This window comes from Carex rostrata, chromosome 17, assembly GCF_964058835.1.
Source record: "Carex rostrata chromosome 17, lpCarRost1.2, whole genome shotgun sequence".
Lineage (NCBI taxonomy): Eukaryota > Viridiplantae > Streptophyta > Magnoliopsida > Poales > Cyperaceae > Carex > Carex rostrata.
This window is the reverse complement of record NC_135934.1, coordinates 10,257,473-10,400,120: the sequence shown is the minus strand read 5'-3', so window position 1 is coordinate 10,400,120 and position 142,648 is coordinate 10,257,473. Positions and strand designations below refer to the sequence as shown.

The following is a 142,648-nucleotide window of genomic DNA, read 5'->3' as shown; positions in this document are numbered from 1 at the left end:
CTAAAAGAGAGATTTATGGTTTATAAAATGAGCCGAATTAATGGTGCTCCATCTAACATCAAACTTGAGAAAAAAGATGATCGATCAATTAATGAACCTGACAAAAGAAGGGAGATAGCTGATTAATGCCATCAAAGATAGCTGCTGCGCTAAGTAATGGAGGCGAGGTCTGAGGAAGAAAGAAAGGCGATTCTGTGATGAATCAGACTTAGCAATGCCTTTAAATGAACTATCAAGATCAGTTTCTAAGATAAGAACCGATGCTGATACTATCAAGATCGGTTTCTATATTAGAACCGATCCTAATAATAAATATCAAGATCGGTTCTAAGCTAGAAACCGATCTTGATAGTATCAGGATCGGTTCTAATATAGGAACCGATCTTGATAGTGCATGATCTGTAATTTTATTAGTTTTTAGTATCGGTTTTAGTGTTAAAACCGATCTAAATAGACCGATCCTGATTCCAGTTTTTCCACTAGTGGGTGGAAATTAAACAAAAGTAAGAGGAACGTTGCTCATACCTATATGTTTATTTTGTTGAGAGAGTGATGCTCAAGAATATTCATGGATGAAGTCGAAGAACAGATCAAGTTTTATTAAAATGTGATGTCAGCTTTTACTGGAAACCTAAACTTTCTTTTATACACATTAATTGTTTGGTGGACGGGACTGTGAGACTGTGAGTGCGTATTTTCAAGGAATAGGAAAATTGATGGACTGGTACCAAATGGATTCGGTGCCCTTACTACAATGCTCGTACCCGCTATGGGAAATATATCCACTGCTATGAGCCTGTTATTCGCTATTTAAATTTTGAGGAGAATTGCAATGTCACATGTTCCTTTTCAGATATATAAAACCTTTTCAGTTTAGTACGTAGGGAATAATTTTTCCTAGCTAGTACCAGGTTGGAGTATCATACCATAGGAACCTTCATCTGCATGCATGCTCCTGTCAATTTTTTTAATTTCATTTTTTGGCGCTTTGAACAATGAGAACATGTGCAAAGATCGATACAGCTGATAGCCTGATAGTACATTATTTATTAGAGTTATCAATTATGTTATCTGCATAGTGACTATTTAAATTTAATATCACTCATTAGGTGGGCTCCGGTATCAACTATTTAATTTGTACAAATTATATATCAACAACTAGATTAAAGAGATAATTAGGGAACAAATGATCTCATTCTTTGAAACCTCTCTTACAAAAAGAGAGAGAGAGCAGTAGTTCTATTAATAATATATATGAACACAAATTTGAAATATTTTTGTAATGAGTTTATATTCCAACTAACAAAAAGAGTTTCAAAACCTCTAATTCCTTCAGGCAATTTCTTTCCAGTCTAGCTATATGATCTATGCTTTTGTAATTTACTTCTACTCTACCCTATGTTTGACAAATTAATAAGAACCATATATAGTGTCAAATATTGTTTCATCAAATTAGTTGAATCGTAATTAATTTCATGGATACGCATGGCTAGCTATATGGTCTATATATGCTCTGTAATTAAGTTTGACAAATATGAAGCCTAGCTAAATGTTTCATTGATAGCCTATGTTGTTACTTCATGTATGTTTCACCATTCCTTTTAGCTTTCTATGTCAAAGTCTTAGTTGATAAATTTTAACATCATCACACCAAAGACGTCATGCCGAGAATCAACCTTAATTTAGTCTAGTGATCGATATTGCTTTCCGTATGAGATATTGTTAGTTTAGTTCGAAACTCAGATAAAAATCACTTGTAAATATTTTCAACTTTTGACAAAACAAAGGACGTCCCGATTAGTTTGTTTCTCATTTATTTTTGTATTCCGTGCAGAACATTTTAATTTCTCCGTACTTATTTTTTTTATCTAAATTCACGAAGGAATTACCGATTTCTTTTTAAATATCCAAAAAAATAATTAAATTTAAAAAATTAACCAAAGTTGCACCGGATTTCAAAATCTACCCAAACCGCAAAAAAAAATTGCGGTAATTCAGTCTAAAACCCCAAAACAAATTTGCGATTTTGGAATTCCAAAACCGCAAAAAAATTTGTTGTTTTCCCAAAACCAGCGGTTAAAAAAAAAACGCAAAAAAATTTTGCCGTTCCAATTTTTTTCCATTTTTCAGATTTTTTATTTAAATAGAAATATTTATAATTTATTTATTTTTTGTATGGAAATATTAGAAATATTTAATATATTTCTTTGAAAATAGATAGAATACTATATAATTTGATTTACTAGAAAGACTACTACAAATAACCCGGATCAACAATTTGCATGCCGGATTTTTTGCGGCTGTAAGAAAAATTAATATATTTCTTTATGTGTTATTGGAAGAAAATAAAAATGTTTGGATTCTCAGTTATTGATCCCGGTTCAAAATTCACTTCTAAGTAAATATAGAAAATATTGTCATCCTTCTAGTACATTTAATTTCTAAAAAATTGTATATGTTTTTAAAAAAAAACAAAAATTTAAAGTTTTTTAATGATCGTTATTAGAAAGAATTCTCAAAATAGATACAATTTTTTATAAATTAAATGTACTAGAAGGATCACAATATTTTATGTATTACCTAGAAGTGACTTTTAAACCGGGATCAATAACTCAGAATCTAAGCATTTTTATTTTTTTCCAATAACTCATAAAGAAATATATTAATTTTTCTTCTAGCCGCAAAAAATCCGACATGAAAAATGTTGATCCGGATTATTTGTAGCAGTCTTTCTAATAAATCAAATTATATAGTATTCAATCTATTTTCAAAGAAATATATTAAATATTTCTAATATTTCAATACAAAAAATAAATAAATTATATATTTCTATTTAAATAAAAAAATCTGAAAAATGAAAAAAAAAATTGGACCCGTAAAAATTTTTTGCGGTTTTTTTTTTAACAGCTGGTTTTGGAAAAACCGCAAAAAAAAAAATACGGTTTTGGGTAGATTTTGAAATCCGGTGCAACTTTTGTTAGTTTTTTAAATTTAATTATTATTTTTGGATATTTATAAAAAAAAATCGTATATATAAGAATGATAGGATCGAATAATAGCATTGCAGAAATTTGTAAGATAGCGGTCCAAATAAAAACCGATTTTTTTATTTTTATCCAAAATATAAATTGAATTTTAAAAATTAACCGAACCGGTTGTCAAATTTTAAATCTACCCAAACCGGTTAACGGTTAACCGGACCCTTTGAAATAGTCCGGTTAACCGTTAACCGGAAATTTGGTTTGGGTTCGCTTAATCGTTAACCGGATTCGTTGGTTCGCTTAACCGTTAACCGAACCCGATATATATATATATAGAGGTAGGCTAATATACAATCGATTGTTCCTGAGGTCCCGTACAACCAAGTCATTTTCCGATTTTTAAAGTCCAAATGATCGATCCAAACCGTTCATCTTGTTCTCCATATTAATATGTATTTGGAGACCAAATTTTATATTTTTTTGAATTTTTTTACTATTTATTAAGCCACTTTGAAAATTGCTGATCCAACGGTAGCTTCTGGTTTTACTGTTTTGTTAAGCCACTGTTGGATCAGCGGTTTTCAAAGTGGCTTAATAAATAGTAAAAAAAATCAGAAAAATGTAAAATTTGGTCTCCAAACACATATTAATATGGAGAACAAGATGAACGGTTTGGATCGATCATTTGGACTTTAAAAATTAGAAAATGACTTGGTTGTACGGGACCTCAGGAACAATCGATTGTATATTAGCCTACCTCTATATATATATATATATATATATGGAGTGGCTAAGCTCAAATCGTTTGTTCCTGGGCTCAGGAACAAACGATTGGGTTCTCTAATTTCCGAAGTTCAAACGGCCAATCCAAACCGTTAGATGTTTAATCTATATTAAAATGTGCTTGGAGACAAAATTTTATATTTTTTAGAATTTTTTTGCTATTTATTAAGAGGGTTTGAAAGTCGCTGTTTTTTTATGGTGCAGAATTTTAATAAAAACAGCAACTTTCAAACCCTCTTAATAAATAGTAAAAAAATTCCAAAAACTATGAAATTTTGTCTCCAAGCACATTTTAATATAGATTAAACATCTAACGGTTTGGATCGGCCGTTTGAACTTCGGAAATTGGAGAACCCAATCGTTTGTTCCTGAGCCCAGGAACAAACGATTTGAGCTTAGCCATTCTCTATATATATATATATATATATATATATATATATTTTAAACAGAAAATTTTAAATGTTTTTTTTCTATTGAAAATATACATGAAAATTCGTATTTAGATTTATCAAATTTACACAAAAAAAATTTGTAAATCAAATATGAAATTTAAAATTATAGAAAAATACACATACACATACACATACACATACACATACACATACACATATACATAAATAATATACGGTTACCAATTTTATTTTATTTTTTTTCTACTTTTTTTACTTTTTTTTAAAACAGAAAATTTTAAATTTTTTATTTTTCTATTGAAAATATACATGAAAATTCATATTTAGATTTATCAAATTTACACCAAAAAAATTTGTAAATCAAATATGATACATATACATACACATAGACATATACATACACATATACATATACATATACATATACATATTATTTTAAATTTCATATATAATATGTATATGTATATGTATATGTGTATGTGTATGTGTATTTTTCTATAATTTTAAATTTCATATTTGATTTACAAATTTTTTTGGTGTAAATTTGATAAATCTAAATACGAATTTTCATGTATATTTTCAATAGAAAAAAAACATTTAAAATTTTCTGTTTAAAAAAAAAAAAAAAAAAAAATCGGGTTCGGTTAACGGTTAAGCGAACCAACGAATCCGGTTAACGGTTAACCGGACTATTTCAAAGGGTCCGGTTAACCGTTAACCGGAAATTTGGTCCGGTTAACGGTTAACCGGTTTGGGTAGATTTAAAATTTGACAACCGGTTCGGTTAATTTTTAAAATTCAATTTATATTTTGGATAAAAATAAAAAAATCGGAAATAAAAACCCACCGTGAAAAATTATCCAGACCATATTGATGTGGTAATTGGTATACGTACATCACTGTGTAAAGTTAATTACTTCTAAAAAAAAGTTTAGGAGAAGAATTAGTCTTTAGTCTAGTAGTAAAAAGCAACATTCTCCGTGTAAAATGTTGTATGTTTGAAACTTGATGACATTTTTTTTTTATGAATAACTAAATGGAAATTAATAAGCTAGGTTTCTATTTTTTATCTCAAAAAAATTAAGGTTCAAGAGGAAGACAGTTGAATTCAGATCTCATGAGATATATATAGCTCATCGCTTATTGTGTAAAGTTAAATTGGAACCGTCCATTAAAATTGACACGAATAAAAAAACTCTTGTGAATTTTAAATATATCTAAATTCTTTATTAGTCTGGTTTTGAGCAACCTGATCTCGACGAGATGAGGTACCCTTCAACTTACAGCCTACACTGACACTGAGGCGACTAGAAAATAGGGGTTACTCTATATCTATATCTATTTAGAATTGGGATTATATTTTGAGTCAGTCTATGGTACTATGCATATCACGGGTTGCTACTGTGCTACGGCTTTATATTTTAGTTTTCAAATCCTAACGGTCGATCCGAACCGTTCATCTTGTTCTCCATATTAATATGTGTTTGGAGACCAAATTTTACATTTTTTTGAAAAAAATTTACTATTTTTTTAGATATTTAGAAAATCACTTGATCTGAAAATTCTGGACCATCCAAAAACAGTGATTTTCAATAAATCTAAAAAAATAGTAAAAAAAAATATCTGATAAGCTAAGGACAAAAAAATAACCTATATCCACTTTATCAAATATCAAATACAATGCATGTATGGTAAACGGTTAAACGGGTAACATTGACACCCCTACCGGCTACCGGATAGGGGAAATGAATTGCATTCCACTAGATGCGCGCAAGTTATATACATTATATAAAAGACCTATAGGCTATAGATGGTAAACGGTTAAACGGGTGACATTTATATACATTATATAAAAGACCTATAGATTTAAATTAATAAGAGGCAGGCTACATTCCACTAGATGCGCGCAAGTGGGCATTTTAAATAAAATAAGTGTGCATTACATAATAAACAAATATTGTGAATTGTAACAAGGATTCGAATTCATTGAAGATCAACACATGCTCGAGGTATACTTTTCTTAATTTGTCGCAATTTTGAGACAAATTCTAAAATAATTCGAAAATAGCATGATATTTTAGAATACGGATAATATTACACTAAGATATATAATTGATATTCTTAGGCAACAAATTAAAAAATAATAATAAGTTTCGTCAAAAATAAAAAAAAAAAACAAAAAAACAAATCTGTGTCAAACATTTAAAAAAAAATGTTTCGTGAAAATAATTAACACTGGTATTATTTATCAAGTTCGTAAACTTTGCGGCGCATATACAGATACTCGACCAATTTGTTCACAAATTAACCCTTGATTAGTTTGTGAAATGCCCATGAAAAGAATTATATATATCTAGATATTATTCTAGAGTCTTAATATTAATTACTATACAGGTAATTAATTAATACATGCATGCAAGATTTCAATTCGCATGAAATTAAGCAATTTTAATTTAATGAATGCACGTCATATAATTAATTAGCTTCAACTCGCTTATTAAAATTAGTCGATCATCTTGCATCAGTAAAATTATTGCAAGTATTCAACGATCGAGTATTAAATCCTTATTGAATTGTTGATTAGCTCAACTAATCAGATGCTCAAAACACTTGGCATATAAAAATGTCATTTTCCAATATTGACGATTGGTCGGTCATAAAGATAAACATTGGGTCTATTAATTAATTACGTACTAGAGGAATGAGCTAATTAATTAATTAATTCATTCATTCAAAATAGCAATATTAATTGCGTATAGCTAGCTCAAGAAGAACTTAAATAAACTAGGCGTCAACCACCTCCCGTTTAAGTAAATGGAAGTTGGTTAATCATGATTACAATATAACTAGCAAGCTAGCTAACAAGAGTTTACTTAATTATTGTAAAGCTAAACTTTTTAAAAAAAAAATCGCATTTGACTTACCTTAATTGTTGGTACTAGCTAGTTCATAGGAATCAATATACACAACAAATATCTATCTTGGCTTTCTGTTTTAAATTAATGTTGGAAGTCAAATTAATTTGATATATATGCACAAAATATTTTTCATTCAGATTTTGAAATATAACTTCCTAATTCTCATACAAAGGATATATCTTTACGAGTGAGGCTATGGTACTTTACAATGTGCGGATCATTCTGTATATTGAATTTATATTTTTGTTTTTGAAATTTAAATAGTCGATCCGAACCACTTAATATTATTAAAAGAATTGAGAACTATTTTCAAACAATAGATTTAAAATATAAAACTAATTAGAATGATATAATTTGGCTTTTTTTTAAATCTATTGTTTTAAAATAATTTGATTTTAAAGTTCAAAATAATTTGAGTAATTCAGTTATTTATTTTTTTAAAGTAATTTGGGTATTTTTTTTATTCTTTTAAATTAATTCGGTATTGATAAAAAAAAAATGTTGGACCGGACCATGAACTGAACCAATTCATGTGGGTTTGGACTATGGTTCTTGGTACGGATTTGGACCATTCTCTCTAAATTTGATCCGTCTAACTCAGGTCGTGCGGACCCGTAGACTGAAGAAACCCGTAGACCGAAAGAACCAATAAACCAGAGGATTTTAGATCGGATAGGACCGGACCAGTCCGTTCGTATAACACGATACAGCGCAAGCAACATAAAAGATCTTTGTATTCAATAAAAAGGAAATAAACAATCTTTGTACTCTTGAATAATTTTATGAAACAATATCTTAGCGGACATTAGTGTGACGGCTATTGCTGAGAGCAAAGATGGATAAAAGCGCGACTCACTTTGCATTCAACTTATCATCCTGCCACAAAAACACGACTATACTGAGAAGCGTGCATGGCGTCGGCCACACCAATCCTTATCCCTTCAGATTACTTGAGGGTATAACAAGAAAATCTACACCGTTTCTTAATTCTGTCACGAATCTCAAAACGGACCTCCTATTACAACGGACGCTGAATTTCTTTTTGTCCGGCTGGAGCTAAATCCAGACCGTTTGATCCTCAGCCCCACCGACCCCAACTCTTTCATGATTCATCCAATAGGAAGTAGGCAGCACTGACATCCACTGTTCAAAAGTGCTAGGATCTGATGAGCCCATTACTTGTGCAACACTGTCCAGAAGCGCCATTTTAGTTATTTCCTTTCCCGCGACACGAAAGCATGCATTGTTATCATCACCTCTTCAGCACAAATTCAAAATTTTAATTACATTTTCTTCTGAGGAAAGTAGCAAATCATACTGCTTTTTTTCTTTCTTTCTTTATTTCTTTTACGCGAATCAGTCTAGCCTGATTTTTTTTTCGGTGCAATTTTCTTCAAATGAGTCATAAATTAAATTCAGGGGTAAGCATTATTTCAATCCACGAGTAAGCACAAGTATAAAATACCGCTGGGTCTAAAAAAAATTCGAATCCAGAGTTAGGCAAGTGCCTATCCATGCCTCTCTTTGGGTCCACCACTAGTTACAGTTATTCACTATTCCAAAAATACAATCTAAATAATATTTTGACTAATTTGCATAGCACCATTTCGTTATTCTCATCTAGTATTCACTATTTTTTCTCTATTTTCATCTACTAATTTCAAACTTTGCTATTTTAGCTATACTAGTTATCATTCAAACATACTGAGGAACAAGTTGAATTGTGAATACTGAGGAACAAGTTGAATTGACATAAGCCGAACTGAGACAATCTTGAACTTACTCATACCATAACAAGCCAATTATTTATCTCTTACCGAATCAATTTTGAATGAGCCACCAACTAGGAGTTTTTTTTTTTTAACCATTCCTAAACACATCTACGATTTAAAATATTATTAATTGTGATAATTTAGCAATGATTATCAAATGAATGTACATTAATATTGCTCTAGTGTAATATGTCACATCTCAAGTAACTTTCATTTTGTCAAATAAAGGACGATTTTACCCCTTGAGTAGACTTTTAGGTTCTTTCTTACATAACAGCCGACAATGAATTAATGTTGATTTGTTTTCCATTGAGTTTGTTAGAATTTAACTTCTGTCCGAGAATGACATTTAAATTAATTGTTTTCAATGAATACTTTTGGTGGCATAGCCGAATAGCACAAATAAATATCCAATAATTAAACCAAACTAGTCCGGATTCGTACAAGAAACAACATTGATTCATAAATAATTGCATGAAACCAACAAAAGCACGACAACAAGGCGTTTGATTTTCTAAGATGACGACAAAAAGAGATAAGTGGCGTGATCTCACTGTAAAATAAAAAAAAATAAAAATATCCTCAAAATAAACAGTACATCTCTTAGCTGATATTCATATCACTACCAAACAAGTAAATCAATTAATTAGCTTGTAGAGTAGGTAACATATGATAACATTTTTAATCCAGTTACATTATTGATTTACAATTTGTCATTAGCTTATATCATCAGCTAAGTGGTACAATTACTTTTCAATTATATTAATTAATTGTTTCTCCTGTCCACATCAGATGACAACATGTAAATTTCAATTATATTATCTCCGGTAAGGAAATTAATGTCTTGTACCGGGGCATTTTCTTATTATTATGTATTCAATCGCTAATTAAGTGAAGATAATATAGACCTTTGACTACCTGCGCTGCTTCAACCATCACATTCAAAAAAAAAAAAAATATATATATATATATATAGAGTTGGACTACGGTGAGTTGCGAAGTAAAGCAACTATTTTACTTCACACTCATATTTTACGATTTCAAAATTCAAACGACCGATCTGAATCGCTCAACATGATCTCCATATTGAAATGTGCTTGGAGACCAAATTTTACATTTTTTTGAATTTTTTTGCTATTTATTAAGCAATTTTGAAAATAGTTGATCCGATAGTCCAGAAATTTTTACTGTTCATAGCAAAACAACAGTTTTCAAAATTGCTTAATAAATAGTAAAAAATTTCCAAAAAAATATAAAATTTGGTCTCCAAGCACATTTCAATATGGAGATCACATCTAACGGTTCGGATCGGTTGTTTGAACTTTCAAAATGAAAATACGGCTTGAAGTAGAAACGCGTTTTACTTCACAACTCACCATAGCCCAACTATATATATATATATATATATATATATATATATATATTAGTCTCACTTTTGAGTTCTGACTTTTGAACATATCTAGTTCAATATCAGATTTGTTTTATTTTAATCACTTAGATCATAAGCTTGAACAAAGAAAATAATTTTTTTTTTTTTTTTGAAAAAGTGGAGTTTTTCCACCGATTTCATTAGAAATCAAATTGTCTTACTGTTATTACTTCTAAAAAATTGGAACTAGCACAGTTACAAGAACTAACACAAGCCAGTACATAAACTGAAAGCAGTATCACAAAGCCTCATTTAGGTCGAACCAAAACATACTGGTACATATAACAAACCAGCCAAAAATCAAACACAAAGATAAGTAAACAGATACTAAGCATGCTAAACAACCATCATCTAACATCAGCTCAACTGCCTATTTGGGAGCTCTAACCCAAGCATAGGGGTTATATCTTCTATCGAATCCATCTCGATGGTATCCACCTCGATGGTATCCTCCTCTAATGAAACCACCTCTTCCTCTAATGAAAATATGTCCTGACAGGAAATGTCATTAGTATTTAAGGGCATAATTAAAGATAGAAATAATAAAGAACCATCATACAATGTTTTACACCAAAAGATAGCTAAAGAGATAATTTTAGAACCCACCACCTGCAAAGATGGAATAGAATCATTTTGAAAACAAATTTTATTTCTCTCAAGCCATATACACCAAAGGACAACACCTCTAACAAGCTCTACTAAAGACTTGTTCTTGAGAGGAATAACTGCATTAATAAACCAAACATCTTCCATTGTAGAACCATAAAAAATAAAGTTATTATGTGTTGAAATCCATCGCCAAATTTGAATGATGAAAATGCAATAAACAAAAAGATGGTCAGTAGATTCAAAAGCACCACAGAACACACATGAGGTATCCCATTCCACTCTTTTGAAATAATATTTTCCTTAGTTAAAAATCTGTTCCGTTTTAGTAAATAAAGGAAAATCTTAATTTGTAGGAGGTTTTAGAAAATATAATCATGTGATTATGTATTTTAAAAAAATATTGAACGAGTTACCAAGAGAAGAACCAGAAATTCACTTGGGGATGGCTGAATTTGATATAAAATAATTTGAGTAATTTCTAGCAAAATTATTGTACTTTAAATATTTGGTTAGTTTCTTTTAACATTTTGTGGTTCATTTTAAAATTATTAGTTACAGTACATAAGATACGTCTCACGATAATACAAAAGTCACGTGGGTGGTCAGATTGCATTGTTGTACAATCATCATACATGTCTTGAGAATTACAAATATATAAGTGTTGAGTGGAAAAAAGAAATATTAAAAGAAAGTAACCGAGTGTTTATAAGAACAATATTTTTTGTTTAAAATAACTAATTTTATGTTGTAAATGCACAATCATTCAATCATTTCTTTCATTATTATATGTTAAAAGCGACTAGTTGTAAGTTTACAGGTAAAATATACGTTGAAAAAATAAAATATTGAATACATCTAAATGTGACTCAACACACAACATATTTTTATTTAATTCTGCTCCAGATCTTGCAATGAGGCCATCTGGCCCAGCTCCAATCCAAGTAGCGAGAAATGAGTACATACAACAGAACAAAACAGTATTTTCTCGTACCAGGCCTAGAGCTTAAAAACCGAAAATCATAATTGGGCCTAATTTTAAATGGGCTTTTCGACTGGAGCTTATCTGGTCTTCTATCTCGCACGTCGTCGGTCTCCTACTCTCCCCGCTATCCTTCATCAGAAAACAAAACGGTAAAGAATAAATAACAAAATAGTCACGAAAATAAAAAAGAAAAAGGAAAAGGGAAAAGAAAAATAACATCTCTGCCTCTCTCCTCCTCTCCTCTCTGATGTTGCTCACACAGACTCCAAAGCTCACTCTGTTCTCTTCGCGTCTGACCAGCCCCCGCCATGTTTGCCTCTATCTCCGGCGCGGCGGCGCCTTTCAAGGTATCTCCTCTTTCACTTTCCTTTGCAAAGTCTCACATGTCTATGTGCAAATTAGCATACTAAATTTAGCTTGTTTGAATTGAATTGAATTTCTGTTTAGTTCGGGCCATTGCGACGCCAGCCGACACGGCAGAGGGGTTTGAGGAGATGGCGGCTAGCACAATGAGGAAGTACTACATGCTGGGTGGAAAAGGAGGCGTTGGAAAGACGAGTTGTGCGGCTTCACTTGCGGTGAAGTTTGCAAACAACGGCCATCCCACTCTGGTGGTGTCCACTGACCCAGCACACTCTCTCAGTGACTCCTTTGCGCAGGTTAGTGTGCGGTTCTCACTTTGGCATTTCGTCGAACAGGTTGTGTGCATGGATTGATTTGTGTTGGTATCATTTTTTGTTGTTTAGGATTTGACAGGTGGGCTGTTGGTGCCTGTTGAGGGGCCAGATTCTCCTCTTTTCGCACTCGAGGTATGCTGTCAAGTGCATTTATGATTGACAGTAAAACTAATGAATTGTGCCTCAACCAGTTTAGTCATAATTTAGCTAATCAAACTTGCATTTTGTTAAAGATAAATCCAGAGAAGGCTAGGGAGGAGTTTCGCTCCGCAACTCAAACAAGTGGTGGTACAGGGGTTAAAGATTTCATGGATAGTATGGGGCTTGGGATGATTGCAGAGCAGGTAATGATCTATTTGTTGCTATCTCTTATGTTTATGCATGTTCTTTGCCTCTTTGGTTTACTGACAATTCCAGCACCCGTTTTTGTTACTGTTTAGCAAGGTTGGGTATAAGCTTTTGTATTTTCATACTCTCTTTTGATTTAAATTACCTTGTCTTGTGTGGAATTGTGCTTATTTGAATACGTTGATTTATTTGAGAAAAAGTGCAAAATGTTTTCGACAAATATCTTACTGTGTTAACATTGTGCTACCAAAAATGCAAAATGTTTTGGAACAAATATCTTATCATGTTAACATTGTAATAGTGCGCACTGGCAAAAGTTCATTGTGTGCTGTTACTATAAAATAAGTATTTTGACATAAACACTGCTTCAATGGCTGTGATTCTATACAACTAATTCTATTTGAATATCCTGTTAGCCTCTCACTCCTGTAATTTGAATGTAGCTAGGAGAATTGAAGCTAGGAGAGCTATTAGACACACCTCCTCCAGGACTAGATGAAGCTATTGCTATTTCAAAGGTTCAAATTTGAATTAACATTCAAATTCAACTTGCTTCCATGGCGTCTTCTCTATTTCATGTCACCGTTTGTTGATTTCAGGTTATGCAATTTGTTGAATCACCGCAATACAGTATGTTCAGTCGTATAATTTTCGATACTGCGCCGACTGTAAGTGCTGCTTACTGAATTGTATATTTTATTGTGCCTTAATTTATGAGTAATTATTTTAGTTATACGCTACAGTACTTTTGCTACAGTACCGCACTTAGAGGAATAATGTATTAGGGTCCCCACTAATTACATAGTTTCAACTAATTATTATTCTAAAATTCCAACGGCATCATTTCTCTATGGTCCCCACTAATTATATAGTTTCCCTTTTACAATTTCCGAACTCATTCTCGCGTCAACCTTTACAGTGGCGGAGCACAGTGATGGGTAAAGGTTGCTAAGCCATCACCATAAATTGAAATTTTATAGTTTGGACTGTTTGGTCCATTAGATATTGTAAATTTTATATGCATTAATACCTTTTAGTCCCCGTTATAAAATGAAATTACACTATATTTGAATTTTCAGCCTCCCCAATCTCTATTTTTTAGATCTGTCCTTGAACTTTTTCTAACAAAAATAGTTGACTTTATAGGAAAAGTATAGATATAAATACTTTCGGTACTTAGATATTGATATTTTCAGTGGCATATATAAAAAATACTTATATATGTATACCTTCGTAATTATAAATACTTAGAAGATAAAATATTAACACTTTAAAAAATATTAATACTTTGATGCGTGACTTGTTATGATTATCCTTTTTCGAGTTCTCCAATCATCCCCGCATCAGCCTATATCTAACAAAAATAGTTGACCTCATACGTATAAATACTTTCAATGCTTAGATATTAATACTTTCAGTGTCATATATAAAAAATACTTGCAAGTACAGGTATAAATACTTGTACGACGAGGTATAAATACTTGCGCGACAACGAGTCTGAAAGTATGTCATCATGGTTCTCATTTGAAAGAAAAAATTACGTAGATATTAATAATATGGAAAAAAAAATTAAAATTGTGAAGATTTTGCAGTTCCTGCAGGAAGTTATATTTCTGTATTTAATTTTCGGTGGTCCCTCCGCGGGTACACTGTGGGTGCTGCGGGTACTATTATTTTCACGTTATAGTACCCGCACAATAAATAATTGTTCACCTCATAGCTATAAATACTTTTGTACATAGGTATAAATACTTCCGTGCATATATATTAATACTTTAGGAAAAAAATTCGAATTGTGGAGTTTGCGATCCCCACAAAAAGTTAATTTTTCACATTTAATTTTCGATGGTTCCTCTACGGTTACTGTAGCATGAGTACTGTTATCAGCTTCCTTAATTTATTGCTCTACTGATTTAATTTTCTGTAGGGGCATACACTTAGGCTTCTCTCCTTACCGGACTTCTTGGATGCTTCCATTGGTAAAATTATAAAGGTATGATAATGCACAATTAGCTTCATGTTATATTTTAGATTTTGAATTGCTTTATTTTACATGATTATTGCACTTTTGTATTCATTCAGTTAAGGCAAAAGATAACTCAAGCAACATCAGCCATCAAATCTGTTTTTGGACAAGACGAGAACAAGGCGGATGCGGTGAGTTCTATTTCATTTGGTACTAAACTATCTATATATAAACTTGGTCAAGCTAGTAATTTGTTTTCTAATTCTACATTTTTTAATCGTGAAGACTGACAAGCTAGAGAAACTGAGGGAAAGAATGGTCCAAGTGCGCGAGCTATTTCGTGATACAGACTCCACTGAATTTATTATCGTTACCATTCCAACGGTAAACTGACAGTTTACATGTTCTGAATAAATTCCGGTATTATGTAGTGTATATTAATAATGCAAAAAAAATAACTTGAGGGTTAATGACACACCAATTTTGCAAATTTACGTAGTTCTGCATATAGATATGTTGATGTCGTTTCAATAGGTAGGGGTCACACATATTAGATCATGTGAGTGATGGGTAATTTTATCAGGAGGCGCTTAGAAGGCCTCTTATGTAATTTTTAAGTTTAAGAACATCACTCTTCTTTTTGTGATAGATAATGGCTATAAGTGAATCGTCAAGGCTATGTGCCTCCTTGAAGAAAGAACAAGTGCCGGTGAAACGCCTAATAGTAAATCAAGTTCTACCGCCCTCTGCCTCAGACTGTAAATTTTGTGCAATGAAGAGGAAGGTATTAAGTAAACTCAAATTCACTTGTGTAAAGTAATATATCCAGGGCATTGATCCAAGTATATTTACATTTCAGGATCAAACGCGAGCCCTTGATATGATAAAAAGTGACTCAGAACTGATGGGTTTGAATTTAATTCAAGCGCCGCTTGTAGATGTGGAAATTCGGGGTGTGCCGGCTTTGAGATTTTTGGGTGACATTGTTTGGAAATAGTTAAAGCCTGTTTATGTAGCAGCATGATTTGCCCTAAGCAATAGTTATTTTACTGCCGGGTTTTCCCAAGAACTTAGTCCAGATTAAATTGGGTTAAGCCCAGAGAGATGAGATAGTGTTTATTTTTTTTTTGTTTTTTGTTTTTTTTTTTTTAATCCTTTCAAAATGATGACCTAATTTTTTGTTCGCCTTTCATGAAAATACAATCTGTTCAAGTTTTCTATAGTATTGAATAAGTGCACCAATAAATGTTTTCAGCACTGCCCTTCTCTTGTAAATAGTTGTCTTTTATTTTAATATATATACATTTGTGGGTGTATTTGTTGAGTGTATCCTACATATATTCTTTAGATAGTACCAGAATTAAATCTGGCAATCTCTCTCAACTTCTGCATGGATCCTTGAAAAAATTCACTTTCTTTTACATCAAAAGCGGAAAAAAAAAATGGAAGGGTGCACTTCTTTGTTTTGATTGTTAGCAAAAAAATACAAAAAAATAATGGAAGGGTGCACTTCTTTGTTTTGATTGTTAGCAAAAAATACACTCTGATGTAGAGAATATATGGATGTTGATTTTTTTAACTTGGTAATTCGTATGAAAATAAAATGAGTAATGATTTCTGATGTCCATGTGAAAAAAAATAATATAGATTATATTTAACAGTTTTATTTTGACATATAAGTTTTGAATTTCTATTAGTAAAATATTAAAAAAATGGAAGTATGTTCACAAAAAATAGTGGGAAATCTAATATTCTCGTATAGTTATCTAAAGTTCGGAAGCATTCTTGTCTCATTTGTTCACTGTTTGAGTCATATCATATTGGTCCTAATTAGTGGTTTGCTAACGGGTTACCCGTGACCCGTTCCGGGTAACCCGTTAGGGGTAACGGGTAGGGCGGGTAGACGGGTAGGACGGGTACGGGTACAACCCGCAACGGGTAGACGGGTAGTTTTCCCAAAACCACTACCCTACCCGTTTATTACCCGTACCCGTTGCGGGTTGACGGGTACGGGTATCCCGGGTACGGATCCGGGTATCCGGGTACGGGTCCGGTCCGCCCGGTTTTTTTTTTTTTTTTTTTTTTTTTTTTTTCTGTTTTTCCCTTTTTTTTCTGTTTTTTTCAAAAAAATTCAAATTTTTTTGAAGTGAAACGGGTCGGGTACGGGTAACGGGTACGGGTATGCGGGTAGATGGGTACGGGTAACGGGTACGGGTATGCGGGTAGATGGGTACGGGTAGGCGGGTACGGGTAGACGGGTAGACGGGTACGGGTATAACGGGTTTTTTTTCAAATTAGGTTGTCCGGTCCGTTTATTACCCGTACCCGTCTACCCGTCTACCCGTTTGTACCCGGGCAACGGGTACGGGTACCACGGGTAACGGGTACGGGCCGGGCAAAACGGGTTCTACCCGTTCCGGGTTTAGCAAATGCCTAGTCCTAATCATCTTTAATTATTTGAATTTCTTTTTTTGTTTTTTGTTTTACATTTTTTGTTGTTGTACCATTTACGTTTTATTTTCGTAAAGTTTTTTTTTACGTTTGATTATCTGTGAACATTCACTATGATTTTGGTTCATTTTAATTTGAAAGATCATGGTGGGACCAAACGGTGCATATAATAAACTTGAATGTTTGATCAAAATAAGAACTAATTTTAGGAACAAGTGTGGAAAATGAATGATATCCTACGGATCAAATTGGAAAAAGGACTGTTTAAAATTTTAAATATCTCCATTTTTGTGTCTCTAATGTATCTTCATTTTTATAACTAAAATAATTTGAAATTTATAACTTAAATTTCAAAAATTAATGTCTTTATTTTTTTTAACTACAATAACTTAAAATTTAAAATTTAAATGTCAAAAATAAAACTATTAAATATGATATATATCATTTCTCTATGCACACAAGATTATGAAATCTAAATTGAAAACTAACTACATGTAGAAAAAATAATATAGATCATATCTAAAATTTTTATATTGATATATAAATATTAAAACTTTTGTTATTAAAATATTTAAAAGTGAATGAGTAATGAAAAAAAATTAGAGATATTTTCTCTATTTGAACCCACCTCATTGATTGCTTTTATGACTTATGACCAATTTGCTCCATAGAGACAATTCTTCTTCTTTTCGTTTATTTTTTTGTGAAGGTTAGCGGTAAAGTTTATCACTAACAATGTATTGATAAAAAAAAATAACTAAGGTTATATTTACACAAATGTAACAAAAAGTAAATTTTAATGAAAATAGGCCCGGTAAGAATCCTTGTACATCGTTGCACTTGGCAAGTTCCCTAACTGTTCTAACTTGCCCCAATGGCCGCAAGCATGATACAGAACTCACTATCTTTCGGAAGAGAGCTAAGCATTACACAATCATGCATATTCCGATATCAATTGTCATATCATTTATTAATATGCTCTCTAGTCCCCTCTTATTGGAGAAGAATTATTGCTTATCTTCTGGAAACTTTTTTTTTTTTTTCCATACTTAGCCAAATTTACTTTTTCTTTGCTTGCACCACTAATAGCAACCATTTGCTTTTAGCCAGAGACCATTAACCAAGCTAACAATCACTGTTTTTTAACATAATGTACCGTCAGAAATGTTTACAACACAACACCACTTCCATTCTAAGAAAGAGAATGGCATCCGTCGAATAGCATTGGTGAGTGTGTGACATGTACTCTTCAATTTGAAACTTAATAAATATCCCACGTTTTATATGCTTTTCTTAAAAAAAAAAAAAAACCAAAACAATTTTTTTTTTCTCACGCTTTAATAGACTTGTTAGGCTGCATTCTACAATTCTACTCACATATATGCAATCAGTCATAAAAGCCATGTTCTGGTCAGGTACTTGATGAATCCGTATCCTCTCCGGTATTGCAGAGGATCACCCTCACTTTACGGTTTGAGATTAAATCTAAACTGGTTTGGGATTCGGATCGCAATGAGGGGCAGTATTTTTGTGCTTTGAGATTCGTGCCAAGTTAAAAATAACAGTTCAGATCTAATAATTGTAAAAGATTCCCTTATTAGGTATTGGAGAATATTACAATAAGAATGAGACACTTTTCGTGAGGATAAAAAAATGACTTTTAGTAACGGATTATCTTCATTGTTCAGTTTTTTCTTTTTGCGACGGACTACCGTCTTAAATGCACTTTCACATGTGAATTCGGTACTTGACCCTGTCAGATTAGATCACTCTGACAGTTTAATTTAAGTTTGCACGAATTTTAAAGTGTCCTTCTATATTCCAAATAGGCTCGGGCTGGGACTATTCTACCCTACAGTACGGTCAGTACCTATACTATATATTGGATATTCACTCATTATGTATCCATGGTTTGCAAACTAATTATGTATCGGCTAAGTTCTAGAATTCTCAAGCAAAATGTTCCCATTTTTGCTTTCTACTTCAACTATATATATCCACTTTCAAATGCTTTTTTTTTTTATTTATCAACGATCCCACTTTCCCACGTTAGCACAATGCTCCCTTATTTCATGTATTGCTATGAGGAAACATCATGCATGGATGTTGTAGTGGAGTTCCTGTAGAACAATTGTCAACAATATCATATTTTTCACAATCTTGTTTATTAACAAACTCAAAACCTATTTTATTTTATCCTGCTTTATGTACTATATATCTTCCTTTTCTCTTATTCTCCCCATTTTTCATGGATCTCTCTAACTACTTGTACCATAAACAATCTTCATACATAGTGATCAAATAAATTTTTGCTAATGTTGGCCCCACCTAATATGAGAATTGTATCAATTATCTCACTACTTGTACTGAGTGTACTAGGTTATTGGATTTATAATTATTATTCAATTGAATTGATCATGCATCCCAGCAACATCAAAAGATCAGCCTGAAAATAAGACACTTTAAACTAGTATGAGTATTAAATAAAAATAAAAATAAAGTTTTTTTCTTGGCAGGGTGATGCTTTATCTTTAATTTAGATTTTAGAGTACTTAATTGAAAGAATAAATAATGTTAATAGAATTCATCTACGAGTTGGAATTCTGACATAAAGTGCAGACTACTAATTTTGTCATAAAAACAAAATTTTTAATTAATTTTTTTTTCTTTTCTACAGATTCACAATAAATTTATGTGATGTGCAGTGCTGTAATAGTATAATTATCATATACTGATACATATAGCAAGTATTATAACAAAAAAGCAGGACAGCTTAAGAGAAAAGCTCTCTTTAGGAGAAATAATAATTGATAATGGGGGAGGAGAATATGCTTTTAAATTCTTCCCTTTCACTGTAATCAATTTAGAATCTACTTTGAGAATCCTAAGCAATTATCTTCTTATCGCTGTGTTCGGTATATTCAGCTCAAATCAAACACGGTACTGATGTCTTCCGATTTTCCTATGAAGAACGTATAAAATTTGAACACTATGTGATGCATATTTTCATAAAATTAAAGTCTCTAAAGGAAAAGCACTGGTGGAGCAATTTAAATTTTTTAAAGTGGACCTCTTTTACATGTACCAGCAGATTCATCTTCTTTAATGTTTCCCCTTTCTATTTTTAATGAGAAGAACATTTAGCTTAGCTCATTTTACTTTTGTTGCTTACCTCATATTTTTCTTTATTGTAGCTCATATATATCTACTATATATATATAACATCTTGACAAATTCTTCATGTCTCCAAAAAGGAAGGATATGATCTGTATTGTTAACTTTGTTGTAGATTTAATTTTTATGTCAACAAAAATATGCATAGATCAAGTTGGTAGAAACTTATGAGAAGTATTAGCATGCTATCTTTATCTTAAAGATTTTCTTTTTTTTTTGTCTTTTGCATTGCTTGTAATATCATGTGTCTTTCAATCTGGCTTGTCTAACTAGATTGCTATCTCTTTCTTTCTCATCTTTTTCTTTTATGGAGAGCAACAACACTGCTTTCACGTAAATTAGAGATCTCTTTTATAAAAAGCATGTCAATTTTATAGGGAGAACAACACACACACACACACACACAATCATTAATTCCTCTTTTTCTTAATATTATGTCACGAGCTTAATTACAGGTTCGAAATCTAGTGCATATTATTGAGGATAATTTATGCGCTTTGATCGTATTTCATATATACTAGAAAAATAATATTTAAGTACATCTTCAATTGGATATTGGTAAACAAGCACTAAGAAAGAACGAAGGCAACTGGGTCAATAAATTAATGAGCGGAATCATGAAAAACGAAAGTTTATTCAATTTAGAAGGACAGAAATTGATATAATTAAATAGATATAAATTACACGTTCCAGAGACAAAATTGGTAAAAGAAAAGTATCATTTTGGCAATAAGTGCTATGTGAATGCTCCTTGCACTAGCAAGTGTATGGTTACGTATTGATTATTCCACAATTTTGTTCTCTTTTATTGGTTATCTTGTTGGATGAAGATTCTTAAGAGGCCTTATATTTGTTAATAATTGAAACTATGTATTAATTCACTTATCTATACGGAGATTCTATTACTGATCAGTTTGAACTCCCAAAGAAATTAATTAACTCTTTGGATTGAATTAAATTAAACGGGTTCATAGAATTGGACCACAAATCAAGTTGGGTCGAATTGAACAATTAGAGTTAATAATGACACAAAAGCCATCACAATAATAGCATAATAATGATATTAACAACGTTGATGAGTGATTTTTTTTTATTGGACAGTTACCAAGCCAAACCAGCATTATTAATATCTTTACCCATAATAATGATACTAGAGATATCATGGAACTATTAATTGTTATTGGTGATCTTTGATGTGACTGTCATCTATTAATTAGTTGTTACATAAACATAGGATATATATATATATATATATATATATATATATATATATATAGAGAGAGAGATGGGCTATGGTGCATTGCAATGCATAGGCCATGGTGTGCATTGGACCATAAATCACCGATTCAAAGTCCAAATGACCGATCCAAACCGTTCATCTTGTTCTCCATATTAATATGTGCTTGGAGACCAAATTTTACATTTTTTGAAATTTTTTTACTGTTTATTAAGCCACTTTGAAAATCGCTGATCCAACGGTGACTGTTTGGAACAGTAAAATCAGAAGCCACCGTTGGATCAGCGATTTTAAAAGTGGCTTAATAAATAGTAAAAAAATTCCAAAAAATGTAAAATTTGATCTCCAAGCACATATTAATATGGAGAACAAGATGAACGGTTTGGATCGGTCATTTGAACTTTGAATCGGTGATTTATGGTCCAATGCACACCATGGCCTATGCATTGCAATGCACCATAGCCCATCTCTCTCTCTATATATATATATATATATATAATTAAGTTCCTTGGACATAGTTACCAAGCCAAGTGTTTATAGTTACAGATAAGGTCTAGTGATTTCCCCTCCATAATAGGAAAAAGATATTGAAACCTAATTAATTGGTTGGAAGATTTAATTAATTGACCTCCAACAAAACTTTGTTTACTTAATTTTTTTACTCTGATCAAACTTGTATTTTTTATTAACATATATATACATGTAATCCTAAATAATAGAGAAAAGGTAACGTCCCCGGGCTACAGTCCCCCAAAAATCTCCGCGTATAAAAATCTTCTTTTTTTAGCTTAGTTCCAACGCACTTTCAACTGTCATAACCGGCAACGACACGGTCCCCACTACTACAACCGTTATTTTTCCTATTTAAGCCCTTCCTTTTTTTACCGCTTTTCTTTTTTTAGAAAATTGAATCGTTTTTTGAACATTCTTTCCTTTTCTGATCTAATTTTTTTCGGCCACGCGCTTTCAACTGTCATAATTTCAAGTACAATATGTATGTTCACAGAATAATATTTGTATGTTCACATGATAATATGTGTATGTTCACAGGATAATATGTGTATGTTCACAGGATAATATTTGTTTGTTAACAGGATAATATGTGTATGTTCACAGGATAATATGTGTATGTTCACAGGATAATATTTGTATGTTCACAGGATAATATGTGTATGTTCACAGAAGGTGGTCCCCAGTTTAACTGCCGATTGTACTTCAATTGTACTTTGTTCGTTGACCACGCGTTTTCAACAGCTTTCACGCGTTTTCATCTGGGACCACGCGTTTTCAACAGCTTTCACGCGTTTTCATCTGGGACCACGCGGTTTCATCTGCAGAACATCCATTGAACTTGTTTATAGGATTGTTTTGATAGTATTACTGGATCTAATGAACTTGTTTATAGGATTAGTGTTAAAAGTCCGGAAATTTTCAAAGGACTGAGGGCCGAAGACTGTTAGCTGCTTCCTAAATAATATATATGTTTCTATACGCTAAAAGCATATAATAGTTCCAAGTCATTAAGTGACTGTTCCAAGTACCTAAATTTTGATAAATAGTACGACATATATAATTTCAAGGTATAAATAATTAACTTCTTCCAGAAGTTAGGAATATCTATCTAACAATTGCAACAGAGATTAATGGAATATGGGAGCTAGACTCCTACATTTCTCCTTAAAAAAAAAACAATTGCAACAGAGATTTTATCAGCTAAACTATGTCCCCCCTTCCGGCTTGCTCACTTAAATGCCTAAATAATTAAATCAAGAAACAATATCTTAAAATCCCAGGCCATAATATATCAATTCATCTTATATATAGTACCTTCAATTATTATTATTTTTGTGGTTAAAGGGTCCCCGGTAACTCCAGCATCTCAAGTGCCCTAGGTCTTAACGGGATTCGAACTGGTGCTTCTATATATATATTTTTTTTGAAAGCTTGACAGCGACTGTCAAGTTGTTTGTATTAATAAAGAAATGTTATTACATCAAGCCTAATTAAAGGAAACATCAAAGATGCCTCTATATATAGAGAGGTGATTTATTTCACGCCACTGCTCTTAAGTCTGTGGTTCTTATAGTACGTTTAATTAAATGACAACTACAAAATAAATTAAATTTAAGTAATTGAAACAATTAATGTAAATCAAATTTGAGTGACTAGCTAGTTTGTTTGCTTTAGTTATTCACCTTCATATTATTTGCCTAATTAATTAAGAGATTAATTAAGGCACAATTAAAAGAGATGTGGAGTCTGTGAGACCCAACAAAGCAACAACCATTGTCGCATATATATATATATATATATATATTTTTTAATTAAGAAATGGGTATCTACTCATCATCGATCACCAGCCTAAACAGAAACAAAAAAAAAAAAAAAATAAATAAATAAAAAGAAAATAAATTAAGAAGTGGGCCTATAATTGACCCGTACGTTGTGGCAGAGACATTTTCCCGTTTTCTATAAATGAGAAGTCATGCAAACAATGCTCATTCCAGGAAGAGAAGCAGTAGGTAGTTCAAATAATGGATCATATGCCAAATTCTCCTCAAAAATCTGGATCCACTTTTTTCAGAACTTGTTTCAATGGTGTAAATGCCCTTTCAGGTACACTTCTCATTCTTAGGTACACTTTTCAAAACAAGCTAGCAAAATTACAAAAATAATTAATCAGTAAGGCATAAAGGAAACAGAGGTTTTGTAGCATAATAATTCAAAAAACTTGAGCATTGAACCCAACAGGATAGATAGAATTTATAGGCCCACAACCTTTTATTTATCTTGGCTCAAAGTCTGTAATTAAATTTCTACATCAAATGAAAGATGTCATCACCATTAAAAATAAAATAGCATGCTTTACAAGCAGTACAAAATTAATGTCCTCATCCAAATTGTACATCAAAGAAAACCATATCATATTTACTATTTATATATTCAGGACAAATTTTATGGAAGTTAGTTTCAATGGTGTCATCACCATTTTGGTGTCCTTTGGTGCTTAATATATAGTTCCTTTATATATATCTCTTGCAATATGCCAAACATGGCATATTACATAGAGACGTACGTACCGGTTTTGCATCAACGGGTATTATGATGTACCAACAATCCAAGCCAAATAATTTTTTTCTTCATGACAAATTTAATTTGCTATTATTTTTCTCAGGGGTTGGCATCCTATCAATCCCATATGCACTGGCTCAAGGTGGATGGCTAACCATGTCGCTTCTTCTCCTACTAGCAGTAATATGCTATTACACAGGGCTTCTCCTGCAAAAATGCATGGACTCGAACTCACTCGTCAAAACCTACCCTGACATTGGCGAGTTGGCATTTGGCCAGAAAGGCCGGATCATAGTGGCAACCGCCATGTATTTAGAATTATACTTCGCGGCGATAAATTTCTTGATATTAGAAGGCGATAACCTCGAAAAATTATTTCCGAAGGTGGCATTTAATTTTGCTGGATTGAAGATTGGAGGCAAGCAAGGGTTTGTGTTGATTACCAGCCTCATTGTTTTGCCGACCACCTGGCTTCGAAGCCTGAGCATGCTTTCCTACATGTCAGTTGGTGGGGTCCTCGCATCAATAGTTCTCATGGTCTCAGTTTTGTGGGCTGCAGTGTTTAATGGCATCGGATTCCGTCAGAAAGGGATTGTTGTGAATTGGGAGGGAATACCTACTGCTGTTAGTCTCTATGCATTCTGCTTCAGTGGCCATTCTGTTTTTCCAACCATTTATAATTCAATGCAAAATCCCTCCAAGTTTTCCAAAGTAAGTTAAACACATTCTTTTAAATTTTTAGTTCCAGTAGTGTAATTACGGAATATGATTAAATTTATATATAATGTATAATCCCTTTTCTTTTGGTTAGGTTTTGCTCTATTGTTTTGTAGTGTGCACGTTGAATTATGCGTTCATGGCCGTCGTTGGATACTTGATGTACGGCCAAGATATAAAATCTCAAATCACACTAAACCTTCCAAATGGAAAATGGAGCACAAATATAGCAATCTACACAACTCTGATCAATCCTCTGATGAAGTATGCGTTGATCGTGTTGCCGATAGCAAATGCTATTGAAGAATGGTTCCAGTTTTCAAAGTCGAGATTGGTTAGCATCTTAATTAGATCAATACTAGTAATCAGCACAACTGTGGTGGCCTTAGTTGTGCCATTTTTTGCTGAAGTCGTAGGCCTCACAGGCGCGTTGCTAAGTAGTACAGCAACAATGGTGTTGCCATGTTTGTGCTACCTTAAAATCACAAAAACTTACCAAAAATTAGGGTTTGAATTGATAGTTTGTGTTGTTATCGCGCTAATTGGTGTACTGATTGCCATCTTTGGGACATATTCTTCTCTAAGGAGCATTGCGAAGAACCTATGACAACAACTAGGAATCATGTACAAAATAACTGAAATTGCCAATGTAACAAATTGGTAACGCAAATGTAAACAGTTGACATATATATTTAAATGAGGACTGTATACGTATATATATACATATATTTGAAATTGATATATATGAAATTTTCATTCAGCATAAGGTCCTATTGACCGTTGACCACTGGACTTTCTTTTTATTTTTCTTTTTTGGTTTTTTTTTTGGCAATGACTTTTCTCTTTTGTGGCAAAAGAAAAGGAAAAAAAATAACATATATATATCATGACATGACATCATCTGGATTAACGTGAATTAACCAAATCTTTGCTGATTAATTAAGTATGAACATGATCCCTACTTGGATAGAACTGGCGCAAGACGTCTTAATTACACCGTGCTCTCACCACTCACCACTCACCACACTCTAGTTATGTGCTGGATGTTCCCCAGGCACGCAAGGTGTTCACGAAAAGTCTGAGAGAGAAGGCAATAGAAAGAATGTCTGAAAGGAGAGTTATGTCTTCGTTGAACAAATACTTGAACGAGATCTTCTTAGCTAGCTTGTATCATTATTAATCTAGTACTACCATCTTTCTCTGGTACAGTATTATTCGATTAAAAGAACAAACATCTCAGTTCTGCACAGCAAAATGTGGTAAAATTGGGTGACAAACTGGTTCGAGATGAGATAAAGTCGGATCCTTGAACTCCAATTTCAAAATTAAATTTGGCATTGCGTAGGCACAAACTGGGAAATCTGTACTAAATGGAACAATTAAAACAATACAAGTCAGAAACAGAGGGAGTGAAAAGGCGAAGCAAGAGACGAGTGACGAGGGAAATTGAGAATTAGCTGGAAAACGGGAAACAGGAGTCAGGCCCGTTAGACCAAGGAATCTAGTTAGTAGGCCTCAAGTGTATCCTCACCATTGACATCAACTGGAGGGAGTGATTCAGGGAGAAGCAACCAATTGAGGAGGAATTGACTGAGGAAGAAACAAAATCACTGTGCACGGTATTGGTGGGTTTTTCAAAATCTAGGGTAAGCACTTGCCTACCCCTGCGCGGCTGAGGCAGGCTCTGCCTCTGTGTAAATGCTTTGTTGGCAATGATAATTACATGAGGGTCCAAATACCTCATTTTTATATCTTCGTTTTCAAAGTTCAAACTATTAATCCGAACCACTTAACATGATATTTATACTAAAATATACTTGTGGATGAAATTTTTGTACTATTTTTTAAAATAGGTACAAAATCACTGTTTTTGAACTGTTCAAAAAATAGTGATTTTCTACTCATCTTAAAAAATAGTAAAATAATTTCAAATATTATAAAATTTCATCCCAACCATATTTTAATATGGATATCATGTTGAACGGTTCGGATCGACAATTAAGACTTTGAAAATGAAGATATATAATATGAGACTAGTATCATGCCCGTGCGTTGCAACGGGTACATATTATTAAATTGAATAGAATATGAAGAGACTTTTTTGTTTGACATTCACACAAAATAAAAAATATATTTAAATGAAATTAAAATACAAATGAAAAAAAAATCTAAATAATTAATAACAATAAAAAAAACAATAATAAATGAAAAAAAAAGATCAAATATAACATGAAAAAAAAATTGAAGTATTGTTGCGATTTAATATCTAATTTTCTCCACAACTAAGATAGGTCATTAAACGATTTAGAGGAGAAATGATATGTAAAGAAACAAAATTAGAAATGATATGATTAAATGATTCGAATAAGAATTTTCTCTACATATATATTCTTGATGGAAATTATTTTAACAATGAAATTTTCTCTACATGAAATTCTTTGTTTTCTCTCCAAATCAGAAATATATGATTTTCTCTACACGAAATTCTTCATTTTCTCTCCAAATCAGAAATATATGATTGTTTTCATCAGCACAAGATATGTTATTCATCTATTCACAAAGATACAATAGCCCTAAACAAAATCCGGAAAGATATAATTATTTTCATTTTCATTGTTGAATTAAACTATAGAGGAAGAGAATAAATGAAACAAGGGAAATAGAGAAATAAGAAAATAATATAATTGAAAGAATTGAAGATAACTATAAGGAGAAATAAGGAAACGGATCGCTAAGGATTTATTCAATTTTAATGTGATAAACCATGTAGTAGTATGTGTGGCAATAATGTTTTTAACTAAATTTAGATTTATATATACATATAATAGATGTATTTAATCAAAAGAAGACATATTGTGATGGATGATTGATATTCAATTCAAAAATTTATCTTTCAATCTCAGTCGTTGGCAGATCAGAACAACTACGTATATAATATAAAAATGGAGATATAATGAAGTATGAAAGACATGAGGTATTGGAACCCTCCTCTTACATGAGAGGTTATCATAAACCAACTACATGAGATAAATTTACAAAAAAATATACTTTCTATTTTGGTCATATGCATATGCATGGAAATGCTTCCCACGTTGGCCGGGATCTTGATGAGGTAAATAATTTAACCATATAAAGTATCCAAGTCTTTATATGTTGTACTAAGAAATATACGGAATTACTTATTCAAATATTATTTGACTATGTTTTTGCTGCGCTCCACCCAGCAACAAATCTTGTAAATCAAATTTTACATTTTTTTTTTATATTCTTTTAGATAGATAGAAAATCACTTGATCTAAAATTTCGAAAATATTAAAAAATAGTGATATTTTATCTATCCAAAAAATAATTTTGTCTGCAAGTACATTTTTATATGAATCACGTTGAACGGTTGAAATGGACTTGTTGAATTTTAAAAATGAAAATATTAATTCATAACATTAGCCAGTATGTACTATGCATATTAACATAGCCTCACAGCTCACTCAACTAGGTTGATTGAAGGACTGCATTGTTTTCTTTAACATGTTAGCAAAATTAATTATTCTCCAATACAACAATAGCAAATGTTCTTTGAGAAACGAAATTGCGACGATACTTATGTCACCACTCACCACTCACCTCTATACTCTGTTGCCTTCCATATATAGTGTAACAGCTTTTTCTAGTCTCTTTGTATCTTGTTAACCAAAAATAGCATAATGGAAATTTCCTCCCTGTTCCTCAAAAGAGACTATTCTTATTTACTGAGTTGAACAAAAAAAATTCTCAAAAAGAACTAAAAAGATTAAACTATCTTACATAAGATCATGTAACTAATAATGAAGCCTTTACTATTTTTTTTTTTTTTGGACAAAGTCAGAGAAACTTAACTGATAACTATCTTAATTACCTTTAATTAACCTCCTGCTCAATTTTCAACCTTCAACCAAACAAAATTAATTTATAAACATTTTCCACATTAATTTCTACTACTACTTTCCATTCAACTATTTTTTTGAGATAGATTACATTCAACTATTATCTAGATGTATCTTAAAACTTAAGTATATAAACAAAAATAGTAATAATCCACCCTCTGATCTCTTCACATAAGACACCATTTCCTTTATCTACCTACACGGCTACACCATCCTATAAATTTCATCTGAACCAGCTAGGTGCTCAAGCAACATACACCTCTCTTCCTTCCTATCCATTTCTCCACAAGTAAGACAAATCTTCTCCATCTTTGGTCTATTCATATGATATCCTTATTTTTTAAAATACTTTTCTTGTCCCTTTTTCTTTTTTTTCTTTTTTAAAAAAAAAAAATGTGGAGATCAAGCCTCCAGATTTCACCAATCAGGACACCAGTAGTGTCAATTTTACAAAAAAAGTCTTAACAATTCCAATTCTTTTCATTACAATCGCTGGTTATATTTGGCTTTTTTTTTAATTGTATCAGAAACCTTATTATAATCATGTTTTTTTTACCTTACAATTGTTAGTTTTATTAAAATTCTTAGTTTAATTTGGCTTCTAAATTTTACTGTATGTCTGTATACCAATGCCATTAACATATCTGTACCAATGCCCCTGAGTAGACTGTTTTTGTTTTTCAATACGTATTTTATGAACAGGCATGATTTCTTTCTCTCAGACAGATGGATTTTTCATTTTTTTACGACATTATTGGCGATGATCTTGATGAACAGATGCCTCATGCATATTGCAAAGATATATGGACCTCCATTGGTTTGTCAATGCATTTCTCATATCTCTTTATTTATTTTCTTTGTGTTTCATACTCCCCAAAGACAGTCATGGAGTCTGGAGAGCATATTTTAAATGATAATCAGAAAAAAATTATATAAACTGAAATGATGTGAACAAGCACCCGTTATTAGATTCACTTTACAAATGCACAACCTACTCATATTTGCACCCTAATCCCCAATGTCTGTTGGTTTATTCTTATGTTAAATTTTATTAAGGGCCCAATTTCTTGTACCTAAATTATACTTTTGCGTTTGATTTTAGAATTGATATCATAGAAATCTTTCTTTTAGATGATCTGGATGCTTTTGATGGCAATACTGATATGCATCTAGAGGAGATGAAGAAGTATGAAACAGTTATTGATCAAAAGGATGTGAAAGTAAAAAATAAAAATGGAGAAAGGAGGTTGTCCTTGGAAGAGATTTCTCGATACTTCGACATGCCTATTGAGGCAGCGGCAGGAGAACTCAACATGTGCGTAACCTCTCTCAAGGGAAATTGCCGTGAACTCGGCCTCAAGAGATGGCCCCATCAAAAGATCAAGAGTTTGCAAAACTTGATCAAGTATATCCAGGTTTGGTGTCCATTGCCATTTAAATATATTAATAATTTAGTTTACATTATGAATAAAATATTGACCTTTTAATATTATTTTTAAATTACAAGTGATTTAGGAATGTGTATGTAAAAAGTCTTGAAACTAGAGATGACATATAATTTATAGAAGGTTAAGATGCCAAAAAGTATAAACTTGAAGCGATTTGATCAACTTGGTGCGTTATATACTTTCACCTCTTCTGACCTATAGAATTTGAACTCAGTGAACTGTTAAAACCTCTTTTGGTATCTTATGATTTAGATCATCAGTGAACTGTTAAAGATTCTTCTTACTGTATTTTTTTTTCAGGAACAAGGTAAACAGGGAATTTTAGAAGAGACACTTGTCAGCGGACAAGTGCAGAATTTAGAGAAAGAGATTCAGTTCATAAAGAATAATCCCGATACGAACCTCACAAATGGTGCCAAGAAGATGCGGCAAAATGGATACAAAGACACTCACAAGAAGAAAAAACTAGAGCTGATTGATGCATCCAACCATGCGTGATTTAGCTGTCTTAGAGAATTTTAGGTTATGACTTATGAGCATATTATTAACAAAAACTGAAAAAAGTAATACATAGATGTTAGATTGAGATGTGTTGAATTTACTTTGCGAGTTGGTAAAGTTCTTAATTACTTCTCACTAATATTTTTGCTTTAATTTATTCTGTTATTATAGTCTTGGTCATTGTTATAGTATTCAATCTTGATATTTCTTTTGTGCTTTTCAAGTTGTACCAGCTATCACAACATTGATTCTCGATTTTGTAATTTTGAAAAAAGGAAGGGATGAATGGGCAATTTTTCTTCTGCCTTGTCAGTGGCAAACAAAAGAGAGAATTTAGTTACTCAAAAAAATTTAAAATTTTACTCAAAAAAAGATAGAATTTAGATAGGAACTGTTCAGGTATGATTTGAGATACTTTTTGGTTTATTTGTGACTAATTTGAAGAATTATGAAGGGATAAAAAATGTGGTGTTTGTGTTGTATCCGGCTTCGATAGATACCATAGAGAATTTGATCATATCGAAAAGAATTCTCAATAGTGCCTCATAACTAATCCTTTATATTTCCTTCATGTATGAACAAAAACTTCCAATTCATATTTCATTCCTATTGTTAAGTCCAATGAATAAGAACAAAGTATACTTATCTTAAAGAAATAAGAAAAATAAATAATTAATATTTGCATTATACTTGTATATTTACATGTAATATCAGACAACACTACTTGCAAAAGCTCAAGCTGCAACCAACTCTGGTAGAGGTTTCAAATTTTGTCTATTCTGAGCTATGTCAGTATACTCTGACAAAATTGATCTGAATTCGTCTCCACTTAGAGTTTCCTTTTCAAGAAGTATCTCCACCAATTGATCGATTGCATCTCGGTTGTTTCTAATGTGATTCTTTGCAATTTCATAGGCTTTGTCGATAATTTTCTTTACTGATCTGTCGATATCCTCAGCAAGCTTTTCTGACATCGAGTTTCTTGCTAACATTCTCAAAACGACATCGCTGTTTTGTGTTGCCGGGTCCGTCAGTGTCCATGGACCAATTTCAGACATACCATACCTTGTCACCATCTGTAATGCCATATAAAAAATATTACTTTTAAATTGATATAAGAGAATGAGAATAATTGAAACATTACAGTATCTATTAATTTCCATTACTCAGGATGTGCTGCTAAAACAATTATCTCAATATTGATCTTGATTATACTTTTATTAAAATAATGATGAATTGATGGCAATAATATTTTAGTCTTTATGAATAATAAAGATTAAAGAGACACGCAATATATTACCTGTCTGGCGATTTGAGTAATCTGTTGCAAATCGCCTGCTGCACCAGTGGTGATTTCTGGTTCACCAAATATCACTTCCTCTGTTGCTCGGCCACCTAAACCCCCAACTATTCTTGCGAAAATTTGCTGCTTTGAGACCAAGCTCGGGTCTTCTCCCGGAAGAAACCACGTGAGACCACGCGCCTGTCCACGCGGAATCAGTGTCACTTTTTGCACCGGATCATGTCCTAGAGTCAGTGTCCTATACAAAAACCGCAAAAGTATTAATTATTAAAAAAATTATAAAAGAAAAGAGGAACAATATTTTGTAATTAATGACTAGAGAGAGAGAGAGAGAGAGAGAGAGAGTAGAGTAATTGCTGCTTACGCGCAAACAGCATGACCGATTTCATGGTAAGCCACAAGAGTCTTATTCTTGCCATCTGTCATTTGGGTCCCTTCCATACCAGCGACGATACGGTCGATTGAATCGTCTATCTCCTTGACTGTGATTTTATCCTTTCCTCTCCTCCCCACAAGTATAGCAGCTTCGTTCATGAGGTTTGCCAGGTCAGCACCGCTGAACCCGGGTGTTCTCATTGCCACCACACCAAGTGATACATCCTTGTCAAGTTTCTTGTTTGTGCTGTGTACCATTAGTATTTCTTCCCTCCCTCTCACATCTGGCAATCCAACCATCACCTGTAAAGCAAAAATAATTAGACATTTCGTTGTTCAATTTATGATGTGTACCGCTCTGAATAGTACTATATATCCACTGGCAAAGTGGTTATCTTTTATTATCCATGGAAGTGAAAATAATTTCGCTTAGAAGCAATTTCTTAAAATACTTTTGAAATAATGTTCTGCTGCTCAGTTTATAATGTTAATAAATGAAATTTATAGACATCAAAATAAGAAGATTATATAGCTAAATTATCATTTGAGAAGACTGGTATACTGTTATTGACTTTTTAAAAAGAATCATGGGGTGCTAGTATAATGTACCTGTCGATCGAACCTTCCCGGCCTAAGCAAGGCTGAATCAAGAATCTCTGGTCTGTTAGTTGCAGCAATTACGATAACGCCACTGTCACCACTGAATCCATCCATTTCAGTCAACAACTGGTTCAGTGTTTGCTCTCTCTCATCATTACCGCCTCCAATTCCGGTCCCTCTTTGCCTCCCTACCGCATCAATCTCATCAATAAACACCAAACACGGCGAATTGTCCTTTGCCTTGTTGAATAAATCTCTTACTCTTGATGCACCGACACCGACAAACATTTCTATGAACTCAGAACCCGATAGGGAGAAGAAAGGGACACCAGCTTCCCCTGCTATTGCTTTTGCAAGAAGGGTTTTTCCGGTACCGGGTGGGCCCACAAGCAAAACACCCTTTGGGATTTTGGCTCCGATCGCAGTATATTTTTCAGGGGACTTTAGGAAGTCGACGATTTCTTTGAAGTCTTGCTTTGCTTCGTCAACCCCTGCCACATCATCGAATGTGATCCCTGTGTTTGGTTCCATCTGGAACTTAGCCTTAGACCTAAATTCAAATCACACAATATGTGTAAGTTGTAACTTGGGGCTGAACTTTGTACCGATGCAACGCATATTACATCTCACTGACAAAATAGAACCTTATGCAAATGAAATAATATAATTTTAATAACATACCTTCCAAGGCCAAAAGGTAAATTGGGCCCACCAGGTGTATTAGTAGAAGATCTCAAAAGAAGGGTTCCAAGAAAGAGCAAAGGAAATGCTAAATTTGTCAATAAATCAAGAAACATCAGGCCGTAATTCGGTTCAACGGGATGAGCTGCAAAGTTAACCTCCTTCTCTTTAAGTTTTCTAACCAGCTCTGGTTGTAAACCCGGCAACTGCACTTTCACACGCTGGATCTTGTTTAATACCGGGTTGTATATCTCCGCAATTGCCACCAACCCATTTTCAAAAAAGTCAACCTTCTTTACCACACCTTCGTTGAGGTATTCGAGAAACCGTGAATATGACAACCGGCTTGAAGAGGATTCAATCGGGGCCTCGGGTTCAGCCCGTACGGGTTGTGCCGAAGAAGTACCAGCTGATATAAGGCCTACACCGGTTATATTTAGGATATCTCTTCGGCTTAGACGGGCATTTGGGGAGGCCAATTTGACGATTTGGATATCTCCTCTAAGAGGGATTTTGGGGTGAGTTTCTTTGGAGATATCTTGAACCTTGCATAATGGCAAAGAGGTTGCAGCGACAGACAGAGGGACCGGCGACATTATTTTGCGTAGGTATTGAATTGGATGAGGTGAAACTGGATTGTGATTTCTGTAAGGAGAGATTGACTTCTGAGTGTTCTTGTGTGTGTGTGTGTGTGTGTGTTTTTGAAAGGAAATCAATCAGCAGCTAACTGCAACTTTGGTTTTGGAGGGAAGTCATAACTGTTGTTTAAATATCTCCAGCTTTTCAGTTCTATTTACTCGCGAGCTTAAATTTCTCAAAATATCTTTTCAAACAAAAATATGATAGACTCGACTTTTTCTAGTGTCAATAACTTTTAAAGTTTATTAAATAGATTTCAACCACAAAATTTAAATCAATCCATTTTATAAATAATGTGTAACATTTATAATTTTTGAATTCATTTAATATCAGTTTGAGAAATAAAATAAAATAAAATATAAATGTATTAAAATTAATATATATTTTTTAAATCGTTGAAATGTTAAAGTTGACATAGTTATCGAACTTATTGTTTCTAAACTAGTTCTAAAGATTTAAAAAAATAATAATAAATATTATAATAGAAATTTGTACAGTTAAAAAAATGATCAGTTTAATTATGTGATATGTTACTGATTAGATAGATTATAAGGTGGTTTTATTATGAATGTGAAAAATAGAAGAAAAGTGTAGCACTGAATATAAGTTAATGTTGTTCCTGAGGATCACGAGAAAGAAGAGAGATGTTTCCGGAGTTTTGAGAAGCTTCATCATTCAATCATTCAATCAGACAACGAGTCACAGTTGTTCCATGTCTTTTACTACATTTCTCGTACAATCTATCTAGAAAATAAAATTGCCTTCTTTCATCTTCGTTATTATTTATTTTATTTTTGCCGAGAAGTGAGATATGACCTACGTACACATGGACGAACTCGATCTACCCATTAGTGATGACTTTGACGTGAATTTAATTAAAACGTACGGATGTGCTAATTAACTTTGACGTGAATCAAACGGTTTAATTTTACTGAATATGGGAACAAATTTAGTATGATGCTCATGAGACCACTATATTCGAAGCTTTCTTTTAAGAATTAAGCATCTAATCGTACGTCATGCATGGCTCCTTGGACCGTCTCTAAGAAATTATGCTAAATCACTGGTGGTTTTATTTGTTATCAATTCAAGGGAATAACAGAGGGAAAATAGCTACAGTCAACAACCATACAAATTAGGCCAGTTTACGACCCAATTAGTTAAGGCCTTAAGGGCAATTTATTATACGGTTTGTCCTTGGAAAAGAAAAGAAAAGAAAAATAAATTCAATCCTTGAATTTGGGCCCATTTATAAGAGCTCGAACAGTGGGCCAGGCCCAAAATTGTAAGTAACATGTTTTAAAAATAAATAAAAATTGTTGCTCAAAATGCTGCAATTTCTAGCAACTGACCTCTCAACACAACAATTGGACTTGTATTCCAAGTAATCACCATTTAACGACCATTTTATATTAATCTCAATTATTCAATTATTGCGTTTAATTCACCATATTATCATATTTCTCAATAACGCGATGTCTGCGTTTCATTGACCATATTATCTTATTCTCAATAATGCGAATACTGAGTTTTGAATTTAGGAATCACCTAACATTCCTCCAACTCCAGTTCCTCAAAAATCTTCGGATATTTTTCAACTAATTCTGTAAACATCAATACTAAATCATGTAAACTAATTCAACAAATCATGTCAACATAAAATTTTCAATTCTGTGTGGTCCTCAATAACTACCACTTTAACCACCACTTTAATCACTTTAACTACTTTGACTGGGACCACTTTTAAACCTTTGACCAGGACCACATCTAGAAGATCTCTAACAGCTTTTCAAAACTAAAAACTAACCATAACTATATTAAAACTTTGTAAAAAAAAATATATAAAAAATATTTAATTTTTTTTTTCAAAACTTTGTTTTCAAAAATTTTATTCGGAATTTTTTTTCAAATTTTTTGTTCATATTTTTTTTGCAAATTTTTTTTTCAAAACTTTATTTTCGAAATTTTTATTCGGAAATTTTTTTCAATTTTTTTTTTCAAAATTCTTTTTTGAAATTTTTCTTCAAAAATTTTTTCTCTCCTTCTAGATACTACTTTTAATTATTTTGAATTTTGTAAATCTTACTACATAACTCTGTAAATAGTTTCGTTTAATCCTATAAACCGGTAAAAAAAATTCAATATTTTATTTTTTTTTTCAATTTTTTTTTAAAATGTAAAAAAAAAAATTCAAAAAAAATTTTCAATTTTTTTTTCAAATCTCCTTCTAGATACACATATTATCCTGTAAACATACACATATTATCCTGTAAACATACACATATTATCCTGTGAACATACATATTGTACTTGAAATTATGGCAGTTGAAAGCGCGTCAGAACTAAGCTAAAAAGGGAAGGCTTTTATACACGGGGATTTTCGGGGGACTGTAGCCCGAGGGACGTTACCTTTCAAAGATTCCCCAACTCCAGTCCCCCAAAAATCCCCCAGATATTTTCAAATATCCTGTAAACTAATGGAGCAAATTCAGTAAACTTCAATACTAAATCCTGTAAACTAATTCAACGAATCCTGTAAACTAATGGAGCAATTATTTTGAATCATGTAAACCAGTAAACAAAAAATTCAAATTTTAATTTTTTTCAAAATTTTATTTTATTTTTCACATTTTATTTTTTTAAATGTAAAAAAAATTCAAATTTTTTTTTCAAATTTTTTTTTCCAATTTTTTTTTCTAATCTCCTTCTAGATACTACTTTTAATTATTTTGAATTATATAAACCTTATCACATAACTCTGTAAATAGTTTCATTTAATCCTGTAAACCGGTAAAAAAATTCACATTTTAATTTTTTCAAAATTTTATTTTATTTTTCAAATTTTATTTTTTAAAATTTGCATCTAAATGATACTTTCAATTGTTTTGAATTCTGTAAACCTGATCACATAATTCTGTAGACATTTTCGTTGAATACTGCAAACCAGTAAAAAAATTCAATTATATATTTTTTGAATTCTATAAACCTTATCACATGACTTTGTAGACAACTTCATTGAATACTATAAACCTGTAAAAAAAATTCAATTTGTTTTTACAATTTTTTTATTTTACTGAACTACAAAATATTCCTGCTGTTCGAGCTGACTAAATAGCATGAATTCAGGCCTCAAATGCAAATAAAAAACTTTGATGCAAAGTGTATTTCACCAGTGGCCTATTTTCCAAAAATACCTTCCAATCAATACTAGTAAGGAGATGCCCACAACGAAGATCAACGTATCCAGTCTTGATTCTTGATAGGTGCAACCGTGCAAGACGAGCCACACTGCACACCAAAATTAAATTAATAACTTTGACGATGATCATGATGAAGATGAGGATAATTACATATAAAAGAAAAAAAATTCAGAATGATGAGAAAACGACATGTTAAACATGCAAAATGAAAACACTGAAAAGCAAATCGAGGCCGCACATAATTGAATTTAAAACCCTAAAATGGTCACATTTTTATGAAAAAATAAATAAATTCAGTATAATATTCAATCATGAGGTGTTCAGTACTGCAATCCTTTGTACATACAAAACAATGAAAAATTACAAAACTAACCTTCTCTACTCACTAGGTGAGGTATCTTAGAAGAAGGTATGAAGGCCAAATTGCGTTGACCATCTCAATGATTTTGTTGAAAAAAAGAATTGTCGTATTATTTCAAATGTTGACCATCAAAATGAATTCGTTGAACACACAAGGATTGCCGTATTGTTTTGTTGTATTATTGAATCGTTTTCTAATATTTTAACATTTATTATATTAAAATATTATAATTCAACATTTCAAATTAGTTAACAGTTCTATGAAAAAAACAAAATGTCATGATGAAATTTTATGTTAAAATATTGATTCAACATCTCAAACCATAAACTTTATATTATTTTAATATAAAAAAGTAAAAAGGAGAAACAATTCCGTTCTTATTTGGCAATTCAATTGTAGAGTCACGGAACGAAACAAAAAATAATCTCAATGATTTTACATACCGTTAGAATTATGTTAAATAATGGATAAGATAGTGGATAAAATAGTTGCGGGGATTTTAAAAACTTGGAATTCTGAATTTGCTTCCGCTCATTTCTTAAGTTATAATAAAATAAATAAAAATAAGAGAAATGTTGTGATACACCGAGCCATCATACCCGAGTGCATCCCCCTAGTAGTTTAACATAAAAACCTTCCAATATTGTCTAACTTCTATTTTCAACGCTAATATCCAAACATTTAAAGTTATATTTATAACATTTTAAAATGTTACTCGCAAGCATATAAACCTCTATCTGAAAGCATTTATAGATAGTTTTGACTCTCAACTACTTTTGTATTCTTTTCATCCACTCTTTTTTATTTTTTCTCTGATCATTATAATTTATTTGTCCGACGATCCATGATGAATTTTACGAATCTAAAAATGCAAACATTTTATATTCGATTTTATCTTTCAAATAAGATCCATAAAGAAATATTTTTGAGTAATTTTAAAGTTATTTGATTTTTTTTAAAGTAAAACTCATTAGTACTTTCAATTTTTAAGTTTTTAAATCTCAGTCTACAACCATTAAAATTTGAGAAAATTGTGCCCATGCCACTCCAAAACCTCTAATTTTCAAAAATACCACTCCAAAGTTTGAATTCATGCCAATGCCATTATAAACTTGATTTATTCCTAATTTTGCCACAAATACATTATTAGTCTTAAAAATAAAATAATAACAATGACAAAAATACCCTTATGAGAAATCATAAACCCTAGCCTCCCCCTTCGTGATTCCTTTCTTGTGCTTCTCTCCCATGCTTCTCTTCCTGTGCTTCGCTTAAAACACAATTGACCAGTCGAATTGGAAAATCGCTCAATTCTTGGATCCGATCGTGAGCTTCCGATGTTTAGATTTTGTAGACCATGGTAGCCACGCAAACTATTGCTTGCTACGGTAGAAGGTACAAAGTTTAATCAGTTTAAGGTAGTCACAGGCTGAGCCTCCTCCGGTCACCCGCTTGATCCGTCTCTGTTTGCTATAATAGATAGGTATCTGATTTGGTCTGGATTTATAGTTCCATCTTTTAACATGACATGTTTATATTTTTGACTCCGATTGCAGAATTATTCCGAAATTGAGTATTGTTCAGAGATATGTAATTGTTGATGTTCCTTCATAATCTGACTAACACTACGTACTAGTGATTAGCCTTATCATATGAATTTATATGAATTATCTGATTTCATATAAAAATTTTGACATTGGAATTTTGTTTCAATCGGCTTGTAAAGAGGCAAAGAGGGATCGGCGAGAGGCAGAGATGAGGATTGATGGATCGCGAGAGAAGAGAGGAGGCAGGGATCAGAAATACAGAAGAGAAGAGAAGAGAGGAGAGGAGGCAGGAATCCCCTTTCTCGCGTGAAAGAGAAGAGATGAGGCAAAGATCGGCTGTGGCTCTAATTGTGCATTCATTATAACTGAGGGGTATAATTGGAAAAATACAGAAATACGTATTTCAAAACATAATTTTTCATATTATTTTTAATAAAAATAGCATTAGAATGGCAAAATTAGGAATAAATTAAGTTTATAATGGCATTGGCATGAACTCAAACTTTAGAGTGGCATTTTTTCAAAATTAGAGGTTTTGGAGTGGCATGGGCACTTACAATTTTCAAGACTTTGTACATAAAGTTTATATGCTTTGTAAATGAGCTTTGTAAATGCAGTGTTATTGTTGAGATTTAAATTCTTTGTACATGAGGATTATATATTTTATTATAGAGATTTAAAGTGTTATTGATGAGGTTTATATTGTTTTGAAGCAAAAAAAAAAAAAAAACTGAAAGTCATAGAGATTTAAAGTGGTAAAAAAAATTACAACACAAATATAACTCGAAAGTTATTTTTTATGGATCTCATTTGAAAGAGAAAATCGGATAAAAAAACGTTCATATTTTTAGATTCGCAAAATTCATCACGGATCGTCGAGAAAATGGATGAGAATGATCAGAGAAAAAATAAAAAAAGTGGGTAAAAGAAATCTTTCTGTTTTTGGCTTGAAAACAAAAGTAGTTAGGAGTTAAAACTATGCAGATTTATAATTTTAATGCTTGCAGATATAGGTTTAAATGCTTGCGAGTAGCATTGTAAAATGTTATAAACAGAGCTTTAAATGTTTGAATATTAGCGCTGGAAATGAAAGTTAGATAACATTAAAAGTTTTTTTTTCTGTTGAACTACTTGGAGAACGCGCACGGAGATTTTGTTTGAGGTACAATTATCAGGCTCCTAAAAATTAATATCCCTTGTAAAACGAAATGGCTTCAGCAAAATTAGTTGCATGTTGATGTGCGAGTGGCTGTCTACACCATAAGTTATCTCAAGACTCGTTATTACTTAATAGAAAAATTAATTTAAACGTTCAATTTAATTAAATTGTTTTAATAATATAATCAAAGTTAGAGATATTAACAAAATTGATGAAGTTTCATATTATTATCCTTAAAAAATGAGCTGAAATGTACAATTTTCTTGCTAGAAAACGACAACACTTGTGGAATTACGGAGCTGAGTCGGCAAAGAGGAAAACTGATGGAGATATAAATCTGATGACATGTACATTTTTTGTTGCAAGAAAACAACAACACTTGTCATTGTCAACACACTGCTGGCCCCACCCCCACCTACTAGTCTTAGATATCGACGACAGAACAATTACGCATTACCGCCACCATAAAAATCTCGGCAAATTATTTAATTATCCTTATTTGCTATGGGTATCCAACTATCCATGGAAGTGTGTTCCATTTGATGACAGGTTATTTAAATGCAAATAACAAATTTTCAGAGTCAAATTTGATGACAGGTTATTTAAATAAATCAATTTATCTACAGCTTGCAGCTACCATTTGAAAGACGTTGTGTCCATCTAACGATTTTGCATAAGAGCTTATTTTTGACTCGATCTACACGCTTCTCTTTGTTTGGCAGTTTCAATTCCCACCTAATTTAAACCTAACTAGGAATTAGGATTCTCTTTCTCACGCGCGCACTGATGAAAGTAAAAAATAATGTATAAGAATTAATTACTAGGTTATCAAAGTAAAAAATATGTTATTCTGTTTCTTTTGTCAAAATTAATTATCACCAATTGAGTTAAAAACATCTAAAAAAAGCTAGGACCAGATGTAATTCTAATTTAGTCATCTCTATAATTAAGTCCTACGAATAAAAATAAACGTATTACGCTTTCATTAAATTTTGTGATGTTTATAAGTAAAAGTATTTTTTTTTTTATAATTAAGAGTTGAGACTTGTTTGAGAGGTTTTTTCTAGTCTACGCCTCGGACCGATCGGGTCGGTCGTTCTCATGTCACTATGCTACTTCCTTTCAAAAAAGGATACAGTTTAATTATAAAAACTAAAAAGACACCCCTAGCTGCAAAGGTTATAATTAAACTGGATTATTTTTTATCGTTTCCTTTCCTTTTTTGAAAGGAAGTAGCATAGTGACATGAGAACGACCGACCCGATCGGTCCGAGGCGTAGACTAGAAAAAACCTCTCAAACAAGTCTCAACTCTTAATTATCTCTCCTTTTCTCTTCTCTCAGCTTCTCTTTTCTTTGCTTCCTTCTCTCGTTACCCAAAATTCATTTATTCTCATTTATAAAGACCAAACTCCACCCCATGGCCCCTACCTCTCTTCTCCCTCCGCGGCATTTTGTATTCTTCTAGATTTGTGCAAGTACGGAGATTTTTCTCTTCTTCCTTTCTAACACGGTAAGTTCAGATCCGAGTTTTCACCATTTTCATTCTATCTCGTACAACTTCTCTCTCTGCATTTCTTAGAGGTTACCATTGCGGTTGCTATATTCTCAAGTTTTGTGTTTCAGGTGGTGGGTCTAAGATTTAATTTGTTTGTAGTTTGACCTGATGGTAGTGTGTGAATGCCTGGGTTAAATGTAGCTAGTTGTTACGGTTTTTACTCTATAATTCTAGATCTTAGTGCGATTTTGATTTTATTTTAGACTCTATAATACAAAATGCTATAATTTTATTGCCCTGATAATAACTCTACAAATCACTTTGTATTATATTTCGGAAATTTAGATTTTTTTTTTTTAATTTTCAGTATTTTCTTTCTTATTTTTATCCACATGCAGTTAAGTATTGGAAGGGAAAGTTCTAATTTAAACTGAGGTGGGATCAATTTATATATAGAATGCGCTTGGGCATTTTATCGAGCATCTGGTATGCATATACTTTCAAAAATATTACCCAGCATGATGTACACCATCCAATTGTTTCAATATTTCCTTATATAACATTCTAACAATGGCATGTTCTACTTAAGCCAATTATTTCTCCTTATGCAATTCATCAATATAGGTTGCAATTAAGTTCTCTTTAAATCCTTGTCAGGATATTTATCTCTATTAAATAGAGCATGAGCCCAATCAACTTTCGGTTGGTGATTGATTGAACAATGAAGAAATGGCCAGGCGGTACTTTATTAGCCTCCTTACTCACTATTCTTGTCCTGAGGTACATGATATGGGACAGCCCGCTTGCCGAGAGTTCACTTCAAGCAATCCTCTACCGCAACAACTCAGACCCACTTCTCTGGTTAGATGTGCCAGAACCACTGGCAGTTCAAGAACCTCAAAATGCATCTCAAGTCATTTCAATTGAAAACCTTTTTTCTACTCTAGTATTGCCGAGAAATCTCTCCAAGGAGGAAATGCGGATTCTACACACATGGAACCATTTGAAGCATTTGGGGAAAAGTGCCCACCGATTACCGCAAGGTGTAGAGGCAATCAAAGAGGCCAGTGATGCATGGGAGAAGCTCATGGTTTCAGTCGAAGAAGAAAAATTGTCTATTTTAGCAAACAATGGCAGTGGGACACACAAAGGGAAAGAGAAACAGTGCCCTTATTCTATTCGACAAATGAATGCCTCGGGTTTAGGAGTTACTGATAGTTTTTCATTGAAGATACCATGTGGGCTTGTTCACGGCTCCTCTTTGACTTTTATTGGCACACCTGAAGGCATTTTCGGTGAGTTTAAGATAGATTTGACTGGTAGTACAGTACCAGGGGAGCCGTATACTCCAATTTTGCTGCATTATAATGTGCGACTTGGTGGTGATAAGCTGACAGAGGATCCTGTCATAGTGCAAAACACGTGGACGGTCGCAGATGATTGGGGCTCAGAAGAACGCTGCCCACCTGATGGCGAGTTTGACGAAACTGCTAAAGGTATTTCTGATTGAAAGAAGCACCTACTTATTTATTTATTTATATATCTATTTGAGTCCGGCTACGCTACTTATATAAGCACATCACGACATATGCTTATAAGTCATATATCCGTTTTCAAAGTCCAAACGACAAATCCAAACCGTTCAAACCAATCTCGTTCATGAGAACTCTTTTACTTATAAAATTTAAAATTTTTTTAATTTATTTAGTATCAAGTCAATCAGTAAAAAAAATGAATTTTTTTTTAGTTAATCTTGATGCATTATTTTTCTTAAAAAACTTCATTTTCAAAATTCTAAAAAAATGTAAAATTTTTCCAAAAAAAATGTAAGGTCTTCAAGCACATTTTAATATGGAGATCATGTTTAACGGTTTAGGTCGACTATTTGGACTTTTAAAACGGATATATGACTTATAAGCATATGCCATGATATGCTTATACAAGTAGAGTAGAGTAGCCGGACTCTATCTCTCTATCATCTATCTAGTGGAAGAAAGAATAATCTGTCTTTTGTATTCAAATTATTGTCCAGTTGATGATTTGGCTGTTTGTAATCCCATGGTGGGCAAGGATGAGAAACAGACTTATTCAACTAAGGCACGCTTCAATGTATCAAGGGATTCACTAGGAAAGAAGCAACGGAATGAAACTAGGAAATATTTCCCTTTCAAAAGAGGCCACCTTGCCATTGCAATTTTGCGTGTCGGGTCAGAGGGGGTGCATATGACTGTAGATGGGAAGCATATCACCTCATTTGCTTTCCGTCAGGTACTTTTTCACTCTCAGAAAACCAATTTGTCACAAATCAGAGATTAAAGAAAAGTCTCTCAGATCATACGTATTTCTTCTCTATTCATTGTTTCAGAGTTTGGAGCCATGGCTTGCAAGTGAGGTAAAAGTCTCCGGTGAAATCAAGCTATTGTCTGTCATTGCAAGTGGGCTTCCCACGTCAGAGGAAGTAGACCATGTCGTGGATCTGGAACTTTTGAAGGCACCGCCTCTGCCAGTTAACAAAACTGCAAATCTTGTTATTGGTGTTTTCTCTAATGCGAACAATTTCAAACGACGAATGTCGATTCGAAGGACATGGATGCAGTATGATGTTGTGCGATCTGCTTCGGTTGTGGTCCGATTTTTTGTTGGTCTGGTAAGAATAACTATGGAAGTGTTAAATGATATGAAAAAAAATTTAAGGGCGCAAACTGCCAATGACATCGTAGAAAGAGAATTGGAGTGTTAATATGAGTAATCAAACCTGTGTACAAACGTTCTTTGTAAGACGATGAAGTATGTACCAACGATTTCAGAATAGTTTTGGTAACCAATAACCATGTGTGATATTTGTATCCTTTTTGTGGTTTTACTTGTTGTGGACAGTAAATCAAAACTTAATAAAGGATTCTATTAATTGATAACATATGGTTGATTCAGGCTATATTGCAAACTTTGGTTTGAACTTCTATTAGTTGACTCTTTTTTTTGTTTCTAAATTCCAAAGCACAAGAATCAGATTGTTAATGACGAGCTATGGAATGAGGCACGCACTTATGGCGATGTGCAGCTTATGCCCTTTGTGGATTACTACAGTCTTATTACATGGAAAACAATTGCTATTTGCATATATGGGGTAAACAGCCCCTTGCTAGTTTCAACAGTCTTAAAATATGTTCTTTTGCAAAAATCTGATTTTGCATTTCATGCACTAAGTTTTTAAATTTTTATGCCAGACAAATGTTGCGTCAGCAAAGTATATCATGAAAACAGATGATGATGCATTTGTTCGAGTTGACGAGATTCTTGAGTCCCTGAAACGAGTAAATTCCACTAGTGAATTGTTATATGGTAAGATTAATTTTGACTCTCAGCCTCACAGAGACCCTGACAGTAAATGGCACATAACTCCTGAGGTAAATCTTTTCGGCACAAGTTAATTTTTATTGTTTGGAGAAATCACTGGAATATATATGTTTAAATGTTTGGTCTTTGATGATTTATTTTATATAGGAATATCCTGAGGAAAAGTACCCACCATGGGCACATGGTCCTGGATACATTGTGTCTCGCAACATTGCAAAAGCGATCTTCAAGCAGCACAAGAAAGGCCATTTGAAGGTAGATCATTCAAAAATAGTGATTTCTACCTATCTAAAATTAGGACAATTTTTTAAAATTGTAAAATGTTGTCTGAAAGTACATTTCCATATGAAAATCATGGTGAACAGTTCAAATTGACTATTTGGACTTTTAAAACAAAAATATTGATATGTAATAGGGACCAATTTGTGCTATGCATAGTACCATAGCCTCAGCAAACATATTTTTTTCATTTTATAGAAAAATCAAGTAACCTGTCTGACATAATGAAATTTGCAGATGTTCAAGCTGGAGGATGTAGCAATGGGAATCTGGGTTGATGAGATGAAGAAGGCCGGTACAGACGTGCAGTATGTTACCGAGGAAAGGATATTAACTGATGGCTGTGAGATGGGCTATATCTTGGCCCATTACCAAGAGCCCAGAGAGATGCTATGCCTCTGGGAAAAGCTTCAGACCACCAAAAGAGCAGTTTGTTGTGGAGACCGATAAACTTGTACTTTTGGGGTGCGATTTGGAGAGGTTGATTAATTGCTTGATGACTCATGTTCCTCCTGATGAGCTAATGGCGAGGAAGAACAGCACTCTGTAAAAGATAACCGATTGCTTTTAAGTTTTGGTAGATAGAATTATAGATTATTAGTTTTCTTTTTTCTTTTTTTTTTCTTTTTCTTTTTCTTTTTATTACAATAGAGATTTCACTGGAATTATTACTGTAGAAGAAGGGCCCTTTGTAGTATAGTAGAGATATCTGGGCTCAGATTAGGTTAATGATCGATGCTTAGAGTTGTATGAGATGTAAAGGTGTATGTTTAATCATTATTCATGATTTTTTTTAATTATTATCATTTTTGTGTTGAAATCTATCAGTTTCAACGTTTTTGTTTTCCTTTGTAAAGTAATTATACGGCCTATTGTTCCAAAGTTATGACCTATTATTCTAGATTTGGACAATCTCAGCAAGGCTCTGTGGAAGACAAAGACATTAGGAATTATGTTTCATTGTGGAGTAAGAAGTGAACTTCTTATTTCACATTTAAGCTGTGAAACAAGTAAAATAGAAGTAAAATAGAAGTCAGACATGAATACAGAGTAAATTTCTAAGCGAGATGTAAAATATTAAAAGTAAGATGAAGTAACTTATCTTTCTTATATTTAAATTTAAATATCAACCAAATATATCGAGCTTCATGTCTTTAAATTACAGAAAGCCATTATACAATGTTCACATGATAACCACACATTATTAATTCACTAATTACAAATTACCAATAACTCACTTATTATTAACTACAAACAGCAATCTGATATGAAAATGACTATATTAATTTTAACAAATCAAATAGAATCAAATCAAGCAGCTCCGCATCCAACACCAAAGCGTGTATTGGGAAACACCAGAAAGAGGCCACTACAAATTACTCCAACCATAAGGGGAAATGTCTCCATGACTTGATCCATATCTTTCTTGTGTGCTGGGAAGAGACAGTTGGTGACCCGGTGGTCAGAGAAAGCAATCGCCGTAAAGACCATCACTGACATGAGCGCATGCACCAGGTCCGTGAACCCCATCTTGTAGCGGTCGTCTTTCGGCACTTCAACTTCTAGCCCGCTCTTGAACAGCGCCAAACCCTTCGGCGTTACAAACCCATAGTACACCTTGCCTGTTATACAGAGAAAGAAAAATTATAAAAAGACAGAATTACATATAATTAGATTTCTAAATGATCATGGAAACTGTACCATCAGAGCCTCGGAAACTGTCAGTGAAGTGGAAGAAGAAGCATGACCCGGCACAAAGTGCAAGCAGCACAAGTATCATCATGGTGCTGACATGCGAACAAGTGCCATCACCGGAAGCAGATGGGAGGAGCATTTCAAAGGTGAGAAGCGTCCCAGTCGGAAGGAAGTTGACGAGCATAGAGGTCTTCGAAAGTGTGTTCTGGAAACCCTTGGCCACAGCACGGCGCTTATGGCCGTGGCGACATGCAACCAGTGGGGACGACACGGGTGAAGTGGGAAGAGACAGTACTGCTCTGTCCCTCTGCAGGTGAAGGTTGCCGTCTGGGAATTTCATGGAAAACTCGTACTCTCCTCCGGCCTGTGCCATATATACTATCTTAATTATTTCCTATATTTTCTATTTTGCCTAACTTTTTTTTTTCTGTTTAATTTATATCATGTATTGTTCTTTTTGGGACGAGAAGAGGTGGTGAAAGGGTGCTGCGAAGAGAAGCGAACGGTTATATAGTAACTATATATATATATATATATATAGTATAGGTGCGGATCAGATACGATGCTTTTGGCCCAAATCTCGTCCGAAGGACTCCTTAATCGTCTCATTGAGTGACTAGGTCATAAGGTCGATCATAGTAGAAAATAGGGGTGTCAATGGATACCATATAGATGTATTCATATTCATATTCATATTCATATTCATACTCATTAAAATTAATTTTACTTATATTTTATCTTTATTTATTAAAAATTGATCTTATCTTACCTTATTTTAATTTTAAAATATATTTTCGGATAACAAAATATTAGCGAGTGAATAACTAGATAATACTAATATAATAAGTTTTATTATATTTTACAAATATAACATCAAAAACTCATTTATTTTACACATGTAATTGCATTACTAATAAAACATGAAAATAAATGTGCAATCAATTTCAACTAAATTATCTTTCATAAAACAAGAAAATTCAAAAATACGAATATTTATTTGAATTCATTCAATTATTTAACTAAAAAACAAGTCATGCCAATAAAAACAATATGTTTAATATATTCTTATAACAAAAGATAGACACTACTAAAAAACCCAAGGTTCTAAATAGCATTTATCGCGTCATAGCGGAAAACCTATAAAAAAAAGCTATAGCGAAAGCTATGCTACATAGCGTTTTTTATTTTTATAAAAATTATATTATATATTTGTACTATATTATAGACATCATGACATAATTAACTATCTTAATTTATTCAAAATATTCCAACTACCTTATAGTAAATATCATTTTGTTACCTCAAAAAAGGAAAAAAAAAAAAAAAAAAAAAAAAAACATAAATTGTACTAAAACAGAACTACTTGCTAATTTAGTAAAAAGTAAAATTAACCTCATATTTGAAAGTAAAGACAAACTACCCAAATTAAAAAAATAAATGTCCTAATTTTATCCTCCCCTTTCAGTTCGCATAACAGAAAACAAATTAGGGAGTCTCTTGTACCTTTTCATCTCTCTCTGACAGATTATTCTTCGTACCAAATAGCATGTTTTGATGCCATATCTTAGCGTTTAGGGTCCAAAAATACTATAGCAGTGCTATTTAGAACACTGAAAAAAAAACAAATATACATCACTAATAATAATAATGATTGCTCAAACTTTAATTAAAAATGCATAAACTTTTGATATTCCATATATATATATATATATATATATATATATATATATATATATATCAGAAAATAAGACCTTCATTTCATAGTACCAAGTATAACACAGAGTTGTAGGGGTAAGACCTGATCATTCATTAAAATGCATAATTTGTATACATGAAATTAAATACATTTCATAGACGCCTGGTGTAAAACAGAAGATCAACGAGAAGGTCGAAGGGCTGCTACATGGCATGATATAAATATTGTATTAGAAATAATGTCCCTTGTGAAACAACTCAGTAATTAATTGAATTGAATATAGATACGCAGTTTAGGGCACTGAAATGAAAGAGTAAATCTAAATGTGCTGGAAATTGAATTAAATATTTAAAATTTAAAAATTTATAATTATCTTATAAAATAACGGATACGAAATAATTATTATCCATACTCTTACTAATTTAATTAACAAAAAATAATTCTTACCATATTGATACCCAATAAACTAACGAGAAAAAAAATTTACTCACACATGTCTTATGTCTTATCGAATATGATATAGATTGGATATACGGCTAAAAAAAAGTACCACTGACACCCCCAGTAAAAATGGAACTAGATTTTTTCAAAAGCTTTTGGATAAATTTTATTTAAAGCCGGGTCAACTTCAACCAATCGGTGCAAAATTCGCACAAATAATTTAGAACTTGATAAATTTGAACAATTTGAACAATTTGAACAATTCTTTAGATCTAGACCGTTCGCGTAAATTTAATTATTTAAATACCAATCGGACGAACATAAAAAATGAAGGATTATATGTCTCTTAAATTAGTGGTTTGAAGGAGTTAACAGAGATACCATCAATTGTTCTCTATTTCATTCCAAGACATTTAAAAGATTTGTTTTACAATTGTTCTCTATTTCATAGGATCAGGTCCAAAGGTCGTCGGACAAATTTCGAACCCATTTGACTAATTCACGCTACTTGTAGTGATTATGATGAGTTGTACATGTTATAGAAACAAAAGGCATGATATTGATACCTAGCAAGGATTTACATAAAAATAAAACTAACAAAAGACATGATAACTAGGCATGCTATGCTGTTCAAAAATCTTTGGTGTGATTAATTATAAAGATAGAGCGTTGCGTCTTCTATTTCTTTCAATGGCCAATAATTGAACATTAAAGTTTACCACATCTATCTAGGATCTCCAAAACGTTCTACTGACATAAATAATTAAACATACTAATGAAAAAAAATATGATTTTCGCCATTATTGTAAATAAAATTCATAACATCAAACTACATTCAATCATTGGAACATTATTTAAACGATATGCGCTATCATGATTATCCAATCATTTCAAACATTAATTAGAGAAGACCAAATTATAAATTATAAAGAGGAGGCTTCAAATGTCTCTATTTTTTGTGTCTTCATCATGTCTTTATTTTTAAAAACTTTAATAATTCAAAATTTAAATTTTAAAATTCAAAATAAAACTATTGGATATGAACTACATCATTTTATCTGTGCACGTGTAAAAAATTATGATATTTCAACTTTGTTTTGATTGTCATTTTGAGCTTGTAAAAATATATACTAATGTGGATAATTTCTAGACGTTAATTTTTCAACTTATTGATTCATATAAAAGCAAAATCAAAATATGATATTTTTATTTATGGATACAGAGAGAAAATAACATAGATCACATCTAACGGTTTTATTTTGACGTTTAAGTTTTAAACTTTGAGTTATTAAAGTTTTTTTAAAATGAATGCATGATAGAGGCACAAAAAATAGAGGCATTTGAACCCTCCTCAATTATAAATATTTGCACCTTTATTAGTATTTGTGTCTTGTAATGGATCGCAAAAAAATGTGAACATTACAAAAGAATAGTAGAAGTGATTCTTCTATGTTCAATTCACAGCTTAACTAATTGTAACTAAAATTGATACATTTAAGAATTAGGATGGAGAAATTAGATGGAGAAAATATAATAGCAAATTAATGGGAGAGAGAAGGAAATGGCTGGATTAAAGATAAGAATTTTGTTAATCGTATAATTGTACCTTATAAGTCACTACTTGTAAAATAAAAAATGATAACTAATTTACAAAATTGTCATTGATTAGTGCCTCTGAATGTCATTCCACATAATATGGAGATTGTGGTTTTTCAACCTCCTGGAGTCAAACCTTAGTGCTAAATGAAGATGACATACCACATACTTTTTGTTAACCTCAGCTCTCTACTAAGTGGCTTACCTATAGCTAGTTTAGAATACTTTTGGATGTTAGATGCTTCTTTTGTTTGACTGTTTTATTGCCTGGTTGCTTACATGGCTTTGCTTTATGTTTTGTGCTTACTCATGAACTTGTAACTTTATATTTCAGTAATGGAAATGGGCTTCTGGCCTCTCTTTTTTTCCTTAAATTGTTATGTTATAAATAATACTTTATTAATCAAAGTTGAAGTTTACAAACCTGACTCATTCAAACTTTTTTCCTTAAAGTGGAGGTAATTCAGTTTGTTAAATAGAGAGAGGAGAGAGGAGAGAGGAGAAAGGAGAAAGGAAAAAGGAGGGAAGGGAGTAAATGAGAGGGGGACGGAAAGGAAAATTGTGGTTAATAAGGGCATTTTATTAATAATTTAGAAGATGAGTATTTTGTTTGATGATTATTAAGGGCAGAGTATTTTGATAAATTTCCCCTGATTTAACTGCAGCAACTCCCATTATATTACAACAAATGTTTCTTTAACATGACAAAAATGCAACGGTTTGGAAACGTACTATTAAGCTTTCCTAGTCTCCATCTCTTCCAAATCTCCTACCTAATTTCCAAACCATTTAGCATCCCCAAACTTTTTTAACAACATACCCATCTCACAAGTCACAAGGTGATCTTTTTCATCTCTCTCGTCAGTGCACTTGCTCTAACCAAGCTCCCAATAGTATTAACTGCGAGCCTGATATCATCAAGCGGGTTACCGGGCACAACCCGCTTATACAAATAGCTATCAAAAGTCATCTTCTGAACATATTCATCAGCACACATCTCAACAAATGCTTCTCTGGCGGCGTTGGAGCGGTAAAACACCTTTTGCAACACGTCAAGCACCTTGTAAGTTGGCCAGTACAACTTATCAAACTTCTCAAGGTACTTCCTCAAGTCGGATTCATCAATCAAGCGTGTGCCATTTGCTGATCCCTCTACAATTGCCTCAGCACACATGCGGCCACTTTTTGCAGCAAAATAGATTCCCTCTCCGGAGCACTTTGTCACATATCCGGCCGCATCACCAACAAGCGTCACACGGTCAGAGACCCTGCATATAATTTTTTTATAAAGTTATTTTTTGCAATCTCTGAGAATGAACAAGTAGATTTGCAATGCTGGCTGCCAAGCATGCGTAACAGCGTAAGCACATTGTCTTTGTGACAACTCAACAACACAACAACACATATGAAAACCAGTAACAGAGAAGCAATCAACTATTAAATCGTATTTAAAATTGTAATACATACCTCGACTTCACATATTATTTTGATTAATCAAACTAACCCTGAAAAATTCATACTTTCAATTCTTTATCATTCAATGAAATGTACCTTTTGGGTCTAGGATGCTCCGGAATAGGATGCGCCTCGACTCTGATAATCTTTCCTCCTTCAATCTTATCCCTAGCCCTGAGCCTTGTGGCTGCTTGAAACTTCTTTATATCTGCCTTGTGAGTCACCGTGCCGGTTCCAACTGCCACATGGTCGCACTTGGGGAAAACCCAGCCATAGAAATCTGGCGAGACATCATCTCCGACATACATCTCGGCTCTTTCCCTGTAGTACTCCATCTTCTCCTCTGGTATCCTCACCCGCTCCTGGAATGCGATAGCGTATTCGTAATCTCCAGCTCCCATTTCTTTTGCAACGCGCGAGTTGGCACCATCAGCCCCCACCACTGCATCCACCTCGATGGTCCTTCTCTCTCCTCTTTCACCTTTGACCCCGTCATAATGATTGTAGTGGATTCTGTTTGTTTAAAGAAGAAACATTAATTTTCCTAGAGATGTATATGGTGTGTATATGTGGATTTAATTTATGGAAAGCTAAAACTTGTTATCCCAAATGTTGACAGCATCAGAATCAGAAATACATAGACCATATTCAAGCAAAATCTTCCTCCTTGCAGAGGTATTATTCTATTAGCATAATAAAATAAGTTATTCACCATTAAATTTCTGTACTCTTTTCAATTTTTATTAGAAACTTGTTCAGCTTACTTCAAATAGGCAACTAACAACTAAATTTGGGGCATGCAAATTAAGATAATGTGGGTACTGAAACTCAACAAAAACCGATCAAGCCTACACTAACTTGACATGTTAACAACTCAAGCCTAGCATAAAGCAAAGAAATTGTCCCAAAAGATTTCAAATTGATCCCAATTTCACCTGTACGGCCCGTTGCGTTCCTGCGGCGCATCAAATTTCAAAAACAGCCCGTTAACGACCTCGGCCCCGGCAGCCTTAGCCCGGGACCGCAAGTAATCATCCAACACCTCACGCCGTACCATGCCAATGTACTCGTCCGGCCCCAGTGTCCTCCCGATATCCACGGCCACATTCGACGGCGATATCATCTTCATCTTCGTCACCCTCCGGTCAATCAGATCCAACGGCAGGGAGAACTCATCGACCATGCACAGCGGAATGGCGCCGCCGCATGGCTTACAGTTATCGAGCTTTCTCTCGATCAGTATCGTCTCCACCCCACCCTTGGCGAGTGTCTCAGCCGCTGCTCCGCCCGCCGGACCTCCGCCTACTACCGCCACTTTAAGTGGCCGTCCGGAGAGCTTGACGCTCGTGGCTGACGCACGCACGGTGAGGCTCCGGCGGCGAGCAGGCCCGGCCACCGCAGCGGCAGTGGTGGAGGTGAGTGAGGCCATTTTTGTTTTAGACTTTTTATTTTTTATTTTTTGGGCTTTTGATGGGGATCGCATGCGGTGGAGATAAGGTGGGTTGGATTGTGGCACTTGGAGCCGTTGGATTTGAGGTGATGGACGGGGTGGATTCAGAGAGGATGAGGTTCTGGGATCTTCTTTTGCTGTTTGCTTCCTGTATTGTCGGCTTGTCGCGTTCTTGGTTCAAGGTAAGGACACGTGGCTAGCATCTTGTGGTTGTACTGTAATGGCTAATAAAAATCCGACACGTGTCATAGACAGTATGTCCTCCACGCTACACCGATCCCACCTCCTTTTCGAATCTTTTACGATTAGTAGATTCAGACCGTTGTTTTTAACTTGGCACGAAACCAGCCTTTTTTTTTTTATGTGCCACCCCAATAAATCAGAATTAAATCAATACCATCCGTTAATTCCGAATTCAGATTCCGCCACGTTCGCACACTGGATCTGCAAACGGGTCGCTACCCGTTCGCGTAATGGATATGCGGACTGATCCGTTCCCGACGACCCGTGCGCGTAACAGATATGCGAACGGACTCGTTCCCGAGCTGACCCGTTCCCGACTGACCCGTGCGCGTAATAGAGGTGCGGACAGACCCGTTCGCAGTGTTGATCTGCGCACGTGGCAGGTTCTCACTATATACAGATCAGTTCTGTCTTTCATTCTCCACTCTCATTCTTCACCGAAGCTGCTGCATAGGTACGTTTTTTTACCTTTTCATCCTTTTTTTTAAAAAAAATTTATTTTTTGTAGTTTTTTTAATTTAGTTATTTTGTATTATTAGGTTAATTCAACCAATTATGATTGGAATTGCTTGTTATTTTGATGGTGAAGTATTACAAGGACCAAATGGTGCTTATTATAGCCACCAAGTGCCGAAAATGTTCAATATCTGCCTTGGTTTGGTTTTAGAGGTTTAAATAGGGAAGTGTACCAACAACTCGGTATTGACCACCGTAATTATGAACTGATAATTACCGCAAGAATCAATATTGGCCAAGGCAATCAAACATGGTTCCAACAGCTACCGGTACAAGACGATAGCAGTTGGGAGTTATATGTCCAAATGACAATGAATATGACTTTCAAGTTCCTAGAGTTATATGTTGTAGCCAACCCCAAACAAAACTCTAGACATAACTCCAGACAGAATACTAGACAATTGTTGCAGTTGACTCAGGGTTTGGGGCTCTAGCAATCTGTAACGGGTCCTAGCCGGGCCCCATCTGTAGCGGGTCCTAGTCGGGCCCCATGTGTAGCGGGCCCTAGTAGAGTCCAATTTGACAGGGGTCGATCTCAGATTCCATCCTCGTCCTCTAGCCGAGTCCAATCTGAAAGGGAGCGATCTGAAACCCCTGAACGGCTTTATTATGCTGACAATACGGACGATGATCCTGAAGAAATGGAGGCAGAGGCTAATTGGGATGATAATGGGGACGGTGGGGTATCAGATCACAGTGATGAGGATACTGGTATTCCTGTGCTTGGTAGACGGAAGTGGCCTATAATGGACCGTGGGGAAAGACATCTGTTTGAGCAATTTCATGACACATCAGGGTTTGGAGAAGCCGATAGCTCTTTTTTTGCGACTTGTGAGGTATGTTTGTTAATTTATATTTAATTTATATTTAATTTTAATTTAATTATTAAATTGTTGTTATTAAATTGATGTTGTTTCTTTTGTAAAATAAAAGGGAGAAAGACATGAATTGTCTGATGGGATGACATATGACAACAAGGATAAGATGAAAGATACAATTAACCACTGGCACATTAAACAAAATAGGGAGATTAAAAATACACACAGCGATACCACCAGGCTGAGGTACAAGTGTGTTAGCGCCCGGTGTAGGTGGGCGTTGGTTGCGAGGGCTACAGGCTTTGGTAATACTTGGGCCATCACGAAGAATGTGGCTAAGCACACATGTCACGCATCGGCATCCAGGTTAGATCATGCACAGTTGACGTCCGCTATGGTCGCCAACTGTATAAAATTGTCATTGGAAAAAAATGCTGATATTTCTATCCGAGCAGTCGCTGACTTATGCGCTGAAAGGTACGAGGGCATCGTTCCAAAGTACAACAAATTATGGCGTGGTAGAGAGTTAGCAATTGCTCGGGCCTTTGGTAGTTGGGAGGGGTCTTACGGGCTGATTGTCCCTTTGTTAGAGGCAATAAAAAGGTCAAATCCGGGAACCCAATATAAAATTGTTTCAAAGCCAACCACTAAGCCAGGGTATCGTTTTTTCATGAGAGCAGCATGGGCATCAGACCCGTCATCAGTATCGATGCTTGTTTCTTGTCTGGCAGATACAAGGGTAAGCTGTTAATTGTAACCGGATATGATGCAGAAAATCAGTTAATCCCGTTAGCATTTGGACTGGTAGAGAACGAGGATTTTGAGAATTGGGGATGGTTCATGAAGTGGGTGCGGGAGTTTGTAATTGGGCGAAATAGATACATGTGTGTGGTATCTGACCGACACAAGGGCATAAAAAAGGTGTTTATTCAAGATGATTTGGGTTGGTGTGAGGAGAAAGGAGAGTGTGCTCACCGCTACTGCTCTCAACATGTGTTTGAGAATTTTGGAAAGCACACTAAGGATAAGGTAGCTTCCACTTTTTTCAAGGTTATGGTTAAAAAGAAGAAGAGAAGAAAATTGCAAGAAGGACTTGATGCAATCGGGAGGCGAAATCCTGCTTGGTTGGTTTATTTGGATACATGTGGCAAATATAATGAAAATGACGAGGAAGAACTGCCTAAGCCATGGAAGGTGTATCAAGCTATGGATGATGGATCTCGTTGGGAAATAATGACTAGCAACGGTTCCGAATCGCTCAACCATGTCTTCAAAACTTCTCGCAGGTTTGTATTTTGTAATCCTCCTATTTTTTATTATTGTTTTCTTCACTTAGTTGTAATTTTAAATTCTCATAGATTACCAGTTGCCGCAATCATTGAGGAGACATTCTACAAGTGTGTCAGCTGGTTTGAGCAAAGAAGTGAGACGGCTGTTCAATTGCAAGCAGCAGGTCAGCTTTTTTCCACTCGCGTGCATAAGAAGCTGGATAAGCACATTGAGAAGACTAAAAAAATGTCAACGCTTGCATTCGGCCATAATGAATTTATGGTGACCTCACATGGCGAAAAGATTAATTTTGACATGGAGAATGGCAGATGGGTACACACGTCTAGCGACTGCAGGTACAAGGTAATTCTGATTGGTACCGCTAGTTGACGCCATACTAACAACAAATTTAACAATTTTATCAATTTTGATTGGCAGATGCGTACGGTTTTGATTGGTACCGCTGGTTGACGCCATACTAACAATAAATTTAACAATTTTATCAATTTTGACCTCTATCGATAATTTCAAATAGTACAAATCTAACAATAATACAAATATCTATGGTAATTCAATAATATATCACCATTCTTGAATGAATCGGTAAAAAATCTTACAATCTACGCTAATTCAGAAAAAAAATTCTGAATTGGTGCATTTCTACTCTACTTTGGTCTAAATACAACATTTCTAAATTTGTCGATTTGTAAATTGGTACATTTCTAAATTCTCAATTCTAAATTCTACATGCAATCACAATTCTAAATTGGTTTAAATACACAAATATTTTGGTACCCAACTAAACTATTATTTTAGTTTAATTTACAATATACTACTATTTAATAAAAAATATACACAAATAATAGTATATTGTAAATTACACAAATATTTACAAATATACTACAATATACTATTTTAATCTAATTAACACAAATATTTACAAAACTACAAAAAAAATTTGATCTAATTTACAATATACAACTATTTTGGTACCTAACTAAAATAAACTACCTAATAAAACTAAACTACTTAATAAATAAATTAAATTAAATTATTTAACAAAATTAAACTAATAAAAAAAAATTACCTTTTTACTGTGCTGGACACGGCGGTGCGGAGACAGGGACAGGGACATCCGTAAAAACGAATGCGGAGGGGGTTATATCCGGATCTACCACGTACACAGATCTATCATGCGAACGGGTCGTCGGGAGCGGGTCACGTCGGGAGCGGGTCAGTCGGGAACGGGTTCGTCCGCATATCTGTTACGCGCACGGGTCGTCGGGAACGGGTCAATCCGCATATCCATTACGCGAACGGGTAGCGACCCGTTCGCAGATCCAGTGTGCGAACGTGGCAGAATCTGAATTCGGAATTAACGGGTGGTATTGATTTAATTCTGATTTATTGGGGTGGCACATAAAAAAAAACGGCGAAACCAACTGAGCTTTAATCTCAAACCGTACAAACATACACTGAGGGTAGTGTTTGAAAAAACCTGCCCGGGTCAAACCCGGTCTGGTTCGTCTGTGCCCGTTACCCGATTGGACTGTGTCCGTATCCGGGTTTGCACGGGCATACGGGTATACGGGTGCAGATTTGAAATAGGTCGGTCATGAAATTTAGGGAACAAATCCGACCTTACCCGAACTGAACTAGACCCGTGCCCACCCGGACCGGTTTGTGTACCCATGATACCCGTGCTCGTGCCCGTGAACCTGTGTTATCCGAATCACTTTTAATTTGAATTTTTTTCTCCCCAACCCGTGAACCTGTACCCGTGCCCGTGATACTCGTACCCGGTTCCTTTATATTAAAAAAAAACATTTTTATTTTTAAATTTTATTTTCTCCAAACTAAACTCTATAAATAAACCCTCATCCCTCACAAATTTTCACATCTCTATCTCAATATTTTCATCTCTCATTCTCTCAATCTCAATTTCAATCTCAATATTTTCATTATTTTTCAATTTTAATTTTATTGTTAAAAAAAATATAGTTGTTAATTTAATTCATTTTATAAATACACAAATGCAAACGGAATTACGAAGGTATTCTCCAAGATTTTCATGCGAGATTAAATGTTACATTTATTTCATGTTACATTAAATTTTGTTAGATTAAATTTTGTTAGATTGAAATATTGAATATTAGATTTATTTTTGTAGAGTAATTTAAATTTTAAATTTGACGTTAGATTTATTTTTGTAGAGAAATTTAGAATTTAAATTGAATGTTAGATTTAGTTTATATTAGATTTATTGAATGTTAGATTTATTTTTGTGGAGTAATTGGACTAAAAAATTGAATGTTAGTGGATTGATAAAAATGTTAGATTTATTTTTTTGAATATGTTAATTAGATTTATTTTTTAATATGTTAGATATTATTTTTTAAATTTGAATTTATTTTTAATAGGTTAAATAAATATGTTAGATTTATTTTTTAAATAAATATGTTGGATTCCCCGCACACTTCAAATATAATTTACAAATCCATTATTGAGGTTTTACAAGAGTATAACCTTAAGAGGGATATGAATAACAAGATTTTTTCTATTTTCATTCGATAATGATAGCAACAACATAGCTTTCATTGAGATTTTTAAACGGTCACTAAACCCAATCATTAATGGTGCAATGTTTCACCAAAAGTGTGCTTGTAACATCTGCGTAAAGACGGGCCTTAAAACAGAAGCTGTAAACCTATTGATAATTAAATTTAAGGGAGCTCTTTCCCACATTATTTCAAACCAAGAAAGAAAACAACGGGTTGTGATTTTGTGTGGCCAGTTTGGATTGAGTAAGTTGAGAGTACCTTGGAATATAGATACTACCTGTTGGAACTCTACCTATAGGATGTTGAATCGATGCCTTCCTTACTCAGCTGTCATAGGAGAGTTTTTTAGAAGCTCTACCCCTGAGGGAATGCAATTGGAACCCACCGATAGAGAATAGGAGCAACTACAAAGGCTTGGAAATTTTCTAGTACTCTTTTTTACAGCAACCGTCAAACTATCATGCTTGTACTCACCGACGTTATTTGAGTTGCTCAAACATCTCTATAGCATCTCCAAGGTGTATCGTGAATTGGAACAAGTTGAAACTCACGATAAATCTCTCACACTGATCATAGATGTCATGAAACAAAAATTTCTAAAATATTGGAAAGATGTACCCCTCCTGGCCATTATCGCAAGCTGCCTCAACTCGGCATATAAGAATTATTTCACAATCAGAATACTTGAAATGTACAAAGAAAATCTACATTTAGACAAAACCAGGGTGGATACATACGTGAATTCGAAGTTCGATGAGATGTTTAACTTATACAACTCAAGAATGAGTGACAACCAAAATCCGTCTTCATCCCGTGCCGCCACTAGGTATGAATATAAATATACATGTGTTTTTAATCTTTATTATTTATAATATCTACATTATTTGTCCACTAATTTTTTTATTTTTTAATAGTTCCACTTCTAGGAGCACTAGCAGTGGTGGATTATTATCAGATTTTCAGTCGGAGATTGAACCGCACACATCCACAAACAAGTTATTGAGCTATATTTCAATGCACAACGAAAGTGAACAGATTGATATCATGGTGTGGTGGAGGAGGAATGCAAATCACTATCCAGTCCTCGCGATGATGGCCCGTGACATATTTGTCGTGCTCATGTCAACCGTCTCTTTCGAAAGTTGTTTTAGTTCGGCGAACAGGATTCTCTCCGATAAACGCAGTAAGTTGGGTGCACGTGTTTTTGAGAGACTTGTGTGCTTGAAAGATTGGATTGATGCTAAAAATCACAAGCAATATCGAGATCAACAAGCATCATCATCTAGAGTTGACACTGAAGAACGCGGTATCGAGCCGCAGCTCGAGACTAATTCGGATTCAGACGGTGCGGAAGAGAGCAAACAATGGTATATGAATGAGCTAGATAGGTAGTGTCGGTATAAATTTCTAACCTCTTTTAATTTTTATGGTTATTTTTTAAATTATAAATTTCTAAACATTTCAATTAATTAGTTTTTAAATTATTTATTTTAAAGAAGAATTACTAATAAAAAAAAGAAGTTAGAACTCCGCCTATGTTATTTTACATAGTCGGTCCCAAGTCCGGAATAAAGGAAAATGATAACTTTTATTTTTTAATCTATTGTTTTAAAATAATTCATAATTATTTTTAAATTAATTGATTTAAAATTTTTTTGATGTATATTATATTGTTTTAAAGTAATTGATTTAAGCAACATTGTTTTAAAATAATTAGTAATTTTAATTTATACTTTATTATAACAAAAATTATTGAGTTCAAATATGCAACCATGTCAAATGAATTTTTATTTATAATTTATTGGTTTACAAAGAAAAAAAAAATCCGGCCTACCCGTGAACCCGGACCGGACCGGATTGCCCCCCTACTCGGACCGTCCTGCCCCTGAACTCGAGCTACCCACGGGTTTGAAACAGGCAGAGCAAGGGTTTTCAAAATTAAACCTGTGATACCCGATCCGTGGTACCTGTGTACCCGTTTCACCCATGTCTGTTCTACCCGTGGCTTGCCCCGGGTTTTGCCCGATCTGTTTGCAAAACACTAAGTGAGGGTAATGTTGTACAACATTTTTTTTTAATAGAATCAAATTTCGAAATTTCGAAAAAGAAATGTGAAATTTGATTTTTATGAAAAACAGCTTAATTTTATTAATACTCCATGTAATATATTGGAAAGTCAGGAACGTCCAATTGACATCAAATCAAAATCGGTCTGATATTTTTTTTAGAACCGTTCGATCGATCCACTTTATTTGTATGTTTGTTTCAACATTTATGCGGATCAAGTGTTTGTATATTTTGAAGGGAATGAAACGATTTCCAGGGAGCATTGATGCCCATGGCCATGGGACGCTCCCGCTTCCACACAATTGACCCTCTTGAGTGTTGAGTGTTGCATCTTCCAAGTAGTTGGCATCATATACCAGGTTACGGGTTCGGATTGATTATTTCAGATGTATCGGCTCAGATTTTGCTATCTGCTACTGTAACTGGGCCCGAGCTGGCCCTCCCAATTCCTAGCTAGCTAGGGGAATTAAGTGTCAAGGGTAGTTAGTTAGACCTAAGACCACCAAATCCAATATTTGAGTTCAGAACTCTTTTTACTTGGTTTGTTTCATAACTTTCACTTGAAGTAGAATGGCAGATTTGTTAGGCCAACTTCTCTCGATCTCCTCAGTTGCTTTGAACAGTCTTACTCCTTCTCTCAAAAAAGTCTCAACCATACCGCTTGTATTATAACTACCAAAATCTAATTAATTTCTTTAAAACCCAACTCCAGATCGATTCCTTAAAGCGACCACCAAATTAAACTCTTGCTATAATTATATATATTCACCCAAGGTTTCAACTTTAAACTCATTTCTAATGGCAAAAAGAAGCAAAAAATTGGCGATAACTCTTGCCTTTTTGGTGATCTTTGGATTGGCAAACAAGCAATGCCACTGTGATGTGGTGCAGTTCATCTTTGGAGATTCTTTGTCTGATGTGGGGAACAACAATTATCTCACCAAGAGCCTAGCCCGGGCTGCGACACCATGGTACGGCATAGACTTCGACAATGGCATGCCGAACGGGAGGTTTTGCAATGGCCGAACCGTTGCTGATATTGTTGGTACGTAATTCTCCGTACAGTACGTATATATGGTGCTCGATGTCAATGAAATGTGCGTGATTGATGATTACCTTTTTGCAAATTTGATGAAATCTGAGATTTTTAATTAATGTGGGATCGATGTATGTGCAAATGTCCAGGTGACCAGATGGGCCTTCCCAGGCCACCGGCATTTCTCGACCCGTCATTGGATGAGAATCTAATCTTTCAGAGCGGAGTAAATTTTGCTTCAGGCGGTGGTGGAATCCTCAATGAGACATCTTCTCTCTTTGTAAGTGATCATTATCGATCTAGACAATATTTAATTAAATATATTTTTAATGAAATTGTTCAGTGCAAATTATCTAGCTAATAGCAAAATCAAGTAGACAACTAATTAATTGAATGGAAATTTTAATATCGGTTGCAGATTCAGAGGTTCTCGCTTTACAAACAGATCGAGCTGTTTATGGGCATACAACAATTCATGCGGATGAAGATGGGCACTGAGAAAGCAAACCAGTTCTTTGCTGAGGCATACTATGTAGTCGCCATGGGAAGCAACGACTTCATAAACAACTACCTCCTCCCGGTCTACGCCGATTCTTGGAGTTACAACGGAGACACCTTCATTCAGTACCTAATCAGTACTCTTCAAGATCAACTTAAGATGATGCACTCTTTGGGGGCGAGGAAGCTGACATTCTTTGGATTAGGACCAATGGGATGCATTCCCTTGCAACGGTGGTTGACTTCTTCGGGCAGTTGCCAACAATCAACTAACAAACTCGCCAAGACATTCAACCAACAAGCCGTCAACTTGATGAAGGATTTATCGAGCAGTCTTCCTAATGCAACCTTCCGATTCGGCGATGCGTATGATGCTTTTCAGGATCTCATTAACAGGCCCACGGTACATGGATTTAACAATTCACATGCACCATGTTGCTCATTGGGGAAAATCCGGCCGACTCTGACGTGTACGCCATTATCGACCCTTTGCAAAGACAGGAGCCAGTATGTGTTCTGGGATGAATACCACCCGACCGACAAGGCCAATGAGTTGATCGCCAATGAAATCGTCAAGAAGCTTGGTTTAAGTAATAGCACAACCAATGGCACTACCAATTCTTAGTAATTTAAATCAAACCCCAAATCCAATGCAATATATATATATATATGTTGTATATTCTCTCATGCATCTGGCCGTGGAGCAAAAGCATGGATTTTTCTTTCTCCGGTGCCTAAAAGTTGCAAATAAGTCTATACGTACTGCAAATGTTCCTTCTTATTTTTGTTTTTGTTTTGGTGATTGAAGCTCCCCAACTAATTGATATCGATCGGTAAGACGGTAATTGTGTAATGCTTTTCAGGATCTACATTATTTTATGTGTAAAAAATTATAACATTTCAACTTTGTTTTGATTGTCATCAAAAGCTTGTAAAAACATACTAATGTTGACAACTTATTGATTTACATAAAAACAAAATCAAAATTTGATAATTTTTTTATGAGTACATAGAAAAAATAACATAGATCACATTTAACGGTTTTATTTTGATGTTTATGATTTAAATTTTAAATTATTAACGTTTTAAAAATGGAGATACAGTGGAGGCACAAAATTAATCAAGCTTATATATGCATTGTGTAGATAATGGTGCTCTTAATCTTAGTTTAAATATCTTGTGTTGGATTATATTAAATGTTATTAGATAAATATTATTATTTTTAGATTCTTACTGAAATTTAAATATGTTGTTATTTCTTGAATTATGTTTTATTTATAATTTTGTAAGTTACGATAGTTAGTTGAAATTATCCAACTGATCCGAGTCGGAACAATCCATGTAGCAAATTTTATAAAGAAAATGTGCAATGAAATTTGCAATAATCCGACCACCTAAAAAAAAAAACGAATTTAACGAGCTTTAAGTTACGATAGTTAGTTGAAATTATCAACAGAATCCAACTAATCTGAGTGGGAACAATCCATGTAGCATATAGTGGTTGCGTCAAGGGAAAGCTTTTAGTTTTTTCTTTGTGGATCAAATTTTAATAAAGAAAATTGTACAAAAATGGGCTCAATCTGTGAATTCATTCATTTACAGATCGAGCTTGACCCAACCCAATAAACAATGATATCCGTTAAGGAAGTTAGGTAAAGAGTCGAAAGTTCCAGCAGTTCTTTTCATTTATCCGAGTTCACTTCCTCTACAATATTTCCACCTACATGTTTCCTATGATTAAATAGCGGATAATTGGGAAGCTAAATTATAATGCCTAGTTTTCTTGGAAAATTATTTAACGGGGAAAAACAACTGCGAAATTGATCTATGTAATTTACAATAAATTTATAATTATAATTAGTATTATAGTATAAAATTGTCAGAGGATTCAACTGTACAACCCCGTAACCTTCAAGCGTGCATCCTGATGATGAGATAGTGCCATCAAAATATTCAAGTAAACTAAATCCGTTAACAATCGGATCAATTTGATGTAGTGTCATCAAGTTTGACTGAAATGAATAGTAGTATCATAAAAAATGAATCATTGAATTTATATGAAAATTTATAGCCATGAAGATACAATTTTAAGAGAAATGACAATAGATTTTTTTTTTTTTTCTAAAAGTTAAAGCTTTTTGGATACTGATAAATTGAATAAGATTAGTGTATGATATATGATAGATTTTTAGTTTTGAGATGACAAATACAAATGATAGAATGAAATATATGTGTAAACCGTTTCATCACATAATCTCGTACAAAAGTATGTATCTATAGACATGCACAATACTTTAGTATGCATAGCTAAATATGATTAATTCGGTTACACGGATAACACTTGCAACTAATTCTGTTACAAGGAGAAATTTTTTAATTGTATTATTGATGTGAATTCTCGAAACGAGAATCGCAGAGAAGCGCGGTTGGCCCCAGACCCAGTATCGGACATTTGTTCACGTTTTTCATATAGCAATAGCAGACAGTGGTTTTGCCAAGGAAATAAGAAAACGACAAAAATTTCTTTTGTCGCCTCACTCCCTGGCAGCAACATCCTTCCTCGGGCCTCCGTCTCCACCAATTCAGTTGTACACTTGTACCCTCTTCAAAACACAACGCGATCAGCATTCTCCAGCGCCTCAATTTCTCTCCCTCCTCCCGGGACCACCACTCACTCACTCACTCAGCACATGTTCATGTTCTCTCTCTCTCTCTCTCTCTCTCTCGCTTTCCCTCTCCTCATCCGGTTTCCTTGTCTAATTTCCAATTTCAACAACACATGTCATCGATCGGGTCGCTCGCGGGAAGCATCCAGCTCGTTCGAAACTGGAAGGGCAGCTGCGTCTTTCCAGACGGGAATGCGGCGCGACTGAGCGGTCGTCGCAGCGCCAAGCGCGATGTTCTGTTCGTACGGACGGGGTGGAAATCCGGCTATAGGCTGAGAGCCGTTGGAGGAAAGACTGGTTCTGGCGGAAGTTTAGAAGGCGAACCAGAGGAGAAGAAAGATGAGGCTGACGACCGGGCTCACGCCACAATCGCCAAGAGTAAACAAGTCCTGAAAATGCAGAGCACTTTACTTGATCAGGTCTCTTATTTTTCCTCTCTATCTCTTTCTTCTCTTTCACAATCTTGATTTGGTTAATTGTGATCAGTGATGAATGTGTGATTAATTGGTGATGGTTCAGTTCCGTGGAGAGATTTGCAGTGATTTTTTAAGAGTGTCACAGTCTATTTTTTCTAAATTAAGATGCACTCTTAAGCTTTTAATTAAGCTGATATTTAGAAAACTAAAACTCTGAAATTCTTCCTCTTAGCTATTGCATTATTTAAGTTTACAGTAGAAAAATTGAAATTATTATTGATTGAATTTGGAGTTTGTGTATACACCTTTTTTTTTTACAAAACGTGGACTTTAAGTATTTTCTAATTATTAGTTACTTCTTAACTGTTGTTTAAAGCATAAATTAATAGTACTAGGCCTCATAAGTTCCATTTGTTCACCAGTTTGTGAGTATAGAATGATCGTACTTAATCCTAATGTAGATATATCTCAATCTTAGATTTTATCGTTGCTCTCATCTACAAATTCAAATTCTGTAAATACTGGTTGCAGATTGCCAAAAGAAAGAACCTGGTTTCCTCTCTCATGAGTGAAACTTCTGAGCAGCCAAAAGAATCGATTTCTGAAGTTGAGATCAGTGATGCTTCAACCACTGAACCACCTACAGAAATCTCAGAGCAAAGTGATGGATACTCAACCGGCTCCACCTCTGACAACCGGACCCCAATCATTACTGAATCAAAGCCAGTTGAAAGTAAAAGCACCCCTCCTGAAAGCGTTACAATTAAAGGAAGGAAATCTCCAGAGCAAGTGAAACAAGGCACCAAAGCCCCAAAGGTAGAGAAAGTAGTACCCAAACCTGTGAAGGAAGAAAATCTAGGCACTGCAACCAAAACAGTTGAAAAACCAAAAATAGTTCCGCCTACTCAAGAGGAAAATAAAATAGAGAAAAAGAAGTCGGTGGTTGTTTCAGAGAGTAATGCTTCTGAAGAAGAAGAGAAAGATTCTGGACCTTTGGCTGGTGTAAATGTGATGAATGTGATAGTGGTTGCTGCAGAATGCGCTCCTTGGGCTAAAACAGGTGCTTAACTTTGTACAAGCAAAAAAAATTTTAATAGCTTTATGGATGCAAAATTCCGTACTTTAATTTTTGGTGTATAGGCGGGCTTGGAGATGTGGTGAGTGCTCTACCAAAAGCTCTGGCCAGGAGAGGGCACCGTGTCATGGTAAATCTTCTGCGATGTAGATTGATAAATTGATTGAAACTAAGAGTTTGCCTTTTGCAGTTATTGCTTACAATGTATGTACTTTTTTCTTAGGTTGTTGTACCGAAATATGGAAACTATTCTGAAGCACAAGAAATGGGGGTTCGTAAATACTACAAAGTAGACGGACAGGTATGTCAGGAATATGGATTTGTTGCATTTTGTTTTTTCTTGATGAAGTATGGTGGCTTTGTTTCTGACATGACTGTAAAATAATTGTTTTGCAGGATTTTGAGGTCAATTTTTATCAAGAATATATTGATGGGGTGGATTTTGTGTTTATAGATTCTCCATTGTTCCGTCATCTTGAGAATGACATTTATAGAGGACAGGGACAGGTAATACTTTCACCTTTTTTTTATTTATTACTTCTTACCTGACGGATACTAGTCAATCTTGTGCGACTTAGTAATTTTTTATGATTTGGTCCCTTCTTTTAATTGTTTTTGTAGGATATTCTGAAGCGCATGGTTTTATTGTGCAAAGTTGCTGTTGAGGTACTTGTTAATTACAGCTTAACTAAATTATTGTTTCTTTGGATGAATTAGCATTAAGCAAGCTAATAAATATATTTGTTTCACTATCTTTACCTTAGGTTCCTTGGCACGTTCCATGTGGAGGTGTTTGCTATGGAGATGGGAATCTGGTGTTCATTGCAAACGACTGGCACACTGCACTTTTGCCTGTGTATCTCAAGGCATATTATCGTGACAACGGCTTGATGCAATTTACTCGATCTGTTCTAGTTATTCACAACATTGCACATCAGGTTATCACGTCAACTATTTATAGTTCTTTCTAATTTCATAAAGCACTATGTCCTTGGTCCCTTACAAAACAATAAAAATCATATCTGAACTTGCAACGTTATACCCCATTATTGGCATTTGTGCTATATAACTGAAAGTTTGAGGGGCTAATAAGCAACTCTAGTTCAAACAAGCACAGAGACACAATCATTATGATTCATCTTCTATTTGATGTTGACCAATTTGTTCAGTGCTATTGTTTTTGTGCTTCCATGCATGAACATAGCAACTTCAGTTTGTTAAATGTGAACATCAAACTTTATTATAATCAAAATACTTCAAGTAAACTCAAATCCTCTCCCTTCAGGGCCGAGGCCCAGTGGAAAATTTCAGAATTACCGACCTACCTGAGCACTATCTTGACTTCTTCAAATTCTATGACCCGGTTGGTGGGGAACACTGCAACATCTTTGCGGCAGGCCTCAAAGCAGCAGATCGTGTGGTTACTGTCAGCCATGGCTATTCCTGGGAGCTGAAAACAGTAGAAGGCGGGTGGGGCCTACATGACATCATTAACAACAGCAACTGGAAGTTTCATGGCATTGTCAATGGAATCGACACATTAGAATGGAACCCTAGGTTAGATGTTTACCTACAATCTGATGGCTACACCAATTACTCACCAGAAACCCTAGAAACCGGCAAGGCCCATTGCAAGGCAGCTCTTCAGCAAGAGATGGGACTCGCTGTTCGGCCTGATGTGCCAGTGCTTGCATTTATTGGACGACTAGACTATCAGAAGGGGCCCGATTTAATAGCTGAGGCAATCCCTTGGTTAGTCAGTCAGGATGTACAACTTATGTTGCTAGGTACTGGCAGGCAAGATTTAGAGGACTTATTAAAGCGCCTTGAGGGGCAACACCGTGATAAAATCCGTTCTTGGGTCGGGTTCTCTGTGAAAATGGCACACCGGCTAACAGCTGGTGCTGACGTGTTGATTATGCCATCTCGGTTCGAGCCGTGTGGACTGAATCAGTTGTATGCTATGGTGTATGGGACCATACCAGTGGTGCATGCAGTTGGTGGTTTGAGGGACACAGTGGTCCCATATGACCCCTTCAGCAATTCAGGTTTTGGATGGACATTTGATCGGGCTGAGACGAATAAGCTGATTGATTCGCTGGGACATTGTTTGAATACTTACCGGAATTACAAGGAGAGTTGGAAGGAGTTGCAAATGAGGTGCATGTCGCAAGATCTTAGCTGGGATGTTGCAGCACAGAAATATGAGGAGGTACTTGTTGCTGCCAAGTACCAGTGGTGATTTCAATTTGTAATGTTGTTTCATAATCGTTTGCCTGTGTGAGTGTATGCATGCGCGCGCGTGCAATTAGAGAATAGTAGTTACTTCCTTTTTTTAAGTTTTGGCCGAATTTGTGAATGGTGAAGCAGGATTTGGTTGGAGATTAAAGTGGTTGCTGATTGTATTGTCTGGATCAGCCAGATCCGTTGTTAATGATCTGAATTTTTGTTATATTCTCTCTAGCTGAATTTTTTTGCAATAGCCCGCAGGAAACTGAATTCAGATCCAGTTCAATACCTAACTGTGTCGAATGAGGTCTCAGTTGTCCGTTTTAATCTGGCATGAATCTCAAAGCAGACCCTCCTATATTCCTACGAGCGTGGAATATGCAAAAATAAAATAAAAGACGTTCATATGCGTGGCTTTGTCAGGATATATTTGGAGAAAATTCATAGTTTGCAACTGTGTATATCATTAAAATAAAATTTACAGAAACAGAGACCAGAGAAAAGTAAATTCATAATTTGCAACTGGTTTTTTGGTGTCTTGGGATTCTGCAATTACGTCTATTGTGGACTTGAGAGAATAAGAGATTTAACTAAGATATGTTGTAAAGAACCATTTGATACTCGTGTAAATTTTTAATAACATATACTACTTTAATAATTATAAGGAAATTAAGTGCAAATATGGGTCATATTAATAGTTAAAATATAGAGTTGGGCTTTTAAATAAATTTGGGACACAATTTAGACCCAAACATTACTTGGTTTACATAAGTGCTACACGCCTACACAGGTATTTCCTTTTATTTAGTATTCATTGTTAGCGCGCTATTGCAGATTTGTATATATCGTGGAATTTGATTGTTTTACAAACAATTTGGAATTGTACATAATCTTTGGTGAATGTCCCGCAGTTGTGTTTGTACTTGGTAAAAATAAAATCTATAGCCCTTGGCACCGTCAATTCATGGTCGAAATGAGCAACAAACCAAATATCACATAAGTGCTATTAAACCATTTGGCTTATATCATGTATAATGTTTTCGTGCGAAATGATGCAAATTATATCAAATTAAATTGACAATTCATTTCAAATAATCAAAGATATAAGACAAACCCATCAAAAAATTAAAGCTGGTAAGTGACAATTTGCACGAAAACTTGGATTGTCTTGTTCAAGAAATTAGAAAAGACAAAGTACAAAACTAATTAGAAAAGCTTATCACCGGTATAATTGCATCTGTGCACCTCTTTTCATGTTCCACAATTGCACATATAATTGCATATGTTTATAACCTATCCATGTTGAGGGATGGGCATTGCAATTATGAGCATCTAAAAAATACAAGACAGTGAATAAACAACTTAAATGCTACCAACCTCTTCCTAATAAATATATATATATATTTTTGGATAAAAGTAATAATGCATACCCCCCCCCCCCCCCTATGGCTCTACGGCCCTACCGTTGCCGCCAAATTAAATTTACTGCCACAATTGAACAACTTTTTGGCCCATTGTGCAGAATCAAGTTGTGAAAGAACATGGAGTGGAACCAATAATAAGCACCAAATATTTTAATATAGGGAGTTGATACACTGCAGACAAAACATCGGCCATTTTTATTAATACCCCCTCCAAAAAAGAAGATTATAAAAATAATTCTGCATCTGATTTTTTTTTTTATTTATGCCCTGACCGCCAGGCCCACGGGCGGCCCAAAATTCCCACTGGAGCGCCTGTCACAAAGGCGGTCCATAGAGCTAGCGGGGCGCCCGTGAAAAGGGCGGGTCATAAGCATAGTGAGGCGTCCGTGGGACGAGCAGTCCTCTTCCTTTTTTTTTTTAGAGATCTTAGTAGATTTAAATAATTTTGTGAAGAAAAAATTTTCTTGTTTAGAGTGTATGATATGCTAAAAAATAAGACATTTGATATATTTATGAAGTGATGTCGTAACTACTAGTAGAAGTAATCGTTTGTTAGGTTTATTGAGACATGGTGGCAGGGTCAGATAAACCTGCTATTTTGCTTGTGTGAACTTATTTGTTTGGTTTGAACTAAGTTATGAACTTCAATTGTGTTGTTGAACTTTAAGTGTACTGTTGCGCTTTTAATTGTATTGTTGAACTTTAAGTGTATTGTCAAACTGTGTTATAATGATGAAATGTAAAGTGAAAACAACATAATGCCAACATGAATATAAAATAAAATAAAAACTTAATGCCAACATAATCACAAACGTATAATACAACAGTCCCATAGTCAAAATACTACAGTCAGAACTATATCACAATAAAAAAAAACTCTGCAATCATCCTCGTCGTTTCCTTCCGGATGGAGACAACCTAGGAGCCACTATGCCTTTGTCATCCCTGTGCGGCTGCACGCGCCTCTGTATCTGCCTCTGCGGACTCACGTCTCCTAAGTCCTCCTCTCTCATATCCTCATCCTCCTCTCCCATATCCTCATCCTCCTCCCCCATATACATGTACTGACTGCCCATGGATCAAATAGACAAGCTGACTCTGCGTACCTGTACTGACTGCCCATGGATCAAATAGACCAGCTGACTCTGCATCGGTTGGCTGTGTACGCAGCTCCCATGGATCTTGCTCCCAGCTTACAGCATACATGACAGGAAGTGGTGCGCCAAATAATGCAGAGACAAAGCCATCTGCAGTCTGAGATGCACTCCCACCAGCCTCAAAGTTGTGCTCCATCTCCACTCCATATTGTGGTCTGTGGGAGCCAATCACCTCTACATCTGTATCGAACGGGGGCAGCTCATCCACGCTAAAACCAGGCTCGGCATTCCAACGAGGTGCTCCGTCTTAAATTAAAATAATGTTAGATTTGCTACATACAAAGAACTCTGCAATAAATAATATAAAACAGTAACTGACCGGGCCAATCTCTACCGGAACTCCATATTTATTTCTGTAAGCGTCCCATCCTCTGGTTCCCAACACCCAGTGGTGGAACGCCCAACCTGAGTCATCATCTGCATAATTGAAAGTTAACTGAGTTAGAACAAACAACTCGAGGAAAATAAAACCATTGTGTGTGTCATACTTTTAAAATTAACTTGTAATTACCTGCATGAGGTGGCGGCATATCATGAGCGTAGATGGCCTCTGGTTGATAATCCGAATTTCGTGGTGTCTTATGTATCTCCCGCCAATTAATGTTCTCCCCAGCATTGCGAAGCATGCCAACGAGGCGGCCTTCAAAACCCCCTGTCTCCACGATTGGTGCAGTGTGCTCGAGAAGTGAGACCGGAGTGCCTTTAGAGAAATACAGTACCCAGAATACCGGAACTCCTCCTCCTCTCCCTTCTTCTTCTTATATTTCTTCTGCAGATTTTTCAGATCACACCCTAACAACTTCGGTATCATCCTCTGCAGCTCTGGATGGTCTGAGATGCCACATGTGGGGTCGCCATCGATATGTAAACCCCATAAGGCGCTCACATCACCTAGGGTGACTGTTATCTCCCCGATCGGGAGATGAAATGTATGAGTCTCAAGTCGCCATCTCTCCGCTAGACCATGCATCAGAGACTGATCGATCTTACTTTGTGGCATGGTGGCAAGCTGATATAACCCAAGGTTCAAGATGTATCGCTGCATTTCTTTATGGGGAACAAACAGAATCTCAGACCTGCGGTGCCTCACCGTAAGCATGACATCATCCTGTATTTATTATCAATTTGTCAGACTCAAATCGTGTCATTTTTTTACTACTATTTACATTAAGTATAAAAATCACGTACCTCAACAGATGCCAATGAGACGCGGTGCTTAACAAGATTGGTCCATAGAAGAGGACTAAATGTGTCAGGATCATGCGCGTCATCTGTAAAACTAGCTTGAGACGACGAACCCGCTCCAATCGGATCCTCAAATCCTCTACCAGTCGTATCCTCATATGATGATGGGCCCTCTCCAGATGGATCAACTGAGGACGTGCCCGCTCCAGTCGGATCCACCGAGGATCCGCTCGCTCTAGTCGGATCCATAGCATCTGGACCCACTGCAGGCTCAGCTCGTACTCCCCACCGTCTAGCTCTAGGCATACTACATTTACCAAAAAATATATATTAATCAATAACTTAAGGAAATCAAAATTTATTCGCAATTTTAAACAATTTCTAAATATTTTCAACCAAATTCAAACCCTAATTCAACTGCAAATTCAACCAGTTGAAAAATAATTAATTATTTATCTTTTCTCCTTATTAAGGAGCTTAATGTCTAGATCCGTCAACGATTGAGATTGATAGATAAATTTTCGGATTAAATATCAGCCCTTCAATTATATGATTTTTTTCTTTTGATTAAATATATCTGTTTTATATGTAAAAGTCTAAATTTAGTTAGTAATTTACTCGCTACACGGATTGACACACATACAGCACCATATGTGCTCCTTTTTTCTGATCTGGAATATACGAAGAACTCCTAATCTCTCTTCCCGAGTTCCAGTAAATCCAAAACTCTCTCTGCGGTTGCCATGGCGGCTTCTTGGCTTCCTCTAGCGATTCCTCCTCCGACGAATCATCTCGAAGGAGGCGCCGCCACAAGGACTTATAGCTCAAGGCGCGGAAGGATCAACGCTGAGAGATGAAGCGCTGCCGCCTCCTTCGCAATCGTAGATCTCCCGTCAATTCTTTCTCTTCCTTATCGAATAGGTACAGATTCGCGCTCTTTGTCAGCGCATTTCTTTGCTTCCCCGACGCCACGATCTTGTGTGATTGGCTCAACCCCTCACATTTCCCCCTTTCTTCACTCAAATTTGAATGAAGGTCTGGGTACTTGATGCGACCCCTGGTAAAGTGAGAGCTGGTGGGGACGGTGAAGACCATCCTGGCGAACTCATTTCTTTTCTTAGAAACATGCCTGATCAGGTACATACTTCTTTGTTCTGTGTATTTTAAGCAGAATTTGGATATTTCAGGTAAATATGCCTGATCAGGCCATTATTGATTAATCTTTACTTGTAATATGTGGCATATCTCATTACTTAGCTAAGCTTGTATTTCCATGAAATTAAGGCTGGAAGCTTATACTACTTTGTCGGCATGATTGAAAAAATGTTGGGTTCAGCTGGTAATACAGAAAATGTTGGTGGTATCTATAAATAAAGTAAATTTTAGGTCTGATTTTAAAGAGGCATCTTCTATATTTCTAAATCCTTATGAAGTGCTTTTGTGAATTCTAGCGGTTCTATTGAAAACTACTAATCTTAACAATTTGCATTTTGTTTATTCTGTAGATGAGTGCAATGGAGTGCCTATTGGACCAAGGGTAAAGATATCATGAGTATTCTTTGTGTTTGCCCCTTGATTCCAACTCTATTTGTTAGTTGGACCAAGGATAAATTTGATTTATTTTTTCATAGAATTTAGCCATTGTGATGCATTAGGATATTGAAGCACTGATAGATTGTGTGGTGCATAGAGTTGAAATTGTACCTGGAAAATCAGTGGTTGCTTTGACAATTTACAAGTGTCTGGTTAATTGGAAGTGCTTTGAAGCAGAAAAGACATGCGTCTTCGACTAATTATTGCAGATGTTCAATTCTGCACTGACTATTTTTTTCTTACTTAGAGCAGTATGTCTTCCTGCTGAAATGCTTTCTTTCGTGTTGTTTGTCCTTTTTGTTTAGTGAAATCACAGCTAAGGGGCGCCAAATTACAAAGCTCGATCAGATACTTTTAAATGGGAATAACATAGCTATTGTAAGTACTCAGTACTCACTTTTGTTTAGCTTTTCTCCTAGACCAATTTTAAGGGTCTGATTTTGGTGTTATTCTGGTCTAGCGTGAAGTTGTATTCATGCCTAACCAGATGAAACTGGTTTGGAATGCTTCAAATTTTCGTTATTGCTGTTATTGGTTAGGGTGTCATGATGAATTATGGTATTTGAGTAAATCTCAAGTTTCATCCTAAAAAAAATTGATAATAAATGAACCCCAACAATTTTACTAATAAATGAAAGATGCTAAATTAAATAACCTGTTATCCCTGCTGTGTAGCTTGTTCCTGGTGGATCGCCAGAAGAATAAAATACTGTGCTTATTTGTGTCAAGATTTGTGCCTAAAGTGTACTAAAGTGTGACCTAATTTGGGATTCTTGTTAATCAGAGGTGTGTTGCTGTTTTACTGATATAAAACACACCTGAATCTTAGTTTGACTGGCAGCCCGTGTTTACTGGGACATCTTTCTTGTAGAAGATGTGTAATTGATTATTTTAAAACGCCTGTGTTTGATTGTGTATTAAACTATTGGTAAAAAATAAGAGGGTAACTCACAATGGTTATTTATGAAATTTCCCCTAAATTTAAATTTACTTTTTGTACTATTTAATGATAATATCAAGGGCAGATAATTTCATATTATTGAAATTTTAAATCTCTTGATATATGTTAAATACACATCAAATTTCATTATTTTTACAATCATTTTATACGAATGATATGGATTATACATGAAATGTTGAATTTCAAATTTTAAACTTTGTTTTTAGAACTTATCAATATTGTTAACAGTAAAATAATGAGGTCCTCATTTTTCATTTGGTGAAGCTATTTATCAAGTTGTTCTTCATGCATTAATAGTGTTGAAATCACAAGAAATGAAGAAATGAAAAAAAATGTTCTATCAGGATGGTTTTAAATCACAAGAAATGTTCTACTCAACGAAAGATGGTTTTAAATCTCAAAGTGTTGAGCTAAAAAAAAATGAAGAAATGAAATAACTATCAGGATGAAAAAGTGAATTAAACTGGTATATAATTTTTTCTAAACCATAAAATCTCGAAACTTTTGGAGTTTGATAGTAGATACCAATATCTACATTTATCACGCATCAAGATATGGTAAAACATGTTTTGAAGATTTGTATCCTTTCTTATAATATTCTTCCGTTGCATCGCACGGGTACGATACTAGTAATATATTAAGAATATAACATATTAATTAAATAATTATATATTAATAACTACCAATTTATAATTAATTATAACCATCTTAATATTAATTACTACCAATTTATAATTAATCAGTAAGATTCTCCGAATAGCTCCTATATGGTGTGACCCAATAGGATCTGTGTTATGTTGGTAAATAGAGTTAAAACTGTTTTAACTTCTATAATCATAGGAGGCATCTGGCAGTATACACTATGATCATCCAATTACACAGATGATGATGATGTACTGTACATTATCACGATCCAGTAAACAATTTGCTTGTGTCAGTTCTTCTGTCTCATAGCTATCAGATCAGTTTCAAGGTAGATGTGTGTCATCCTTGCTAACTGTATCTTTTCTTCATCTTGAGCAGATTATCAAATATAATTACTCTTGTAATTATACCGCATGCAGATAATCTATCTCTACCAAGGGGCCCAGTGATGCTATAGCTCATATAGAGATACGAGGGACAAATAGTATTCTTCGCAGACTATCACTTCCTCAGCTAAGCTATACATATGGAAATGCTACCGTTATGACTGCTTTTTACGGACACCGTTAGATAACACTCACACATACATATTTCTTAGTGGGAACGATAAATACCTCATACTGTAGGACTTGACACTGAATAAAAACATAAATGACACGAACACAATTCTATTTAATGTTTCATTCGGGGTCTGTCAAATACCATGTTCGTAGAACATGTATCTATGTGATTAAAATGACATCTCGTGTCATGTGGTTTGTAAAACTTAACCATCTTTTAATCCACATACTAACCTTATCGCGGTAATTAGTGTTCCTGCTAATTACCTTGGTCGGTGACTTTTAAGAGTATATATCATCTATATTATGGAGTTTCACAATTTCAGTCATGAACTCGAAATGATCCATAAATTCAATAATACTCAAGGCAACAAAATGATAAACATTCAATTCATGAACAAAGCTTTATGATAATTTATCGTATTATTGACTTCTAGATTATTACACTAACAGTTACCATGCTACGGCTCTATATTCGAGTTTTCAAATCCTAACGGTTGATCCGAACCGTTCATCTTGTTCTCCATATTAATATGTGTTTGGAGACCAAATTTTACAGTTTTTGAAATTTTTTTACTATTTTTTAGATATTTAGAAAATCATGTGATCTGAAAATTCTAGACCATCCAAAAACAGTGATTTTCAATAAATCTAAAAAAATAGTAAAAAAATTTCAAAATATGTAAAATTTGGTCTCCAAGCACATATTAATATGGAGAACAAGATGAACGGTTCGGATCGATCGTTAGGATTTGAAAACTCGAATATAGAGCCGTAGCACGGTGCCAAATTGTAATATGCATAGTACCATAGACTCACTCTTAAAAAAATATTGATATACATGCAATTTACTTGCAAAAAAAAATATATATATATGTCATTTTAAAACAAATATTGATATATTTTAAAATAATTAGTTTTACTTTAAATTAATTTGTATTGATATATACATGTTTTTCGTCAATTATCACAAAAATAATTTTCAAAAAAAAATATGCATATTTTTAAACCATAAACCCTAACCCTAAATTTTTAAACAATTCAAGCAATTGAACCGTAAATTCTAACCCTAAATTGAACCATAAACTCTAAATTTTTAAGTAATTCACAATTCACAACCATAAACCCTAAATTGAACCATAAACCCTAATTTTTTAAGCAATTCACAATTCACAACCATAAACCCTAAATTAGAGCAATTGAACCAATTCGAGCAATTCAAGCATTCAAGCAATTCAAGCATCCAATTCGAGCAATTGAACTATAATCGAATCGAATCACATTCAACAATTCAACCCTAAACTCTAATCGAATCGAATCAAATCAAATCACATTCAACAATCAATTTAAACTAATCGAATCGAATCACATTCACAATTAAACCCTAACCCTAAATTAAACTAATTGAATTGAAAAAAAAAAACATACCTTCAACAGAGAAGGCAGGAGCTAGGTGGTACAGCGAGTGAGGGAGAGAGGGAGCGAGGGAGATGAGAATGTGGCGGTGGGGAGAGGGTGGTGAGGCGTCGACCGGCGGGGTGGAGCAATGGGCAGAGCGGGATTTTTTTTTTGGGTTCCTTTCTGTGGTGCGGAGGGAAAGGAGAGCGAGACGGAGAGATTGAGAGACTGAGAGGGATGGGATCGAGAGGGTTTAATTTAGATGGCTAGTGAACCGCCTGTCCCACGGGCGCCTCACTGTGCTTATGACCCGCCCCCCTCACAAGTGCCCCGCTAGTTCTATGGACCGCCTTTGTGACGGGCGCTTCAGTGGGAATTTTGGACCGCCCGTGGGCCTGGCAGTCAGGGCATAAATAAAAAAAAAACCAGATGCAAAGTTATTTTAAAAAAAAAATTTGGAGGGGGTATTAATAAAAATGGCCGACAAAACATAAACCACGGCCATTTTTATTAATAACCAAAAAAAAAAGTTGTTTACAAAAGTAACCCCAAAATCTGAGTTTTTCCAAATATAACCAAACCGCCAGGGATGCTGGCGGTCCAGTTCCTTACCAGACCGCCAGGAACCTGGGCGGTCCAGTAGGGACCAGACCGCCAGCGTTCTGGGCGGTCCGCTTTTTTTTTTTTTTTTTTTTTTTAGAGATCTGATTTTTTTTCTAGAGATCTGATTTTTTTTTTCTTAATATTTTCATTTGTGAAGTTTTAGTTTTTTTTGCTTAGGGTATTTGCCAAAAAATAAAACATTTGATATATTTATAAGTGATGTCGTAACTCTTTATAACTTTCAATTGATTTGTCAGTTGGATATCACGAGTCTAAAGATAACACTAATTAAGGACTTGGTCTTGATTCACAACTTTTTTTAAGAGAATAATTGGAGAGCGAGAGAGAGAATAATTGGATTATTCACTAGTGGAGAACTTAGAATTAGTGTCGGTTGTTTATGGGTATTAGTGTCGGACATTAGGCGACACTAATCGGGCTGATACTAATACTTTGTAAATAACCAACACTAAAAGTAAGACATTAGTGTCGGCTATTTATTAAAAAGCCGACACTAATAAGTATTAGTGTCGGCTTTTTAATAAATAGCCGACACTAATGTTTTTTTTTAAAAAAAAAAAAATTTCAAAAATTCACTATAAATCATAGAAAATTCTAAAAATGAAAATTTTTGTTCTGGAATGCTCATATATTTTTGCTGAACTATATATAAAACAAAGATATCAAATAATTCATCATAATTTACAAATAACACTCACTAAATAAAATATCATCCAAATTGCTCATTTATTGTTATTCTTATAAATGGTTTGTGCAAACCCTAAAACAGAAAATACATAAAAGACATGACGTCTGTTTAAATACAAACCCTAAAAACAAAAAATTCATAAAAAAAAAACATAAAAGACCCTAAAAACTCTAAAATAATAAAGAAAGGTCCAAAAGTCCATGAAGGAAGACTCGGATCGCGAATCTGAGCCCAAAAATGGGCAAAACAAATAATAGATTGGTTTTGGATCCGGTTTTGGGCTGTGGAGTTCCTGTCAAAATTTCAGCCCGATCCGACGGACGGATCAAAAGTTACGCCCCTTTTCGTGAAGCATGCGCAAGACCATATTGCATCACATCTTCTGGTATTTGCCTAGAAGAAGCGGCTAGGTTTGAGAAGATCAGATCGGAGAGAAGCGTGAAGCGAAGTGAAGGCTATGTTTTAAACCCTAGGCGTGCGTTTGAAAGAGGTGCGCGGGACTTAAAATGAAAAATTTTTAGCTTTAGTGTCGGCTGTTTATAAATAGGCGACACTAATAACTGAGAATTTTTTTTAGCTTTAGTGTCGGTTGTTTATAGATAATTCTTGAATAATCTCTTAGGCTTTTAACAAAACAAAATACCGATCGTTGTACTAAAACTTAAACTGCATTTTTGAGGCACTAAACGATGTTTTTTTTTTTTAATTCTGATGCTTCGGATGCTCAGGGGTTCTCCCTAAATGACGTTATTTTTTGGCAAATACTCTAAGCAAAAAAAACTAAAACTTCACAAATGAAAATATTAAGAAAAAAAATCAGATCTCTAAAAAAAAAAAAAAAAAAAAAAAAGCGGACCGCCCAGAACGCTGGCGGTCTGGCCCCTACTGGACCGCCCAGGTTCCTGGCGGTCTGGTAAGGAACTGGACCGCCAGCATGCCTGGCGGTTTGGTTATATTTGGAAAAACTCAGATTTTGGGGTTACTTTTGTAAAAAAAATTTTTGTTAGGTTATTAATAAAAATGGCCGCATAAACCATATAAAATTGACCTAGATAGGTATCATAGGTTGAAATTATTATTCACCGCCAGACTAGATCTGACCTTGCTCAAACCATTTAATGACCCAACTCAATCCATATGTTCTAGCTCTCTGTGTGTAGCATTAGCATAGCAAAGAAAAAGGTTCCGGTGTTCCTAACTAAAACCAGACAATGAAAGGTACAATACAACATATAATACCACAATCACTAGATTTGGTTCTTTATCTCCCCTTCTCTTATCATTAACCTTTTGTTACATATCAATTTGTACGTAGTTGATTCACTTCTCCCTGCACAAGCGAACGAGTTTGCCGTCACACCGGATGTTGCAGTGATTCTAGAACATATAGTAGTGTTATGGATAGTAATAAGAAAGGTGCTGCTGCCCACATTTCAGGTGATTGTGATGCTGTGCATGATGATGTCAGTGATAGTGCTTGTAGAGAAGGCATTTCTGGGGTTGGTGAGTGGGTACACAGAGGCTTTTCGCCAGAGGCCGAAGAGGATTTACAAGTGTGACCCCATTGTAGAGGATAAAGAGTTTGGCTCCTTGGCTTATCCCATGGTGCTTGTGCAGATCCCCATGTATAATGAAAAAGAGGTACTTGCAGTATTTTTTTTTCAAAAATTGTCCAAAATGAAATTGTTTAGTGATCGTGGTATAAAATGAAATTGTCCAAAATCAATGGTATGAATGGAAATTTGATATTCTTTTATGCTACCGTTAAATTAAAATTAAATCCGGCAACTTTAATTTGACATAAAAAGGATGAGACTTGGACGATTTGTTCCAATCAATTAGATAGTAACATTTTATATATGCTCCGAGAATAAGAACTAACTTCTGATTTAATTAGTAACAAAGATAATTGTTCTATGTAAAACATTTTCTCTCTCTTTTGTTTACTTATTTTCGCCGGGGTGATATTGGTTTAAAATAAAAAAATATATATTTTAGGTGTACGAATTGTCGATAGGAGCAGCGTGCAACCTGATATGGCCAAGCGATAGGTTGATTGTGCAAGTGTTGGATGATTCAACTGACCCTTTTATTAAGGTAAGGTTGAGAAATTAATTATCTTTGTTTCTGTTGCTTTTGTTCATTAAATGCTACTAATATTTCCTGATTGGACCGCTGGCTGTGTGAAAACCGTCTGATTTCTAAATATCTGGTTCTGATGAATCGGCATCAAGCATTAAAATTTCTAAAACCCAGTATTATTTGTGCTTCAGAATTGGGCCGGATCCTAGCCCAAATACTAGGTGAAGAGAAAAGTAAACCAAAAAAAATGAAAAATGGAGCGAGGTCGACTGAGAGTCTGAGACTGAGACTGAGACTGAGAGGGACAGGTGAATAGAAAAGTAAACCCAAAAAAATGAAAAATGAAAAATGAAAAATGGAGCGAGGTCGACTGAGACTGAAAGGGACAGGAAGGGAAGTAATTTCTGTTTAGTTTTGCGGTGAAAGTTATTTTTGTAAATTTCTGCGCTAGACATGGCAATTTTTTTAGGGATTGGGTTATTTTTGCAATCTGTAGTAATTTCACGGTAGTATGGTACCATTCTACTTTGAACCAAATTCAAGCTCTTTCCGGTCTCAATTTATAAAGAAATCAGAATCAGATTTACGCACATTTTAGATTGTGGTCCCCACAAAAATGGAGTTCTGCTTTGATTTTTTTTTCAGGTCAGATGGGTTTACTTTGTAAAGTCGGGCAGTTCGGGGTACCATCAGTCCTGTATTCAGGGTTTTAGTTGCTGAGTTTCTGGTTTGGTATTGGTTTGAACCCCAATTTTGGGTTAATTGCTTGGCATTCGCTGGTTCAGATCGGGTTCTGTCAAACCCCAATTACAGGAAGTAAAGTTATGCTAAAACTTCATGATCTACGTATTAAAATTTTGTAGGAAACCAAATTTATATTTTTAATAATTTTCTTAACTTTATCGTTGATATTTGAGAGTCCATAATTTTATTATCAATGAAATTTCTCCATATCACATCATGCGTTTTCACACATTATGCATTTTACGTTTCAGCCTCTCAATCTAAATTTTTTTATTATGCCCCTACCAATTACAAGCTTAATTGTGTCGGTCACAAATTGTTTTTGGTAGGGTCTGATCAGATATAATCAGCTTTAGATGGATCACTGAAATACTTCCCTTTGGCTTTTAATTATGTCTGTTACTTGAGAAACCACTTATAAATTTTGCTTTACGGTAATTGGAAAATATTTTTTTCCTACTTGTTGGAAATTTAGGATTTGGTGAAAGAGGAATGCGAGAAATGGTCAAAGAAGGGTATAAACATAAAGTACGTGACGAGGAAGGACAGAGCAGGGTATAAAGCAGGGAATTTAAGGGAAGGAATGAAACATGAATATGTACAAAATTGTGAATATGTTGCGATGTTTGATGCCGATTTCCAGCCTGAACCAGATTTTCTTGCGAAAACAGTCCCTTTCTTAGTGCATAACCCTAGGATCGCTCTTGTTCAAGCCCGATGGGAGTTTGGTATGTCCATTTCACTTGAAAAATGTGGTTATTTACTTCTCATCTATTCGTTTTTTTTTTTTTTTTTTTTAAAAATTCTAATTAGTGCACCTCTGATAGTATAATTCCATAAAGAGTTAGGCTGGGGTGCTATGGATAGCATAGTGGCCTCTATGCTACGGCTCAATATTCGACTTTTCAAAATCCAAACGGTCGATCCGAACCGTTCATCTTATTCTCCATATTAATATCTGCTTGGAGACCAAATTTTACATTTTTCTGAATTTTTTTACTATTTATTAAGTATTTTACAAAATTGTTGATCCAACGGTGGCTGCACAAAACAGTAAAACCGTTGGATTAGCGATTTTCAAAGTGGCTTAATAAATAGTAAAAAAATTCAGAAAATTATAAAATTTGGTCTCCAAGCAGATATTAATATGGAGAATAAGATGAACGGTTCGGATCGACCGTTTGGATTTTGAAAAGTCGAATATTGAGCCGTAGCATAGAGGCCACTATGCTATCCATAGCACCCCAGCCTAACTCTTCCATAAATGTATAATCTGCAACGTGTCTTCTAATCAAGTCATTATATGTTCTGAAATCATAAATTTAGCATTCTTCGCTTCTGAGTATGAACTAAAGACTTGTGATTATTATATCTAGGGAGAAACTTGTAGATTTAAGTTCACCCTGAGAGGGATCTTGAGTTTCTGAATTAATTCAACCATTTTGTCGCCTTCTTTTGATGAAACTGCTTAGTGAGAATTCATGACAAGCTGAGAGAAATTTATTTTAAGCTGGTTTTTAGTGAATGCCAACGATTGCTTATTGACAAGAATGCAAGAGATATCCATGGATTACCATTTCAAGGTAGAGCAAGAAGCTGGCTCCTCAATTTGTGGTTTCTTCGGTTATAACGGTACCCTCTCTACCCTTCCCCTCTTCTATTGCTTGGGAACAATCTGATTTGAATAAAATTTTCCTCGATTGAAGTAGGGTAATTTATGGAGATTACATTAATTTCTCCTTAATAATTCACTAGACAGTTCTACCTTTTTATTTGAAAAAAAAAAATCAAGTGCTAAAGTCTTTCAATATGGCGCCAAAGCAATGTATGTAGATACAAAGCTTAACAACAACGCTATGCTATTCTTTACAAATGTCTTATGAGGCAAGGATGAGATGAGCATAATTACAAAATAACAAAAGTCTGATAAGCATTTTTTACAATGGTTCTGAAATGAAACCTCATCCAATTTGTATTTTCTTCTCTTTTTCTTTATAGGGACTGCTGGGGTGTGGAGAGCACAAGCGATTAATGAAGCAGGAGGCTGGTATGATCGAACAACAGCAGAGGATATGGACTTGGCTGTTAGAGCAGCTCTCTTAGGATGGGATTTCTTATATATCGGCAGCATAAAGGTACTCTCTCTTTATATTCTCTTTGAAAAATCTTGTGATTAATGCAGCATAATCTTAAGATTACATTGATTTCATTCGCTTTGTCAGGTTAAAAGTGAACTGCCTAGTACACTCAAGGCGTATCGCTCTCAACAGCACCGATGGTCTTGTGGGCCCGCTCTTCTATTTAAGAAAATGCTCCGAGAGATCCTGACGGCTAAGGTGTGTATCTGATATTTCTCTCCCTCTTGTTGATAGCTCACACGAGACCATACCAAAACCTAATACTGTTCATTTTTTTTCCGTTATGTTTTTTTCCGCAGAAAGTGCCAATAGGAAAGAAGTTTTATATTGTTTACAACTTCTTCATTGCGCGGCGGTTTATATTAGCATTTTTCACATTCTTCTTTTTCAGCTTACTACTTCCTGTGAGAATTTTCTTTCCCGAAATCACTGTCCCTGGTTGGGAGTTGGTTTCAATCCCAACCATAATTACTCTTCTCAATTCTGTTGGGACTCTGAGGTACAGCATAACTTTTGGTAGTTACTTTTTTTTAAGACTCGTACTTTCTCTATATGCAACAGTAAGGAAGTAAATTTCTCCATTAATTCTTTTCACAGGTCATTTCATTTGATTGTTCTATGGGTGTTATTTGAAAATGTCATGGCCTTGCATCGGTGCAAAGCTATTTTCATTGGCCTTCTAGAAGCGGGGAGAGCCAATGAATGGATTGTTACTGAAAAACTCGGGAGTTTACTAAAGATGAAACGTACTGTTAACCTTGCACCACCACGATTTGGCTTGAAAGATAGGTAATTAATCCAAATTCTCTGTTTTTTTTAATTACTTTTATTAATTATGAATCTTTTGTTACAAGCAGGTATCACTTCCTTGAACTTATGCTTGCCGCATTCCTTTTACTCTGCGCGTGCTTCGATTTTGCATTTCGAGAGGACTACTTTTATATATTTATTATTCCTCAATCCATCGCATATTTTGTGGTCGGTTTCGGCTACATTGGCGTTGCTGTCCCAAATTAAGTATATATATATATATATATATATATTGAGAAAGACTGATAAATAATTTGTAAAATAGAAGAATAGCTTTATTAATTAGGTGATAATAGCTGTTAAATTTAAGAATTAGGCAATAGAAGGATTTGCTGAACCATTCATATTTTGTGGATCATATATAATTGCTAATTAGTTCTCCGCATTGATTCCTTCAGCTTCAGACTTCAATACTGGTACTGGCATTAATTTGATGAGAGAGATAGTTATGGACTCATTTCGTCTAAACCATCCGATCTAGGGGTGTCAATGGTACCCTTTTATCTGTTTATTCGACTTTATTGTGTTCAATAAGACGGGTATAGATATGTTTTTTTTTTTTCGTTAGTTTATCGAGCACAGTAAGATTAAAGTTTTTTTTTCGCTAACATAACGGGCAAAGACTTGTCTCATATATGTTACCCAATACAGTAATAAAAATCAAAATTTTAAATTATATCCATAGAAATATTTATATTGGGATGATGCATGATAGGGGTGGCAACGAACCGAACCGAACCGAACTTACCATAGGTTTGAGTTTGGTTTGAATTAATTTCAAACTAAACCTGGTTTGATTCGTTTCGAACCGAATCCATTTCGAACCGAACCCATTTTGAACTACACATTTTTTGAATCGAACCCGAATCGAATCACAAACTAAATTATTTTTTAGCAGTCCTAGTTATACTGGTAGTTTATACATTAATTTTTTCTCGCGGGACAATTCACATGGCTTTCTTTTACCGGTATGAACTATGAAATGAGTGTTTTTAAGTTGAAAAATTGTTCATGAAAAAATACATTAGAGACGGCTTTCCTGGTATGAACTGTGAGAGACGACCGAAGAGAGAGGAGAGACAGTCATCTAGTCCGGAGAGAGGAGTGACAGCCGGAGAGACAGCCAGTCGCCGAGAGCGTCAGCTAGATTTTAGAGCTAGAGGGAGAGTGAGTTAGGGAGAGGTGGAGAGAGAACTAGGTTATTGAGATTTGAGAGCGAGGGAGTGTCGGCTAAGTTAAATTATGGCTCTCTATCTTGAATTTTAATTTCATCAGGTAAATGAACGGCCGATGTTATTATGAGATTCAAATCATAAAAATGATCGAACCCATTTCGATCGAAACATGCTAGGTTTGGGTTTGGTTTGAATTAATTCCGAACCGAACCTGGTTTGGTTCGTTTCAATTCGAACCCATTTCGAATCGAATTAAACTCGAATCAAACCCGAATCAAACCCAAATCGAATCACGAACCTCGAATTTTTTTGCCATCCCTAATGCATGATATGATGTAGTTTTATTCGTGGCCAACATATATTTATTCAATGGCACCATTTTATTTGTTTATCTGATTCATACTATATTCAATAAGATAGGTATGGACACTTGTTTATTTCTAGTTCAATGTGGCTTTGTCAATGGATATAGGTATGTTTTTCTCATTAGTTTACTGGGTACGAATAATAGTAAATTTTTTTTTTGTTAACTTAATGAATAAGAGTATGAAAATGTTTCGGCATGATCCGTTTTGTATAGTTAACACCCCTAATCTAATCCTTTTCAACTGTGTACCTTATGTGATGCGGAAAGCCGTTGGTTTAGAGATTGGGAACCTAATACGCAGAGAAAGGGAAAGGGAAGGGGAGGAAGGTGACGAGCGGCCAAGCTTCTCTTCGAACAATAAAATTTACACTTCAATTTGGGGTGATAGATTTCGCTAAAATTTACATGACGCTCTCCTCTGCAACATAGTACTTGCTTCCCTCTATTCCTCTCTGCTCCCTCTAGTCCTCTACGACTCCACCCTTCTGGAGCAAATGAATTCGTTCAGCCAGTTCTCACCTCCACAGTGAAAGTAGCACGTGACAAATGAGACGCTATGCATTTTATCACCTAATCCCAAAATTTTAATTTGATTTTTGTCTCAACTAAAAAAATTATATCAAAAACTTTTACAAAGTAAAATATGAAATAATTTATTTAACATTTTTTCTTCACTTATTAATAATTTCAATTTTTGTACAATTTTTAAAAATTAAATAATTTTTCAATCAACAATTTAAAATTTGACCAAATATTATAATATTTTTAACATTAATAAAAATTTCAAACTATTTTCTTCATTTTACAATATTGTCAAATTTGTCCACAATTTTTGACATCTTTTCTAATTTTTTTTCCAATGAATAACTTAAATTTATACGAAAAATTAATTGTAAAACCGATATGTCACGCTATTGTCATGACCATTAACAGAAAGTACTTTAACTAATAATGTTTCTTATTGTGTCTGTACATGTTGATGACTGGCCAACGTCTTAAAGAGTTTAGGGTTAAAATGATTTTGGGTTTAGAATTATATGGAGACCCACTCTGCAGTGATTTTGGGAGCAGGAATTTCCTGCCCCCAGGGGGGCAGACGATTCGGTTCCCTGAAATAATCCTCTATTAATCTTTATTTATGACATGGTATGTTATAATTAGTTAGTTAGCTAGTTAGTTGTTAATGAGTTATCATCATGTAAAAAAAATAAAAAATAAAAAAAATAAATCATGTAACCTTCCGTTCCAAACTTCCAATACGATATAGAAAGCGAGTAAAGATACCCGCATACAAATATAGAAGAAAAGGAGCAGAGCAAGCTAGAGCCCAATCTAAACTAAACTCACTCCCTTCCACAAATCCCCGTCTCTCTCTCTCTCTAAAAGAGAGTGCAGAGAGCGAGATGCAGCTACGCCTCAATGGAAGCACCATCATTCCCTTCCCCATTACGCCTCAATGGCCTTCTTTCCATTTCCTCTCCCGATTGTCAGAAACCCCATCCCTCACCCAAATCGAGGCAGTCTGGTGCCGTGTACGATCCAAGGCCATTGCTCCAGTACTTCAACTAGCTCTGATCATGAGTCTCGCCATGTCAGTGGTGCTCCTAATAGACATAGCTTCCATGGGCTCTATCAGTCTCGCCGTCAAGTTTCTCGGCCATCGGCCCGATAAGCGGTATAAATGGGAGCCTATTAACAGCGATTTGGAGCAGGGGAGCTCCGCCTACCCCATGGTTCTCGTTCAAATCCCAATGTACAACGAAAAGGAGGTATCTTTTATACTTTATTTATTTTTTCCCTCTTCTTTTTGAAAAAGAAAACATTTAGAACCCTAGATGAGATGCTGTATTGGGTAAAGTGGATTTGTGGTGCAGGTTTACAAGCTTTCAATTGGTGCAGCTTGCGGGTTTTCCTGGCCGTCGGATCGAATTTTTATACAAGTTCTGGATGATTCCACGGATCTAACGATCAAGGTTTGTTGGTCTTATTTTATGAAAAGCTTTCCGTCCGTAGGGCCCGTATGCAGCCTTATTTAGAAAAAGCTGCTTCGACTTTCTCCACTCCTGTCATCCCATTAAATGGAATGGGGGTCCTGTTGCGTACGCAATCTCCTCCCGCTGTCTTTTTTATTTATTTATTTTTTCCGGTAAGAGATGGAGCAATTGGAGCTGCAATGCAATAACAAGCCTTTATTCAATCCAAAAAATCTCCATTGCATTTATTATGTGTGTGTAAATATAGTTGTGGTCAAACGTAAACTAGGACCTAGATATTTTTTAAGTATAATTAGACGTACGAATAATGGAGAAATAAAATAAATGTTACAGAGTACCATCCTTATAACAGGGGCGGACGCAGATGTATCTGGAGTACTGCTGAGTAGTTTAGTGCTGATTTATTGGTTCTGAACTTCTGATCGATTTTGTTCTCCGAAATTTTTCTTTATGGACGTTTTATTTGTAATTCAGATTAAATATACAGTTAAAATCAAAATATTTTTTTTGAATTATGATTGATAATTAGAATTATAAGTTAAAAAAAATAGAAATTACAAGTCAGTATCAAAAAGTATAAGTCAAAGCATTATTTTTTTATTGAGTATATAATTAGTTAATGAGTTTAAATCCGATTCGATATTTTTTTAATCCCGACGAAAATCTTGAATCTGCCTCTGCTTATAATTAGCCGTGATAGTATTAGAATGGCAGTTTCACACAGTAAGTTAAGAGTTGGTTTTGTTCGCAATCCCTTGTGCTTTAGATTAAATGCAAACAACCTGAACAGCGAACAGACCAGGCTGTGCGACCTGATGTCCACTCCGCAACACACATGAACAGGGTCGAGGGTTGAGGGTTTAGGCTTTAGGCTTTTGTGCTTATGATTTAAGAGTTTAGGGATTAGGATTTAAACCCAAATTAAAAACTCCCCATGAGACATCAGCATGTGCGGCAAACCTGTTACATATTCAATCTCCGCTCTACTACGCCATTGACGCAACATGACGTCAGCGGTAGCAAATTGGCAATGGTAGTGTTGCATTAATCCTCAAATCATGATGGGTATCATACATTGGTATTTGGGGTCTAAGTTGGTAGCTAAGTGTATTGGCCTTCAATTCTTGAGACTGAATCCTCTGTGCTAAGTATGGATTATGTGCACTTGGCAGTCACTGCCAAGATTTTCAAAAAAAAAGTATGGATTATGTGGTGGTATGATGTGTCATGTCCCTCATATAGACTTATTGATGAAGGTACTCGTATTATGGGATGTTTGTCACCAAGTCAACATACAGTTTGGCTATCCATATTCTCGATTTTAATGACCTTTTAATCTTCATGTTCTGATAACCTGTTGACTGCCTAATTTGAGGATCTTCTGCAGCAGTGCAATGTGTAGCTGTGTACATTGCATAAAGGATTAAAATACCTGATCAGGAACTAACTAATAAGAGCAACTGTTAGATGACTACTGCTCTAGAATACTGAAAAAATACTTGGTTCTGCTATCCATAATTGTAAATGGTAGTGATGAACATTTCTATTTCTTTGTTTTTTGAGGACGATCTGGAGAGGATATGGATTCTGTTCAGGATAATACAGTTGTATATTTGAATATGAAATCAAGGTTCGTAAATAACAAAGGTTGTTTGCCCTTCTGGATCAAGTAAAACACTATTTTGTGTATCAAGAAATACATCGTTGACCGTATTTGTTAGATCAAATCTGCAGTCAGTAGCTTCTTTTTTTTTTCTTTTTTTTTTTTGAGTAAAGGTTGGAGGTTAATTCACCTAACTATTTAATACTCTTGTACAACAAAGAATTTCCTCCATCCGGGTTTTGAACACATGACCTCCCACATAGAGACCATGTACCTTTGCTACTAGACCAAAGGCTAGTTCTTCAGTCAGTTGCTCTTTACTCAAATAAACCAATTTTATCCCTGCTTGTTGGTAATTTCATTTATATTCATATTCTCCCTTGTAGGATCTGGTCCAGCTGGAATGCCAGATATGGGCAAGCAAAGGAAAAAACATAGTTTATGAAGTCCGAGACAACAGAAAGGGGTACAAGGCCGGTGCTTTGAAGAAAGGAATGGAGTACAGTTACGCACAAAAATGTGACTTCGTAGCAATATTTGATGCTGATTTCCAGCCTCAGTCTGATTTTCTGATGAAGACTATACCTTTTTTGATGCATAATCCCAAAATCGGGCTCGTTCAAGCGCGGTGGCAATTTGGTAAGAGTGACTAAACCTTTATTATAATTCACTATCCTACTTGGTACATTCTAACTAAAACTGTTATACTCTTGTTGTCATCTGGCTTCTCAAAATTGATAGTTTTATTGCATGTAATTGGGTTATAGATGGCCAGGATTTGGTTACCTAACACCCAGTTATGCTGCATAATGGTTTCCATGATCAACTCTAACTGAAATACAAAATTGTTGTGATTTATCAAGATCGATCACTAATAGTTATCCTTTGGTCATTATGATCACTTGAAAGAATTTTAACTGATGTTTCATATTTACAGGGTGGATGGTACACCAAATTGTGGCCAACATTGTGCACTACAATCATGTCTAAACTATGATTATTCCCCTTCAATTTATTTGTATCATGAAAATTGATCCAACATAGAAGCTTTATTCGAGGAACCAAGCCTTTAATGAACAGTTGTCTCCATTTTGGCCTTAGTTGCATAGGGTCATTGTACATGGGAAGACCTAGACACATACACATTTAATAACAATGGAAATATGGTAGAGTCTTCAGTCACAAGGATAACCTAGGAAAAGGAAATCAGGTGCATTTACTCCAACCTACATAAAAAAAACTCTTCCAAAAATAATAAATCAGTCACAAGGAAAATTAAGGGTAAATTTATTGTTGCATAGTAACAGAGGGCCCAAAGGCTACTAATTTTTTTTTTTTGAAAAACAAAGGAAAGGAAAAGAATAACAGTACGGTACAGTATGGTACAGTATTTTTCACATGACATGCCTAAAGTCGAGGACTTTGTACATCTGATGCATCCACTGTCTTCGTTGACAGGGACTTGCTGACATGGCATTTCGGGACGATTTTGCAGTTAACCCTAATGAATGCCTGATGACACGGATACAGAGGATGACATTGGATTACCATTTCAAAGTAGAGCAAGAAGCGGGCTCATCCCTCTTTGGTTTTTTTGGATTCAATGGTATTAATTGTACCTTTTAGAATCGATGTCAATTATAATTAGTGGAATGTAGTCACATAGTTGTTATCTTTTATTTTCGTTAGGGACTGCTGGTGTGTGGAGAGTATCTGCTATAAATGAGGCTGGGGGGTGGAAAGACAGGACAACAGTTGAGGATATGGATCTGGCTGTTCGGGCCAGCCTCAAGGGATGGCATTTTGTCTTTGTTGGTGATGTGAAGGTTCGCTAAAATTTCGCAAGCAAAGTTAGTTTTTTTATATTCCACCCAATGGTCTTGAACTAGCATAATTTTGGTACTAAATTTGGTGATATTCTTAAATGTCCTTGATCTATTGGAGATTCTTAGTCTTACAAATATGTGTGTTTCATTTTTGTTTTTTATGGAGCACCATAGAAATACTTTTTATGGTTAATTTAAACATGACATATTTTCTGCGGTATAATTAGGAAGAAAAATAACTCTTTTAGTTCCCTTTCTGAACTTTCTTGTTTCGTCTGATTAGGTCAAATATTCTTTCAAAAATGTACAAAAACAAATTATATTGCTTAATAAATTTCTCATCAGCGTATAAATCCAGGTAAAGAGTGAGCTGCCCAGCACTCTGAAGGCATACCGTAATCAACAACACAGGTGGACTTGTGGTGCCGCCAACTTATTCAGAAAAATGTCGAAGGAAATAGTTACAACAAAGGTTTATTTTTAACTTACATTGATATTGCATATTTTCAAATGATTGTTACACAACTATGACCTGATTGAGTTTATTTTCTGTTCCTTGCATGACACAGGATGTGTCAATTTGGAAGAAATTCTATCTTTTGTACAGCTTTTTCTTTGTTAGGAAGGTCGTTGCCCATCTGGTCACATTTTTCTTGTATTGTGTTGTGGTTCCAGTCTCAGTTTTTGTACCAGAGGTCAGTGTACCGGTATGGGGCGTGGCCTACATACCTACAACTATAACCCTTCTCAATGCCATTAGAAATCCAAGGTTAATTTTGTTCCCTTACTTTCCTATTTATCCTATATACTTTTAAAAGAATTCAGATGTCAAATGCTTAAAACTTGTCCTGCAGATCAATTATCTTCATGCCATTTTGGATCTTATTTGAGAACGTGATGTCGATGCACCGAATGAAAGCAACCTTCATTGGTTTGTTTGAGACTGGACGAGTAAATGAGTGGGTTGTGACGGAGAAGCTTGGAGAGGCCATCAACACAAAACCCGAGCCTCAGATTCTGGAAAAAGATTCCTTCCGATTGCGAGATAGGTAAAAAAAATAAATTATTTTATAACAAGAAATTGAATGTTGATGTTGATTTGAAACATTAATTCTTCACATTTTGCATTACTCTCAGGATAAACTTGTCTGAAATCGGGTTTGCGGTGTTCCTCTTTTTGTGTGCATGCTTTGACCTCATCTATGGAGGGAACTACTATTTTGTCTACATTTACCTTCAATCCATAGCATTTTTGGTTGTTGGATTGGGATATTTCGGAAAAGTCGTCGCCAATTAGTAATAAACAACCTACCATTTTAACTGGCTTATATGCCTTAACATGTGCAATTCGACTGATTTCCCAGCTTGAGAGCCCTTTTTTAACGGCTCTCTGCAATTCATCACATGTTTGTTTGTATGCTAATTTTCAATGTAAAGAGGAGGTCAGTTTTTGTATGCTACATAATCCTATCATTCCCTGATCGAGAGGTTGCATATTTACATGACAAAAAATGGTTGCTACATAACAATTCGTCAGAAAGGAAACTGAAAGTAGATGGCATTTTCTTTCAAGTTTATCATTCTTTTTTTTGATAAAAATAGTGGTATTTATCACTGATTTCATTTGAAATCAAAAACCAGTGCATATCTGACCTAGTACCTAAAATTGGTATCAAAATCAAATACGGTGAGTTTGTACAACTGTTCAAAACAATAGCAGAAACAAAACAGAACAGAACCAAAAACAACATAACATGCCCACAACTAAGGCAATAACATAAGAAAGTACAAAAACAACATAACATGCATAAAACTAAGTACTATAGATCTAATAAGTCTTCATCCTTCTCGTTGTCAGACATTAGAGATGGGGGGTTGCCATCCTCAGAACCCTGCATCAGAAGGTCCAAAGCTTGGGTCTGTTCTGGACTTCTTTCATCTTCCAACAGAAGGAGATTTGAGAGATTCTTAATATCAAAAGGCATTATAAAATTTAATTTAAAGAAAGAATCATCACCTCTAGATTGACACCAAAATTGAGTTAAAGAAATAATCTTAGTACCTATACTCCTAATAGAACAAGGGGTACTATTATTAAAACATAATCTATTTCGTTCTAACCAAATTATCCATAGTACAGCCCCTCGTAATAATTCAATTAATAGTCTATCCTTGAAAGGAATAGAAGCATCAATCAACCATAAATCTTCTAAAGTATGACAATTATAACTAAAGCTATTATGCTCGGCTATCCAGTTTCATATTAAGCTAATGTAAGAACATTGAGCAAAAAGATGTTCTGTACTCTCCATGTGGTCACAGAATACGCATTTCGTATCTCCTTGCCAGCCTTTATTAACTAAGTTAGTCTTAGTCAAAATCTTGTCCTTTCGGACAAGCCATAAAAATGTTTTAATTTTTAATGGAATATGGGATTTCCATATGGTGCTATATTTAGAATTAGGCATTCCCCCGTATTCTAACCATTTATAAAAGGAATGAACAGTAAAGTTATTATCTGTGGACCATCGCCATATAATCCTATCTTCTAATTGGTTAGATAGAGTAAATTGAAAGAATTTATTTTACAAAGCTAACCATTCCTCCCTATATAGACCAGTTAATTGTCATCTAAAACTAAGGTGCAAATAAGAATTAACAAAAGCCTCAACCACAGACACGAATCTATTGGTAACAATTGAAAATAAATTAGGATATTGATGCTGTAGAGCATGTTCAGTACACCACCTATCTAGCCAAAAAGCCGTAGACTTACCATTGCCTATCTCCTTATTTAAACCTAAGTTAATGACCACATGGTCTTTTAAAATCGATCTCCAGAATGGAGAACACACTGAATGATTGGTTCTACTGCCATACTTACTTAAAAGTAGTGATTTCCATGTACCATGAACTGAATTATCAAGAAATCTAATCCACCATTTAGCTAAAAGAGATTGATTCATTAACTTTAAATCTAATACATCCAAACCACCTTAATCTTTACTTTTACAAACTTCCCTCCAAGCTACCAAGTGATATTTTTTCCTTGTGGAATTTCCCCAATGCCAAAGAAATTTACGTTTAATTTTATCTATCTTATTCCTAAATTTTGCGAGTAATCTATACATAGACATCCAATATAATGAGATTGCAGATAACACAGAATTTAGAAGGGTGATTCTACCTTCTAAAGAGAGTAAAAACTCTTTCCAACTTTGAAGTCTCTTTTCAATCTTATATATTAGAAGCCAATCTTTTCAAGTTTATCATCCTAATTTAGCGAAACAAACAAAGATATAGAACAGGTTATCTTCCCTGTTTATTTCCGTATTTTCCTCTACACAACAAGAGAAACATGATGTTGGCTTGTCATAGTTCATATTGGACAAGTTAGTATATACTAATTTGAAAAGTGCCTACACGTAATAGTGTTAACATGCGAAGGTGACCGTATATGTTAATCATGTCAGTGTGTCATACTTTAAGCGTGCACATTTTTAACCGTTTTGTTGAGGGAAAAAAAATAGAAGACGCGCAATCAGTACTTGAGTAATTCGTATTTAAAAATTTCCCATAAACATACTTGAGGAATTTAATTTTGAAAAATAATATTATTAAAAAGAAATTCCAGATAGTTCTCTCTGTTACATACATCCATTTATTATTGTTTTAAAGACGAGTTTCCTATTTTATTTTTTGGTTTCATATATATCTTCAGAGCAAAAACTAGCAGCGGCCAGCGGATGGCGTTACTGGAAATCAAGCGGCATAAAGCTGCTTGGAAATATCATATTGTGTGCTGCGGAAAGCTGATATTAAATATCTGCGTGCTCTTTCGTCGTTTCCTCGCTTCTTTTTTCTAAACTTTTTGGCTTTTAACTTGGAACACAAAAAATTTAAATTTAAAAAAAAAAAAATGGGTTTGCTGCTTAACGAGCTTAATTTAATCTGCGTGGAACCAAGCGACAAAGACAGAATCCTCACTATTACTATTATTGTAGATAGAATGTTACTTTCAAATATTATCCAAACAGCGATGCATTTGAAATTTTAACCTAATTAAAAAAGAAGAAAGAAATAATAAATATCTTTCCCCATTGCGCTAGTGCATCCTATACGCCCCATCTTCATCATAACAAAAATCAGCTTCATATAAAGCCTCAGGCAGTCAGGCTTCATGTATTAAACAGCTCCCCTGCTTTCTTTCACTAAATAAAAATATCACACCATTCTCTCACTCTCATATATGGCTGTGGAGGAAGAGGAAGAGGAAGAGGAAGAGGAAGAGGAAGAGAGAACACAGCAAGATCTGCGCTGCGATCAAATCGTCCTAGTGAACATGATGACTCAGGCGATGGTTATTCTTCATGGTCAACAGGAGGTTTTCGAAGAACACAGCACTGCGGTGACGATTCTCCCGGCACCAGCTGCATCGATTCAATCCATTAAGACAGTAGCACCGGTGCCCGAAGAGGAGTGCTCTGTTTGCTTGGATAGGTTCGGTGATATGGCGAAGGAGATGCCATGCGGTCACCGGTTCCATGTCGGGTGTATAAAGAGGTGGCTCGGGTTGCATGGGTCGTGTCCCCTCTGCCGATATCAGATGCCAGGTACCGAGGTGAGGAAATTACATGGTGCGAATGGGATTTGGGTCGCGATTTCTCTCGGCCGAGGAATCATCGGCCGGCGACGAGATCATGGAGTGGGACCTAGTGCCTAGTGGCGTGAGGGAGTGATAATGACGTTATATCAGAACCACCACTTGGAGTTGGAGGGGCTATAGGATGAAGGGAGACTAGGGTTCCGATGCTCGGTCTAAGTCATTCGATCTGCCTTGAGATTCATGATTCATGCTGACGGTTTAGGTTTAGGTTGAAAACTTGAAATTAGTGCAAATTTAAGTTTATTCGTACGATTCTCGATGTACGATCGGACGGTTTAAATAGAGCATTGGGACGGATTTTGATCAGAAATAAGTATGGAACCCCAGCTCCCTGGGGCTAAAGCCTAGCTAGCTAATTGGAATAATATATATGTGCTTGTCTAGGTTCTCAGTGGAGATAGAGCATCATGTGTAAGATATACCGGTTTTGTATATATTATTGATCACTAGTGAGAATATATAGTGATCCTTTTTCTTTTTTTGTTACATCATATGTATATCTAGTTATTTTCTCTCTATCGACTTCTACATACCTCTTTACGGCTCTGTTTATGACAAATTGAAATTGTCCGTAAGCACTAAGCAATAATTAATTAAATGGTCCCTGTTTATCTAGTACAATGTTAATTGGAATCTTATTAGATTATAAATAAATAATCTAATTAATCTTAAGCTGTGCCGAATTGAATGGTCTCAAAGTGGTTCGATCGGATTAATAGTATAAAATACATGATCCAAAAACACAATTATTAATTTATCATATATAAACGTTCAAACTTCAAAGCCAATTAAGGCTGTGATAGAGTATCAAGAAAATTTTCAGTGACCGTCTCAAATTTACGAAAATTACGGGCAATAATTGGCATGAACACCGAAAGTGACGTGGCAGCGATATGGGACACACGTGGCAGGACTCTGACATGTGCACTGCAATCCCTTTCTGAAAAAAATTTATCTATAAAAATTATTAAATTCTTACTTAAGCAAACCAAAAAAAAGGAGAATTTTATAAAATATCCTTCAAACAAAATACTCTTCTTCTAAATTTTTTGTCAAAATATCCTTGTGGACTCCAATTTTACCCCCTTCCCTCCTCCCTCCTCTTCCCTTCCAATTAGTTTCCTTCTTTCTCGTCTCTCCCCATTAGATAAAATTGGTAAATACAAACAAAAAGCCTCTTTTTTTTCTACACAATTACTAATATTATTTGAATAACTGTTTTTCTCATTGGTGAATAACTTATTATTTAGCATAATTCAAAAGAAAAATTAGGAACATTGAATCCCATTTACAACATTTATTCTTTATTGGATTGTTGCTTTTTCTTTCATTCCTGTTGTTTCTTCTTCTTGATTGGGTTGTTTCTTCACTTCAGAAATCTGGTTGGGTTAGATTTATATGGTTTTTGTTGACTCTCCTGTGGCGTTTTTGATAATATCAAAATGGTAAAACACCTTATGCTAATAACTCAGGAGGAAATGAAATATCAAATCAAATAACCTACTCAAAATGCAACTGGTACGTTGGTACCATTCCAAAACATCACTACGACAGATGGTAAGGGACATGAAAACCTGAATTATGAAAACCAAGAAATAAAGTTCTAATTTATTTTCATTAATATATTAATGGGTCACAATATCTCAACTTTAATTGAAGTTATGAAAACCTGATTTTTTTTAAAAAAAAAAAACTATGGCAGGCATAAGAAATGCTTAAAAAAAATCTATTTGCTAGTATGATAAATACATACCGTCGGAGATGTAAAAAATCAAGGTCATCCAACTTAATCGTTCTTTAATTAGTTAAAATTTATAATTTCTGAATATTAATTAGGGTGTAATATGCAGCTCAAATTAATTATATTCCATATATTATATGTGAAAATAAATTTATGCAGTTTAAATACATCATTAACTGTATTCTATGAAAAAAATAACATAAATGTTACATTGATCTTTTATAATTTTTATCATACTATGACATTTTTTAATTGTATTGATTCAACTTTCTTAATCCTTACACATCTTTTCAAACAACCACTCCTTAGTAAAGATTAAGATTTTAATCCTTCATCCTTATGGAGGGTTGCTGAACATGGCCTTTGTATTGACATCAATTAATTAGGTAAATTTTAAAAGTCGAAGAGATCACTTTAAAAGTACAAGTTCAAGTAAATTTTTATTTTAAGTTCTTTTTAGAAGATACTGTAACTGGATTAGAACTATTATAAATAATGTACTAGGCTATTAGAAGATATTATAATTTACTCTATTAGAGTAGAACTAGGGTGCTCTTAAGCTCACCAAAGTTTTGGTGAGCTTAACTCTAAAACTCATCAAATCGATTTCAAATGACGAATCCGAACCGTTGAAACCCGCCTACCTTACGTGTGATGCATCTACATGTGAAATTTTTAAACATTCGAATTAATTTAGTATAAAGTCAAGCGGTTAAAATTAGAAGGTTAATAAATTAATTTTAGTGCATTTATTTTTGAACGTTTTTTGACCGTTTGACTTTATACTAAATTAATTCGAATGTTTAAAAAATTTCACATGTAGATGCATCACACGTAAGGTAGGCGGGTTTCAACGGTTCGGATTCGTCATTTGAAATCGATTTGATGAGTTTTAGAGTTAAGCTCACCAAAACTTTGGTGAGCTTAAGAGCACCCTAGTTCTACTCTAATTATTACAAATTAACAATTTATATATACTTCGCAGGGAGGGAACTGAGATTCTGACACTAGCAACAAGAATGGCAGCGCGATAACAAGAGAGTTGCATAGGAGAGGCAAGATCTGTTGTGCCAACAAACATGGAGCCCTACTTTAGATTTACATTTTTCTAAGTATGTTAGTTGAAATTTGCAGCAATTAATGTTTTTCTAGACCAATTTCAGTATTTTTAGTTTTGAGTATATAGTTTCTATGCTAGTAAGCAGCAAGTCTGAACTTTGAAAAACTAAATTCAGTTTTTCAATGAAAGTTTTCCTAGAGTTTTGAAATAAAATAACAAAAATTATATATACTAAGAGAGGAGAGAGGAGAGAGGAGAAAAGAAAGTAATTGGAAGGGAAGAGGAGGGAGGAGACAAGGGGGTAAAATTGAGGTCCACAAAGGCATTTTGACAAAAAATTTAGAAGAAAGATATTTTGTTTGATAACTTTTCAAGGAAGGGTATTATATAAAATTTCCCAAAAAAAAATAGTTGATTTCCAACAAATTTAGAAAAATCTGATTCAATGAGTCTGATCCAAATATATAGATCGGACTCAATGGTCCAGATTCATCGATATATATATATATATTAACTGTAAAAATGAGAAATTTGTATGCCACATTTTATTAATTCCAACTGGATCTGACTAAATATAATTTTTTAAATTCGGTAGAAAAGATAAATGGTAGTCGTCACAGTTAATCAATCTAGGATTAAATTTTTATCGAGGCCGATCCATTTCTAACTTAATTTTCTGTGGCATCTATATTCTAGATTTTTCTATTAACGTCTATTATTATTTTTTAAATAAAATATAACGATGAATATGAACTATTGAGTCTAATATATATATTTGGATCGGACTCATTGAGTCAAATCATCCTAAATTTGTTGAAATCAAATATTTTTTTTGTTTAAGTACATGTGAATTTAATAATTTATATTGATAAAAAATCCCCCCCCCCTTTCTGACTTTATTTTTCCAAGGATGCTTTGTCCTGCTGTCCCTGTGTACACACTTTGACGCCACGTCAGCTGATCTGACACTATCAGCAGCAAATTCATCTCAGCCTTGCTATAGAGGTTTAATGGGCGGGCGGGTACGGGTACCCCGGGTATACCCGGGACGGGTACGGGTAGGACGGGTACAAGGGTATACGGGTACGGGTATGGTCGGGTATATTTTTCAAAAATCATACCCTACCCGTCCTATACCCGTACCCGTGTACCCTTGACGGGTAGGGTGGGTACGGGTTTTTTTTTTCTGGTTTTTTTGTTGGTTTTTTTTTTTTTGCTGTTTTTTTTTTCTGGTTTTTTGTTGGTTTTTTCTGTTTTTTTTCTGGGAGGGAAAAACATAATTTTTGAATTTTGAATTCGGATGAACATTACTCGGGTATCGGGTACGGGTACTCGAGTACTAGGGTACGGGTACTCGGGTACTAGGGTACGGGTATAGTCGGGTACGGGTAAACTCGGGTAGGGTATGGTTAGGTATTGGTCCAAAAAAACGGGTCCGGTCCGGTTTATGCCCGTACCTGCGTACCCGAGTACCCGACCCATACCCGGGCGGCGGGCACGGGCGGGTATGGTCGGGTATACCCGACCCGGGTATTGTTAATCCACTACCTTGCTATGAGCATTATGACCCATATCAGAGTGATGATAGAACTTCACGAGTAAGTATTATAATTAGAGCAAAATTAGTGTGTGATGTGGTCATCAAGAGGAGTTAGTAAGTACACTTTTGAAATATTATCGGATTAACTTTGAACTACGAATTCAGACTGTTAAAATCCATGTACTTCATGAGTGATGTATGTATATGTAAAATTTTAAAAGTTTCGAATTTATTTAGCACATAATCAAGCAGTCAAAACAATAAATATTTTATAAGTTAAATTTTAAATTGTTTTATGTATTCATTTTTTATCATTTTTTTTTACTGCTTGATCATGTATTAATGAATTCGAAACTTTAAATTTTTTACATGTACATGCATCACTCACAGAGTATATGGATTTCAATAGTTTGAATTCATAGTTTGAAGTCAATCCGATAGCATTTCGAAGGTTTGCTCACCAACCCCTCTTAGTAAGCACATCACACCCTAGTTTTGCTCTTATAATTATTCTTACTCACCCAAAATTCATAAGATGCCAAGCTCACCTGACTCTTAATGTGAATTCAATTTTAAAATCTATCAGATTAATTTTAAATGATAATTTGAATTGTTCAAATTTATTTACTTACGGTGATATATTTAAATATAATTTTTTTTAAAATAAATAAATTAATATTATATAGAGTTAAGTGGTCAAAAAAACGTTCAAAAAATAAATGCATTACAATTAATTTATAAATCTTATATTTCTGATCACTTGAATTTATACTAAATTAATTTGAAAGTTTAAAATTTTTGTATGTAGACGCATCACTCGTAAGGTAGACGGATTTCAAAGATTCAAATTTGTCATTTAAAATCAATTCAATAGATTTTAAAGTTAATTTCTTCAACTTACGAACATCCTGTTATCTCCATTCTTATATTATGCATGTAGTTGTCCTGATCCGTCAACGGCTAAGATTGAAAGATGAATTTTCGAATTGAATATCAACTCTCCAATCACATAATATGTTTTTTTTTACTAAATACATCTATTTTATGTATAGAAGTCTAAATTTAGTTAAAAACATACCTGCTACACAGACTGCTAGATTGTTTATCACATTAAAATTGAATAAATCCCTAGCAACCCGTTTACTTATTTCTCCTTACAACAATCTTCAATTTTTGCAATTAAATTATTTTCTTATTTCTCCATTTTCTCTGTTTTATTTCTCCTCTTCCTCTATAGTTTCGACAATAAAAATGAAAACAATCATATCTTTCTGATCTGGAGAGAAAATGAAGAATATCTAGAACTTCTGTGTAGAGAAATGATATGTAGAGAAATTTTCATCAATAATATATATGTAGAGAAAATTCTTATTTAAATCATTTAATTATATCTTTTCCAATTTTATTCCTTTACATATAATTTCTCCTCTAAATTGTTTAATGATATGCCTTGCTTGTGGAGAAAATTAGATATTAAATCGCAATGATACTTTACAAAAAAATAATATTATATTTGATCCGTTTTTCTCATTTGTTCTTATTTCTTTTATTGTTATTTATTATTTATTTTTATTTTTTTTTCATTTGTCCTTCATTTTCATTTAAATATTTTATTTTTATTTGTGTGAATGTGAAACAAAAATATTTCTTTATACTTTATTTAATTTTATAATATGTATATGTTGTAACACACGAACACATTACACATTACTAGTATTTTATTAGTTATGCTGGGATTTTACAATTCAGGCCTTAGGCTCAATTCAGAGGTAGAAGATTTGAAGAGGGATCTCGGCCCAGCAATTTTTCATTGATTGCGCAGGAATTTTATAAATCAGGTTAGGGGAATTTCATGTATACCTCTCAAAACTTCAAAATTACATCTTACTTGTGCAAAATTCATAATATTATAATTATTCTTCTAAATTTTAGAAACACACAAATTTACTCATTGTATTATCTTTCTAGTAAAAGTCATTTTAAATTATGAGGTAATAAATTTGTGAGTTATTGAAGTAAGAAGATTAAATATGATATTATGAAATTTAGAGGGGTGATACGTAATTTTGAAGTTTTTAAAGGATATACATGAAATCCCCCTTATTAATTATGGTGCAGCACTATTTTTCAAAATCTAGATGGACATTATGCAGTGGTCTATCCCCGTTACACTATGGCTCTGCCCCTGTGTTTAGCTATCATCAAACATTTAGAAGAACCCGACAGGTTAGTTTTACAGTATTATACAAATAATCAATAGATTTAAATTAGATTAAAATTAACAAAAATCATTTTTGGAAACGGTGAATGATACATTCAAAACTTCGTCTTTAGAAAATAGATTTATACTAGAAGAATCATTTGATAAAATATTTCTTGCACTGAATTAAATGACAGCAGTCCACACTATTAAGTTTATTAATCATCAATCTCTTTGAATAATATTTTAATTATACAGAAAAATAAAAATAATGCATAGTAACTTTTTTGGGCTATATAGCGTATTCTTTTATATCTCTTAGGACATGTTTGATCGTCACAAGATTACACGGGACGGAATGAGATTTGATGAAAATGACAACTCATTTTTTAAAAAGAGGAAACTCATGGATACGGGTACGCACATGATTGATTATGGAAATGTGTTAATTGTTCGGTTGTACTATGAATTAGTTATTGAAAAACTTGACTTATTTATAAAATATGTACTCCTATATAAATTTTGCACATATTTAAAATAAGAAAAGCATTATACAAAAAAATAATTACATAGTTTGTGCTTGAAATAAATAAAATTCTACACCCACGTAAAAATATGTGCATAAAAAAAAGCAATTTTGTTCGGATATGAACTTGGGGAGAGGGGGGCGTCCGACGTCCATCGGATTACTTTTGTGTTCCATGGGTTATTTTCACCGTCGGATTTGCTTTAGGGTTCGCGTCCGTAATTTTGCATCCGCTTTAAAATCTGTACACACGAATCCTAAAGCAGATCTAACGGTGAGAGAACTTATCGAACACAAAAGTGGTCTGATGGCCATCGGACAACCCTCTCTTCCATGTACTTGTACTAAGTTCCACAATGTACAATGAAAAAAGAGAGAATTTTATATAGAATAAAGATTTTTATCCCCCACTCCATTTTTCCCGTTTTTCCCCGACTCATCACTAACGAATTAAGCAGTTATTAGATCTAACTATCTCTCCATCCTCTCCATTTTTTTTGTCTTTTCCTTTCCCTTCTCCTTCTCCTTTCTCATTCACTGAAAATACAGCCATGATTCCTCCGATCTCTCCTCCTTCAACCGTCACGTGTCCGATCTCTTATCCGATCTCACCTCCAATTTGTCCTTCGCACTGTCTCCAATTGTTACGTTACGAAACTTTAACAATTAAATTCTGAATATCTTAAAAGCAAGAGTCGAAAATTGTGCTAATAAAATAAACATTTAAACCTTAATTAAGGTTCCTCTAAATGAGTAAATTAAGTATGAATCGAAACCGCGTCAGAATTTCGAAGTTCTGAACCTTTATAGGTCCAGTGCGTCCGCACTGGTGGTGAGTGCGGGTGACTGACTCGCACTGGATTCTGTTTTCCTTGAGTTATTTTCTGAATTTCTTCTCAGTGCGTCCGCACTGAGAAATTTTGTATTGACTGAATTTTCCAGAATGGGACTAACTATTGAGTGCGTCCGCACTGGAGTATTCTTCTGTGTTGATTGAATTTCTTTCCAAAATCCGTCTAAGTACTGAGTGGGGGTGACTGACCCGCACTGAAATTGAGTGCGTCCGCATTACGCTCAGACATTTCCCTTGTTCAGTGTCGTTTTCGTGAAAATTTGACTAAGTATGGAGTGCGTCCGCACTGATGGTGAGTGTGGGTGGAGGACCCGCACCGACACCTGTTCTTTTCCTCTGGAAGGCGCTGGAAGGCTCAGCCGAGTGCTGAGTGCGTCCGCACTCAGATCCAGTGCGGATGGGCGACCCGCACTGGATGATCTGAGGGTTTATTTGCATAAATCCTTTGCTCTCTCTCTCTCTCCCACTTCATTCCTTTCACATATTTGAGTGAAATTTTGCCAAGAGAGAAGAAAAAGAGCGAGAGAGTTTCCCGTCCCTCTCAAACCCCCGATTGTTGCGAGAAATCGAAATTGGAACCGAGTAAGTGCCCGTGAATCTCTCCTAACTCTCTGATTCGGTATTCTTTTCTCTCCTTCTCTCTTTCGAAACCTCGAATTTTCTTGATTTCTCTGGTTTTCGTTTTAAACCTGAGATTTGTGTTCGAATTGCTTGTAAACTAGCTCCTTGAGCTTCTTTGATCGTTCGTTTATTTGTCGATTCTTTCTCGATTTCATCTCGATTTCGGATTTCAATTTTTAGGGTTTTCATGCCAAAACCTAAATTGGGCATAATCGTGAATTGATAAGTTTAATCCAACCGATTAGACTTGCAATCGGTAGGGTTACCTCTTGATCTTGAATTTCTAGAACGTTTAACGGTTAATTTGAGGTTTTGACCAAATTAGGGTTTAACCAATCGGTAAATCGAATTGTTACGAGAACCAAATTGGTGAACTAGTAAGTGAATTGTTACCCAATTGAGAGTTTGTATGGTCTACAGGACCTAGATGAGATTGTGTGAGGTTTTAGAGAATTTTGGTGAGAAATAATGAATCGAACGAATTGGTACCAAATGATAGGAGATTAGTTAAGGTATGAGCCCTAATACTGTTGGGGTTTCGTTGGTGCTGTAACCAAAACCCGTTTAGGCTTAAGGTGCGGAATGACCGTAGAACAAAAATTTCTACAGCCAACTTAAGCTCAGGATTAAACGGGGTATGTCAGGAAACTTTCCAAGGCGGTCCACCTTCAGTATTCCTTTGGCATCAAAACCCAATTTAATCCTTTTACAGATCTACTCCATGATTGATTTCTAAAACTTTAATCTACTTACCAATTAAATAGATTAATATAACATATTTATACCTTGTTTCCAAATCACAGTTGGAATGCAGACCGAGCGAGTAGAGCCTCACCAGGGAAGGAATCGACTCGGAGTATCACACGTGTGATACCTCTATCGGTTATCCACCAGGACTAACCGGAGAGCGGTTTATTTCTTCTGCCAGAAATACTATAAACCGCGGAATTCTGCAAAAACACTATTCACGGGAAAAAGATGAAAACCCGTAAACACGAATTTTCGGTTGCTCAGTTTCATCAATATGCAAAACTGACATACCGCGAAATTCGGTAAAACACTATTCATCAATCCCGTAAATATCCTCCACAACAACCCGTAAGATTATACGTCAACTACGTATAACTTTCTTTTCTCAACCGAAACACTATTTGGGAGAGAAACCGAGAAAGAGAGAAAATACCGATTCGATTCTGCACGAAACGATACAAGTGAATTAGTGATTTTTCTCTCTACCCCTCCACCCCTATTTATAGGGTTTAGGGTCGGTTGCCAAATGACCAAAATGCCCTCCAAGTTCGGCATATTTACAAGATATGCCATCGAATGGATAAGGATGATGACATGTGGATAAGATCGATGACGTGTCATCTGGATAGGATCGATGACACGTCATGCGGATAAGCACGAATCTGAAAAGACCCGAATGCCCTCGGCCCGAACACAAATAATGTTTGTATAATTATTCTGAACAATTATATATATTTTTCTGCGGTTGTTTGTTTCGGTATCGATGACGTGTCATCTGGATAGGATCGATGACATGTCATGCGGATAAGACGAATCTGAAAAGACCCGAATGCCCTCGGCCCGAATACAAATAATATTCGTATAATTATTCTGAATAATTATATATATTTTTCTTGCGGTTGTTGTTTTGGTAATTTATACAACGTGTCCTGCACATTTATAAATTAACCGGTTAACTTTTATACAACGTGTCACACACGTTTATAAATTAACCAATGTTTTTTCTTGTTATTTTTACATAACATTTATAATTTAATTATAACACGTATAATTAATTATAACCACCAATTTATAATCAATCACAATAAGATTCTCCGATTAACTCATATATGGTGTGACCCAATAGGATCTGTGTTATGTTGGTAAATAGAGTTAAAACTGTTTTAACTTCTATAATCATGAGCAGCATCTGGCAACACATCATGACCATCCAATTACACAGATGATGCTGTACAGTACAATATCACGATCCAGTAAACAATTTACTTGTGTCAGTTCTTTTGTCACATAGCTATCATATTAGTTTCAAGGTAGGTGTGTGTCATCCTTGTAAACTTAATATTTTCTTGATCTTGAGCAGATTATCAAATATGATTACTCTTGTAATCATACCGCGCGCTGATAATCTTACTCTATCAAGGGGCCCAGTGATGCTATAGCTCGTATAGAGATACGAGGGACAATAGTACTTTTGGTAAACCATCACTACCTCAGCTAAGCCATGTATACCGAAGAGCTACCGTTATAACTGCATTTTACCGACAGCGTTTGATAACAATCACACATATACATTTCTTAGTAGGAAAAATGAATACCTCATACTTTAGAACTTAACACTGAATGAAAGCATTAATGACACGAACACAATTCCGTATAATGTTTCATTCGGGGTCTGTCAGATATCATGTTCCTGGAACATATATCTATGTGATTAAAATGACAATCCTTGTCTATGGTCTGTAAAACTTGAACATCATTTAATCCACATACTAACCTTACACCGGTAATTAGTGTTCCTGCTAATTACCTTGGTCAGTGACCTTTTAAGAGTATATATCATCTATATTATGGAGTTTCACAATTTCAGTCATGAACTCGAAATGATCCATAAATGCAATAATACTCAAGGCAACAAAATGATATTAATCATCCAATTCATGAACAAAGCTTTATGATAAATTATCGTATTATTGACTTCTAGATTATTACACTAACAAATACAACTCGAGTAAACTCCTCGATCATGAACCAAGGTTAAACCTAGTATACGTGTAATATAGGTGTAGGCTCAGTCGAGCAAGACTTCGCGAGGCAATTCGAGACGTCCAATCCTTAATTAAGCGGTACGCTCATCGTAATCAGGTGCGGGATTCTTGGACTTGTTTGATACTTTCTTTTCAGGAATTAAACTGTGTATTCGTTTGTCATGTTGAATATCATTGATTGCATCATTGAATTGTGTAAAGCATTTGCATAGCCCAATCAAATTAAACTCGAATTGATGTGACTTGAGTGATTTGCATGCTGGTATGGTTGTAGGTTGTGTCGATCTATTATGATCTAATTTTGATTGAAAGTCACCACGATTTGATATGTATGTGAATGGATTTACGAAGTTAAGCACTTGGATCCAATGAATTTGCAAAGTCGGGTTGTATGCTAGCTTTGATTCCCAGGATCCTAATGGCCTTAGGTGAACGGTCCTCAATGTTTTCCAGTACCGGTTGGGACGAGGGAGGGTGATTATGTTAAGATGTGTGAATTGGAATCGTGGGTGACTAGTGTGTAACTTATGTAGCTCGGTGGCATTCTCCTATGTGTTAATGCATTTGGAAGGTCAATTGAATATTACGAATATTGGAAACGATTCTAAAGAGGATTTTCTTTATGTGACTTGAACCAGACCTTAATAACTGTTAAGCCAAGCAATTGCAGATGGGTGTCAGATAAAGGGTCCAGCTCGGTGGGCCATCTGTAGGTGTCAGTAACCCTACAGATGTGGGTTTGATAAAGGGTCCAGCTCGAAAGAACATCTGTAGTTGCTACAAGCCCTAATGAGTCGAGTTAAGCCAAATATGTGTTGTGTTTGAAATTCATCTTGGAAATTCCGTAAACTGTGATTCAGTTTGATTAATTGCTGTCGAGCATTGGCATTCTGTTATTTATGAATATATATATGTTTGAACTGTTATGGTTTGGGTTTCATTTTTGAATATAGAGTCTGATTGCAAGTCCAATAGTCTAAACTATGGCAAATTCGCACTGAGAATTTTATTCTCACCCCCACCCTTCGGGTTACTTTACAGGTACTGGTGCGACTGATTCCGGAAAGGCACGAGAGTAGTAGGTGATACGTCCAAAGGGTATGGTAAAAAGCTTCAGTACAATTAGATGTACCTTTTAAACCCTAAATACGCTTTTGGTTCAGATTGCAAGTATACAATCCTATCAAAGTAGTATATTGTCGGGTATCGATCCACACGGAGTATGATAAATACTTAGTTTAAACTTTACTAATTAATTTCAGAAAATAAAAGGAAAGTAAAGTGCAATAAAAGTAAATGGGGGGTTTGTTCTAACAATTCCTAAGGTTGGGTTCAATACCCAAAAGAAATGAGTTTGAAACAATAATTGTAAATAAAAGAAATAAAGATTGGTTTGCTTTCTAGTTTGAGAAGATCTAGGGGCATTCAGTCTACAATCCCTTGCTAACTCTATCTATTCGGTATTTGTTTAAGGTCATGTATGATTTGATGAGGTTTCTAACCTAATATGTTATTAAGGGTCACTTTCGTGAATTAATAACGTGTCTAGTTAACTCGAACCTTTCGATTAGGTCCCCCACCCTAGCTACCTAGACTCATTGAGCTCTTGTTAGTCTCTCATCTCCTCAAATATTGATATTTCACGATTAAGTCCTTCATACCAATACCCGATTTGATTTGAGATGTCCTAATTAGGGTTTGCCTTCACGGTTAGGTTCTTCACCAAATTTCTAACCTTAATTTCTGTAGTTCCGGCTTAGATTACAAATTGGTTAGATTCTAATCCAAACCTAGGGTATTTGCATTCATAATTTGGTACTCTCCTCTCATCCTAGCAATATTGGTTCTTTCGAATCCAACACGGGACTACTGCGATTTCAAGTACTAACTATGTAATTAACACAAATGATAAATCACAGAAATTAACATCAAATCCCATAAAACAATCATAACAAAAACAAATAACCGAATAAGATACAATTAAACAAGTTCATGCATTGACCTAAACCCCTAGAGAGAGAACTACTCCCTCATGGAGAGATCCATTACAAAAAGTTGGCAAAGTAAGAAGAAATGAAATAAAGAAATGATTACACCCTTTATTTGATCAAAGCCCTCAATCTTGCCGACTTCTTGCTCGAATCTCCTTCTTCTCCTTCCTAGAAAAGCTTTCCTTACTTCAGAATTTAACGCTAAGTATTGTGTGTGTGGAGGGAGAGAATGAGAATTGATTGATGATGTGAGAGATGATGGATGGATTGATGCCTTTGAATGGGAATGAACCTCCTCTTTTATAGTCAAGTACCATGTCCAATTAAGAGGCTAGAAAGTGGAGTTAGTGGGTGCTATATTTGGTTTGTTTTCCAGGATTGCCTTGTCCACATTTGGCTGTAAAAACGTGTCCTTGGTGCGCCAAAAATAGAAACCGTGTTGAAAACGTATAGTTTTGGCTGTCTGCGAGTTTAGTGCGTCCAACTGACTCCAAATTTTTTTTTTTAGTTTCTCATGTTGTAGATCTTCTTCCTAGCTTTCCAAAAAGTGGTCGCAAGCCTAAATCAGAGTTACGAGTCAAAAGTTATGGCTATTTTAAGATCAGGCTCCAGTTATGCGTTCTGCTACAGTGCGGCCAGGCCACCCGCACTGCTACAGTACCATCCGCACTAGGCTCGGACTTTTCCTGTGCGACCAGAGTGCAGCTGCATCGAGATCCGTGCGTCCGCATCGATATCTGTGCATCCGCACGGATTTTTGATGTATAGCTTATTATACTTTTTTAAAATTGGCGCGCGTCCAGAAATCCATCTAAGTACTTATTGTGGCCATATCGCAAACCTTGTGTTCGCACTGAGCATTTTTCTTCGGTTTTCTTCATTTCCTGCAAGTTAAAACCAAGCAAAAACAGTAACTTGATTCTAGGTGCATTCTATTCACTTTATATTCAAAATACAAGATATTTGATGTTATTTCATGACAAAAATCAGATCGAATATGTATATAATTTAGGCCTATCAGTAGGCCTTAGTAGTTTACCACTTCATGACCCTAGATATGTTTTGTTGTGTAGATTTAGGGTAGGCCTCATGGTTGGTATCCGGATGCGATACTTTTGTTGTACTATTTTATGTCCAGACTGTGTACTCTGATTATATATTAGAACTTGTTTATATTGTTTGTTGTTTGGATTAAATTGTTAATTGTCTTGTAAGCATACACGGCGTTGTATGCTTACGGCGGGGGACTGTTACGACCCGTGGCCGCGGGGTGTGACACCAATCTCTAACCCGAATGCAGAGGCTTCTCGATGGAGAGAAATAGATCGGTAAGAACAAGATGTATCACCGGCGCAAGTTCGAGTTTTTTGAGTAGAAGTTCGATGGGAAGGCCGTGATCCTCACCGAGATCACCGGAAGGATCCAGTGCTGCTCCAACAGCAGAGACAAGATCAGCATTAATGCAACGATGGTACTGTCGGTCAAAAAAGACACTATTAAATTACCTTACAATTTTCTGTCATTAAGAAAGATTGGCAACTTTCGAACCGTGCCATGTTATCTAAACCTGGTAAATCGACTTAGATGCTTACATTGGGCTACTGGATCTTCTTATTTCTCCGGTGCAAAGGCCCAATCTTTTCACTCTTGCTTTTAGGTGTATTTTTCCAATCACCAGATAAGGTATTCGCAATCAATCAACTAAAAGCTATATATCTATCTATGATGTTGAGATGGGCTATGGTGCATTGCAATGCATAGGCCATGGTGTGCATTGGACCATAAATCACCGGTTCAAAGTCCAAATGACCGATCCAAACCGTTCATCTTGTTCTCCATATTAATATGTGCTTGGAGACCAAATTTTATATTTTTTGGAATTTTTTTACTATTTATTAAGCCACTTTGAAAATCGCTGATCCAACGGTGGCTTCTGATTTTACTGTTCCAAACAGTCACCGTTGGATCAGCGATTTTCAAAGTGGCTTAATAAATAGTAAAAAAATTCCAAAAAATATAAAATTTGGTCTCCAAGCACATATTAATATGGAGAACAAGATGAACGGTTTGGATCGGTCATTTGGACTTTGAACCGGTGATTTATGGTCCAATGCACACCATGGCCTATGCATTGCAATGCACCATAGCCCATCTCCTATGATGTTTATCTCATCTAGCTCTTCTGTAATGGTACGTGCTCGTAGCTTTAACCTTTCAAGCGCATTTCAAAGGAAGATGATTTTTTTTTACAAATACTAATAGATCGGTCCTTCTCAGCTCATCTCTTAGCATTTTTCTAATATATACATATGAGTCTCAAAAAAATTTTCTAATTTTGATAATTGATAAGAGAAAGAAAATTTAGTACTAATTTATGGATTGTACGATCTAAGTATGAGTTAATATTTTTGTTTATATGGCTAATATAACATTAGTGTCATTTCAGTCTATATAACACCAACTTCAAAACCTATCAAATCGAGTTCAAATGGTGAATCCAAACCGTTCAAACCAATTTACTTTATGAGTGATGCGTTTACATACAAACTTTTTATATTTTTAAGTTATTTTAGTATCAAATCAAGCGGCAAAAAAATTGAAAAATGAATGTATTAAAATTAACTTAAAAACTCAAACATTTGACCGCTTGACTTGATATCAAATAAACTCACAAACTTATAAATTTTACATGTAAACGCACAACTAATGAAGTAGATCGGTTTGAATGATTTGGATTCACCATTTGAACTCAATTTGATAGGTTTTGGAGTTGGTGTTATATAGACTGAAATGACATTGATGTTATATTAGCCATACTCTTCATTATGTTATTATTATGTTTTCTGTTATTTTGGTTGTTTGATATTTTAGATATGAATACTTGACATTTTATATATTAATATTTGCGTGCATAGGCATCCATACTTGCATCCAGTTATTTTAGAAATATATTAGGTATCTTATGTATGAATATTTGCATTACGATGTATAAATATTTGCTCGATGTGGTATGAAAACTTGCCATATTACGTATTAATACAATCAAGCACCAAACTGAATAATTTGTAAAAAAATATTAAATTAAGATAATTTTCAACATAACAATTCATACTTAAGTTATAAGTATGAATACGTACATTACAAGGTATGATTACCTACAATACTTGATATTAATACTTTCAAACGTCATCTAATGCCACAAGAAAAATATTTTTGCTCAACATGGTATGAATATTTTCATATTACGTATTAATACAACCAAGCACCAAACAGAGTAATTAATCTGTAAAAAATATATTAAATTAAGATACTTTTCAACGTAATAATTTATACCTTAGTTATAAGTATGAATTTTTACATTACAATGTATGAATACTTACAATACTTGATATTAATACTTTCAAACATCATCTAGTGCCACAAGGAAAAAAAAAAAAAGATAGAGAATATGTTAGATATAAACACTTGATACACAATTTGTTTACTCTTGTATGACGAGGTATGGATACTTGCAATACTTAATATTAATACTTTGAGACATCATCCAGTGTCATAGAAAAAAAAAATGATATAATTTGTTAGATACAAACACTTGATACATTAACTATTCATACTTGCATAACAATGTATGAATACTTGTAATACTTTATATTAATATTTTCAGATATCATCCAGTGTCATATGAGGAAAAAAAAATTAGTAGAATTTGTTAGATACATATACTTTAATACATCATCCAGTGCTATATGAAAATAAAAATAAAAAATTTCATAGATTCTGTTAATTACTAACACTTGATATATGAACTATTTACACTTGCAATACTTAATATTAATATTTTCATACATCATCCAGTACAAACACTTCAGGCATGAATTATATACACATGCATTACGAGATATGAATACTTGAACGAGGAGGTATAAACACTTGCTCGACAAGATATGAATACTTACACGACAAGGTATTCACGACAATGTATGAATACTTGCATGACAGGGTATGAATACTTGCACAACAAACAACCCGAAAGTACGTCATCATGGATCTTATTTGAAAGGAAAATTACGTAGAAGACGTCCATGTTTTAGATTTGCAAATTTCCTCACAGATCGTCAGAAATATTGACAATATTGAACGGAGAAAAAAAAACCCAACTCTAAAAACGTGTAAAAGATGTGTGTATGATGTGACCATTTTTTTTTTCGAAATACTTGGTATCTTAGGTATGAATACTTGATATATTATATATTAACACTTGAGCGCATAAGTATCCATATTTGTATGCATCAGTTATAAAATCTATCAAATATTAAGTGGTTCCTCAAGTGATTAATGAAGTACAGTTAGTTAATGGTCACCACAAGTAGTTATTGACTGGGAGATAGTTAGTCGATCTCTTTTATATAATCCAAAGTGTGAAGAGAGAGATAATAGGGAGAGTGAGGAAACAAATCTGCTGTGATTCTTGAGAATCACAGACCCTGCTTTTTCAAATCTACCCATTCATTTATTTTGAGATTTGTGCATATAAAACAATGGATTTTGAGATTTGTGCATTTCAAAAAATCGCGAGGTGGATTAAAAAAAGCAGGGTCCTGTAATTCTTTTGAGAATCACAGCAGATTTATTTTCAGAGAGTGAGGATAGACAACTGCATAATGTTCATCTAGATTTTTATGGACATTATGCAGTTGTCTATCTCTCAATTTCTCTCCAATCTCTCTCTTCACGCAAGTGCAGTTGTCATATCCTCCCTTCATGTGCGTGAAGAGAGAGATTGAAGAGAAATTGAGGAAAAAATAATATGTTTTGAGTGCGAGTTGTTGTGCTCAAAAAATTTGCATTAAAATAGAATCGGTTGCGAACTTTCCAAAAAAAAAAAATTTAAATAAAAGACCAGCAAAACAGCTGCGTGTCCCATCAAATTCCACTTGAAATTTGACTGTCGAACAAGCTCTGAGGTATAAAATATGATTTCGTGAGCATAAGATCTTATAAAACAAATTGCGAGTTCCCAAAAGTACTGTATTTACAAGTATTAGTATTGATGCATAATTTTAAAAAACTAAAACCAAATAAATCAAATGAATTTCATCTCCATGTTTAATATAGAAATGTGCAATTTTTTTTTCTAAACTTCCTAACTGATAAATAATCATTTTAATGTTGAAATACAATTCAGTACTAAGTCTTAGTCCTTAAGCATGATCAAAGCTTGTTCGTATAATTAAAAAAAAATAGGTACACAATCATTATTTTTGGACTATTGAAAAATGATTTTTATATCTATTTTAAAAAAAATAGAAATATAAATTTGATCTACAAATATATTTTGATATAAATATTTTATTGAGCATTTCAATTTAGTTTGATCTTTGGAAATTAAAATATTAAGATATGAAGCGCACATAAAAGGCGTCAGCCATTTGAAACTCTCCTCTTAAATTAAGTAGAATGTAGCATGAATAAATTAGTACGTTATAGTTATATAATAATTAACACGTCAGAGAGACTGAGAGAGGACAATTAAAATAAAAGATACAAATAAATACAAAATCCACCGAACATGAAATGAATAAAACACCTTATTGGACCTAACTTGCAATGTATTATCGTGAAAATTAGGTATAAATATATCCATTGTTTATCTGGTAAGAAGCGTTTGTGACAAAAATTGGATAAGCGTTACAACGTATGCTGCTAGTGGCAAACTTTTTGCACAGTATGCTATGCCTTGCCTGCTGCCAGGATTTATGGTACTGAATACTGATCCGTGTTGATATAGTCAAAGTCAATTAATTATAATCCTATCCCGATGACAATCTCTTCAAGTAAAGCAATCCCAATGTTTTGACTTTGGTATTTATGTTTAAATTAGCATCCGATCGATGTATTGTAGGCAGCTGCCACTTGACACACGGTACAACTTATCCATACGAGCACAGAAAATCTGATTATTTGATCACAAATTCACACAGTAATTAGTAAACAAGACTACAAGAGGGAGGAAGTTGACCCGTCCCGCCCGTGATGCACATCGTCTTTAGGAAATTGTAGTTGTAACCTCCGACTATTTAATGCAACGCAAAGCGAGTAGCGACCTCTTCGAAAATCAAGCAAGGCTAGTAGGCTACCTCTGTTCCTCTGTGTCTGGATCCAGAAGCCTCAGTCAGATCTCACCAGTCTCTCCCCCCGCCACCGCCACCACCATCGCCACTGCCACTAGTACTCTTCGATCGGGAATCATGCGCAGGCTCGCTCTACTTGTTTTCATCTTATTAGCGCTTCTATCCATCTCCTTATCCCAATCCCATGGTGCGTACACTATTTACATCCCATCTTAAATTATCTACTCAGTCTGATTCTGGCGGTTAGAGCTTCTCTTATGAAACCAATTTTCCAGGGTTCGGGAGAAATGCTGATTATTTGATCAGGCGCGGTCATCGATTGCAACCAAACAAGCCTTTGCATCATCAGGTATCTTCTTCTCTTTTCCTAGAAAGAATGTTCATTTGGTTATTATTTATTTTTGTTTAACAGAAAGAATGGTTGAATGTAGGAAAATATGAAGATTAGAAGAGAGATGAGAGAATTTGAGATTAGCGATTATGATGATCCGAAAGCAAATGTAAACCCGAGAAGTGGGCCCCTCCTTACTCCTCCAGTACCTCCACCAAGCCACTGATTCCATTTTACATCGTCACTGTTATCTCTTTTTCTTTTTCTTTTTCTTTTTCTTTTTCTTTTTCTTTTTTTTATTTGCGCTCCGCTTTTTCATCTTGGTCTAACTTAATTATGAAGTTTGTTTCTTTTAAAATGCAAATGCTACAATTAAAGCCTAAATTTCCGCTCTTTTATGTTGGTCTAACTTAATTATGATGTTTTCTTCTTTTTAGATTCTAAAATTAATAAAGCCTAAATTACCCTTTTCGATCTGTCAGATCAGATCAAAATAATTGAGAAAAATGAAAGAGCTCGATCTTATCTTATCTATCAGGGGAATGAATAATGCATTTGGTTAGGCAATCACTTGAGCTACTCCCCACCTGATTGTTTTGTTCAATCATCACTAATGGGCGGAGACATTCTACCTAATATGAATAATTGTTGGTTTTAATTATAAAACAGATAAGTGAGTAACTTATTTTCAATGTTCGATCTTTCTCACAGACTCATTTTTAATTGTGTGTGTGTTCAATTCCGTACTTTCTTGTGGTCGTATTGTTTAATTCAATTTCATGGAAAAATAAGGGAAAACATATATTGTACATGTGAAACAGCGCGAGTAATAAAGCTTTAATTATTTTTTAAAATAGTTACGTTATAGCGTTTTTAGTGAAGCCAACGTATAAAATGTTATTGCATATGATAAAGAAAGTGTTTTTGCATAATTAAACACTTAGGATCTGTAATCTGTTTAACTATATATATGGGAGGAGGGGGGTGATTGATATTTGGATCAAATTCGATTTAATATATATTCAGTTAGAATCGTTCGATTCGCATAAAGATCCATATATACGTACTTAATCCACATGAATCTAATAGTTATTATCTGCATATATCGGACGGTTCTGTTCTGACCAATGTCCCTCGGACCACTCCCAACATCCGATTCTGAAATAAAAGTTAGCTAAGGTGTTCAGTTATTTTTATGATTTTAAAATTTTAATTATATATATTGAAATTTGATTATAATTAGAACATCTTAAGTTTACCAAGTCCTTTTGTGAGCCTAACTCAAAAACTTATAGAGTTGATTTCAAATCACGAATTCAACTCTTTAAAACTGATCTATTTCATGAGTGATGTATTTACATATGAAATTTATAAATTTTTGAATTAATTTAGTATCAAGAAAAGCAGTTATAAAAAATAGTTTATAAGTTAATTTTAATGTGTTCATTTTTTATATTTTTTACCGCTTGACTTTATACTATTAACTAAAAAAATTATAAATTTAAAATATAAACACATCACTCATAATATTGAATGAAATTTTATGAAATTATATTTTGGATTTGCACAGCCAAAAAGAAATTCTTTACATCATGCATCCACCCGAGTTCATAGTTTGTATCACCATGTTTAGGGGTGTCAATAGGTACGATAAGGGTCGAGTGGAAGTATTTTCATACTCATATATGTTACAAATTATCCTTATCCGTACTCTATCCTTACTCGTTATGGTTGTCGGATAACAAAGCGGTAATATAATAATGGATAATTATAATATAATAATTAATTTTGTTATTTACTAAATAAAATATTTAAACACATTCATTTTACACATATGTATGTGTTTTAAAGATCTAAACTTTATAGAATTTGTTGAAATTTATTTAAATATTTTAATGGTTAATTAATTAGTGTCAAATACGATATGGAGATAATGAAAAAAATCTTTACCCGTACTCATACTCAATAAGTTTATAAAAAAGAATACGGTGTGAATTAGATAAACGGATAAAAGAGTGTCATTGACAGTACCCCTAACCACACTTTAAGAATGTTAAGTATGAATCTACATCACCTCAAGTACCTGAGGTGCAGTAAATTAACAGACCTCTAAATTCAAACCGTTCTTTTCTGTACAATAGAGTCAGGTACCTGAGGGGATACAGTTTCGTTAAGCATAGTGTAATGAAGTTTTTGAGTTAGGAAATGTTTCTATAATTTTTCTAATGAAATTGATAGGTTTGAATTTGGCGATACCAGGAGTAGCACAGAATTACTTATTACTATTATAATATAGTCGGGTTCAAATGCCTCCATTTTTTGTGTCTCCATCATGCCTCCATATTTTAAAACTTTAATTACTCAAAATTTAAAATTTAAAAGTCAAAATAAAACCGTTAAATGTGATCTATATTATTTTTTCTATGTGCTCATTAAAAATTATCACATTTCAATTTTGTTTTTATGTGAATCAATAAGTTCAAAAATTAACGTCTAGAAATCATCCACATTAGTGCATTTTTTATAAGCTCTTGATAACAATCAAAATAAAATCGAAATGTCATAATTTTTTACACTTACATAAATAAAATGATATAGATCATATCCAACTGTTTTATTTTGACTTTTAAGTTCAAAATTTTGAATTATTAAAGTTTTTAAAAATGGAGGCATGGTGGAGGCACAAAAAATGGAGGCATTTGACCCCTCCTCATTATAATATCTTTGTCATAGTTGTAAGGACGGATCTTAGTGTATTAAAAAGGTGGCTAAGCCACCTCTATGATTTTAAAATTTTAGTTATATTTATTGAAATTTAATTAAATTTTATTTATTTTTTCAGAATTTTCTATATAATCTAGCCCCTCTCAAATAAAATGTTTAATTGTAGTTAAGTAGTTAGAGCTTTATTTTGTAGAAGAAGAGGTCTTAGATTCAAATCCCACTTGTCACATTTATACATTTTAATTTTCAGCCCACTCTATTAAAGTTTTCTAGTTCCGCCCTGCATAGTTGTAATTGTTATTATCATTGTTATTGTTATTGTTATTATCAATTGACATCCAAATTAGCGGTGTGTTTTCTTAATTTATTGATATGTTCTAGTATTTTGGATGTGATGTAGGAGGATAGTTGACTCGTCTTCACCAGACACAATTTATTATTAATTGATATGCAAATTAGTGTGTTTTTTCTTATTTTTAGTGTTTATTACCGCATTTTTTTTATTGATGGGTTGATATAGTGTGTATCGAGTAAAATATCACAAACTTAAATTAATATATTAGGAGAGAGAAATAATGAACCGACTATAAATTCAAAAATTATGAATTTAATAAAAAAAAAAATTATAAATATTGCAGCTATGTAATGTAATTGTTTATAATAAAATACAAAAATTATGAACCTTAATAATAAACTGAGTATTTGACTAATAAATTCAGACAATCTCACTAATAATTTTCATTCTCAAATATTTAAAAGACAATTTATTAATTATCCAACTTTAATTCGACAATCGATACTCTAAACTCTCAAAAACAAGAAATCTTATTTTTTGCGCAAGCCTCAAACTATGAAGATTGTGCTTCTCTATCTTTTCAAATTTTGTTTTATATTCTTATGCTTGGATATACCAATTATTATATAAATTAGCATTATCAACAAAAATGGGTGTTATATGTTATTTTTAACATAAAATCATCCGAGAATTCTGAAATCTGATAGCTCTAGATTTATGAAAAAATATTTTTGGATTCACTTTTTTTTCTCTATTTTTAATTTTCTTTGATATTTCAAAATGAATTAAAAGAATACATAATTTTCTGGAACTATGTTTAAAAAAATCATTATTTTTTTTTTTTTATTTTCTATGTTTGACCATACTATTATGAACTTTGTTATTGGGAGAACCATTTTTACTTAGTTTAAAAGATAGGCTCCAATATTGTTATTATATGGTTATGTTATTAATACAGATCAGGTTTTTCATAAAAAAAAAAAATGTTTGCTTTTAATTATTCTTTAGATATTTTTATTCAAAAAATAATGTAATAAAGTCTAATACTGCATGTCCAGTCATATAGATAATTGCTGGTTCAAGTTTTGATTTTTGTTTAATTGAAATTGTATTTTTTTTTTTAGTTTTAATCCTAATTTTAGTTTTTCAGGGTTGTGCAGGGTACCCTATTGCAAATTCAATATCTTTGTATGGACTTATTAGATTGAATTGAGATTAATTGGGAACGAGGTATTGTGTCAAGGTAAACTGGTACAAGATATAGACTGATGATATGTTGAAAACGGGCACCCTAGCATATAACCTGACTTCTGTTTCATATTGATTGGTGCTGGTTTAGTGTTGGTATTGTGTAAGGTAAACTGGTATAAGATATATTAATTATTTTATTATATTTTGGGGTAAAATACTTGGATATTTTTTAGTAATAAAATAGAGGGGTTAAGTTCCTATCTTCTATTGGTAGACATGGAGGGTAATAACCTATCAATTTATTCAATCACTTTTCGTTATTCATTTGTTATTTGTTAATCTTAACAGATAAAGGATATATTGTGTCGTGTTGGAACAGGTTCAAAACTCAGAAAGAACAACGATTTGTGCATATTAAATAATTAAGTGATTTTGATCCCAACCTTTACTCAAAAAAGAAACAGATCAACGGTGTTACATAACATGCATCTCTATATCTATTTGACATGATACATGTCTCGTTAAAGGTGCTGGCTCAACTTCTCCAAGACGCCTAACACGTCGTGCATAGCATCAGAGGAGGAGGCAGAGATTCAGTAAATGAAGACTACAATGTCAACTACATACACACAAAAAAAAAATGTCACATGTGAGCTGTCTTTGGCTTATTCTAAGTGGGATTTGAGAGAGAGAGAGGCACAATGTAACATGTGAGCAATTTTTAGAATTAAAAAAAATTCAAAATGCTAGAAGACCCAAAATCAAATAACCCAAAAATAATAAGGGTCATTCATAGAACATATTCATAAAAATAGCAAAACTAAGGTGTGATGTAATCAAATAACCCAAAAAATAATAAGGGTCGTTCATAGAAGATATTCATAAAAAGAGCAAAATTAAGGTGTGATATGTTTATCAAGAGGAGTTGGTGAGCGCACCTTTAAAAGGTTATCGGGTTGATTTCGAATTACAAATTTAAACCGTTGAAATCCATGTACTTTGCGAGTGATGCATGTACATGCAAAATTTTTAAAGTTTTGAATTCATTTAATACATAGTCAGGTGGTCAAAAAATGATGAAAAATGAATACATAAAACAATTAAAAAATAACTTATAAAATGTTCACTGTTTTGACTGCTTGACCATGTGTTAAATGAATTTGAAACTTTAAAATTTGCATTTACATGCATCACTCACGAAGTACATGAATTTTAACATTTTAGATTTGTATTTCGAAGTCAATCCGATAGTCTTTTGGAGGTGTGCTCGCCAATCCTTCTTGGTGAGCACATCACACCCTAGTTTTGCTCTCATAAAAATATGGTGTTCAATTATAGATTCCCGTCGCATTTTACTGTAAATTATATAACAAAACTGTGATTATTTTTTTTTTAAAATGGAGTCAATTGACCTCCATACTATTCACATGTCTCCGCCTCTGCATAGCGTGTATTATCGAGTGCGTATCCTCTGAGATATCTCAACTTTTGTGTGACCGACGTGTACGGTGCCTATTCGGGGATAGCACAATATTATTTGTGCTTTGAGATTTGTGCAGAACGTATTTGAATGGTTGAGATTTTCAAAAAAAAATAAAAAATAGGAATGCTTAGTGAAGCACAAAAAAAGGTAGACTTGCTTTGAGATTCGTGCTTCCTGGAAATGCTTAGTGAATCATAGAACTTTGTTGTGCTATTTCACCCATGATCTAGTATGAGTTATTTCTAGCTAGATGTTATGTATAGCACTGATGGTCAGTGTTACAATTATTGATTTATGAGATTTAAGTAAATAACTTTTTTGTGCTATTTCATGAAAATTGACTGTTGAATTAATAATATAATTAAAATAAAAAATAAGATATATAATAATAGGCATAACATATCTTAAATTGCTGAAAATTACCGCTGCTCATTTTCCGATTTCTTTTACTAACCACCAATTCCGATTTCTTTTACTAACCACCAAATTTTTAATCCGGCTTTTGCACACGAGCTAACATCATATGTAAGAGATAAACCTGAGATGAGCATGTTGAAAGCCACATTCTGTTGAAAAAATTAGATCTGTTAATAATTTGCAAACACATGCTAGAGCTAATGGCATAAAAAACAGATACCGAGCTGGAGCTACAGACCCATTTCCTCCTATAATAGTAGTACAATCTTACATTCTTTTATGAAAACTACAGAAAAGAACTTTCGACCCCAAATGTCAATACGCTTACAACATATTTTAGACAAGAATCGCCTTTCGTTACAACATCATGGCCAAACACTAAACGTCCAATATTGCAAAAAAATATTGTGAAACAAAATCCAGTGTGCAGCCATTATCTGCATTTCAGCATCTTATATGGAATGCTCTCATCACGGCATTCTTCCAATTACATCCAGAGCATAACCATTCTTCCTTTTCATGAACAAAGAACAAAATAATACAAGACATTGAAAGTAGTTTCATTCTTGAAATCATCTATCTGCTCAGAGTTTGCTGGCAACACAACAAAATACCCAATAGAGCAAAACTTAAAAGCTGCAGTTATTAAAATCAAGACTGAGTAGCAGCCCCATTATTGTCAGCCTTCTGACGCTTAGCTGAGGGTTCTCCGTTATTTGCCTCCAGTGGCTCTCCACCAGTTTCATCACCATTGAGGAGGACATTCGAGCCATAAATAGAAACATGCTTGCTAGTGATCTGTCTACCGGCTCTAACCTTTGGGCCCCAATTCTTCTCTGGATTGGGAAGAAACCTTTTAACCTTTTTCACCTGCGCTTTACTCAGTGATGCAACTGCCCTAGCAAAGTTCGCCTATATTAATGGAGATAAGCAAAATAGGTCAGAAACTACATTGTCATAAGGAATTAAAAACAACTTCTAGTGCACCTGTACTGGAACTCAGATGTGTGTTAGTTACCAAACCCAACCCTTCCCCCCACCCCTCTCTCCCAAAAAATAAAAGAAACACAAATGATCAATCCATAGTTCCATACATATATCTAACTCATCCCTATAAGGCAGAGCAAGAAAGTTATATATTAATTATGTGCATACATACAAATGATACAACATTGAACCAGAGGTTTAATCGTACTTGTATTTTGGGTTCCTTAGAAAGAATGACAGATCCAGGATGATCAGGTGGCTGTGGCTTGATGGGATGGTTCTTGACCCAGCAGCGCATGATGTCCCAGATGACTTCCATGGGGGCATCAGACTTGAGCCCAAGAGGGTTCACATGGCTACCGGATATGCGGTAACCCGCATTTAGCACCGCTGAGCGAAACATCACTGCAGAGGGGGAGGTGCACTTCAGGGTTGCGCACAGATTGTGAAGGCTAACAAACAAGGGCACATCATCTAACTCCTACATTATATGATATATAACAAAAGCACTTCAAATATTAATCACACAACTACTTGATTGCTGTCTTAATGCCTGCTTGCTATTTATAGTTGACCAATCATCATTACTACGTATTAGTATCTGGAATTGTAATATTTGAATTGCAATCCAGGAAAACCTGCCTTTTGTATAAAATGGGAGAGGATGAGATATATATATTAAAAATAATAATAATAAATAATTTGAACATTGAGCAGTAAAAAATACCTCTGAAATGGTAGTAAGAACTGCAAGTATCTTCTCATAAGCAGGATATCTCTCTTGCATAAATTTGACATTTTCCAATATAGAAAGAACCCAATCTTGGTCATGAATAGGAGCTGACCATATGGGTCCACCCATGTTAAATTTCTTTCCGCAATCTGCACATGCTTGCGGGACCGTGGGACCAAAACCCGGATAATGTTTAACTGAGTTATTCTATTTTATCCCAAAAAAAGGCGCAAAAGGAACATATATTAGATAATTGAGTGGCAATGAGATTTATTATGTCTGGTTATCTGATTAGATACTTCATAAAATTCCTGTTTTGGTGCAAATTTCAAACTTCCCATTTTGAAACCTAAAGCATGCATAATTACCATCTTTATTCTATGAATAATGGTATGAATATGGACAAAACCCAAAATTCAGAGGAAAATGACGGTTTTCAAGGACCAGACTGAGAAACGCCAACAGTTTAAAGCCTTAAAGGAATCATCGATCAAACTTTGTAATGTCGTGTACCTTGGTAACAACCCTTCCAAGGGTTTGAAGATGGAAAGAGTCACATCCAACACATTGATATACATATGAGAGCTTCAGAGGGGCATTCTTTATTTCACCTGCTGAGCTGCAATATTTCAGTACAAAATAAAAGTCAATTGTTTAACAACAGAATCAGAAATAAGCCTCTTGAATAACAACAAATAGAAGAGGCAATATCATGTGATATACTATCACACGGAAGCCCCCTAATCCAGCAGGGAGAGAGTGGAGGCATATTATGTGGTATCTTCCAATAATTATCAGAGCTAGATATAAATAATATTCCAATGTTCTAGAGGGAGATGCATGATATTTTGCTCATTAAATATATCACCAAAAGATAAGCCAACCATACAGCTACAAATTCATGCACCCTGATAAGCCTCAATGATATCATATTCTCCTACCAACCATGAATATCACATAAGCCAAAAAAGAATAGAAACCATCAGATGTTCCCTAATAAAGCATATATCCAATCTTAACCTCTTATTCTTGTTTATGTGCATTACACTCTAATACTAATGTACAAATTGTAACAGGAATACTTTTGAAATAGAATCATGAAAAAGGCATTTATTCAGATTAGATAAACTCACGTAAATATCCTGACAAAAACTCGGATGTAGAAGTCCATATGTACTGAAAGAACAGGTACAATGTATCGTTTGTACCGATTAGCATGGCTCTGCAAAATCGATATACAAAAATAAATAACTGGTACAAAATAAAAATGCTACATGCACAAAAAACCTGTACACTATGCCTTTGTACCAACCATTGCAATAACAACTTTTAGTACCATCGAAGTCTGGGTTCATATTGTCCTCTCTTTTGAGCTTGACTGCCAATTTGAGGCCTGGTTGAGGCTGCTTCAGAGTTTAGAGCACACTTGATGCTTGCACATCAAGTAGGCAAATAAGTTTGCAAAATAAAACTGCAAAAGGCCCAATCTTGTCTCTTTGTTAGGTATCAGAATGCAGTGACCGAATTGTATCCGGGGCATATAACCTTATATATATTCTTTCCTTGAAAATGAAAAAAAGGTGATATATGCAACAGCAAGCCTTGGAATCCAACTGGTACATCACTTGATAAAGAGAAGCAAGGCGAGGCTAAAAGTGACCAGCTTTATGGAGGTAGATCATACACATGCACAGCATAATACCAATAAACCAATTAAAGTAACGTACCTCAATGCTTGCAAGGAGAATTCTCAAAGCCATCTCATGACAATACTTGCCCTTTACTGGATAAGAGCCATACCTAATATTCCACATAAAAGTATCACAAAGTTAATAAAGCCATATCTGTAAAACCATCTTTTATTTCAATATTCTAAGAATGCTTTTGGAATTGAAAAGAGATAAATAGTTGGCAGCGTGCTCTGAAACTTTTTATACGGTCCACTAAAACAAGAGGGAAAACAAATCAAAAGAAAAGATGTGTCATAGAGTACTGTCATGCTGAAAGTTGTATGATACAAGTGTCAGTCATCATAGGTATGGACAAAGACATAGTGCTCACGCTAAGACAGACGATCTTTAAAAAACATGCTTTCAGATACCATAAAAAAAGAAATCAAAATGCAAATTTACAAAGACTAACTTGGAATAGCAGACTTCAGCACTAGTACCACAAAGGACTGCCATGTCAGTAGCAGTGCACATCAGGATACCACCATCTGACACTGACTGTACTGCCGAATCCAAGAATATTGAAGGTGACCCGTAAGGATCGATATCGACCTGAGAATCCAAGCATAACATACATTATTTCATGTTAAAAATATATACTGGAAAGTATCAAAAAGTAATTTTATCAACACTAAAAGACTAACTAAACCGGATCCAGCAAGAGAGCAAAGCAATATCTAAATGTAAGACTACATACCTTGTTGACAAACTGCATTATTCTTAGGGTCAAAGGGATTACAGTGGATAATCTTTTTTTGCAAAAAAAAAAAAAAAAATCATAGTTGATACTACATATAAATGCATCTTATACATACCACATCAAATTCTTTGGGATGCGTAAGCATGTAAACTCTAGCGTCAGCCTGATGAGCTTGGACTTTAGAAGAGGCCACAGCTCCGTTGAATTCTATGTTCTTCCTGCATGCTTCTACAGAGGCTGAAAGCAAATAATAACAATTCAGTTAAAGTTTTTTTTGCTAATTGGATCCTAACTTCTTTTGCATGCCAGATGACAACCCAACAGTTTGGGATTCACTTGCAGGTATAACCAAAGCACAAGATAGTGTGATGAAAAAGATATTCCTTCTTCTACAAACTTGCCCTTTGCCTGAGCTCTTGTTTCTTCCTTAGATTGAACAAGAGCAGAACCAAATTAAGTCAATTTAATTGTCGAACATGTTTCCATGGTGTACTAAACTGTCATTCGAAAATACTCAAATCCAGAGTGAAATTGGAAGACTCAAAATAATTAACACGGAACCAAAGGGAGACATAAAGAAAAGAATTAAATTTTAAGTACCTTCCTCGATATCTAGGGCAATGACTTTTCCAATTCCATCCACTTCGCGTGCATATCTCAGAGCTCTCAGTCCTGAGGCAGACAAAGCCTGCAATTTGAAAAAAAAAAAAAACTCAAAAATCTAAAAAGAATAGAGCATACACTAGATCAGCTGCTGAGGTCATCATGAAAGGAAGGATCGGTAGACACTTTGTACCTGCTAACAGGGCACAAATGGCTGAATCTAATAAAGAACCTTGATTGATTTTGGTATGGTCAACCTCGGTCAAGTGATGACTTCACAATGTACCTGTTTTAGTGACCCAATTCATGTAATAGAAAGATGGGAGATGTTGTTGCTAATTAATACCTCCAGAACAACAGGTGGCTGAATATCTCCAGTCCTTTTCCAACTGGAAGTTTTAGTTTTCTTCCCATCACTGACAGCTACATCGACCTCCTTAGAGCCTTCACCATTCACTCTGTCCTGTTGAGGCATGGCCGGTTCAGCTTGCCTCTCTTCCTTTGAAATTGCAGAAACCTTGCTATCCTCTTCCACTGTCCTTTGTTCTGGTTTTTTCTTCCTTTTATTGAGCATTGCCTCATGCTCTTCCTTTCTCTTCTCAATAAAGGTTCTTAAAACCGCAATTGACATATCTCTGTTATTGACCTAATTCCAAGAAGGTAAAAGAGTTACCTCAACAAAGTTGACATATAGCAATCCTGAACAACTGCCCTGGTAAACTTCTAGACTGCTCTATCTCAGTTACCTCAACAAAGTTGATAATAGATTAACTACTACTTACAACTACCAATGACTTAATTGCAGGATGGGCCATATCATACTAAATTCGATGGCACACTAATTTGCCTAGTACAACAAATTTCACATACTATAACAAAACTCAATTGTGAACAGGATTTTAAGCAAACCTGGGTAAGAACCATGTTTTTGCCCAAAAAAAACAGGGGGGTAAGGAAAATACTTGAAAAAAATAGTAATGACAAGAAGGACTGTACTATGAAGGGCATCTGTGCACGAAAAACCCTAAACCCTGAAACCTAAACGGCCTATGTGTGGGTCAGTGGGTGTGTTCTCGTTTTTGAAATTTTATGACAACTATTAGAGAACTCTTCTTGCAATGTAGAGAGATACCTGAGCCTTATTGAAGAACACGGTATTACTTGTTTGCATCAGAATTTGCGCTTCACCCTCCTTGACTACGGTATAACCCTCCGGAATCTCCGTTGCATCCGCCATGGTTCAAATTCAATCGACGGAAGACAATAATTTATCGCGATAAATATATAACTTAAATGGGGGCGGTTTCTCCCTCGACTACTTTTAAATGGCGGCGGCTGGCGGCTGGCGGTTGGCGACTGCCGACTGGTTCTCTTTTATTTTCTTTCTTTCTCGCGTACGATCAAATGCTGTGAATCAGAGATGGGCGATGATGAGTTGAAAAATCCAGACGCTGGTTTTTGTTTTTTCTTATGATGGGCCTGTGCTCCTGGGCCATGTTTTTCAACCTTATTTCTGGGCCGTAAAAATTGAGAGATAGACCTGATTGTCATCCTGGCGTGGGTACAAATAAATACAACTTCAGGATTCCGAGACAAGCCCTTGTATTTGTATACCCCTCGGTCTCTTTGGATCCGCGCCCATTTGTATTTATAAAATGATAACAATGTGATAAAAACATGCATCTCAAATGATCAACGATGATAAAATCACGAAATGATCAATGGTGTTAAAATTATGAAATAACTTTTCTATCTATGATATGACAAAAGTACAATAAAAGCATCTATCTGAAATGATTAGTGGTAATAGAATTGTGTTTCTAGCCAACTAAATTAAGTATATAGTTTAATCCGAAATAAATATATGTTTATTAAATTTCTAGAAATATATGAAACTATCTAGAAGGTAAACAATCAGGATAACTATTATAATTAAATTTAAGAACTTTGGGTGCAGGATGCAGAAATGGTAGATTTAAATTCCGGAATCAATAAAAATTTCAATATCTAAATTGTTTCGAACAAATTATGAAACTCAATGCTATCTTACGTGGGTCCTAAAGAGCTCGTACCTCATACCTCATAGCCCGTTTCTTGACATAACCCCAAATCATATAAATGAGATACTACGGCATCAGGGCTTAAACAATGGGTTAACATCTGACACGAATCTTGACGCACTAAACCACTTCCCAATCCCAAAACAGGGTGATCTAGTCATCTAGTGACCTGACCGCTATTTAATATTGAAACGGTTCAATAAAATTAAATATTGGTCAAAAGAAATTTGGCCTGGCTTTAGAGTTTAGACAAACGGAGTTCCTTGGTTAGTGTGCGGTCCTCCACCCGTGAAGACACAACGACTTTAATTCCTCAAGAAGGCAAATTAGGAGCGCCTCTGCAATAGTGCAATGTGCCAATGTGCATTGATTGATTCAATTAATCAATTCAGGTTTCAGGACAGACTAACTGACTGACTGACAAGAGTAATATTCACACGCTTTTTTTCTTTTTTATAAGAGACAGTTTTAAGTAACAACCTACGGTTGGTATTGCTGTACGGCACTATCCGATTTTTTTATTTATATCCAAAAACGCAGTTAAATTACAAAAAATAACCACTGCGTTGTTGAAATTTGAAAATTACCCAATCCGGTTATCTAGTAACCGGATTTTAATTTTTTTTCCGGTTACCCAATTCCCGGATTAGTGAAATGGGTCCGGTTATTGGTTAACCAGAAATGTGAAATGGGTCCGGTTATTGGTTAACCGGAAAGGAGGGAAATGCTTGATATGTATATGTCCGGTTAATGGTGCACCGGTTTTTTTTTTTTTTTTTTTTTTTTTTAAACAGAAATTTTTTATAATTTTTTATTTTTTGTATTAAAATATTAGAAATGTTGAATATATTTCTTTGAAAATAGATGAAATACAATATAATTTGTTTTATTAGAAAGACTGCAACAAATAACCCGGATTAATATTTTTCAGATCGGATTTTTCGCGGCTGTAAGAAAAATTAATATATTTCTTTATGTGTTATTGGAAAAAAATAAAAATGCTTAGATTCCGAGTTATTGATCCCGGTTCAAAAGTCACTTCTAGGTAATCTAGAAAATATTATGATATTTCTAGTACATTTAATTTATTAAAAGTTGTATCTATTTTGAGAATTATTTTTGAATAACAATCATTAAATAAATTAAAGTTTTTATTTTTTTTTCAAAATAGATACAACTTTTAATAAATTAAATCTATTAGAAAGATCATAATATTTTCTAGATTACTTAGAAGTGACTTTTGAACCGGGATCAATAACTCGGAATCTAAGCATTTTTATTTTTTTTCAATAACACATAATGAAATATATTAATTTTTCTTACAGCCGCAAAAAATCCGATCTGAAAAATATTGATCCGGGCTATTTGTTGCAGTCTTTCTAATAAATCAAAATATATTGTATTCCATCTATTTTCAAAGAAATATATTCAACATTTCTAATATTTTAATATAAAAAAAAAAATTCTGTTTTAAAAAAAAAAAAAAAAAAAACAAAACAAAACAAAACCGGTTCACTGCTAACCGGACCTTCTTTCACATGCCCACACCCCAATGCAGACCCCCACCTTTAAAAATTAAAAAAAAAAAGTCCGGTTAACGGTTAACCGGATTATTTCAATGAATCCGGTTAATGGTTAACCGGAAATTTGATTTGGATCCGGTTAACCGTTAACCGGTTTGGATACTTTTCGATTTTCATAACCCGTTTGGTTATTTTCTTAAATTCCTTTTATTTTATGGATATCAATAAAAAAATCGGCGGCACTATTGTGCATGTTTGGGGACATTTATGTTTCCAAACTGATACCATATTTTTTTACGACAATATTTATACGGCATTTATGTTTTCAGATTAATAAAGTTACTTTACTTCCCCTTCGCTTCTCACCTCTCATTCCGAAACTCCCGGTTTTTCAAAATCGAATGTTCCCTCAGTTAGGACTTAGGAGTGGTGTTTTTGAGGTGTTATTCAATTTCTTTGAGGATTATTGAGTGAAATATTACAAGTGAGATACCTAATTATTGTCGGAATTTGTATCAAATTAAATGCATGTTTGTTTGTTATGAAATTGTACGGATTAGGAATCTGCTAATTATAATTTATGGGAACTCATACTCGTAGATATGCATGAAAATTGTTATGAAAATGTGTTACAGTGAATATTCGGTTATACTGTGAAATTAGTTATATAAAAATCTCAATTATCTTTACAATATGTATATCTATTTTTTTATATAATTATTCTTTGTTTTTTTTTAATACCGCTCTTAGTATTATAAGCAGTTAGGTTCACATTTCATCAACCATTAATAATATTGGCAATTAGTTATTTTATTCATTTTACAAAGGCTTATTTTTTTAGAGATTGGCAATTTAGATTTTTTTTTGTTTTTTTTGTTTTTTTTTTTTACAGAGGTTCATATCTAGCGTAAAGACGGTTTACACCTATAAACAAACAAACAAAAAATCAATTGCTAGAATTCTTAGAGATTGATCCTAATAATCTTAGACAGCATATTTTCTAATAAAGAAAATAATTTCCAAATTTATAATACGATCAATGGCGGCCATATTAATGAATATTTTTTAATAATTGTGTGCTAACATGTCAGAGGTTTAAGGTATTAACTTAATCGGAATGGATAATATTTCGGACATTATCTGTAAGCTAATATTATCCATTCCGATTAAGCTAATGCCTTAAACCTCTAAATATTATCAACTGAATTAAATTGTACGGTTCCTACGGCATGTTATATTCGTTACTACGCTGCGTCATTATTGTTATGAAAGGTAGATTTTATATTTGAGAATAATACTTTGGATTAATTAATAACAACTACAAATTTGAACAAACTAGAGTACTCGAATAGTTCACTAACATAGATTGGCTAGTAAAAATGTAAAATTTCTACAGTTTATATTTTAAAATGGAGAAGAACATTTTGACAATTGACTTAATCTGAGTAACAATATATATTAAATATCAGCAAATGAAGAAAAAAGAGTTATATTTAAGTTCTTTGTCATTCAAATAGTTTATCCGCACAGAATCAAACTTCGAAATTATTTGTCCAAAAAAGCATTTTTGAACCGTCAGATTTAAATCAGACGTCCGAAACATTTTAGATTAATTGGTATGTTTCCAGACTCCAGCGGACGTGGGGCCCGCATGCGAGAACCCTAATGCTAGAATTGATCTGCCGTGTCATTATAGATGTAAGGAGGGGTGAACAAAAAATTCCTAGTTCCTAATTCGATTCGAGTTTGATTCAAAAAAGTTCGAAAAAAATTCGGTTCGAAATAGATTCGTTTTGAAATTAATTCAATCAGTTCGATTCAAAATTAATTCAATTTCGAATTCGAATAGATTCGCGAATTTATTTGTTTTAAATCTCCGAAAAACATCTACTGTCCAATTAAATTAATTGATGAATTATCTCCCTCACTCTCGCGAAACCTTCGCCTCTCCCTCTCTCGAGAAGAGACTAAAAGTTCCTTTATCTTCGAAATTGAATTGAACGGTTGAGATAAAGCCATTAAATTAATCTAATATGCGGGACCACCACTGACACCGTGTAGAAAAAGGAAGATAAAGTCACAAATGCTAATTTTAGATTGAACGGTTGAGATAAAGCCTCCTAATCATTTTTTGAGAGGATCAAGCTTCGTATTAACCATCAGATCTGAAATTAACAGTTCAGATCCTAACAAAAATCTCTGATGATCTATACGATTGGAAAGGAACCAATTCAAATAACGTCAGCCCTAGGTCAATAGCGGTCAGCTGTTTGGCATTATCTCTCTCGCTTTCTCGCCTCTGTCTCCTCTTCGCGAGCGAAGAAACTAAACCTAGACGACTAAATGCTCTCTCCCTCTATTGCGAAGAGACTAAACACGCTCTGCCTCTCCTTCTCTCGCGAAGAGACTAAACACGCATCTTTGTCTTCTCTCTATTTTGTTGCTTAAATAAATTTTTGTTGATTTCTTTTGTATAAAAATTGATTTAAAATATCAAACTTTGGTTATTTCTTTTGTAATCAAACTTTTGATGATTTCTTTTGTAATCGAACTTTGGTGATTACTCTCTCAATTTCGAATTAATTTCAAATCAAATCGAACTAGTTCGAATTATATCGAACCAAATTCGAACTGACATTTTAGGTTTGAAATCTATTTCAATTTCGAATTGGGTTTGGTTTGAAATTATTTCGAATTCGAACTAGTGTAGGTTCGATTTGGTTCGGTTCGTTTGCAGCCCTAGATGTAAGGAAACAGGAGTAAGGCTACGGTGTTATGGGTTGTATAGAGGACTACGGTGCTACAGCTCAATATTTAAGTTTTCAAAATTCTAACGGTCGATCCAAACCATTTATCTTGTTTTCTACATTAATGTGTTAGGAGACCAAATTTTACATTTTTTTGAAAAAAATTTACTAATTTTTTAGATAGGTAGAAAATCACTTGATCTAAAAAATTCTCTACGATTTAGATATTTGATTTTCTACATATCTAAAAAAATAATAAATTTTTTTTTCAAAAAATATAAAATTTAATCTTCAAACACATATTAATATGAAGAACAAAATAAACGGTTCGGATCAACCGTTACAATTTAAAAAATTAAAATATTCAGCCATAGCACGGTAGCCCTCTATACAACCCATAGCGCAGTCGCCTTACTCAGAAAACGGCACCACCGCTAGTTCTGATCAACCGAGGTTAACCACACACACACACTGACACACATAAAACAAACAATGGCATGAATTTTCTATTTATCCTGTCAACCGCTGATGTGCCGTAAGCTGATTCGATGTCAGCGAAGGAACAGCCATGAGTGACCCAAGTCCATCTCTTAAAGCCATGATGCTGTTTAGTCTGTTCAATAGAAAGTACAGAAAAAAAAAAAAAAAAAACATTGTCAGAATCGATAAAGAATAATATCTACTCATTAGATGGGAGTCCGCATTTCTGCATTAACTTAAAAAAGAATCTTTTGAGTGTATTGCATATAGACCATCCGATAAGGATCGGAGCCAAGCCGGCCCACGCGCATAACGCACGGGCGCCTTTAATATTAGTGCAGATCTCAATTATACGATCCAGATCTATTAACGATCGTTCCGATAATGCAGAGAATACGAATTCCATCAGATGGACAATGAGAGAATTAGAAATATCATCTCCGGTCAAAAGCTTTCTAACCGGGTCAAATTAGCATAGGAACTCGCAAATCAGTAAATAGAATAATTTATTATATATACCCCAGTCGCAGGGGCCACCGGGCCTGCAACTGCAAGGCAGCAACCAAAGATTGAAAGCAGCTTACAGTGCTTACTATGCAATTTCTTAATGGTATTTTTTGTAGGCGTAAATACCATTTATAGCTTTTAATTACTTCGACAGCCACTGTCAATGTATTTCAAAAATAAAAAGCTTTTAATTACTTCTAAAATTTCATATTTCTCTTTGAAGTTATAATTTATCAATGTGACACAGGAATAGCTACAAATTCTGACGAGTTATTCTTAACACAACAGTTTTAGGTGAAAAGAAAACGCTATTCTCAACAAAGGAATAGTTCCGATTAGCTGCTATTATGTTATTCCTATGAAATATTAAGTTAACAGCTATTTCAAATTCAGAAATAGTTGCTATTTCGAGTTATTCCTTGATTCATCCAAACGCACCAACGGAACATAATTCCTATTTATATCTTCTCATTAATGCTTGAAGAAATTTTATTTTTATGGCGATGTTTATTCCTTGTAATTTTGTTGTTGTAGAGTATTAATATTAAACATAACATCCAAACGCACCAAAGGATGATATCATCGTTTGAAATTAAGATCACGAGTCTTTCCATCCATAGTTCCATACCAAGCTTTCAAGTCTGAACTAATTTTTCTCCGAAAAATTAATGTAAATCATACGAATAAAATCAATCTATTTAATTCAGGCAAAGTATAGTATAGCATGCATGATTCCGCGTGAAGACACAAGTTAGGAAGCTCTGACAGTAAAAATAATTAAAATCAAGATTCACATGATTCGAATGACTTGTGTTTTTCTTTTTTGGTTCCAACCCATTTAAAGTAAACGAAATCAATTCATCCGCCGTTTTCATACCGACAAAATTTGAAATTAAAATTCCGACCTTCTGAAAAATGGTCCAAAGCTTAGGACCACTCAAACAGAGCGACTCTCGTGAACAACGACATGTAAAATATTTAAAATTACGGCGTAATTTCTTTTTTTTTGTACCCGATGTTACCGTCCAGTTTAACATGAGAAAAATATAAATAAAAATCATTACTAGAAGATAATAATTTAAGTAATCACTGGGAGCTCGTTACAACAGAGCTACAATGGAGTTTCAAATTTCTCCACAGTGCCCACAAAACTTAAAAATACCAAAAGAAAAACAAAACAACAAGCTCACAAAATCCACATGCCGTGCTCTGCATTGCATTGGCGGGTGGTAAAAAACAATTCTCCACCTCTTCCAATTGCCATAGCATGCACAGGGGAAAACAACAAAGCATGTCCCCATCTGACAGTCTTTGCATCCGTAAAAACCCTTTAAACCTACAGCAGTTCATCAAGGATCATTGAAACCCAATGGAGGACCATCATAAAATAGAGCCCTCTCACAATCAACCGCTAGCTAAGTAATTAATTAAGACCCTAACTAAGCTACATAATTCCTAGACACTAATTAATTAATGATAAGTTGAGTTTTAATCAGTGGAACTGGGCCCCACTGAAGGTCTGGCCAAAGGACCAACCAGCTGGTGCCACATTGAGAGAAGCAACTGAGCGGCCATCACTGGCGGTGACCTTGAATGAGAGCGCCTGGCGGTCGAGAAGTGAATTGCTCTGCCAATTCTGGCCCCAGTTTCTAGACATTGACTGCCACCCGGTCCTCGATCCCTTGATAGCTGCCGCATGCACATCACCAGCACCGCCGACATTTGTAATTAGTACCAGGTTGAAGTAGGAGTGGCCGTTTATGGTGAACCTGATACCACCCTTTTTCTTGCAAGGAACTCTGCAATAAAGAAAAGAACCATTTTTATTATTAAATTAAAATTAAAATTAAAATTATTATAAAGAAGAAAACAAAGAAAGGAGATCTACCTCCTATAAGCGACGGGCACAATACCAGCACGGTACTGAGCAATGTGCTCGAAAATAGGCTGAGCAAGATCGAAATGCTGAAGTGGGGGGTTGCACCATCCTCCATCGTTGTTCGGCAGAGCATTGTTAGGTGGACAGAAATTGGTTGCGGTTACAATGATTGAGCCAGGGAGGCACGATTTGGTGTCTCCTTGGCAGCGTATCTCATAACAAGCGCCGCAACTGAGGCCATTGTTGAACAATGCGGTGCTAAGAGCGGCCGTGTTGGTGCCATATCCTTGGCTGTATAGGTTACCATACCCACATGCCCCACCCATTGTGCCGGAAGCATCTCCGCCACCGTAGAAGGTGGCGTGTGCTGGAGTCCAGCCGGTTGCTCCATGTGCCAAGGGATTTGCTTGGGTGAGCAGAGGGAGAAGGCCCATTACAACTAACTCAACAAGCGCCATGGTTATTAGGTTTACAGTTTGAGTTCTTCTCCTCTCTTTTTCGGCGGGATGGGGATGGGGATGGGGATGGGGATGGGGAAAGTGACAAGTAGGGTTTGAGGACTTGCGGGAAACGAAATAAATAGGCGTTTGAAATTTAATTGAGAGGTTATTATAATTCGGGTTAGGTTTGAGTTAATTTTACCGGGCTATACGGCTATACCTACATTAGAATTAGATAGGGGAGGAGGAGGACTGTCAGAAGGGTAAAAAGGTCACCGCTGCGGAAATTAATTGCAAGTGGCGCTGCTTTGGAGTTTGGACAGAGGACAGAGGACAAAGGCGAAAGGCCTAAAGCAGCCTTTATTACATCCTTTGTTTGTTTGTCTAATTGATATCTTTTACAAAATATTTTGTTCAATTGGAGCGCAACAGATACACCTTTGTTTTGTTTCAATTACCAGAATAATACTAGTCTTTTTGTATGAAGTGTGAAGTATGAACTATGAAGTGGTGAGGGTTATAAAATTTAAATACATTTTTAATTTATATCAGAATATTTAATACTGGTCTTTTTATTTTAAATCAGTCCTGATACTAAGATATACAATACAAGTATACAACGCAGCATTATTCAGTTGTGGCATTTTGACCAGTGGCTAGAGGATTGTTCGATTATAACTAACGGATGGATGTTATACCTAACAATGCATTTCACCTAATTCTTAGTCCGAAACTCCGAATCCAGAAGCTTCTGCACGAAAGTACGAATTTGGTTAGTGCTATTAATGCTGGCCGTTGCAAATTTTGTCTGCCAGGCCCGGCCCCATTTCCCATCTCCCATTAGAATTTTGGAAAACTTTAAAATACTTCGAGAAATAATTTGGACTGGAGTTCCCATTTTCAATTCTTGAGCAGTGCACCGTAACTACCCAACTTAAATGCAGTTTTTTGTTTTTCTCTCTCCCGAGGATAACTTAAATGCAGCTTTGTGTAAATATGTTATGTATAAAATTTCGGTCGTGTATCGATCATCATTCATCTATGCCGTGACCGTGACCGTGACCGTGACGTGCCATATCACAGGCATGAATGCAATGCATGAGTTGGTTAAATGTAATTAATGTTAGAGGCAGGAAAATTCGAGCACTTATTTAATACCAAGCACTAGGTATGTGACTATGTTTCTCTCTTCAAGTGGACGCAGGCACTCAGCAGCAGAATTTCTTTTTCTTTTTTTATATTATTTTTGTTGGTGAGCTATCTATACAAGTGGAATTGACAAATGGAATTGATCACCTGAACAGACGATTTTTTTTTATTTGATGCATTTAAAAAAATATTAATAGAATGTGGTATTAAATAACAGAAATTCTAAAACATAACACAAACACTATGAATGACAGCGTGATTGTGCTTAAATGAACATCACCATTGACAACATTTCACACCATGTTGTCTCAATTTTTCTAAGCAGTGTTTGCTTTGGGAATGTAACATTGTTACAAACTTACAATTCAATTTCAGTGGGGTACTTTAACGTATAGAACGAGGAATCTGCATCGTCCGTTTTTTAATAGTGCAAATTTGAAATATAGTTAAAAAAAATCGTTCAACTGTAATTATGTGAGTGAATGTCTGTAAAATTTTCAAAGTTTCAAGTAATAGTGAAACGGACTCTTATGCCTTTTTAAAAAAAATAAAAGAAAAGAAATTATGTGAGTGAATGTGGTATCATAGAGGATAGTCTCTCGCATTGTCATTGATAGTGGTTCTTTTTTTTAATGAAACCTTGCTATTGTGAACAATAACATTTTTGTTATATATAGAAATTTTGTCGATGTGACATGATGTGTTTAATTTTTTTTAAATGATATAGATAAAAAAATTTGCGTAATTGGTCGAAAAATAACTACTGATAACGCCTACATTAACGAGTTGTGTTAGGTTTTTCTTGATGCTCGAGAGGAGGCGTAGATTGTAGTCTAAGATAGGTTTTTGAATAGGATGGTTAAAACGCCATTTGCTCAGTATAGTAAATGGTATTTACTTTCCAGTGTCAGGTATCAATATCAACATCTGAGATCAAGGAGTCGAGCTCATACCGCTTTTGCTGATTTTATAGATACATTCCTGGTTTGTTCCACAGTGAGTTAGAATTATTTTGTATAGCCAAAATTTCATCTTATAAATTTGAAATAGTAAAAGAGTGAATTCAACGTATCTTTAGTTCATAATTTTTTTTTTCTTTTTCTTGTGGACTCCATAAATGGGTGACCCTGTTCAAGTGCATATCCTTTGAGATATCTCGTATTTTGCGTGACCACCTTTTTTTTTTTAAAAAAAATGTAGAGATATCATCTGTTTCATTATGAAACACACAAGTTCTTACAAAAGCATAGCACGAAATATTAAATTACACATAAGTTAAACTGAAATAGAAACAACTAAGACAATATACAAAACCAATAACAGCTAAGGTAACTAAAGCAATTAAGATGTATCACTGCGAATCATAACGCTCATAGAACTAGAAACTTCATTAGGAGAATTATTGAGAACACCGGCAGCTGCATCAATAGCATCATACTCGGCCCTATCACGCAAATAATCAGAGAGGTCCGACCACTCTAAACCATGAAAAACATCCTCGTTGGAATCTCCCATGGAGCTTACCCTTTCCTAAGTGCTTGTATCCGAGAGTATAATCAGAGGACCTGCCTGATTCAAATAAGTTGTATTCATAGGTAAAATGAGAGTTAATTTAAAGTATGAATCATCAAGTCTTAATAAGAAATTAAAGCTATAACAGCGAAACGTACATAACTAACATTAGGGACATGGTACGTGTTGGAAACATATTATATTTCTGGTTAGCCGCACCAACCATAAAGGGACAGTACAAATAATTCTACAAGTAATGAATCATTTAAAGGAATCCAGTTATCAAAATGTCACAAGTCAAAAATAGTACGACAATTGTAATGAAAATTATTGTAATTCTCTATCCATAACCAAAGCAAAAAAATGCAAAAATATGTTACAAAAAGATAGCCAATGATCTCAGATTCACTACAAAAATGACAACTAAACACTAACATACCATCTCCTTTTAGCTATGTTACATTTGCATGGCCAACGTATCTAGTGTCCATTTGGGAATATCGCGGAGGCCGTATTATTTGAGCTTTGAAGTTCGTGCACAACGTATTTGAACTGTTGAAATTTTTCAAAACATCAAGCAAAATATGAGATATCTCACGGGATGCGAATTCAGACCATTCGGTGACAAGTGACAACCCGACAACAAGTCCTAAATGTATTATCAGATAATTTGGCAAAAAAAAAAAAAAAATCTCAAACTTTTCACGGGTTCTGCAGTGTTTTATTTCGTATCGGAACAGGATTGGTTCTTATTTCTTAAGGAAATAAAAAAAAAGAAAAAAAAAGAAAGATGCAAATGACCGCGTGATCTCAGCCATCAAGAGACCAAACGAATACCTTTCACATCCTCGCGCAGATAAGAAATTATCTTTTGCTTTCAATATTTTGTACAGGCATGGTGGCATGGTGCGCCTGGTGCGCCGCTCCATGGTACGTACATTACTGACGAATTTAACACGGCGTTTACACCGACTAGACTCTAGACCCAACTAACATTCGCCGCCTAAGGGCTAATAAGGGCTTTTCTTTTAAAAAAAACTAACACTCAAATAAGAAAGCAAAGAGAAGCACTGTGTCATGCACATGCTAGGTCTGCTTTGGAGACGTGGCGCAAGCAGCGTGGTGCAACTACAGTTTTTTACCCCAGCATTTCACATGCGTGCGGGCCCCACCCCTACTGTGCTAGTACCAAGGTTGGTAACCTTTGTGTGGTTCATATTAAATCCTGGCCCGACATATGCAAAAGCGTGTTTTTATGTTTTTAATATTTTTTATATCATCCTGATATTTATATGAGAAATCTTTCGTTGCAGGGTTGAAATCTTTCTGGGGTTATGTGTAGGAGTCCGCATCGTTTGCATTAACTCAAAAGAGCATCTTTTGAATTAATACATATCGATCGGTCGATCGTAAGTGGAGTCCATCCGATCCTCACCTAAAACATAGGATCTTTAATATTATTACGGATCTAATTTGTACGAATCTCAAAGCTAATCTAACGATCCATATATATTAACTCAAAAGATTCTTTTTTGAGTTAATGCAGAGAATACGAATTCAATGTGTACTCACAATGAAGAAATTGGTTCTCAGCCCATCAATAAATGAAGAAATTGGTTCTCAGCCCATCAATAAATGAAGAAATTGGTTCTCAGCCCATCAATAAATGAAGAAATTGGTTCTCAGCCCATCAATAAATGAAGAAATTGGTTCTCAGCCTACATGATTTCATCGTCAGGCCCAAATTATGTGCTATGTCTCTCATTTGCGGCAAACAACTGCAAAATATTACAAGTTTATCGATCAAAGGAGTACAAGAGGGAGAATCGTCGGTACACTCATTAAAATATTTAAAATTGTCTATTTTTTTTTTATAACACTCATATTTTTTATTTTTCTATTTTAAATTAAGGCAATTGTTGTCATCTCCGTAAAAAAC

General features: G+C 34.5%; 14 protein-coding genes and 1 long non-coding RNA gene across 20 annotated transcripts; 10 read left to right on the top strand and 5 right to left on the bottom strand.

The window, feature by feature from the left end:
- Positions 1-12,006: 12,006 nt before the first annotated feature.
- Positions 12,007-16,137, top strand: LOC144568527 (ATPase GET3B-like). The gene is made up of 11 exons (XM_078318889.1): positions 12,007-12,231; positions 12,332-12,543; positions 12,631-12,693; positions 12,795-12,905; positions 13,353-13,427; positions 13,509-13,577; positions 14,837-14,902; positions 14,992-15,066; positions 15,161-15,259; positions 15,525-15,659; positions 15,735-16,137. The coding sequence occupies exons 1-11, from the start codon at positions 12,132-12,134 to the stop codon at positions 15,870-15,872; spliced, it is 1,143 nt and encodes a 380-aa protein (XP_078175015.1). The 5' UTR covers positions 12,007-12,131; the 3' UTR covers positions 15,873-16,137.
- An 8,086-nt stretch (positions 16,138-24,223) lies between these two features.
- On the top strand, positions 24,224-26,292 carry LOC144568732 (amino acid transporter AVT1I-like). The gene is made up of 3 exons (XM_078319106.1): positions 24,224-24,353; positions 24,913-25,520; positions 25,621-26,292. The coding sequence occupies exons 1-3, from the start codon at positions 24,272-24,274 to the stop codon at positions 26,131-26,133; spliced, it is 1,203 nt and encodes a 400-aa protein (XP_078175232.1). The 5' UTR covers positions 24,224-24,271; the 3' UTR covers positions 26,134-26,292.
- Positions 26,293-30,431: 4,139 nt separating this feature from the next.
- Positions 30,432-31,444, top strand: LOC144568739 (protein RKD4-like). Its single transcript, XM_078319114.1, has 2 exons — positions 30,432-30,861; positions 31,195-31,444. The coding sequence occupies exons 1-2, from the start codon at positions 30,610-30,612 to the stop codon at positions 31,390-31,392; spliced, it is 450 nt and encodes a 149-aa protein (XP_078175240.1). The 5' UTR covers positions 30,432-30,609; the 3' UTR covers positions 31,393-31,444.
- Positions 31,445-32,034: 590 nt separating this feature from the next.
- On the bottom strand, positions 32,035-35,075 carry FTSH6 (FTSH protease 6). Its single transcript, XM_078319129.1, has 5 exons — positions 34,355-35,075; positions 33,683-34,223; positions 33,063-33,376; positions 32,696-32,936; positions 32,035-32,471 (listed from the first exon to the last, which is right to left on the bottom strand). Exons 1-5 carry the CDS (start codon positions 34,948-34,950, stop codon positions 32,130-32,132), a joined length of 2,034 nt encoding a protein of 677 aa, XP_078175255.1. The 5' UTR covers positions 34,951-35,075; the 3' UTR covers positions 32,035-32,129.
- A 7,512-nt stretch (positions 35,076-42,587) lies between these two features.
- GALT1 (galactosyltransferase1) lies at positions 42,588-47,213 on the top strand. 3 transcript variants are annotated; one of them, XM_078318598.1, is made up of 9 exons: positions 42,677-42,772; positions 42,886-42,954; positions 43,415-44,253; positions 44,790-45,025; positions 45,123-45,404; positions 45,756-45,884; positions 45,985-46,164; positions 46,262-46,369; positions 46,631-47,213. In XM_078318598.1, the coding sequence occupies exons 3-9, from the start codon at positions 43,479-43,481 to the stop codon at positions 46,841-46,843; spliced, it is 1,923 nt and encodes a 640-aa protein (XP_078174724.1). In that variant the 5' UTR covers positions 42,677-42,772; positions 42,886-42,954; positions 43,415-43,478; the 3' UTR covers positions 46,844-47,213. The 3 variants fall into 3 exon arrangements, with proteins under 3 accessions (XP_078174723.1, XP_078174725.1, XP_078174724.1); XM_078318597.1 differs by lacking the exon at positions 42,886-42,954 and having other exon boundaries at positions 42,588-42,772; XM_078318599.1 differs by lacking the exon at positions 42,886-42,954 and having other exon boundaries at positions 42,614-42,772; positions 43,437-44,253.
- A 467-nt stretch (positions 47,214-47,680) lies between these two features.
- Positions 47,681-48,443, bottom strand: LOC144568736 (protein DMP9-like). The gene is made up of 2 exons (XM_078319110.1): positions 48,095-48,443; positions 47,681-48,015 (listed from the first exon to the last, which is right to left on the bottom strand). The coding sequence occupies exons 1-2, from the start codon at positions 48,426-48,428 to the stop codon at positions 47,705-47,707; spliced, it is 645 nt and encodes a 214-aa protein (XP_078175236.1). The 5' UTR covers positions 48,429-48,443; the 3' UTR covers positions 47,681-47,704.
- A 4,032-nt stretch (positions 48,444-52,475) lies between these two features.
- LOC144568525 (Pyridine nucleotide-disulfide oxidoreductase family protein) lies at positions 52,476-54,773 on the bottom strand. Its single transcript, XM_078318887.1, has 3 exons — positions 54,212-54,773; positions 53,373-53,789; positions 52,476-53,089 (listed from the first exon to the last, which is right to left on the bottom strand). The coding sequence occupies exons 1-3, from the start codon at positions 54,757-54,759 to the stop codon at positions 52,654-52,656; spliced, it is 1,401 nt and encodes a 466-aa protein (XP_078175013.1). The 5' UTR covers positions 54,760-54,773; the 3' UTR covers positions 52,476-52,653.
- An 8,138-nt stretch (positions 54,774-62,911) lies between these two features.
- Positions 62,912-64,513, top strand: LOC144568526 (GDSL-like Lipase/Acylhydrolase superfamily protein). Its single transcript, XM_078318888.1, has 3 exons — positions 62,912-63,245; positions 63,386-63,516; positions 63,655-64,513. The coding sequence occupies exons 1-3, from the start codon at positions 62,999-63,001 to the stop codon at positions 64,357-64,359; spliced, it is 1,083 nt and encodes a 360-aa protein (XP_078175014.1). The 5' UTR covers positions 62,912-62,998; the 3' UTR covers positions 64,360-64,513.
- Positions 64,514-66,281: 1,768 nt separating this feature from the next.
- Positions 66,282-70,360, top strand: LOC144568524 (soluble starch synthase 2-2, chloroplastic/amyloplastic-like). The gene is made up of 8 exons (XM_078318886.1): positions 66,282-66,819; positions 67,348-67,876; positions 67,957-68,021; positions 68,115-68,192; positions 68,288-68,398; positions 68,513-68,557; positions 68,656-68,829; positions 69,177-70,360. The coding sequence occupies exons 1-8, from the start codon at positions 66,514-66,516 to the stop codon at positions 70,131-70,133; spliced, it is 2,265 nt and encodes a 754-aa protein (XP_078175012.1). The 5' UTR covers positions 66,282-66,513; the 3' UTR covers positions 70,134-70,360.
- A 4,238-nt stretch (positions 70,361-74,598) lies between these two features.
- LOC144568576 (sm-like protein LSM5) lies at positions 74,599-76,287 on the top strand. Of its 2 annotated transcripts, XM_078318947.1 has the most exons (4): positions 74,599-75,023; positions 75,392-75,423; positions 75,785-75,857; positions 76,155-76,287. In XM_078318947.1, exons 1-4 carry the CDS (start codon positions 74,916-74,918, stop codon positions 76,182-76,184), a joined length of 243 nt encoding a protein of 80 aa, XP_078175073.1. In that variant the 5' UTR covers positions 74,599-74,915; the 3' UTR covers positions 76,185-76,287. The 2 variants fall into 2 exon arrangements, with proteins under 2 accessions (XP_078175073.1, XP_078175072.1); XM_078318946.1 differs by having other exon boundaries at positions 75,785-76,287.
- A 5,190-nt stretch (positions 76,288-81,477) lies between these two features.
- On the top strand, positions 81,478-86,510 carry LOC144568737 (putative glucomannan 4-beta-mannosyltransferase 6). 2 transcript variants are annotated; one of them, XR_013515718.1, is made up of 10 exons: positions 81,478-81,573; positions 81,671-81,996; positions 82,354-82,452; positions 83,657-83,909; positions 84,703-84,813; positions 85,180-85,316; positions 85,404-85,517; positions 85,711-85,818; positions 85,917-86,108; positions 86,177-86,510. XR_013515718.1 is itself a non-coding variant. In XM_078319112.1 (10 exons), the coding sequence occupies exons 1-10, from the start codon at positions 81,567-81,569 to the stop codon at positions 86,334-86,336; spliced, it is 1,599 nt and encodes a 532-aa protein (XP_078175238.1). In that variant the 5' UTR covers positions 81,478-81,566; the 3' UTR covers positions 86,337-86,510. The 2 variants fall into 2 exon arrangements, 1 of the variants encoding a protein (XP_078175238.1); XM_078319112.1 differs by having other exon boundaries at positions 85,619-85,818.
- A 2,456-nt stretch (positions 86,511-88,966) lies between these two features.
- LOC144568227 (putative glucomannan 4-beta-mannosyltransferase 3) lies at positions 88,967-94,511 on the top strand. Of its 2 annotated transcripts, XM_078318494.1 has the most exons (10): positions 88,967-89,440; positions 89,546-89,644; positions 91,655-91,907; positions 92,206-92,252; positions 92,727-92,874; positions 92,958-93,094; positions 93,453-93,566; positions 93,664-93,863; positions 93,949-94,143; positions 94,232-94,511. In XM_078318494.1, exons 1-10 carry the CDS (start codon positions 89,075-89,077, stop codon positions 94,389-94,391), a joined length of 1,719 nt encoding a protein of 572 aa, XP_078174620.1. In that variant the 5' UTR covers positions 88,967-89,074; the 3' UTR covers positions 94,392-94,511. The 2 variants fall into 2 exon arrangements, with proteins under 2 accessions (XP_078174620.1, XP_078174622.1); XM_078318496.1 differs by lacking the exon at positions 92,206-92,252 and having other exon boundaries at positions 88,968-89,440; positions 92,764-92,874.
- A 22,671-nt stretch (positions 94,512-117,182) lies between these two features.
- On the top strand, positions 117,183-117,782 carry LOC144568578 (uncharacterized). Its single transcript, XR_013515687.1, has 3 exons — positions 117,183-117,405; positions 117,494-117,567; positions 117,650-117,782. It is a non-coding gene; the product is annotated as an uncharacterized LOC144568578 (long non-coding RNA).
- Positions 117,783-124,021: 6,239 nt separating this feature from the next.
- LOC144568007 (tRNA (guanine(26)-N(2))-dimethyltransferase 1-like) lies at positions 124,022-129,838 on the bottom strand. The gene is made up of 11 exons (XM_078318222.1): positions 129,545-129,838; positions 128,759-129,058; positions 128,410-128,497; positions 127,925-128,046; positions 127,522-127,661; positions 127,107-127,179; positions 126,513-126,601; positions 125,893-125,998; positions 125,374-125,586; positions 124,855-125,127; positions 124,022-124,571 (listed from the first exon to the last, which is right to left on the bottom strand). Exons 1-11 carry the CDS (start codon positions 129,647-129,649, stop codon positions 124,311-124,313), a joined length of 1,770 nt encoding a protein of 589 aa, XP_078174348.1. The 5' UTR covers positions 129,650-129,838; the 3' UTR covers positions 124,022-124,310.
- Positions 129,839-136,796: 6,958 nt separating this feature from the next.
- On the bottom strand, positions 136,797-138,121 carry LOC144568752 (expansin-A1-like). Its single transcript, XM_078319132.1, has 2 exons — positions 137,618-138,121; positions 136,797-137,528 (listed from the first exon to the last, which is right to left on the bottom strand). The coding sequence occupies exons 1-2, from the start codon at positions 138,064-138,066 to the stop codon at positions 137,222-137,224; spliced, it is 756 nt and encodes a 251-aa protein (XP_078175258.1). The 5' UTR covers positions 138,067-138,121; the 3' UTR covers positions 136,797-137,221.
- Positions 138,122-142,648: the final 4,527 nt, after the last annotated feature.

Excerpts from the sequence above, each read along its gene's own strand:
- LOC144568526 (XM_078318888.1), top strand. The coding sequence starts at position 62,999 with ATGGCAAAAAGAAGCAAAAAATTGGCGATAACTCTTGCCTTTTTGGTG. Across the intron at positions 63,246-63,385 it reads AACCGTTGCTGATATTGTTG|GTGACCAGATGGGCCTTCCC; the intron begins GTACGTAATTCT and ends GCAAATGTCCAG. Across the intron at positions 63,517-63,654 it reads ATGAGACATCTTCTCTCTTT|ATTCAGAGGTTCTCGCTTTA; the intron begins GTAAGTGATCAT and ends TATCGGTTGCAG.
- LOC144568737 (XM_078319112.1), top strand. Across the intron at positions 81,997-82,353 it reads CCATGTATAATGAAAAAGAG|GTGTACGAATTGTCGATAGG; the intron begins GTACTTGCAGTA and ends TATATATTTTAG. Across the intron at positions 82,453-83,656 it reads CAACTGACCCTTTTATTAAG|GATTTGGTGAAAGAGGAATG; the intron begins GTAAGGTTGAGA and ends TTGGAAATTTAG.
- LOC144568739 (XM_078319114.1), top strand. The coding sequence starts at position 30,610 with ATGCATCTAGAGGAGATGAAGAAGTATGAAACAGTTATTGATCAAAAG. Across the intron at positions 30,862-31,194 it reads ACTTGATCAAGTATATCCAG|GAACAAGGTAAACAGGGAAT; the intron begins GTTTGGTGTCCA and ends TTTTTTTTTCAG.
- LOC144568736 (XM_078319110.1), bottom strand. The coding sequence starts at position 48,428 with ATGAAATTCCCAGACGGCAACCTTCACCTGCAGAGGGACAGAGCAGTA. Across the intron at positions 48,016-48,094 it reads CAGTTTCCGAGGCTCTGATG|GCAAGGTGTACTATGGGTTT; the intron begins GTACAGTTTCCA and ends TCTGTATAACAG.
- LOC144568527 (XM_078318889.1), top strand. The coding sequence starts at position 12,132 with ATGTTGCTCACACAGACTCCAAAGCTCACTCTGTTCTCTTCGCGTCTG. Across the intron at positions 12,906-13,352 it reads TTGGGATGATTGCAGAGCAG|CTAGGAGAATTGAAGCTAGG; the intron begins GTAATGATCTAT and ends ATTTGAATGTAG. Across the intron at positions 15,660-15,734 it reads TTTGTGCAATGAAGAGGAAG|GATCAAACGCGAGCCCTTGA; the intron begins GTATTAAGTAAA and ends TTTACATTTCAG.
- LOC144568732 (XM_078319106.1), top strand. The coding sequence starts at position 24,272 with ATGGATCATATGCCAAATTCTCCTCAAAAATCTGGATCCACTTTTTTC. Across the intron at positions 24,354-24,912 it reads TGGTGTAAATGCCCTTTCAG|GGGTTGGCATCCTATCAATC; the intron begins GTACACTTCTCA and ends TATTTTTCTCAG. Across the intron at positions 25,521-25,620 it reads ATCCCTCCAAGTTTTCCAAA|GTTTTGCTCTATTGTTTTGT; the intron begins GTAAGTTAAACA and ends TCTTTTGGTTAG.
- LOC144568227 (XM_078318494.1), top strand. The coding sequence starts at position 89,075 with ATGCAGCTACGCCTCAATGGAAGCACCATCATTCCCTTCCCCATTACG. Across the intron at positions 89,645-91,654 it reads CCACGGATCTAACGATCAAG|GATCTGGTCCAGCTGGAATG; the intron begins GTTTGTTGGTCT and ends TCTCCCTTGTAG. Across the intron at positions 93,095-93,452 it reads TCTTTGTTGGTGATGTGAAG|GTAAAGAGTGAGCTGCCCAG; the intron begins GTTCGCTAAAAT and ends GTATAAATCCAG.
- LOC144568007 (XM_078318222.1), bottom strand. The coding sequence starts at position 129,649 with ATGGCGGATGCAACGGAGATTCCGGAGGGTTATACCGTAGTCAAGGAG. Across the intron at positions 128,047-128,409 it reads TGCCCTAGATATCGAGGAAG|CCTCTGTAGAAGCATGCAGG; the intron begins GTACTTAAAATT and ends ATTTGCTTTCAG. Across the intron at positions 124,572-124,854 it reads CTAAGGAACCCAAAATACAA|GCGAACTTTGCTAGGGCAGT; the intron begins GTACGATTAAAC and ends CCATTAATATAG.
- GALT1 (XM_078318597.1), top strand. The coding sequence starts at position 43,479 with ATGAAGAAATGGCCAGGCGGTACTTTATTAGCCTCCTTACTCACTATT. Across the intron at positions 44,254-44,789 it reads GTTTGACGAAACTGCTAAAG|TTGATGATTTGGCTGTTTGT; the intron begins GTATTTCTGATT and ends ATTATTGTCCAG. Across the intron at positions 46,165-46,261 it reads AATGGCACATAACTCCTGAG|GAATATCCTGAGGAAAAGTA; the intron begins GTAAATCTTTTC and ends TATTTTATATAG.
- LOC144568524 (XM_078318886.1), top strand. The coding sequence starts at position 66,514 with ATGTCATCGATCGGGTCGCTCGCGGGAAGCATCCAGCTCGTTCGAAAC. Across the intron at positions 68,022-68,114 it reads GGAGAGGGCACCGTGTCATG|GTTGTTGTACCGAAATATGG; the intron begins GTAAATCTTCTG and ends CTTTTTTCTTAG. Across the intron at positions 68,193-68,287 it reads ACTACAAAGTAGACGGACAG|GATTTTGAGGTCAATTTTTA; the intron begins GTATGTCAGGAA and ends ATTGTTTTGCAG.
- FTSH6 (XM_078319129.1), bottom strand. The coding sequence starts at position 34,950 with ATGTCGCCGGTCCCTCTGTCTGTCGCTGCAACCTCTTTGCCATTATGC. Across the intron at positions 33,377-33,682 it reads CGGGAAGGTTCGATCGACAG|GTGATGGTTGGATTGCCAGA; the intron begins GTACATTATACT and ends TTTGCTTTACAG. Across the intron at positions 32,472-32,695 it reads TTACTCAAATCGCCAGACAG|ATGGTGACAAGGTATGGTAT; the intron begins GTAATATATTGC and ends ATGGCATTACAG.
- LOC144568576 (XM_078318946.1), top strand. The coding sequence starts at position 74,916 with ATGAAGGTCTGGGTACTTGATGCGACCCCTGGTAAAGTGAGAGCTGGT. Across the intron at positions 75,024-75,391 it reads TTAGAAACATGCCTGATCAG|ATGAGTGCAATGGAGTGCCT; the intron begins GTACATACTTCT and ends TTTATTCTGTAG. Across the intron at positions 75,424-75,784 it reads GAGTGCCTATTGGACCAAGG|TGAAATCACAGCTAAGGGGC; the intron begins GTAAAGATATCA and ends CTTTTTGTTTAG.
- LOC144568752 (XM_078319132.1), bottom strand. The coding sequence starts at position 138,066 with ATGGCGCTTGTTGAGTTAGTTGTAATGGGCCTTCTCCCTCTGCTCACC. Across the intron at positions 137,529-137,617 it reads GTGCCCGTCGCTTATAGGAG|AGTTCCTTGCAAGAAAAAGG; the intron begins GTAGATCTCCTT and ends TCTTTATTGCAG.
- LOC144568525 (XM_078318887.1), bottom strand. The coding sequence starts at position 54,759 with ATGCGATCCCCATCAAAAGCCCAAAAAATAAAAAATAAAAAGTCTAAA. Across the intron at positions 53,790-54,211 it reads GAACGCAACGGGCCGTACAG|AATCCACTACAATCATTATG; the intron begins GTGAAATTGGGA and ends TTAAACAAACAG. Across the intron at positions 53,090-53,372 it reads GAGCATCCTAGACCCAAAAG|GGTCTCTGACCGTGTGACGC; the intron begins GTACATTTCATT and ends AATTATATGCAG.